We start from the raw sequence: 124242 nt of genomic DNA, 5'->3' as shown, positions 1-124242 counted from the left end.
TTTCCCGGTAGCCGCCCTGCTCACGGACACGATATATCGGACTGGTTGAGACTAGTGCGAGCGCGAGTGCCATCCGCTTGAGACACGCGACTGTGAACTTTTTTATGCAACAATGGAGCAAAAAAAAGTTGTTATATCTGTTGCAGTAAAACAAGGTCACTTCACAGAATACGTTTAATTTTAAACATTTATGCAAAAAATGTTAAACCTTTATGTTACTATTTGTAATAAGAACACTCTCATGGTTTTTGATATTTGTATTTTGTATATTCATATGTTTTATAAGTGTCATTCTTACTTCTCTTTGTGATCTCATTGTGTAAACATGTACTTTTCTTATTAAACTATTTCCATATATTCCACGGATTTCTCTCTAATAACAATAGGTTATGAGTGCCCATACAACGGAGTGAAATAAGTTTTTCAAAAGTACGAGAATCATGGATTCCGCATCGACGTTTACACATATAACGTTCTCGAAGCTACACGGAAGCAAGAACTTCAACAACTGGTTATTCAGTATTCAGTGTTTGCTCACCGATCAAGGGCTTTGGGAGGTCTGCGAGAAGGAAGTCGATTGTGCAGAACTCTCAGAAAAGCAAAAAGATGCTCGTGCCAGAGCAAAAATTTGCTTGTCCTGCGACGAGAATGTATATCCGGTCATAAGGTCAGCTAAAACTGCTTTTGAAACACTGAAATGCCTGAAAAAGGCGTTTGCAGACAGCGGCCTATCGAGGAGACTCGCTTTAACCCTTTACCAGGCCAAGGGATATATTTCACCCACATCTTATATCGGTTACCGTAGTCAGGTTTTAACTCCAAACCACCTACAAAATATTTTGTCAATCCCTGAAAATATTATTTTATGATCTTCATTCACAACACGCTTCTAAATTGCGTAATATATCTTTGGCAGCCGTTTAAATTCACTTGAACGCTAATTTCAGTAAACTACGGATAAATTCGAACACTTTTCATAATTTCTATGAAACAGAACTACATAGGTCGAACAATTTTTTGATATTTTGTAGATTTTGAGTGTTGAAAGCTAATGTAATCGGAAACATTGCTAAATATTCATGCATTATTGTGTATGACCAGAATTAGGATGTGGGTTGACATTATCCCATGGCCTTATTAGAGTTTAACTGTGTGGGAGCTATATTTCCCATGGCCCGGTAAATTGTCTTGTCATGTCATAAAAACTCACGTAAGTAAGTGATTTTTTTTCAGTGATTGATATAATGTTTCGTAGGAGATTTGGAGTTAAACCTTGACTATTATAACCGATATAAGATGTGGGTGGAATATATCCCTTGGCCTGATCAAGAATATAATAAGACAAAATCTAGTATGACAGTTCATTACTTAGACAGGCGATGGGATAACCTTAACCCACATTTTTATTTCTGGTTTAAAGGAAGATCTCCGACGTTCATAAATACATTTTTTACAAGGCGTTCAATACGGTTGCAACAGCATATAAAGTACGTATTAAGACACGCTGGTTCTTCGGGGCCTGGTAAAGGGTTAATGAGTAAGCTATTATCCAATAGATATAATGGCAACATGCAAGAATATGTAAACAAATCGCTTGCTACGCAACAGGAACTCTAGGGAATAGGCGCGTCGGTCGACGATAAGTTTTTAGCCATCATTATGCTCGCCGGCCTGCCAGAAGAGTTTAAGCCGTTGGTGATGACACTAGAACACGCTAATACGAAAATAACATCGGAGAACGTCGTGACGGCTCTTCTAAAGGAAGACTTTCGAGCTGTCACCGCTGCATCCAGCAGTACCCAGTCCCATGCACCTGTCAAACAAGGACCTGCAAACAACGTGCTACAAGCCCGCGCTTCGAAGACGAAACCTAAATTGTTTTGTAAATACTGTAAAAAGTTAGGGCATGTAGTTTCTGAGTGTAGGAAAATTAACAAAAACAAGAATGATTCGGCGGTCAAGTCATTTAATACAACAGAATTCACCCTTTCATCTTGTTTCCCTCACATTCCTCCTACAGGCACAGGTTCTCAGGATTGGTATATTGATTCTGGTGCGACTTCCCATATGAGCAACCGGAGAGATTGGTTCTCCGCCATGTCACCCCACATGATGCCCATCACAGTCGCGAACAACGACCAGATTTCAAGCCATGGAAAAGGTACTGTAAATATGTATATATCCGATAGTGTAAATACGATTAGTGACGTTTTATTCATCCCAGACCTAGCAACAAACCTTTTATCGGTTTCCAAAATAACCGAAAAAAGTTTCGATGTTTTGTTTACATCGAAAGGCGCGAGTATCATTCCGGAGAATGGCTGTCAAGTGACAAAACCTGTCATTGCCACAGGCTCTATACATAAAGGTATGTTTAGACTTGATGTCAGTTCAAATATTCCTCACGCACTTTGTACTGGCACCAAGGAGTCCGCTATACTATGGCATAGACGCCTTTCTCATATAAATGCCAAAACGTTAAACATCCTCAAAATAGGAATGTTGGCATTGATTTTCAAAAAGGTTTGCATGAACAATGTGTTCCGTGCCTACAAGGCAAACTATCTAAGAAACCTTTTTACAAATCTACTAGTAGGTCTAATTGCGTATTGGAACTCATTCATTCCGACCTATGCGGACCAATGAGTACGCTATCTTTTGGCGGAGCTCTATACTTACTGACGTTTACGGATGACTTTAGTCGGAAAACTTTCGGCTATCTTTTGAAAAGAAAAGATGAGGTCTTCGGTAAGTTCGTAGAGTTCAAATATTTAGTAGTAAACCAAACGGGGAAAAAGATCAAGGTCCTGAGATCAGACAATGGAGGCGAGTATGTCAACCATGATCTGTCTACGTTCCTGAAGGAGAACGGGATTGTCTACCAGACCACAGTTCCGTATAACCCTGAAATGAACGGGATCTCTGAACGTGCCAATCGCACGATTATCGAAAAGGCGAGATGTATGCTCCAGGACTCGCAACTGCCGAAAGCCTACTGGGGAGAAGCGGTAAACACGGCGATTTATATTAAAAATCACGTACCGACGCAAGCCCTGAAGAACCGTATTCCGGAGGAGATGTGGACCGGTAAAAAGGTAAACCTGTCACATCTCAAAGTATTTGGCTGTGAAGCTCATGTCCTCGTACCAAAAGAAAAACGTACGAAGCTTGACGCCAAGACACAGGAATGTATCTTCGTAGGCTACGCGACGGAAAGCAAAGGTTACCGTCTTGTCAATCCCCAAAACCCTCTATATTATATTATTTTATATTTAAAATCAAAATTCAACGTCTGGTACTTAGACGATGGAACCCTAGGAGGCGACGTGAATACTGTGCTCTCTGATTTGTCTTTTCTTAGGAGCAGTTTCGAAAATATTGGTTTAGAATTGAATTTCAGCAAATGCGAACTCTTTATTTACAAATCTTCTTGTCTTTGACCGACTTAAAACCCAAATTTGACGATCTGGCTTCTAATATAAAATTGGTAGACAAGGATTCTCTTTGCCTCCTGGGTTCTCCTATATTTGAAGAATCTTTTCCCGGTTATGTTTCTAACTCTATATCTAAATTCAAAAGTCACACGAATAGTTTACTCGAAATTAGCCCTCAATATGCTCTTGTGATTCTGAAATTCTGTCTTTTTGTCCTTATTTATTTATTTAATTTTAATTGCTTACATGTATGTACATATGTCAGGTCTTAGGTAACAATAAAATTATCTCAATACATGATACCCATATCGGGTGTGGCAATGACAGATGCTTCTTATAAATAAATACATTCTTACAAATAATTACAATTCAGGTTTTCCTAGAAGACAAATAAATAAAATTGTATTCATTTGTCTTGCAGAAACTCTTCTACTGTATAATATCATTTTTGTGTTAGGAACGACTTTAACTGTTTCATGAATGTAGTTTCATTTTCGGTTGCTTTAATGTGGAGTGGTAAATGATTATAGCATTTTGCTGCAGTATAGTATGGGCCCTTTTTGAACAATTGCATATTATATTCTGGCAGAACAAGTGTATGTGGGAATCGTTTATTTTTATTTATTTTATAGAGGTGGATGTTTTTACGGACAAAAATGCATAGCTCGTGAATGAAAAGGCATGGGAGGGTTAATATACCGTGTCCAGAAAAGTGGGGTCTGCAACTTTCACGTGGACGAACGTGTAATAAGATGCGGAGGCATTTTTTTGCATAACGAATATATATCGTGCGCGTCAGTACTGTTACCCCACATAATAATACCGTATTTTATCCACGCGTGCGCATACGCAATTACGCATAGTAAGCTGAGAGCGTATTAGTCTTTAAACTTGTTGTTCTTCGAAGTGTAGCTAGCAAATATGTAAATCGGGAAAGTTTTGTTTTAATACGTAGAACGTATTCCTTCCAATCCATGTATTTATCTATTGTTATACCTAATAGTATAAAATTATTTACTTCTTCTATTGCGACATCTTTAACTTTTAAACGTAGATCAAGTGAGTGCTTTTGATGTGGATGGAATTGGATTAGTTTAGTTTTCTTTAAATTAATAATTAGATTATGGTCACTAAGCCAGTCATTTACAAAATTTAATATGTGTTCAAGTGTATCTATTTTTTAGTTTTTCGTAAATAACTGGCAAACGGTGACCCATTGCAAAAGAAATATTATACATAAATAATAAAAAACTAAATTTTCTACAAAAAAGGTTTTGTGCATTTTTTTAATGAGATATTAAAGGGGGAATGTTAATTATAATCAATTTCCAGGTCCTTGTTTAAGTCTTTCGTAAATAACTCGTAAATGGTGGCCCAAATCAAAAAATATTTTGAAACATAAATAATCTATATAAAATTTCCTATAAAAAACACTACAACAGTTTTCTCTGGGTCAATATTTAAAAGGTATTATATAGATGGGGAAAGTTAATTACAATTAATCCTATGTCTCTTTTTTTAGTATTTCGTAAATACCTAAATTGTAAAGTATGACCTATAGGTATGACAAAAAAAAAGTTATAAACAATTAAAATAAAATTTTCTACAAAGGACAAATGGAACAAATTTCCCTAGGATCAATATGTATTAGGCTTTTAAAGCGAGAAACACAAAGAATGTGTGGAATTAATTAAAATTAACTTTCGCCGTTTAATATCTCAATAATATTGATCCTAACGAAAAAGTGTAAGGAATCTTTTTTTTTTAATTTTATGATAAGTATTTGTGTTTAACATTTTTTTTTGCAGTGGAGGACCGTTTACGATTTATGTACGAACTAAAAAAAGTACCTATGAATTGATTGTAATTCACTTACCCCCTATAATATCTTCTTAAATATTGATCCTAGAGAACAGTGTTCAAAGTGTTTTTTGTAGAAAATATTATGTGCATTATTTATGTATGAGTACGTGTTTTGCTACGCGCTACCTTTTACGAGTTACGAAAAACTAAAAAGGGACTTTAAAATTGATTATTACTAACATTCCCGCTTTAGTATCTTTTTAAATATTGATCCTAGCGAAAAGTGTTCTACATGTTTCTTATAGAAAATTTTATGGTAATTATTTATGTATCAGTTGTATTAGTTATTATTTTGCTATGGGTCGTACTTTACAAAAACTAAAGAAAAGGAATTTTAGAATTGATTTTAGTGCATTTTCTCTGTTTAATATATTTTAAAATATTGATACTTTCAAAAAGTGTAATATTTTTTTTTGTAGAAAATGTTGTGTAAATAATTTACGTTTTACAGCGTCTGTTGCTATTGGCCACCGTTTACGAGTAATTTACGAAAATATAGTAAAATGGACCATAAAATTGATTTTAATTAACTTTCTCGCTTTAATATATTTTTAAGTGTTGATCCTAGCGAAGAAGTGTACTTACTTAATCTTTCTTGTAGGAAATTTTATATACATTATTTGCGTGTCAGATTTTTTTTTGCTATAGGCCACCGTTTACGAGTTATTTACGAAATACTAAAAAAAGGGACCTTTAACCCCCCCCCCCCCCCACCTGTTAGCGCCACCCCCATCCATCAGTAATTTCAATATGTTATGTAAGGTACCTTTATCTACAACTATGCCAGAATTTGCTTATACGAGTACACGAATTCTACTACGAATTCGAGGCCTACATCTCCACTCTACTATGACTTTGATTCGACTCGGCACATTTATACTATATGTAGACTCAGTAGTACGCACTGGTACATTTAAATAAAAAAAAGTTTTGAGCATTTAAGCGTGTCCTCCGTTGTTTTAATTTAAAACCAATATGTCATTCTCATGTTTCCATCAATGTCTCTCTGCGTTTCTAAAATGCTGTTTTGCCTTGTTAGTTTGCGCATGGAGCTCCGTCTCCGAGACAGGAGTTCGGACACTTGGTCCTGGTCTTCCATTAATGGTGCTTGGGTTAGTTCCATTTGGTCGAGGTTTTCATAAGATTCCGATCCAGCCACAGTCCTGTAACAGTAATCAAGTTTTTTATACAGTTAAACATTGGAGGTCCTAGGGAGCGTAATGAACCCCTACTTGCCCCCAATCAAACGATCCCGCTCAAGCCGAACCTCATCGCTTCCTAAGACTCTGAGTTCACGGACTTTATGCGCGAAGTATGAGGGTGAGTCATCCAAATAAATTCAAACAGAAATGAATAATTTTCATCTGAATTCGCCTAACTTATGGTTGGAGCACTTCTAACAGTTCAGCACCAGCCCAGCGCCGCCCCAACCAACTCATCCGCTCGCCGTCTACTAGGCGTCAACCATAAGACGTAAGCACTAAGCACGTAATGTGGAACAGACAGCGGTGACGACAGCTGTAAGCGCGGTTACAGTGAATTGTTAACACATTGCTTAGCTTGTACCGAGGCAATGCGATGCTGTTCCGATGCGGAAAAGTATGGTGTTACAGTATGGAGTTTCCTACAACGCATACCTACTGGTACTGGGTCATACTGAGCAGGCCGAGATAATGGTATAGAGCAGACTGCAAAATTTCGTATCGACTTGATACCGCGATAAAATGCACAATGGTTTCCCATAAAAGTGATGCTAAGTCAGAATTTGATAGTCTTTCTCGGTAGAACTTGCCGAGAGTACAAAAAAGCGGCCAAGTGCGATTCGGACTCGCCCATGAAGGGTTCCGTACCATTTATGACGTATTAAAAAAAACTACTTACTAGATCTCGTTCAAACCAATTTTCGGTGGAAGTTTGCATGGTAATGTATATCGTAGGTTTTTTTTAGTTTTATCATTCTGTTATTTTAGAAGTTACAGGGGGGAACACACATTTTACCACTTTGGAAGACCTATCCATAGATACCCCACACGTATGGGTTTGATGAAAAAAGGATTTTTTGAGTTTCAGTTCTAAGTATGGGGAACCCCCAAAATTTATTGTTTTTTTTTTTTCTATTTTTGTGTGAAAATCTTAATGCGGTTCATAGAATCCATCTACTTACCAAGTTTGAACAGTATAGCTCTTATAGTTTCGGAAAAAAGTGGCTGTGACATAATCGGACAGACAGATGGACATGACGAATCTATAAGGGTTCCGTTTTTTGCTATTTGGCTACGGAACCCTAAAAAGAAGGCCACTCCCGGTGCGACAAAGCTTGGCGTCTGTCAAGGTGTTACGGCAGGAAAAGCCTTGACAGACTTGACTTATATATTCCTGAAATGAGGGTTCATACCTACCGATTGGAATTGGTTTCATGGTGGTATCAGATAGGTATATTTAGGGGTCACGATGGTCACCTTTGAGAGCGTCTGCAAAACACTTCCGGTAAAAAAATACTGACAGATTTTGCTTTTCTATGTCTACCAGTAAATTTGTAACTGCTACTGTAACTATTATTTCGGTATCACGTGGGTTAAATCAGCCCCCCTTTTTCAAACCGGAAGTGGCTTTCTTTTTGTCCTTTCGGCAAGTTCCGCCGTGAGGCCGTGACAGACTATCAAATTCGGACTTAGCATCACTTTTATGGGAAACTATTGTGCATTTCATCGCTGTATCAAGTCGGTACGATATTTTGCAGTCGGGTCTTTTACCATACGACGGTGCCGATCCGGTGTCGAGCTTTTACGACGTGTGCTACAACCTTTAGGTATTCCTTTTTCGTCTTACTATACAGTTTTTAACTACAGTATACTGAGGTATCGTTCGTATGATAAGTTGATAAGTACCTACAATCTTAACTTTTTAATTATTGTAACTTATATTTTTTTAGCTACCGAGAAATATATTTAAACTACTAAATTCCTCTACAAATACTAATATGGTTAGTTACCTTTGCTCACCACAGACCATACAGTCCTTGTAGCTCCAATCTTTACCAAATTCTTCACCTTCTTCGGCGGTTTGAGGTAGTGGGGTGTTGAGTGTCTCCGGCAGGCGCAGGGCCGTCAAACCTCCCACCACCGATAGCGCTCCCATCACTACTAGGGGCAACACGAGATTACTCGAACCCTATAAAAGAAAGTTTATTTTTAGCCCGCTAGTATGGCAACGTGGATACTTAAGTTGGGGCACTTAATGCACTAATAATATAAATTATGAAACCATTTCATAGAAGGAGGAGGTTCTGTATTCGGTTGTGCCTATTTTTTTTTATATACGTTCACCGATTACTCCGACACCCGTAATCCGATTTGAGTAATTCTTTTTTTGTTTGAAAGGAGTGACCTCCAAGTTGGTTCCCTTTTAATTTGGTTCTGATCTGATGATGGCATCCATGAGGAATTGAGGGAGCTCCTCATTTTTTAAAGGCACTTATATTGTGATTTGGGTGTTTTCTTAGCAAATCGAACATTTTCTCTCAAAAACCATCAATTTGATGAAGTGTATATGATGATGATGATTGTTTTGATGATAGTGATGATCATTCTTTTAATGTAGTATGTTCACCGATTACTCCGACACCCGTGGTCCGATTTGAGTAATTCTTTTTTAGTTTAAAAGGAGTTACCTCTAAGGTGGTCCCATAGTAATTTTGGTTCTGATCTGATGATGGAATTCACGAGGAATTAAGTGAACTCCTAAATTTTTAAAGGCACATGTATGGTGATTTGACTGTATTCTTAAGCAACTCAAGCATTTCCTCTCGAAAACTATCAATTTGATGTAGTGTAACGCATATACTTATATACTTGTCTTCTTTATGTACTTAAAAAAGGATAATATTTTATTTTATCTTTTTTGAAGTCGGATTACTTTTTTTGTAAAAAGTTTTTATAAACAAAAATATATGATTCAACTGCTTTGTTGTAATCGGCAAATATAGTTTTAACAGGTATATTGGATGAGGTAATGTTACTCTTTATGGCAGGGTTAAAGTAACCCTGACAGTAGGGGTAAAGTTTATGGTATCGTATGGTTCTTCGTAGTCTACCTATGAAATGGAACCGGAACGGTGTGAAAACAAAGAAAGCTAAAATTAAAGTAGAGGGAACGAACTATTAGCGACAGAAATTACAAAGGCTGCAGGTAAATTATCTGACCGTGCAGTATAGGTATAAGGCGACTACCATAGAATTTTTATGAGGGAAGTCGAGTTTAGAGGAAAGACGAAAGTGAAAATCATCTATGTTTATTGTGGGATACAGCAGTGGCGGACCGTTCAAAGAACTCGATTCCCACCGGCTTGTCTAATTTCAGCCCGTTGAGTACTTTCACGATCGGCTCATGGAGAAAAGGAAAGCAAAGTTAGCTCCGGGTTCCCTACGAATATTTGTGACGCGCCGCCACTGGGATACAGGAATATATTTTGTAGTCGTATCTAATAAAATGAAGTGAAAAGAGTATGGGAGTGGAACGAGTTCATACCATGTATCAAATGAGCGCCTGATGAAGTTTCAATAACTTTTCTTACCAAGTAATTTATAAAAGGTATGACAATGAGTCCCAAGCCGCCTATGTAGGCAGAGGTGCCAATGCCCACGCCGCGAAGCTCGGTCGGGTACAGCTCGCCGGCGTACGGGTATATTATCAGGAAGGAGGCGGATATAAAACACTTGGATATTAAGTACAGGATCAAGGTTGCCGTTTGAGCATCTGCAAGAATTCCGTGGTTACTTTTTTATTATACATTTATGTAGTGGGAAATTATAGGTAGGCACTACGCTTGAACGTTAGAATCGTTTTTAATAAGAAGCGGGAATGCCTGCTACGTGCTACGGCGTAGCGCTACGAAATAAACCGAACAGATAAGATTTAACCCTTTGACCTGCCCAGCTTGCCATAGCCGACAAAGGTTACCTGCGGTATAAAATGAACCTTAATACATACTGTTAAAATGTACTGTTGCGTATTAAAAATAGTAGTGGGGATCAAAAGGTTAATGATACCTACTTTTATGTAGTTGCTTACACACAAAGACGTATATCCATATAGGTAATATTAAACTTACCATTTCGCAATAACACTGTAGCTATACAAAAGAATCCACTTATGACCATGGATAAACAGAGAGGCCATCTCCGACCGATCCTATCCATGAGAACCCAGCAAACCAAATAGCTCGGTATCTCCACAGCCGAAGATAAAAAGAAGCTCATGTACTGGTTGCTGCCGATAGCCGGTCCATAGTAACTTAAACCAACATATACCATCTCCGAAGCACACCAGTTTAATGTGATCAACAATGTTTTTAGTCGCATGTTAGGCGTCCGACATAGAGCAAATACGCTTGCTACTTTAACTTCCTTCTTCCCCATTTCTTTTTGCTCCAGCACTTGTTTTTGTAGTCTCTCGGTATACTCTACAGGCATTTGTTTTCCATTAACTCTGGCTATTGATTTAAGTATATCATTCGCTTCTTCAAACCGTTCTCTCATCAGTAACCATCTAGGAGACTCTGGTAACACAAACCAGTACAAGTAATAAAATAGAAAGGGAACTGAGGTAGCCAGGGCGAGTGAGCGCCAGTCTCGTAGAAAGTATGTTACTCCGGATAGAAGAATCAGCCCCAAAGTGTAGAATATGCAGGTCATGACAGTCACAAATGACCTATAGTTGGGACCGGCTAATTCGAGAGCTGAAAGCAGATTATACAGTTAAAAAGTAAATAGACATTTATTACTAAAATTATGAAGCAACGAGAATATTTCTCTGATCGACATTGATTGATATGTTATTGTATTTATGAGCAAAATACTTACACATATAAGAGTTATACACTGTATACCTTTATTTACACGACGATGTATGAAAAATCGATTATGCTACACCGTAAAGCATTGAAAATTAATTTATTTTGTGTGGATTAAACTTATACCTATTCTAAATTTTTGTACTACAGGTAAAAGGGGGGGGGGGGGGGGGGGGGGGGGAGACATTTGTATTTGCCATTGCACAGTGTCCAAATTTATGGTAAGGTAACAAAACCATCTTACATATAATAAACGGTATTTGGTATACTGCGGGAATAGTCAAGCCCACTATAACTCGTGCCAACACCCACACCCAGTAGTCGTGAGCATAAGCAGTGGTGATGCTTCCAACGAGCAGGGTGGTCAGGCAGGTAAAGAAAGACTTCTTCCGTCCGATTCGGTCATTCAGTAACCCAAAACCGTATACGCCAATCGGCCCTCCCACGTTTAAGGCGACTAGGCCGAGTGTTGGATAAACGTCGTACTCGCAAACGAGGTTGAACTGCAATAATAAAAACAAAATGAAATCATTCATTCCAAAGAAATGCCTTTTAAAGGCCACATCAGATTCACCTACAGCACAGTAATAATATTATAAATTATGCAACCATATATGGCAGTATTAATATTCAACTCGGACAGCTATCATAGTTCTAAACAAAATATTTTTGGTGACATGCGTTAATGGGTGGTCAAGAGTATGAGGTTTTGATACCTATAATTAGCATATATCAAAACTTGGAGTTGGATCACAATAGGACAATTACCCAGTGGAGAGCAAAGTAAATAGGTAGGCACATTTTACGGCAACGATAATGACATAAATGTCGTATTGTCTGTACGAAGCATTATTACTAGATATTTGGCAGTCAATGAGTTAAAAATGTGCCTGCACATGCTGATTGTAATTTTGTGATGTACCTATGGGATTATATCCACTTATGTATAATGGCTTACCTATTACTTGCGATGGGTGCCAATAACGATCTTACCCAAAACGCAACACAGTGCGACCGCGTGTCTATGCAGAGAGACGGAGCCGTGCTGCATAGATCATACAATAACATAATGTACTTACATCTATAACAATAGAAGATATCACCTCTGATGTATCATACTCATAGCCATCTAAACATGGTTCTGTGGGCCAACTACGGTTGGGTTCTAGAGTATTTCCAGATTCTATAATTTTTGGCCAGTTAACGGAATATCGCATACATTTTTCGTATGTGATATTGTCTGCCTAAAACATTTCAAAATTATAAGTTTGATAAATTAATAAATATTACAAGTAATCTTCAACCATATTTTTTATTTATTTTGAATAATGTTTGTAATGTGTACACTATAGCACTTGATTCATAAAAAATATCACAACTACTTACAAATAAAAATATTCACAGAATAACTGACGAAATATTTACAATAGATTAACGCACTCGTACTTCTTACATTTTCACCATGGTGCTTACATCAAAGCCCCCAATTAGGTACTAGGTATAAACATATTTGCACACCTTACCGATGGGTTTCCTTTTTAGGGTTCCGTAGTCAACTAGGAACCCTTATAGTTTCGCCATGTCCGTCTGTCTGTCTGTCTGTCTGTCTGTCCGAGGCTTTGCTCCGTGGTCGTTAGTGCTAGAAAGCTGAAATTTGGCATGGATATATAAATCAATAAAACCGACAAAGTCGTACAATAAAATCTAAAAAAAAATTTTTTTAGGGTACCTCCCCTACACGTAAAGTGGGGGTGAATTTTTTTTTCGCTTCAACCCTAGAGTGTGGGGTATCGTTGGAAAGGTCTTTCAAAACTAATAGGGGTTTTCAAAAAACATTTTTTGATAAAGCGAATATATTCGGAGATAATCGCTCCGAAAGAAAATAAATTGTGCCCCCCACCCTCTAACTTTTGAACCAGAGGTCCAAAAAATATGAAAAAAATCGTGGAAGTAGAGCTTAAGAAAGACATTAAATGAAAACTATAGCGGACATGATCAGTTTAGCTGTTTTTGAGTTATCGCAAAAAGTTTTCCCTTCATAGTAAAGACTTTAATTAGGTACTGATTATGCAAATATTTGCCTATTTGTTTAACTCGGGTGAAAGGTACCGTTTCAACCCTTGGTTAACAATTAACTATACTTTAAGCTCCAGTTTAGCTTATTGTGACGGAAGAGTAACTACGGAACCCTACACTGATCGTGGCCCGACATGCTCTTGGCTGTTTTTTTTTAATGCTAATCGCGGATTAAGCACCTACCTTTTTTGGTATTGACAATGTTTTTCGATATGTTTCCGAGATGTTCTGTAGTTCGGGAACGGTGCACCAGTGGTCCGGCACGTCTGTCATGAACAGTTGGTTGAAGGCGCAGAACCCGCACGGCAGGCACGCCGGCAAGCATACCAGCCACAGTAGCAACTTCTGGTAAAGACCAAACTCGCCAATTTTCGGCAACAAGTCATCTAAGTCAATTGCGTCTCCACTTGTTTCGGGGTTCTGATGTTAAATATAAAATTATTTTTAAATACCATTGCAATATGCCAGTGGCTTTTAATGGTGCAAATAAGGAATAGAATAAGTCATTAGAATATTAACTCTTATTATATCGGTGGATCTGGAACTGGAACAATGTCTCAGTAGATGTTTTGTTATTTTAGAGACAGTTTTAGAAACTCCACATCAGTTTTTTGTGCTAAATTTGTAAAAAAAACGATTCGATTTACTCGACGTGTTGAATAACAGCATATCTACTTGAGTTACAAAAAATCCACTTGTTTAAAAAAGTTTTAATTTAATTTATTAACTTTATTTATAACCGTTCTATTAATTGAGCCTGTTACACTCTGCATATCTGTTTCTAATTAGCTCGAGATAGGATGTCAATATTTTATTTACACTTTAAATACTTTACAATATTTAATTTAGGAAGTATTAATTACCGTAATTTTATCTTGAGATTGGTTTTCCGATCCAGACTTAGAATGTTTCGTCATCCTTGTTATTACTTCACTATAAATATAATATACTATATGCACAAACGGAACAAACGTGGACGTCCTTTCGCGTCAAGTTATTAAGCGACTAGTGCCGAAGAAGCCATATAGTATTAATCTAATTGATCAACGTATAGTTTGTATTTCCCTTACAAGCATATTTAAATTCGACTAAATGGGGCATGCCATAATTAAATCAGGTCAATACATATACTTAGTAACACTCTGTTAAAACGAATAGGTACGGCATGAAACTTGAGAAAGGAAGAACTGTACGTTAGGTTTTGTGAATGTTATAGTTCGTTATCTCGTAATCAATATATATAAATGGTCATTCTAACCGGATTGGAGAACGTTCTTAAAACACTTTTTTTGGTATCCAGTAGATAATTAGTTCTAAGAGAATCGCGAGTGCTTAAGGATGACATCATTGTATTTCTTTATATTGATAAAATATTATAAGTAGATACAATTTGTGGGCATTTATAGTACCTACATTGTACATACATACACTGGTTTTAAGCTAGATCACCACCACACGGGATCACAAGTTAACATTACTAACATTACATGTATATCAACAATACAATAATGTCATGTCATAAAACAAGTTTGACTTTTGTATCGGTAGCTCTATTTACGTATTTTAAAACACGCACGTAAAGTATTTCGAACGGACTGTACGTAGTAGTTCAGATCAAGGACAACCAAGGCTTAAACTCGAGTGTTTGTGGAGCAAGGCCTAGTGCAAGGCTCAGCCTACTAGACGCACAACCAGAGAACAAGGTTATGATTTATTTCAAATTTGCAATAATACAATAAACTTGTCCAATCCAATGGATGAAATAATATAAAAAAATTGCAGGTTCCAAAAGAACGTTATAGAGGCGAATTTAATTTGAGGCCGAGTTTATTATTAATTAAACACGTATAATTTATTTGAATACGCCTGCTGTACGAATTAGTGCATTGCTACGTGTGCTACGCCGTAGGCCGTAGTAACATTTTTCAAGTCGTATCAAAATTCTATCGTAGATCCGTGACTCATATCCATATTAATAGATGAGTCGTCATGATCAATAAACGGATTACAATATTGATATAAAGAGCAATATTTGTAATTATAATTATATCGGAATATCATTTAGTAAATAATTAATGCATTTTGTTAAAATATTTTATTTGTGAAACGTAGATAAAATTGATACAAGTATTTTAAATTCTTAGAGATATAACTTATATTTTTACACAATAATGAAAACGTGAAATTTGTCTTACGAAGTTGTTTGATCTTGAAACGAATTACAACGAATGCCCTCCATACATATTCGTTGTATTGTAAAAAAACGCAACGAAACCAGACCGCCTAGCTGGCGTTTACCACAGCCGCAAAGTATATATGTGCCCGTCTCTAATCAACTATCGGCCCTATTCGAATTTTAAGATATTTGACGGATCTTAAAGTTCGAATCGGGCCTTGTGTGAAAAGAGCGCATGTTTTGTGTCCGTGATAAAAGCTAGTTCGGTAGCCGATAACCCTCAACAGTCTCTCGCGCACGCACCCATGCGTGCTCATGCGCACACTTGTCCCTTGTCACAGAAACGAGGGAACAATATTTTATACAATATACGTACCTATCTATACAAAATTTCGATTATGAAAATTGACGTCATATACATAGAAAGTAAAGGCTTACTTTGTATATATAATTCAACTAGTTAACATAAACGTTAAAATCTCTAAAAGGATAGTTTTACAACAAAAAAGCTCATAAAGGTAACGTTACTTCCGGAATATCATAACAAGCAAAATAATATATTTAAATTTGTTTTAATCTAAAAAGTTTAATAATTTATTATTTACATTTTCCATGTTGGTAAGTAGGTACTTAGTATAATTTGTGCTTTAACAATCACTCAGGTTACATTAATTGTACGTGAACTAACAACCCTTTGGACTGCTTTCTGGTCACCAAGAGATATTTTCAGATTACCTTTCGAGGTATAATAAAATCGAATTTAGCATCATTATCAATATAGGGCACATAGTTTTATGAAAGCACCACGTTTTATAATTTCACTAGTCATAAATTGTATAGTCGACTTTAAAATTTGGGATTACTTACATTATCAATTAGTCGGATAATTAAATGTATAGAGTTGATCTATAAAAAAAGTATACTTAGCGACCCAGTTCAGCAAATTCAGATTTGTAAAGCACATATGCTTGGAGATTGTCTATTTCTTTTATAACTGTCACTTGTCTTTAATGTAGGTATAATTAATATTGTTCTCTTTACAATCGTTTTAAGCATACAGTCACTATAGAAGATTACTAAAACCTACAATATGCAGGCTGAAAAAGATTAAGTACTCGTACGTAGATAATCTCGTGCTCCTTAAAGTATACCAAGTCCAAGTTCCCTGACTGCGGACACCACGCCGCGGGCTCCGGCCGGCCCGCCCGCTCGCGTACTACACTTACACAACGTCAAAGAAAATACACTAGCAAACCGAAGTCCTTATTGACTACAAGTAAATACGTATTTATTTCAGATGTTTCAAAATCTCGTATCAAATTAAGGCTCGGGTAGGTAATAAAATGTATACACTTTTGAACATTAAATGTTTGGCTATTTTTCGGTAACTTTGAAATTGTGTTACACGTTTATACAATGGTCGCATATGCGCTGAGGAGAAGGCGCGACGCGCCGTCACCGCCGCTACGTGAGCAGTTTGAAGAACATGATGCCCAGAGAGATGTTGATGAACAACACCAGGATCACCAGCTGCTGCCGCGAGAACCAGTCCTGAAAACAACAGCCACGTTTTAGTAAAAATAGATAGTTTCATTTAGTCCTACCTACCTACTACCTAGTTAATCCTTTATGGCGCAACTGCTGCGAGTTTTAATTTTAAATATTTCCTTTAGAAAGTTTACTAGCTCTATGTTGGTATTGCTATTGTGTACAGGGCTATAACCGCGTCAATTGAAGTTCGTAAATTTCGAGCAATCTATTTCACTCTAAGTACGCCTTAATTGGAATAAAAGAGAAAATGCTCGAAATTTGTGAATTTCTGTGTTCGCGGTAGGCCCTCAGATGTGATGTGCCATTGTGCCCCCATATATTTGCCCGAAAAGTGTACGTTTTCTCAAGCGTAAATTGCTTGTTTTAATTTCTTACGCGTTCAGTTAAATTTCTTGCGGTTTTAGTGTTGCAAGTGTGTGTGCTTGAAGCATGCCATACGTATTTTGCGGTTCTGAAACCAGCAAGAAATTAATCGCGGTGCGTTCTAAGCCTTAGTGAGACTTATAAAATATTTTTTTTTGAGAATATCATTGCGTCCTAAATTATATATAAAACATTAACTGACCTTGACTTGCGGACTGACTAAATACAGCAGAGGGTTGGCTCTCAGCTTCTCCGACTCCTCGTACATGCGGCGTACCTCCTCGCGCCGCGCGGAGCCGAGCATGGAGACCTCCTCGCGGGACATGCCGCTGTCGGGTGCTCGCGGCATGCCCGCCACGTCTGGGAGGGACTTCTTGCGCTGGAGCGTCTGAGGCGTGCTTAACATCTGAAACACATGGATGCAAACTCTTCATTGGTTCTCATCGATCTCACTTGTTAACGGCCTCTGTTCCGATACCTAGTAGGTACTAACACTACTAACATATATGTAGGTGCTATAAGTATAGGTACTTTTGCTAATGCGACTACCCATACGAGTACCTTTCAATACCAGTGGTAATTAGCTTGTAGTGCGATTGGGCACACTTTAGTAAATTTATAAATCAGGAATAATAAGGAATGACCGTAGTATTTCATTTCTGAAAATTAGTCTTGAAGTTATGAAAGCGGTAAAATAAAATGCTCTACAAAGCTATAGTCTAAGTCCAAGGTAGTTATAATAACTAGTATTATGCCGCGTTTGCGCTTCGATAGCGAATTAATCACGGCTGACATGAAGTACCTATTTCTACTCGGTATTACCTCCACAGGAGGCACGTTAATCCAGCTCTCCGAAGCGCGCCGCGCCAGGATCGCTGGCGAGCACATGAGGTCCTCGTCCTCATCCTCTTCTCCTTGATACCACATTTTCTATACTTATTATTATATCATTTATTCACGAACTGGTAATTCACCAAGATTCTGTCACATTTCACCATTCCAACGAGAAATTAGTCCAGGTACATTTTAACTGTGAGAGAGTAATTTAATTGTTACTCTTACGGGTATTAAAGTACATTTTATTTGTGTATAATTAGCAAGAGGTGATGCGCGGAAAGCGGCAGTGAGCGACTGTCTCTCGATATAGAAATAGAACGGGCTGAGCTGAGTCGCGGGTCGTGGCGCCGACTCGCGCGCTCCGCCTACATGCCGCATACATAACCGGCCACCGAGCGGCGTGCACGCGTATCGACTTTGCGGCCCAAATACCTAACACTCTTTTACTAAACCATACACGTCTAAAAGCAGTATCACACAAAGACAATTTTGACTAATCGTTGAATATAGGTAATAGAATTTTTAAGAGGTAAGAGAGCCGTACAGATTTTGGTTTACTACTAGTTACTAATTTTTGCATGCTGAAACTATGAATCTTAAATAATTCGTAGATTTTCTCGCTCTTGGCATGAGCATAAAAATGCTTCGTTAACTTGACCTTCCAATACTATCTAGCAAGTATTTTGGCGAGAGCGTGGACATTGTAAGTATCTACATAATTACCTAAATTTCCACAGTGATCCGTTAATGACGTTGCGATGTGGTAATTGATTAATGCAAACAATTTATTCAATAAATATAATAGTAAGTATACCTTAGAAGTTTTCATGGCGAGATACTCCTATACTCATACAGCATTCCTACTAAGGAAACTATTGTCTGATTTATAGCTCTTCTCAATTGTATACTTAGTGTAGGTATGCAATGCTACAAGTACGAATAACAATAGGGATTTGGCAGAATCTTGATTCCAGAATACACGACGGTATATAGGTACCTACGTATTAACGAACAAATATGTAGATCCACGCTGTTTGTTTTGACTGGTGTTAGATCAACGAACCAGTGAGTTATGATTCTATAATCTGACTGGATGGCTATTTTCGCAAAAACATTCGATATATTTTTTATCGCGTCTGCACGTACGTAGGTACGTTAAAATGTTGTAATTTTTTACTTACTATTAGGTACGTGTTAGACTTTCATAAATGTTAGCTATTGAGGTTATATGTAGCTTAGGCAAAATATTTTGCATATAAAAAGCACGAGGCGCTAATGGGTTTTTTACCCATGATGTATTTTCGACCTGAATTCAGTAACAATAATTGCATTCCAATCTCATTGTAGTGCGAGCGAGATGCCGAACGACACGATTCGCAGTGCATTCGATTCCAAAACCTTAACAGATTTTAAAATACAAATATAGTATGACTTTTCTGAAATGATTTTTACGCCTAAGACCCTAATTTGTTAAACAAAAGCCATTGTTTCTTTTATGCTAGTGATCGGCTCCCGTGTTTGGAACTAGGCAAAGCAACAATGTCGCTTAAAACGCAACTGTATCGTGATAGTATTAAGGTTTAAATTTGTGTAACAGCTGAAGAGATTGACCAGCACAATGCAGGCGAGCGCTCATATTATATTACATAGACTTGAACCTTAATTACTATCACGATACAGTTGCTTTTTAATTTAAAGGACATTGTTGCTTTGCTTCGTGGTTAATACGGGAGCTGACCGCTCGCATAAAACAAACAATGGCGTTTGTTTAACAGATTAGGGTCTGAGGCCTAGAAATAATTTCAATCTGTTCTAGGTCGCAGGTTCACGTGAACCAATACGATTCCAATACCGAATACCGACATTATACTTACTTTCACGAAAATTGCCTTCTGCATCAGTACCCATTGTATTTTTTTCGTAGCAGAGGATAAGCAAGAGTAGGTACATAAACAGAGTCATCTGGGGTAACTGTGCGCAGCGGGTAAGTGTGCGCAACCCCTTTATTTACTAATGGAGAGGGAGAAGTTTGTGATATGTGTAAAAAATTAAAGACATGTTGGTGAAGAATTAGTTTATGCAAAAAAAATCCAGATGGAATCATTTGTTTACTCTAAAAAATAGAATACTTATTTAAAATCCGGTGCTATTAAGGTAAAATTTGTCGTCAAGATGAAAGTTGCCACAAGTAAATATTTTTTTCCTGTTAGTATTGTTTTTAAGCCTTTTATTCAGTATAACATTTGAAGCTATGTTATGTCGCAATAAAGTTCGCTAAATGTTATCAAAATTAGTCTGCTTACAATAATAAAAAATACTAATTTAATTTAGCTGCGCACACTTACCTTCAGTATGGGGGTAAGAGTGTACATTTTGAGCTCATTGAATTAAAGCGATTTTTCTTAATTATTACCTTAATAATTAGAAAAATAAAATTAAAATTAAAATTTACCGGCTACATATATTCATTTCCCTTCCATACTTATTGTTTAATATTAGTACTACTTTGAAAATAAAAGTGCGCACACTTGCCCTACATGACTCTAAAATATACCTTGTTACCATGTGAACAGGCTTGATTTGTATTCTTAGGTTGTACGATTTGTATGAGAGAAATGGACCACGCGCGACATGCAGTGCAACATGGCAATTAGGTGTGCTAACCCGCATAGGCGCATACAAAACTTCAATATCATGCACAAGCGGCTGACATACAATATGTTTTAGAAGGTTTATAAGAAATTTTGATTTTAGTGACGACCGATCTGGCCTAGTGGATGACCCTGCCTGTGAAGCCGACGGTCTTGGGTTCGAATCCCGGTAAGGGCATTTATTTGTGTGATAAACACAGATATTTGTTCCTGAGTTATGAATGTTTTCTATGTATTTAGATAGAATGGTATGGTAGTATTGGCGGCCACCAACCGCAGTTACCCTTGAAAAGGTGCAAGCTGTAGAAAATAGTACATTTCAATGCAAGTGTGCAAAGTGTGTCATTATATACGAGTCCCGAGATATCTTTTATGAGCCGTAAGCGAATAAAAGTCACGTAAAGTACGTTCAGCGATTACTTGAATTGCAAGAATTTGTCACAACTCATTTCAGACATACTTAAACACTCTCATAGTTGCAATTTAAGTTAATTTGATTGATACAATTAAATATTAAGTGAAAATACTGAAAATGGCGGGCGCCGGTTTTGCTTTTTATTTTTTTTTCTGTGAACGACAGCCAACGTGGCAATGATATGTAGTTTCATTTAGCCCTTATAATAAAAAAAATGGTTTAGTGAAATATTGTTTTATATAATATTTAATTTGTATGATAACAAATAAATATTTAATTTATATCGTGTAATAATATTTTTTGGACGTAATAAGTTAATAACTGTGTAATGGCGGCTTTGTTGTGGTCGTATGCATTACGGTTTTAAAAAATTGGAAATGTAAAAAGCACTAGTTCGCAATAACCAACTTTGCGAACGCTAAACAGCCACGTAAAGTAGTCATTTTTGAGCAAATATATGTGTCAGTACAGGCGAATTACATAGTTACGTAATTCGCCTGTACGAGCGAGAACTGGGCATTGGATCAGCAGCATCACAAACAATTATTCACGAGCAGCTGTCTCTTCGAAAGCGTTGTTCGAGATGGGTGCCTCAGAAACGACTTGCAGAAAGAGGATCGCGAAGATTAGTGTAAATTTATGACAATAAAAAAAATCGGCGCTAGTGAGAAAACAAACGTGTACGTCATACTGACAGGTGACGAAACATGGCTATATAACTACGATCCTGAAACAAAGCGGCAACGGAATGGTATGTCACCGTTTGTGCCCTAAAAGTTTTATCAGCTTGATGTGACAAGCGGCGGCAGTCAGTCACCTGGCACCTGCTCTGGCACCACGACAATGCCGCTTCACACACTGCATCCAGAACACTCGACTATTTTGCTTCAAAAAATATCTCTATCTTGCCTCATCCACCATATTCCCCTGACTGTGACCTGTGATTTTTATTTGTTTCCGAAAGTTGTTTTTGTTTAAAGAAAAACTATGAGGAAAGCGGTAGGTATGACAGCAAAGAAGATGCCCCGACTGCTTATTACTATGAAATTGCAGTGTCTGAAGAAGAGTGGTCTTCGGTATTTTCTAGTAGTTTAAAAGGATAGAAAAATGTATAGGTACGTGTTCATGGTTAATTCCTTAATTTTTTTTACCTGTATTGAAGAATAAACATTATATTTTTTGAGTATCTAAATTCTTCCGGCATGACCCTCGTAGGTAATCCACTAAGATCATGAATATTTCCATTCAAATCTGAGTACAATTTTCTTTATTTTAATTTAATCATTATCTAATTCTAATTTCATACGACTATCAGTTCGTCGCAGTGTCACAGGTTCTGCCTTAGCGCGCTCTTTTCCGTGTAGGCACGCGTAGGTACAGTCACCATCAGAGCGGCCAATAATTGACAATAGAGACGTGTGAGAGAGATATTTATGAGCACCTTGGCCGCTCTAATATATCCGATGGCAACTGTACCATCTCGATATGTTTCGCGTACCGACGCACGTAAGCGTAATATTGGCTCAAAAAATGACAGGCGTTCTTTAAGGGCCTAGACGACGACGACGCACATCAACAAGCGCCATCGTACATCAACGAAAAGAAAGAAATATCGTAAGTACATAAAAAGATGTATCTGTACAATGCTACGAAAAGTTACTGGCGTAATGTCATCATTAATATCAGATTTCAAAAATTAAAAAGAACTATTATAATTTATCGCTAAGAAGCGATCTATTCCAATCAAATGATATTGATGAAGTAATGCACAGAAAAAAAGGAAAATATTACAAAGGGGAATTCATACACAATAAATACATATACTTACATGTAAATGTAAACGCTCATATGGAAAATAAATACTAAATCAGTCAACAAGTCCATACACACACAAAAAGAAACCATGGGAGGGATAAAAAATATTCTTTTAATTTATTTTTATAACGGGTAGGGATTTAAGGCGTCTTACGGTGGCGGGTAGAGAATCCCATAACCGAGCAGCCTGTAATGTGAAAAAATAGGTAAAACTCATAGAAATAGGATAGTATAGAACGACTGTCAAACTTCAAAAGTGTGACCAAAAATGAAATGCAAGTGTGTGCGTAAATTGTCTATGTGCGAACAAAAATAGCGATGTCATGTTACAACATATTAATAATCTATCGATGTTTAACTGCTTTATCGACTACTTTTTCAAATGTGTTTGTTTTTATAAAAAATGTAATAGGTATGAGTATTATTACTACTATTAGACCTTATTAGCGCCTTTAGTACCTTTAATTTTCTTTTACAGCGGACGCATAGTAAATGGCAATACTGATACTGATAACCGAGGCTACAGTTACAGTCGTTACAGTCAGCATCAAAATGGTCAAATATATAGGTACACATGTGTCACAATGGTCAAATATATATTGTTACTTATTTTACAGTACATATGGAGCTACTTTACCGCACTAGTGCGATAATTAGCACATTACGTAACTATATCGAAAATTTATTGTAATACATTTGCGAATAGTTAATTCGAAACTCGCGTCGACTTAAAATCGTATCGCCACTCATTGCGATTTTTTATTTTTCTCACCTGCTTAAAATCGTATCGCCACTCATTGCGATTTTTTATTTTTCTCACCTGGTTTGGTGTTCTGGGAAGTTTAGTAACTAAAATACTCGCTATTTGACTAAATTACTAACGTAGTCCGAACAAGCATTAAGGAACGCGGCGCTGTCGGTAAAGCAGGTGACTCGCGTTGATAAAGCAGGTTTCTGTCGTATGCGGGTGTGAGTGGTGTAACATGTGCAATGTCGTTAACACAAACACATGCTAAGTGTTAACAGTAGGCGCAAATAGTTGACTAAACATGTGCACCTTCAAAAAAGGTATTATAACAATCGTTATTATTTTAAGTCGGTTATAAAGGTTAATATCTTAATGATGTCTTGTGAACAACTAATTCCATACCTACTAATATACCGACAAGTTATCGATACAGTCATATGAACATTTTGTCAAGCCCTAGCGTAAAGTAACAGTTTAGGTTTTTACACAAAATATTCTAAATTATTGACTAATATCATGAAATATTAACACACAATTGAAGAAAAACTTATAATGATCTGTATAAATTGGCTTTTTACACTTTTTATGATGTTAATTTGATAATAGTACATTACGATACAAGTGCGAAAAATAGGAAATTCGAAACGAGTGGCGATAAATTAAAACACGACCGAAGGGAGTGTTTTAAATCGACACGAGTTGCGAATTACCTATTCGCACATGTATCGTACAACGTTTTACAGTACATATGGCCCTTTAAATGTTCGACACAGTAACGTAATATGCTACTTCTCGCACTAGTGCTATAAAGTAGCCCCATATGTACTGTAAAATATCGTTACGAAAATTTCGCTACGATTATCATAATTACCTGTGAAATGAGTATTTCCCAGGGTTTTTTGGCCCTGAAACACTACAACCCGGCACACAACATGACACCATCGTCACTAAATTACTTAATATTTATTTTTGTTTTTGATTCTCGTATATTTTTAACGTTAAAAAATACGGCAATATGATCTTGGCCGCCTCGCCCGCCTTAGAATTCAAAAAATGGTTACGTTTTCTCATATGTAGTCTGCCTCTTTCACACTCGTGGCTTGTTCATATACGTGATGGCTTCCCTTTCGCACACTTCATCTGTCTGTCAAGCGAAGCGTATGCCAAGTCTCTGGTAAAACTAGAGGTAGAAGGTTGAAAAGGAAACAGAAAAAATAAGATTTTGAATAGACCTCGCAAATTAAATTCATTACCAGTTATTACAACTAAAATAAGCCTCCAGGAACCCTAGTGTGTTACGCCGTAGCTCGTAGCAGCATTTTCTTGTTATAGCGCCAATTAAATCCACACTTCCCGATATCAGAGCTATAACCGCGAAAATCTAAATTCGTCAATAGGGTTGTTTCCAATTTTTTGAAACGCTTGTATTACATTCTATATTAACTAAAAGTTGCCCTAAAATTCAACTTTTATACTAAAAACGGCTTTAGATATGTTAAATTAACAAAATATGTTTTGACGGATGCTTTCGCGCCCAAAACGCTCTTTGAAAATTGTGTGACGTCACAGTTTACGGTTTGATACATAACTACATACACACGTAGAAGATACGAGCTGTCAACGGACATTTGTCATTTGTTGTTTATCGCCTAACTGTCAACACTGCCAATCCGAGAGTTGTGACGTCATCAGAATCTTCAAAGACGTTTCGAGTTTGGTCACGTGACGTGTGCCAAAATATATTTTAAATTCAATATTTACAAAAATATGGTCATTAGTATCATTACAGGTCCCCTAAAAGTAGTTTAACATGTTCTTATAATCCAAAAGAATTTATTGGGATACAATTAATTCTGCCCTAAGATTTGGAGATGGAAACAACCCTTTTGCGGGCCATTTTTCTCTGTCGCTCTATACCGATACATCTTATTGTCCTTATTGAGAGTAAAAAAGTAAGATCCCCGCAATTTGCGAATTTCGGTTTTTGCGGTAGGCGACCTGGCCCGAAATCAGTCCCGACTTCGGGCCTGATAAGCGTTTTCGTTTCACGGAATATCAGCACATCGTTAACAATATTTGAAATAAATAAAAAAATTGTCTCTAATTGCCATAAATGTTAAATATTTGATATTTTTGCAAATCAACCATTTTTTTACATTTCAAATATTGTTAACGATGTGCTGATATTTGGTGAAACGGAAAAATATTATTTCTCGGGCCCGAAATCGGGTCTGATATCAGGCCTGATAAAGTGTGGATGTAATTGGCACTTATAGATTTATAGGCTCCAATTCGAACGTACACCTGTAGGGCTTTTTGTCACTTGTCACCATGCCTGTCACGTTCTAACAAGTATGTAAGCGCGAAAGTGACGGGCATAGTGACAAGTGATAAAAACACCATGATACCGCCGCTGACATCAAAACGATGAGGCCAATTCGAACGTACACTGACAGAATTATATCTGAACGATGTAATTAAGTTATCGTGCGTCTCGCTCGTGCCAATACATGTACGGACAAGTATGAGCGAAATTTATGATAAATGATGAATGACACAATTTAGATGTCATTCTGTTGTCAGTGTACGTTCGAATTGGCCTGAATGTCTAAATGATATCAGTTTCAGTCACTAGTTAGTTATTATTCGCGCGTACGATTCGCTCCGACTTGTCCGTACATGCATTAGCGCGAGCGAGACGCAGGGTTATAATAAGAAAAAAAATGATTGCCATCTCAAAATGGTAGCTAACAAAAATGACCGCCAATCCAAGATGACGGATATTGAGTTTAAAAAAAAAATCTACTATAACTCGAGAAAAAATTGACCGATTTCGTTACTTCTTTTTTAAACTAAAGTTTTTTATGTGCGTTTGAAATTTTGTTACATGTATTGTATAGGTCAACTGTTAATTATTAATTAAAGAAATAATGGAAATATTGTAATTTTTTTGTATATACTTTTTTCTTAATCAAGTTCTTAGGTCCTTACTAAATATCTTGTACATTACAAAATAGCTTACAATGAGGCAAAGCAAGGTATTAAATTGTATTTCATTTGATATATAACATGTATGGATCTGATGGCTGATAATGATAATACAGGATTTTTCGGTAGAGCGGGGCTTGTCGAGCGCATTTGTCTGTCACCAGGCTGTATCTCATGAACCGTGATAGCTAGACAGTTGAAATTTTCACAGATGTTGCCGCTATAACAACAAATACTAAAAACAGAATAAAATAAATATTTAGGGGGGGCTCCCATACAACAAACAATTTTTTTGCCGTTTTTGTAAATAATGGTACGGAACCCTTCGTGCGCGAGTCTGACTCGCACTTGCCCGGTTTTTAAATTATTGTGTTCATGGTGTTTTACAGTTTTACCTTCCGGATTCTCACCATATTCATCGTGTCAATTTGACTAACAAGGAAGGGTACCCAACTGTCCGACTCCGATTTGATTCATTTTGATATATGTTATAGAGTAGTCTAAAATAACGGACACGTATTTTTTTTTAGCTGGCCAAACTCAACCTGTTAGGAGAAAATGGCCTTCAAAGTACTAAAAAGTTACTAAATCTTCTAACTCCTATAGAAAGTGATGCTCAAGCAACTTGCTAGTTAATGGCTGGTTTGAGTATATGTTTGAAAGCAGCAAAAAATAATGAGCACGTGTTTTGTTATATCTGCTTAAACTCAAGTTTTCCTAAAAAAATACCTGTCTTTATGTGTAAGTTTAGCGATAAGATATTATAAAACTTCGAATGTCGATTTTTTTAGGAAAAAATGAGTTTTAGCCGATATAACAAAACACGTGCTGATTATTTTTTGCTGCTTTCAAACATATACTCAAACCAGCCATTAACTAGCAAGTTGCTTGAGCATCACTTTCTATAAATTAAATTAAATTAAATTAAATAATCGTTTAATTCAGGCATAGCCCATATAAGTGTTAGTAACAGACTTAAATAATAATGTTAAACTATGACTATGACTATTACAATTTCCTATAATCTACCATGCAACACGTATACTTAGGGCTAGGACTATACAATACCGGGTGAGCAATACGTACACTTTGATATGATAAAATGTGATATGAAAAAATAAACAAGTAAAAAATAATAATAATAATTCAAACATGTCAGCACCAATTAAAATATAAAAATCAATTCATTAAAATAATTCAAACATGTCAGCATTAATTACAATATATAAATCATTTCATTAAAAATAATTCAGACATATCAGCATTAATTATACATCTAAAAACTAATCAAATTGCAATAATTATAATTATATTATTCAGTACAAATTCTTCACTGGCAAAAAATTTAAATTAATAAAAAATCATACTATAATAATGAACAGAAATAAAATAATAAGCATTTAAATTGAATTAAATAATCTTATAACTAACACTCATAATTTACGAAACTGGAGTGCAGACTGATCCATCTACGCATCATCGGTGAGTCCCACCTCCTGGCAAACACCTTCAGGATGCTGTTCGGACTCCCTAACAACCTATCAAGTAAGGAGGCACAGCGCTTTCTTATAATCGCATGAAAGCCATCAACACTTGCCTCCGCAAACATGCCCGAAGCACTGCACCTCCGTCGAAGACCGAGCAAAATCCTGAAGGCATCATTATATTGCACTCGCAAAGCGCTGTACGTCCTCTGCACATAATTGACCCACAGGTTACAGGTGTAGAAACACTGGCAGTATGCCCTAAATAGGGTTACTTTGACTTCCTTCGTGCACCCTGAAAACCTACGGGCCAACATGTTGCAGCGAACGGACAGCGCTCGTCTCTCCCTTTCGATGTCCATGTTGTCACAGAGATCCTCAGTCACCCAGTGACCCAGATATTTAAAATGCTTTACCCTGCTCAGGTTAGTGCCACACAGAATAATTGGAGGCAGAGTCTCGTATGTTTTAGCACCAGCCTTAAAAATTAAAAATTCGCTTTTGTTGGCATTATATCTGAGTCCATGGGTCCCTGCGTATCTCTCACAGATACCGATTAGGGTTTGCAAAGCACCCAGAGATGGCGCCAGTAACACCATGTCGTCTGCATAGCTGAAGTTGTTCATACAAACACCATCAACCGAGCATCCGACATTGGCGTTGCTCAGCTCATCAATCAAACCGTTGATGTACAGGTTGAATAACCGAGGAGACGAGATCCCCCCCTGCCTCACTCCGCACTCCAACCCGTACTCCTCCGAAAACATACCGGCCCATCTCACGCAATTTTTCTGACTATGGTACCAATATTTAATAAGAGAAGTTACCTCACTAGGAAGACCGGCAACTTGCTGCATTTTCCGCCAGAGAACTTTATAAGACACGAGGTCGAAGGCCTTAGATAGATCTAAAAAGCATGCAAATACCGGTGTTTTCCTGGAGGTATAGTACTGGACGGTCTGCTTGAGGCAGAGAACAGCACTTTCAGTTGATAGGCCCGGCCTGAAGCCAAATTGCGCATCGTGTAGACGAACATGTCTGTCCAGCTGCCTATCAAGCAAAGCATCCAGTACCTTGGCAATGATGGTCGCCAATGAGATGGGCCTGTAGTTGTTCGTATCTGATGCATCTCCAGTCTTATTCTTAACTATTGGTACTACTACAGTGTACATTAGCTCATCCGGTAGATAACTATGACTAATGCAAAGGCTGTAGAACAATGCCAATACCCTCGACAGGTGGTTGCCCGCATATTTGAGGTGCTCTATGCTAAGATTGTCATACCCGGGAGACTTACCTCTGACCATATTCTTAATTATAGAAGACACCTCTTTGGCAGAGAAATTTACCGAACTCTCCTGACTGTGACAATCCGTTTCATTCGCTAGCAAACTTGGTCCGAGTGGCGAATCGACCTTGAAATGCTGCTTGAAGGCATTGGCTATGCTCTTGTGGTCGTGGAGACCTCCGACGCTCACAGGTCGGCCCGAGTTTAAATTTAGTTTATTAGTCTCTTTCCAAAATTTTCCAAAATCTTTTTTAGAGTGGTGTTTCGCAATAATATCTAACTTGATTTGCTTTTGATTCTCTTGACAATATTTTAATTTAGATTTAAAAAGCCGGCGTGACTCGCACATTTTGTTATAAATGGGCCCCACAGTAGGTTTCCCATATGCCAGCCAATTCAAAAAATAAACTCTGGCCGTCCTATGTGCGTCGCTTACATATTTGTTCCAGCCCGTTACGTATTTGTGCTTCCTACGTCTCGGTTCGACATAACTACATTCAGCGCCCACACTAAGTGTGTTAACAATCGACAGGTACATCTTATCCAAAATCAACTTATGACTTACATCAGAACACAACCTATGGGCACAAGTACTAAAATCGGACGGAAATTCTATTTTACTTAACTCTTTATGACAGAAGTTACGATATTTCTCTATTTGAATGTCATCTCTTACACCCCATTTCACCTTATCAGTCATGACGACATGCGCTGGTACCAAAGGATTGATAATATTGAAATTACATTCAATCACTAACGGGAGATGGTCCGACCAGTATGTGTTATGCAATACCGACACATTTACTACTGACCGCCTCGCGGCGTGTGTAACTATACAGTGATCTAACCAGCGTTTGCAACCATGTGCATCACTAACAAAGGTAAATGAGTTCATTGGCAGCAATTAGCTATAGGAGTTAGAAGATTTAGTAACTTTTTAGTACTTTGAAGGCCATTTTCTCCTAACAGGTTGAGTTTGGGCAGCTAAAAAAAAATACGTGTCCGTTATTTTAGACTACTCTATAACATATATCAAAATGAATCAAATCGGAGTCGGACAGTTGGGTACCCTTCCTTGTTAGAAAAGTCAAATGTACTGAAATCGATCGTACGTTTACTTGGGAGTCTTGGGACAACACGTCATCAGACAAAATTCTTGTTTTACATATCATATGCTCAAATTGCCTCGATAGTGAGGTAAGCTGTAAGTTGAGCATGGAGAAAATATAAAAAAAAACCGAGACTTTTCATCATAATTTGTAGGAACGAATTTCTACCCAATTATGAATAAGCGATAAGCGATATATTACTACCGAAAAAAATCCTAAAATAACAGAATGAAAAATCTAAAAAAAAATATATGATATACATTGCCATGCAAACTTCCACCGAAAATTGGTTTGAATGAGATCTAGTAAGTAGTTTTTTTTAATACGTCATAAAATTAAAAAAAAAATTTTTTTTATCAAACCCATACGTTACGTGTGGGGTATCTATGGATAGGTCTTCAAAAATGATATTTATGTTTCTAATATCATTTTTTTCTAAACTGAATAGTTTGCGCGAGAGATACTTCCAAAGTGAAAAAATGTGTGTCCCCCCCCCTGTAACTTCTAAAATAACAGAATGAAAAATCTAAAACAAATATATGATATACATTACCATGCAAACTTCCACCGAAAATTGGTTTGAACCAGATCTAGTTAGTAGTTTTTTTTAATACGTCATAAATGGTACGGAACCCTTCATGGGCGAGCCCGACTCGCACTTGGCCGCTTTTTTTATATTTTAAAATAATAGCGTGAAATGTACATATGTTCAACGTTATAATGAAATTATTTTTAACTAGCTTCTGGTTATGTTTAGTGGCATTAAAATTATTCCATACTTAGGTATCTTAAATTTGCGTTTTTTTAGGGTTCCGTACCCAAAGGGTAAAACGGGACCCTATTACTAAGACTCCGCTGTCCGTCCGTCCGTCCGTTCGTCTGTCACCAGGTTGTATCTCATGAACCGTGATAGCTAGAGAGTTCAAATTTTCACAGTTGATGTATTTACAGTACAGTTGTTGCCGCTATAACAACAAATACTAAAAAGTACGAAACCCTCGGTGGGCGAGTCCGACTCGCACTTGGCCGGTTTTTTTATGATATAGGAGGCAAACGAGCAGACGAATCGTCTGATGGTAAGCGATTACCGTCGCCCATGAACACCCGCAACACCAGAGGGGTTGTAAGTGCGTCGCCAGCCGTTAAGATGGGATAGGATAGGATGGGGTTTACTTTTTAGTTGGTAACATTCTGTAAAGCTTGTATATGTTTTTAATTTATATTAGTTCTCTTAATATGTTCCTATATACCTAACTAGGGTGCAACTGATGGATGGACATACAGGCCAATTTAAACGTGCACTGACATCAAAAACTTACTTTACTCTTTGCATCAAACTGATATTAGAAAATTAGAATCATACTAACTAATACTCGTACGGACAAATCTGAGCGAAATGAACGCGCGAATGCTAATTCTAATATCGGTTGGATGTCAGTTCAGTGCACGTTCGAGTTTGCCCGATACATTTATTAAGTATATGTTATTATGTTATTATCGACGTCGTTTATGTGCTGGTAATAATACGTGAGCAAAGCAATGACTAATTAGTGTTACATATAATTGGCTGACAAGCCCAACACGCTTTTACCAACCAATACATGGTTTGTAATAATCAGGTGAAATTGGTGAAAATTCATACTTCAAACTCTACGGCTCTAACGATTTTGATGAAATTTGCTATATGAGGGTTTTTGGGGACGAAAAATCGATCTAGCTAGGTCTTATCTATGGGTAAAGGCGCATTTTTAGTTTTTATATGTCTCCGTATAGTAAGTACAGGTATATATTGGGTAAGCCACTGAGCTATGTCAAATGTCAAATCAAGTCATTCTCATAGTTCGAATGCGACTTTTGGTCTCTAGCTTTCCTCTTTGCTGCTTTGGAGCTGAGGGTTTGATACGAAAGACATACGTTTGATGTGGTATTTGTAAATGATTGGAATCGTATTGGTTCCGCGAAGTCAAATGAGTACGAAGGTGACGTATTGATAATCATTTGATTCAATTGGAATTAGTGTTAGATTATATCAAGACAAACCAACTGCATGTTGATCATGACGGACCCTACAATTGACGCTTTGCGACATAGTTTGGGTTGAATGTTGAGAATTTATCTACATAGGAAACTGAACAATTAGATAGGTAGTAGGGCACCTTTGTTTATTATCCTGAGTGATTTGTTAAACATATCACCATGACCTTAAATGGATGTGACTGTACCTATTTTGTGATGGTTCGTATCCGGATTCGAAATTCAATTACGTATAAACTTACCTTCCGTCCGCCACCACCGCCGCCGCCGCCGCCTCCTCTCATCACGGGCGGGGGCGGCGCAGGAGCCGGCGCCATGCACAAACTCTCCGTCCTCTTCGGTTGATACGGCGATGGTGATATATCTTGCCCCAATGTTCGTTTCCTCATAAGTGACTCTTCGAATGGCGTTTCTCGCGAGATCGAGCCCCGGCCCGAAGCCAGATGGCCGTTGCCGGCGGCCGGCGTGGCCGCCCTGGACGCGGGCCGCGACGCCGGCGCGGGCTGCTGCGGCGCCACCGACCCGCCTCGCGACTCTCTGGCGGGCGCGGTCGCTTCCACTGAAGGCTGCCGCGATCGACGCCCGTAGCGATCCACGCTCGAATCTCTACTCGGCGGTCTTTTATAATGGTCAAAGTAGTCGATAGATGTTCGGCCCGCTTGCCGCGGGTCACGAGGCCCGTTGGCCACGTCGTCCATTGGGGCCGTCGCTTGTCTGTATATCGGTTGGTCGGTGCCGGCTTGGCGGTACATTGAACCCTCTCTTTGTTGTCTATGGTCGAGAGGCTGCTGATATCCTTGAGGTTCCGTGGACTGATGATATTGCATATGGTCTCCCCCTAGACGATCGTGTGGTCCTTCTGAATGTACCGTGCCGGTTCTGAGCTCGGTACGTCCGTAACTGCCGGAACCTCCGTCGCCGTACGGGGCTTCTTGGGCACTTTGAGTAGGCTGGCCTAGAATGCTTTGCCGTCTAATACCTTGTCCCTGTGTGGAGTTCCAATCCTGTGGTCCGGACCTTTGATTGAGATTTAGAGCCGGTCTCATCGCCGAAGAAAATCTACGCGGTTGGTTGCTAAATTGCTGATTACTTTGATCCATACTCGGCTGTTGTTGAACGGCGTCTTGTCTATTTAGTACTCGGTAAGGTGGTCCTGACTGTGTACTCGGGCCGTAGCCACTCATTTGGTCACTTTGTCCATACTGTGGTCCTTGTGATTGCGTGTTTGGCCAATGATCCTGATCAGAATAATAATTTGTCCTATCGTCCGTACTATAATTGGAATTATTTGTGAGCCTTGGATCTATTGACTGTACTGGTTTATTCGGGAACTGGGTAGATGGTCGCCTCGGGGGCACTCCATATGGAGCTTTGTTTGCTTGAGGAATCTGTGAATGCATCGGAGGGATATGATTTGGAATGCTCTTTCCTTCCAAGATCTTTTCAGATTCTTGTGAAACAGGCGTCGTGACCTGCGAGTCGTAATGTTTTTGTCTATATTTATCTCTTAATCCTATTCTGTCCAAGCCAGGATGCTTAAAATCTGGGGCGAACTGCTTTGCAGTCATTTGTGCTAAATCACAGTCTTCTTTTGCTTGGTCTGCCGATTCATCGGCTTGTTCAGCTTTTCCTCGGGCTGTGGCGGTTCTGTAACATAACTTAGGTTATACAAAAATAAACAACACCCGTATATTTATGTACTAATATCTGTTTAGCATCCATTTAAAAACCGGTCAAGTGCGAGTTCATTTTACTCGCGCACCAAGGGTTCCGTACAAACTTTGAATTATTTCGTGTAACGACACCGTGTTTTTATTGAATTCCGTTAGCTCCGGGGTATGAGTAAGTACGTTTAAGGAAACTAAATGGCATGGTTATTTTTCGTATTTTTTTTGTTTTATAAAGTTATTAAATGTTGCATATAGCGTTGTTGTAACACGGGCATTACATTTCATTCAATCAAACAATTGAAAACTGTGACATATCAATGTCATTTCGAACATCGATCGTCCAAGATAGTACTTAGGTTTAGTAGCTGCACACTCGTACTAAACGCTAATGAATATGTAAACAGGCCCTAAGGTAAGTGTATACACTCGTAAGGGCCTTATAAATGAAGTTAATTAGAATACCGGTGTCTTTGAGAAAGTTACTTAATTTAAGCTCAGGAATGCACTCTTGAAATTAACGATAATAAAAAAAAACACGGTGTATAAAGGCGAAGACTTTTGCTCAGAAGTACCTATAATAAGTATAATTGTGTACAGCGCCATCTATCAGCAAATTGTATACTTAATTTGCGCGATGTAATGCACGTATGTTGGTTTTTCGAGGATAATTCTTTATTTGAAAAAAAAAGTGTCTATAATGTAATCTCATAGAAATTTCTAGTGTAATAAATACACGTAAAGTTGGTTAAATTGCAAACTGAATTCGATAATGTTTTTTTCTATAAAATTTATAGTATTTAATGTTATTATTATTTATTATGTAAAAATTTCATCATTTTTCTTCGGTAAACTTCGAAGACAAGGAGGGGGAATGGTATATTTTTACATTTTTCTTCATGAATAAATTTTTTTTTCAGTATGAAAAAAAAATTACGACCTAGTTACTAGACTTTGAAATTTTGCCCCCTATTTATATCGAGCATTTTCCAGAGTTAATAAAAAAACTACTTTTAATGTATCTTATTCAATCTATCTTAGGGTTAGCGGTGTTCATAACTATTCCAAATTTCAAATCGATAAGTATCTTAATTGGTTCTCGTCATATTTAGACAAACGGACGGACAGAGTCGCACCATAAGGGTTCCTTTTGTACCTTTTGGTACGGAACCCTAAAAAGAACACAAGGGGAAATACTGAACAGTACTTGTACCGTAACCGGATTAAAACCAGAATAAATTTGGAATTTCCTGCGGTTTGGAATATGGCGAATAATTGAATAAGTTTTACAGTACATATGGGGCTACTTTATAGCACTAGTGCGAGAAGTAGCATATTACGTTACTGTGTCGAACATTTAAAGGGCCATATGTACTGTAAAACGTTGTACGATACATGTGCGAATAGGTAATTCGCAACTCGTGTCGATTTAAAACACTCCCTTCGGTCGTGTTTTAATTTATCGCTACTCGTTTCGAATTTCCTATTTTTCGCACTTGTATCGTAATGTACTATTCTAATAACTTATACCTAAGGCTGTTATGCGTGGGTTGGTTGGGGGACCAGGCAATCTCTTAAAATTGTACTAATGGGATTACACACCTAGATATCGCAATGTCAGCTTTCTGCAGTGCTATTTTGGAAGCACGCTGCGCCGCGGTGACCGCCGACTCCACGCGCTCCCGGAACTTCGCCGAGCGCATAAGGAACATGTGGCGTCGCTTCTGACTGGTTATTAGCACGTTGTTCTTGTATTTGCCCTGTTCTTGGGTACCGTCGCGGAACGTTGTGACTCCATAGCCGTTCTTCTTGTTGCTTAACCACTCGCCCTCGTAGCGGAGGCCGTCGCTGCGCTCGCTCACTCCGAATGCATTGCGTTTGTCGTTCTTCCATTCGCCCATGTAAGTTTCTGTGACACCAGCTTCCAAATGTTCATCCTGAAACGATAAATAAAACTGACTTTATTTTGTCTGAGCTGATTAGGCATCCAAACCAATGCGGATAATGGTATCGTAACAGATCTGTGCGACTTTAAAAAATACTGTTGGTATGGTATTTCTCGTAGGGCATATCATTCACACCAACATAATTAAAGTACATAAAGTATGAGTGAGATGCAAGGGAGAGACAAGTGAAAATTAAGTCAAAAGGAGGTATAGTTGTAAATGTGTATCTTCGCCGCGTACCAATAAATTAAGTACGAGCATGATGAACTGCAACAGCAGAAGTTAGAAGTAAAATAAATCTGTATACGTAATTTAACTGTAGGCAAACTATTTGCAATGTGTCAATATAAATATTATCTACATATCATTTATTTCTTATCACAAATAAATAACATATGAGGGTAGATATTCCTTATAACGTATCTAGACCATAAATAAGTCAAATCTATATCAAATCAAAATTGTGTAGGTCGAATGCTGCTACTTTAGTAGGAGCTTATTCGGTTTATTTTGATTGAATACTGATTTCATCACACATATAATCGTAAATATGTGCAAACGAGAAGCACGCATATTGAAATCCAATTAATATCTATAGAATTAAGCCCAAGTATCATGTGCTCCCATCATGCGTGAATGGTAGTATTGCGTGTATTATTTAAGCTATGCAAGCGTCGTACAGTAAGCAAATAAACCAAAGTACCTCAACAAGGAAACTAGCATTAGAGTCAGTGTGCAGCGAGCCGTGGGTCATGGCGGAGTGGGTGCTCTCGACGGAGGACACCCAGGAGGAGGCGGAGCCCCCAGAGCCGCCCGACCGCACTGAGCTGGTGCCTCTCTTATCCAGCTCACCCGCGCTTCGTTGCTTACGCAACTTCTGTAACAGATACATACAATTTTGTATTGGTAAGGGAATTATCATGCCGTGTACCAATAGGTGTGGTAATTACTATAGCTCGGACAAAGTGCTATTAGCTATTTTACCTAATCACATCTTTTTGTTGTCCTCAAAACATACCGTAAATAGAAGTATATAGCATCTAGTTATAAATTATAATATAAGACTGGTATTAGGCATAAAGCAAACAGCACCTCTTCGAGCTATGATAATTAAAGAACTGAAGTTGTAGAGGTTTGAAGGGAGTGCTATTTGTTAGGTGTATAAATAAGTAATACTAATACCTTACTGAGAAAAATAGTTTACTACAGAACCTTAAAAAGCCCGGAGTTTTAGTGAAACTACACGGAAAAAAGAAAGTTAATGGAAGTACTTGTGCGAACAGAACGCTATATATAACTGTTAAATAATGTCGCAATTTATTATAAATAGAAGTTAGAAGAAAGTCTCCTTTAAAAAATCTAACTGAATACATAGGATGCATTGCAGTGTTTGCTTTCATGGATTCGTACCTATACTATGAGTATAACTTATTTGCTCCACTACAATCTAAGCAGTTTAAGCAAGAATCATCCTTAAACGGTTTATAAACATTATTCTGCAAGGTGTTTCTAAGTTTATAGCGTGTCCACACCCACCCTGTGGTTGAGTCAATATCTGTATACGCGTCAATCTTTGCGTGTAACTTCCTTAGAGTAGTCGGGTGAAAATACTTAAAGTGTTTCAAGAAAAAGTTGTCATTTACTGATTTTCAAGACACAATACATCGGAATTTTGAACTTTCCGTCATCTCGTTGAAAATTGAGACTAAAATTCCATTTGGGGCGAGGTGGAGCGTGTCCGTTTCAGATGAAATACTATTACTTATTCTGTTACTCAACTAAAGATACAAGTGGCTGATCATAGTGATCATAACTACTTTACCTATATTTTGTTTTTCTAATTTTTATTCGTCAATAATTATTCATATACCATACCGAAAGTATTGAATATCTACCGTGTTCTCAAAATAAAGCATTATTTTCTTTACGATATTTTTAGAATGAAAGATTACCAAACTGTTGAATTATCAAAAGACGCAAGTTTCAATAATCTTCATCAAGGTTGGTTAACGTAGTCACTCGAGTATATAAAATCAAAGTATGCGTAAACGATACATCTTAATTTATTTGTATCCCTAACGTAAACGGGATGAATGAGACACAGCGGATGGACTGAATCAGCACGGAATGCATAAGAGTAAACATGATTTCAATGTAATCCTGTATTTTTAGTAGTAAGAGAATCTCAGTCAACTCTCGAATGAGGTCAACGCTATTGTAATACGCAGTCCAGCAAACGTAGTCGCAGATTTTTATCAAGAAATTTACAACAGTTTTTGTAAAATTAAACTATTTAATCTTAAGAATTACTTAGAGTCGCTAGGGTAAAGGCACCAGTAGTCAGTCTTTTTACTAAATTTCTATGTTCAAGAACGTCTCATTTGCCCACTAATTGACCAATAAGAATTATGAATGTTTTTACACTTCAATAATTTAATAGAATTTAATTTTTATAACGAATAAAACGTAATTTAATTAAGCTTTTGGAAATATTTCATTAAATATGACGAAAGGGCCTTTTTACCAGTAATACCCAGTCTCCAGCCATCCCATTTTAACGGTTGACTATTAAATAAATAAATAAATATTACTAAGGACTAAGTCCCACAGTAAGCTCAATAAGGCTTGTGTTGAGGGTACTTAGACAACGATATATATAATATATAAATATTTATAAATACTTAAATACATAGAAAACACCCATGACTCAGGAACAAATATCCATGCTCATCACACGAATAAATGCCCTTACCAGGATTTGAACCCGGGACCATAGGCGTCGTAGGCAGGGTCACTACCCACTAGGCCAGACCGGTCGTCAAAATTTGATTATTGGATTCTGAGTTCCATGATCTCAGTGTCCAGTGGTCAAGTCATAATAATGAAAATATTTAACGACTTCCATTGCATTTGAAAATAAAAAAATCTTGAAACGTATTGGTCAGTCACCCTCAGCTGACTTCTGGGTTTACGACCTTTTTAAAATTACTGCCCCAAACCCAGTAGTCGGCTAGGGGACAGGCGCGGATACAAGATTTGGCTTAGGGGGGGGCCATTTTGAGAAAATCATATATTTTTGCACAGAAAATAAGGTAAAAAAAAATTTACTCAATTTAGTAATGTGAGAGCCAGGGTTTTAGGGGGGGGCCATTGCCCCTATGGCCCCCCCCTTGTATCCGCGCCTGCTAGGGGAGGCTGACTATTGGATTTTGTAAAAAAGTAGTTCCCATTATAGGCAGCCCCCTTAAAAATGTTAGTTTAATGTAGATTTATATTATTTTTTTACTTTTCCCAGATAAATTAAGTATTATTATGTGAAGCAGTGCACATTCTTTTAAAAAATATCACAATTCGGCTGCTAACGTCTGATCAAAATATCATACATATAACGCTCCAAAAAAAAATGGCGCATATCACATATCCCTTCATGTCAGAATCAGAAGACAGCACTTCTTTGAAGTAGTGTTGTGGTTTATGGCTGACAATTCTTTTAAAAAATAAAGTTACTTTTCAATTCATACGTTATCAACCTATAATATCACCTACTTTTGGCATGAACACCTGAAAAACTTTGATATTTACAAGCAAAAATAAGCAAGAAAGGCTGACCACTGGTGCCTTTGCCCTACCTTTTTTTTCACTGCATATGTTGAAAATGGCTGGGAATCGTAATCGTAATCGAATAGTGTAGTGAAGTTACTTAGTGTTGTTATTTAGTAGCAATGGATCAGGAGTCGGCTACGGTCTGGTTTTGAGAATAAGTCAGTTATACATAGTAGAAATCGATAATTTTAAGAGTCTCAATGTTTGTAATGTTTTTTTTTTGTGGTCTTAAACACTGTATGAATTTTTGAGGGACTTTGAAGAGCTGCTCAAATCATCACACGCCGCGGTTTGCCGAACCGCTACCTAATATCCAATTGGTCCGTAGATGTAGGTCGAAACAGTTTTGTAACCTCTTTTAATATTTTAATACTCACTTATAAGTTATATTTACATATTTTAGTCCATGGAGTAGATTAATAATAATAATAATATACCATACCACATACGTTTTTACATTGCATAAATAATAAAGTGATTAGCCGGGTCCACACAGAGCGAGCGCGTATGCGAGGCAACTTCCTCACGCACAATACGGCCAGTGTAGACGTGCCTCGGCCGAGGCGGCGCACTCGGGCGAGGAAAAAGCGCTCGCTGCCTGGGCCGAGGCACGTCTACACTGGCCGTATTCTGCGTGAGAAAGTTGCCTCGCATACGCGCTCGCTCTGTGTGGACCCGGCTATTAGGGAATACACACTATTGAACTAGGTAACTTAACTACTTATAAAAAATGCATAGCTGAGCTTATTCCTTAATATGAACATTAAATGCACCTTGCTTACAGTTAGACCAAGGTAAATCTGCATCGATTATGATAGCCCAGACTGTTGCAAGTGTTATCGACGTTTAAATAACAATTGCACAGCCTGTGCTGTCAAAATCGTCAAAGATTTATCTTGGTCTAACTCTACCTAGCCTAGGTGCATACTGCGTAGCGTTTAACTTGCAGAATGCCAGATTCAGGTCGTCAGTTTCGCAATTTAAAAAGTTACACTTTATTGATGTTTTTCAATAATAAACTTAATTGAGTGCCTCTCAAATATGCCTAGGTTGATGTTCTAGTGGATTCCTGGTTATGGTGGTAAATTATTAATTAAAATAAGCAAATTGCCTTCTTGCGAAACTACATATGTTTGTATCCGACATTGCAAGCGAAATATATTTTCAATGAAAGCAAAGTATAATATCGTAATAAGATCGTCATCAACTATGGCAATTGGCATATATTTACTACGTTTTATTTTATTTTATTCATGTTGTAATGTCGATCTTACTTCGATTTCCTCTAAGTAATGTTTTGTACTTACTTTCACTATATCTATTTCTTCTAAGATAACGGTTTGTGCTACCGGCTTGCAAATAAAATGAAAATAATTTTAGTAAATCTGCTTACAAAAAATAAAGTTATAGTTAATTCATGCACACACTGAAATTCTATTATATTATTAATTAGGTATGTTATAACAATTAGAATTGATCACGCACTTCAAATAAAAACACACCAATATAGACAGCTACAAAACATATGTACGAGTATGATACTTAGTATGTAGTTATTTCCAGGAACATAATAATGGAAGTAAAAGTCCACGGCCATTTGAGTAAAAAAAACCATTACTTATATGAACTATAATTTAATTACACGTGTACTACTGGCGTCCTAAAATAAGACAAAAGTTTGATGTAATTCTGAGTGGGCGTTGGTGTGAATTCACTGCTAGTTCGTTGTAAATGTCAACATTTAGTGAGTCACGCATTTAATAAGCCAAGACATGCGTAGGGTGAAATCAGAACTCACAGAAAGTAGTCCTTTCTTTGATTTCTCGATGAGGGATCCGCGGCGACCCGAAGGTTCGTCCGAGTTGCTCTTGAGGACGAAGCCGCCGCGCGCCTCATCCATGCGGTGCGTGCGCCGCTCGGTGGGGTCCGGCGTGCCCGCCTCCGCCAGCGAGGACATCGAGCCCCGGTGGTCGCGGGCGCCGCCGCGGTAGTGCGACGCCAGCCCGAACGGCGCGGATGTTCGGACGCCGTACCCGTGCCGCATGCCGCGCATCCATTGTCCTTGGTATGTTCCTGGAACAGGCAGTGAAAAACATCAGTTGTCTGCAGAAGTTGTTCATTGATTTGTGTAGGTGCAAAAAAAATATTTGTCTCTGTGTTGATCATGATAAGGCATCTTCAGTTCTAGATTAACATTTTAATGGATCGGCAATGCGCATGTGTACGTTTTCCTGAGTTTGTTTAACCGTCTTTGTCATTCCACCGAGTCCCATTCCTCCATTTTCATATTCATACAGCCTAATTTTCATGGAAATGTTTTGCAGAAACGTTATCTTACAGATTCACTGTCAGCGCAAGCTACGCGCGAGCGCAGCCAATGCACCCATCCAGCACACAGGAAAAACCGTACGCAGCCAAAGCGCCTACAAACAGACACCTTGCTTAGCGGATCGCTGGCAGTGAATGTGTTAACTTAACAGTCAACGTTAACGTTATCTACATATGTATATGCTTAGGCGAAGAATTTTCAAAAACGTTGATTAATAAATAAATAATAAATAATTAACCTCGTGCCGCCCATTGTGCAATGCATTGTACAAATTGACACATAGCATAACTGCTCAGATTATAGAGATTAAATAAAGAGCTAAACGCCCAGTGTACAATACGCTGCACATAAAAGTTTATCAGATATGAGTTTTAAATTTTCGCGTTGAATTGGCATTCACCTAGAAGTCGCAAAAGTTCGGTTCAGTTTTACCATTGCGACTATTTTGACATCTGAGGTAGATATTCATAGACAAGTATTCTACTTCCGCAATTATTCAAACATGCCGCCATAGCGCACGATATATATGTATATAGGTATTATAATCTTGATTTATTAAATGAACCATGGTTTTTTTTCATTTTAATAGTTACACAAAATTATCCTAAATGTTTGTTTTTTCAAACGGCACTATGGCACTAATAATAAATATTTTTATTTCTTAATCGTAAGATTATGTAAATCATATTCTCTGATACAGTATATTGGGCGTTACTGTTATATAAATACATAGTATAACCTCCAAGTGAAGGTTCGTTTTTGAGTTTTTTTTTAATGTATGATGATTTACTTGTTGAATACAAGCTGGAAGGCTTTTTGACATCACATAATAAAATTAGCGATCCTGAATTCCAACTTCCTGATGATGAACCAAAATATTTATAGTCTTAGTGAAAAATAAGTTTCCGAAGAAAGTGATACTGAAATATAGCAAACATACAATAACTTATATAAATAAAAAGATATTAAGTTTTATGCTAAGCTAGTCGTTCGGAGCTTGTTATAAATTATAAAGCATTTTGGTGTCAGATATGAACGTTAATTGGTCCTTTGCCAAACGTTACTTATTTGTAACTATTAAAGCAAAATAAAAAATCAGAGGATACTTCATAGAAATGTTTGATTGCGTGCCTTAAAGTTTAATAATAGTACATTGTGATACAAGTGTGCTAAGTTGGTCATTACACACGAGGCGATATTGTGCGCGCGAGCTGCAAGCGAGCGCGCAATAAGAAAGCCGATGTGTGTAATGACCATAGCACGTTTAATACGACGTTTTTCAACACACTTGCGAGGAAAAAATAAACTTTCATATTAATCAAATCTTAATTGTTCAATCGGTTAGTAAAAGTCTTGCATCTGTCATACTCCCTGCCGCCCCTCACCCCGCCGCCGGCGGCCGACGGGCCCCGGCGGCGGGTGGGGCGCCGGCTCCCGCCAGTCCGCATTGTAAAATCTACTCGACCAATTTAAGAAGGATCCGTTTCCATGCATATTATTAGCAATCAGTTACCTTCTTAACTCAGTCGGATAATATAATGATAGCACGCGTGTTTAATATCTAGGATTATGAGCCAAAAATCGGTGGAATAAAAACGCCGTTTTGAGCAAGTTGAAAACTTGATTAAAAAAATAATTTTCACGTCAGCAGCTCGAACAAGGGTAATTTGCTGCTTAAAAACAGTGAGCAAAATCGCATTTTGCTCACTGAGTGAGACAAAATAACATTCAAGTAATATTTATATTCAAATGTCATTTCAACGTGCGGGGCCTAATACAAGTTCGAAGTAGTATTTGGATTCTATTGTCTTTGTCCCTTTCACGTCATTAGCAAAAAAAGTGCATACGTAATTCAACGGTATATTGACGGTTTATAATAGACCCCCGAAATAAGTCAGACCGCATTGTTCCAAAACACCCTACAAGTCTTCATTCGTAATAATTAATGAATGAAATAAAAGATTATAATTTGTAAAAACACCATATTTTACGTATTTTATTATACAACCAAAACAATGAACTTACACAAATTTACGCAATTGTTACGAAGTAAATAATTCTATTTAACTACTTTTAACGATCTCTACTATTATATAGTTATATATAGTTGACAAATAGTAGTATCCGCAATTCGGACCGTATCTTACAGTTTTCTTTTTATAAAAAAAATTGTTTGAACCGTCAATTGATGTTCGTTAATTCATTATTTATTGCGGTAATTCAACTTAATTGTTAGAATACCTTCAGAAAACATGAGTGAAATCGTGGAGAAGACGGATTACATTTTTTCAGGTTGTATTTTTTGATGGCTGACTGACGTGAAAATTTTTGTGTACTACACGAGATCAAAGTTATTTACATCTCGTGCGCTTTTGATTCCCTTACTACGCTCAAGATTCTATTAAAGAATCTTTCGCTTGCATGGGACTCAAAACAAGCACTCGAAGAAATATCAAACTTTGCTCTCTTGTTGTACAAATAACTATAGATTATTCATAGCTTCGATCAAATACCCAATGTGCATTTAAATGAACTAAAAATACGATGATGGAATTTAATTTATTGTATTTATTTTTATTCACATATACCCAGAAAAAAATATCAAAAATCCTGCTTGAGTTCTTCATTAAATAAAGAAAAGCGGCCAAGTGCGAGTCGGACTCGCCCATGAAGGGTTCCGTACCATTTATGACGTATTAAAAAAACTACTTACTAGATCTGGTTCAAACCAATTTTCGTTGGAAGTTTGCATGGTAATGTATATCATATATTTTTTTTAGATTTTTCATTCCGTTATTTTAGAAGTTACAGGGGGGGGGGGGGACACTTTTTTTCACTTTGGAAGTGTCTCTCGCGCAAACTATTCAGTTTAGAAAAAAATGATATTAGAAACCTAAATATCATTTTTGAAGACCTATCCATAGATACCCCACACGTATGGGTCTGATGAAAAAAAATTTTTAATACACTTGTAAGGCAATAAATACATTTCATTCAGGTTCTTTACAATGTAGACAGAAAATGAACAGTTGTCATAACTGTTTCGCCTCTGGCTAGCACGCTGATTCTGTAGCTTAGTGACAGACGTCAAACGCCGAAAATGGCGAACACAATTTGTTCTCGATAGCCTGTCTAGTACATATATGTCAGTAGTCATGGTCAATGCTTTAAACTGGTCCGTTGGTGTTTTAAAACAATTTTGATAAAATATCATATTTCTACGACGATTTAGATATTATAACGGATACTGATATATGAATACGACACCAGACATTCATGCGGATACGATGGACCGACGGATAAACACTAACGAATGTAATGTAAGTAATTAAATGTTTGCCCGATGTTTTCGACGAATCATTTTTGCAGTAGGTAAGGGACGAAACAGTATTTGGTACACTTGGAGGAGTATATACCTCATCGATCTATCCGCTTTGTGTATTTTAAAACGATTAGTAGATAGTAACTTAAATATGTAAATCAATTTCGGTTTGTTTTGAATTTCAATCAATACGTCGTATTTAATTGACTATGTCTAATCAAATATTATGACAGCTATTTTTTTTCGTGATGAATGGCAATGGCATTTCACATATTGTTGTGTTAATATATTGTTAATAAATCATATGTAAAATTTCAGGTAAATATAAGGTTGTCACGTGTCATTTGATTTACCAACGTGAAGTGGCTAGTTTAGTGTTTCGTCACTTTCGCGCTTACATATTTGTTAGAACGTGACAGACATGGTGACAAATGATAAAGAGCCGACCATCTTAGCCCTACAGGAGCCGAGTACTATCAATTGTAAAAATATTGGGAGGTAATTTGTTAGCACCTTATACATGTATAAATAGGAGGGATAATGCATCATAAATCAAACCAGTGATTTCAAATCAGCCTTTTCACATATCCTATCATAAACTTAAAACAAATCTTTCTTAAATATATAATTAATGATTTTATGTAATAAGTATATGTATGTAATCGTAATAACAAGAAAACCTGTTCAAAACGTAGTTCTATAAAATGTAACAGTTTTTCTGTAAGTTAGATTTGCAGGTTGCAACAGCATAGCATATCGACATAAGTTCGTTAACTCAGTTGTACCTAAGCAAGTATAATACGTGTTAATGGGTTAGTTACGTGATTAATAAGAATAATAAGAATGCCCTTACGTGAAGGCACTCAAGAGAATGACATTTGGCAGGTATAATATTATCATGATCAATTAGCTTTTAATTTATCAGACGTAGATAACGTCGCCTGTTAACAAGCCACTAGCCTCGCGGGACAGACTCGCGAGGATATTACTGATAATAGCTTTTAGTGATAATAGCTGTCCTTGACCACAAGCAAACAACTTTAGATTGAACATAATTTGGCTTGTTAATTAATTGGATTTAGCGCAATCGACTTATTTTAATGGAACTTCGTGACATGGCAAATATTGAGCACGCTTTCAATGTCACCAATGCACAATGTGGTCAGTGATGATTGATGGTACAACAATGTTGTTTATGTAAGTCCATTCCTATATAAAAAGTAAAGCCCGACCAGAAATATATGATTATTGTCAAGAGGGCGCTGCACGCTGTTATTCTCATGTATAGGTTGACAGTTCAGTATAGTATGCAAAATTTAGTTCCAGTAAAATTCCGCAATATGGCGCGTGATCATATATTACTGGTCAGGCTTTAAAAGTAAATATGTGCAAGTTTTTTAATGTAACGGATTGAGGAATGCGGAATTACGCTTCTGTATTTTGATTACAATTTGTTTGCGTGCTCTATATCCTGCCTTGTTTTGTGATTTGATAATACCAATTATGATTGTGATTTATGAAGGTCTTTATCGTGATTTTTATTGTACGTGTTGTTCTAACGAGTGGTCGACATTGTAAAGCGCGGGCGGCGGCAAGCGTGCCTGGCTATATATAACACGAGGGCCGCGAACCTGGGCGGCGGCGGCGGCTGCAGCGGCGCGGCCGGCCGACGCCGCACCGACTTCTTTCCTACCTACCACTTATTAAACCAAAAAGCTTTTAGCTGTTATAGTCATGCTCTATTTTATTATCGCCGAGTTAGTTCCCCTACACTGGAACAGATACGGTTCCATTTAACTCGCCTAATATCTTCACAAGAGGAAATATTTATTTACAAGATGAATATAAACTCTACGTATATAAAATTAAAGTTTGTATTAGTCATCCTAGTTATCAATTAGTCATTTCACCGTTTGAGTTGAATCCGGAAATATACCTTTACACCAGAAAAGGTACTGTTACAGGTGTAAACAGGTACCTAAGATTGATAAACATTACAGTGGACACCGCCACGTTTGTAGACATAGGTCGCAACTACAATAAGTAATTATATACTTATTTACATGAAGCTATTGCACATAATTTGGCACAAAATAGGCAAGAAAAGTGATGAAAAACTCGCACATCTGTTAGGGAATTCTATAATGGAGACTAAGGAGATGACGTCAGCTCGGCAGTCGCGGTCATCGTCTAATTTTCGATTGCCAAAAACCGCAAAACCATAAGAACGATGCAGTAGAGTTAAATTATTTCTGGGTATTTTATTATTTTACGACTAGCATCTTAATTGCCTTTTGGTGAATTGTTAGCCATGGCCATGAGATACGAAATAAAAACTCTCATTTCACAATTAAATTGATTATGAGGGTGTAACTCACAGCTTTTATATAGACTTGCATCATCGCATTGAAAGCCTGCTCACATCTGCGCTCTTTTATAGAGGTTATTGGCATAATGGAGGATGGCGGAGTGTAGGTATATACGAGTACGTAACAGTAACCTCGTGAATGGCCCCTTCTACGTGCGGCGGGACATGAATGGAGCATTTCGTGCTAGGGCAACATTCTGGCCGGATGAACTACCTATCAATTATTATGGTGACTAATGTGCGACAAAGGTGTCATAAATACGTAGGTTGTTACTTGTTAGTGGATTTATGAATGACTTTCCTATACCTTAAGCTAATCATGAGTCATCTTTTTAAGAATTGCGTGACGCCTGATGATGTGGGAGCTCTCATGAAATATCTTTTAGTTGTTTCAAGGTTGAATTAATCCTAATTAGTTCCCAGACACATTGAGTTGGCACGAATGACACGATATGCCAAGAAAATAATAGAATGGCGATATTTCTCAATACGAGGATTCCGCGGCAAGAGTCGGCTGAGCCGGAGTGTCGCGAGCGCACGTGTCGTCGGATGAGATGTTGCTGAGATCTGACAAAATTACTTCATCGATACATGTAGCATGTAGCTTTATTGTTGGAATTAACTAGGACGATACTATTTTATTTTATCTATCTGAGCATCGGCCATCTGCCGTTTATCAAATAAAATGAAATAGGCAGTGTCCGACCAAGCTAACCCTGCACCGACTTGACAAATTCTGTGCAGTTAGCTCACCTATTGTAAAAATAGTTATGATTATATGTGTCGAAGTCTAGTCAAAGCAAGGTCCCACTTGGCGCTTATCATAAGGACGAGATTTGCTTGTATCTTTATACGAATAACCTGCCAAGCGTCCATATGGCAAGCGACAAAGTAGGACTTTTTGCTTTGAAACGACACATATTAGCCAACATAGGTAGTCTGTGGTGAGACTCTGATACCCTGAAGGATCAAACAAAACCATCCGTAATATAAATGTGAAATTCGGTATACTTGCATAAAAATCGACAAACCGATATTATAAAATCTTGTTTACATATTTTTGACTACATAGGTTGGTTAATGACCAAGGCATCGTCGGATAGGTGGTTGGCGTTTTTAGACGTTTAGGATTCGTTAACAAAATATGAACCTTCAATGTGCTCATTTCGCTAGAATCAACTGGTGGGAATAGCCTTACCCTGTAAATACATAGTAGTGGTATAAATAGTATTGATAGTGAATATGCATTCATTTAAAGCGTCGATATATCTTCCACGCAAGTGGCTGGTTGCAAGCACGATTGAATCGGATTATTCGTGATATTTTTACAACCAGCTCGGAAAAGTTTCTTCGTTAAAGGATCGGAGCGAACACCAATTTCCGGAGCTACTGTCCTCGATACAGTACATCTTGCGAAGGATGTTGTTCATGCGAGAACCGTATGTACAGCAAAATGCATACTTAGGTTATTGAATGTCACTGAGACTCTCGGTAAGCATCGCAAACGTACAGTATAAAAGGCTTTAAACTGACCCACTTTCAGACCCCTCTCTGCACCCATGTCTCATTTTCACGTAGTAGACCTTATAATTATAAAACCATTAGCCTTAGTCACTGGAATAAAGAATATTAGTATGAGGTGCTCATCGAGATAAAAAAAACATGATATTAATTTCAATCTTAATGCGTCTCGTGGGTGCGGCCGTGGGCACCGCTTTGATAGGTCTTTTATTTATTGGTGTTAGGATTTATTAGTCAAACCCCATATAAGTAGTCTAGTTCTAAATAATTAGGAGTATATAATTATTTGGCTTAATCAAGACTGATTAATTGTTCAAACCAGACCTAGGTTTATCGAGATAAAAACATAATAAACATATACTTATATGAATAAGGAAAAACCGTAGAATTAGGAAGAGAGATGTTCAACGACCCCAATCAACCCCCTTAAAAAACGGCAATTTGTTTTATTGTGGATCTGGGTGCATAGCCAACGTGCCAATCGTTAACGCTCCGTAGCGAACGAAACGCAATTGTCACTGTCGCACTAATATGGAAGAGTGATCAATTTGGCTAACCACCCTGGATATTGTACGTTAATTCCAGATTGTCAAGAAATAAGTATACAGATTTTGTTATCGCATTTGCAAAAACGATTCCATTAAAGTTAGACAAAGTAACACTCGTAGTCGTAGTACTCGTAGTATAAACTACTAGATATTTCTTTTTCATATAGGTACATTAGGTATACCTACGCCCATAACCTCGGTTGATGTTGTACGATCGTCCAGTGAGTTGTAGTGGATATTTTTTCACGACTGCTCAAATTAACCACCCCCATATTCGAATTTCTTTTCTACGAGTAGGTAATTGTAGTCAAACCCCCTTATTCATAAACGTTTACTAAAGTTGACAAGCCGTTAATAATCGTTTGTCCCTTTCCATCATACATACAAGGGCATTTTTAATTTTGAATATATTATTTTAATTTTTCACATGCATGGCATCTCGCCAGTAGTCAGAGACGTACTAAACGCAGTGAAGTGCCGGCACTTCATTGAGGTGCGGAAAAAATTTGTTGAGATACCGACTCTAGTACTATACCTCAATGTATGACATGCATTAAAAGTAGGGATTTTACAACTTATAAAATACTTATTATACGTACAGAGTGTTTATTTAGTCACCTGCAATAATTTTCGGGGTGAATATAGGTCATACTGAGCAACTTTCAAGCAACTTTTGAGCAAAATCATGAAAAAAATTTACTCCACTATAGAAAATGTCAAGGCTGTCTAGCCAAAATGTATGGAACAGCCAATTTTTACAGCCAATACCATAAATATACTCAATATACAGCCACCTATTACTTTAGATAGTTTGAATAGTGTTAAATTACACTTCAAATTTTTTTTATGGTGAATTTTTTAGTGATGATATCCACCCACGATACGGTCCACAGTGTTGTCATATCTACCTACTTTTTGGTAGATCTACCTATTTTACCTGCGTTCTACCTATCTACCTCCCTCGACCTGAAATCTACCTATTTTTCAAAATGGTACAATTGTAAGCAATTCTCAATACATGTGACGGAACATTACCTAATTTCTATCGAATTTAGGTTTGATTTAATGAAAACTTGCCAAAGAAACAGATTATACAAGCAGGTTTATTACCTACAAACAATGGAAATCCTAACTTATGTTTCAATTTCTTTAATGAACACGTGTACTAACGTCACAATATTAAAAACGTATAAATAATTCAAAACATTTTTAATCATAAAAATGTACTTCTATTGAGTGGTAGATCTACCTATTTTTCATTTTAAATTCCACCCATTTCTACCTATTTTTGTACCCTGTTCTACTACTTCGGCAAAATTGTATGTGACAACACTGACGGTCCATTCCATTCGGCAGCCAAATTTGTTTTTATTAGTCGCTTGAAAACTCCGGCTTTATTACGATATTCAAACGTAAAAAGGTTCTAGTTATGAATTTATAAGACTTTCGCCATGACCTCAGTCTGCAACAAAGTTACCTACTACAGGCTTCAGCCGATTTTTTATAATGAAGCCATACATTTTATACCGCCGTTTGTAAGAATAATAAAAATGTATTCGTTAAATAATAGAAATCACGTTTTTATAGCATAAACAGATGACCACATAAATTCTGGAATGACGTCTATCAACAGCCACTGACATAAAATGTACTAGACAGGCTATCGGGGAACAAATTGTGTCCGCCATTTTCGGCGTTTGACGTTTGTCACTAAGCTAAAGAATAAGCATACCTGAGTAGCTGGCCAGAGGCGAAACTATTATGGAAACTAATCATTTTTTGCCTACATACGCACTGTATAAAGAATCTAGATAAAATGTATTTATTTCCTTACAAGTGTATTGAAATTGTTTTATATATGTGACACGGACAACATTAAAATTTATAAAATAGTCATAAAACTCTTTTTATTTGACTCTCGTACTCGTAATAGCAATTTTGATCTAATCGCGCTTATACTCTTTAAATATGAGAAAAACACTAAAAATTAAATTACGAGATAAAGAGTAATATATCATTATTGTGTATATATTCTGCAAACAATAAGGTAGGTAATCATTAGAATCTACGTGTCACATCTGCGAAATGTAATCTATGCGCCAAAGAAAATGGAGTACCACCGCGAGTGTTTAAAGTGACGTTTCAAAATAATCTAAATGAGCTTAAAACAAGAGTTTTCCGCAGTGGATTGTTAATATATTGCTTTAATTATGTTTCTTGATATTATTAGAATACATTTTCATAACGCACAACGGCATTTTTAATTTTTAATACATTTTTTTAATTTTTCACATGCATGGCATCTCGCCAGTAGTCGGAGATGTACTAAACGCAGTGAAGTACCGGCACTTCATTGAGGTGCGGAAACAATTTTTCAGAGATTACCTCAATATCAACAGCATCATCCCAAGCTATTTAATACGAAAATTGTGTGGATAACTTAGATATAGATACCTACTAGCTTAATACAAAGTTTCAGTACCCGTTTTTACTGTGTTGTTGGTCTTGTTATTGGGATCCCAAAAATGACATGAGAAAGTGGCGCAGGCCTTCTAACTAAACTAAATATGTGTCAAAGTTTTATTACTTCATACATACAAAGTATTATTGAATGGATTTGCTTTGACCTGTATGGGCAATGCATAGTTTGGGTACAATATGCAGTATTTGCAACGAGGCGGGAGCCAGTCATTTTGATGACGTCTTTACGCTCAAGTAGATGACCTGTACTGCAACGTTTGCAACACTGTCTTTCGGCAGTTTTGGAGTCCCTATACTATGACCAACAACATACGAAAAGTTGTTAGCAGTTACCTGTATATGTTATGTTCCCACCATGGAGAGCTCTATAGGTGGTACAGCAAAAAATAATGATGTCCAGTTTTAATGTCGGAAGCCAATACGAGTGTACTCTTTGACATTAAAATAATATCTAAATGGTATCTTTTAGTTATCATTCGTACATGTATTAGCGCGAGCAAGGTCGAATGAGAATAAAATTACATCATTTAGATATCATATTCAAGTCAAAATGTAAGTTTTAATTGGCCTATCGTATCAATCGAATGCCAATAAAATAGGTGAGACAAACATCTATTACCTCAATTTAATATTTATTAAATGAAATTATGAATGAACTTAAATTGAACTTTAGGTTCCTATAAAAAACCTGCGGTGGCAACATGGTTCCATTGTTATCACTTGTCACTATACCCGTCATTGACGAACGTGAATAACGCAGTCATACTGACAAGAATGGCCAAGAGTAGGAGAAAGATGGCAGAGGTGGTCGCCGACGTCCATTAGGGCATGGCAAAAAAAAAAAAAAAAAGAAGACTATGCCCGTCACTTTCGCACTTACATATTTACATACATGTTAGAACGTGAGAGGCATGGCGACAAATGATGTGCAGTGGGCGTAATTGCATTTATACTCGTATTAGACATGACTTTTATTCGTCATGTTAAGTTTATCGTACCTACGATTTGTACTTATATAAGATATTTTTGCATATAATAACTATTGTAATAATACTAACCGCCGTCGGCGTAAGTCTCTGAGCCGTAGCCGTCCTGCAGCCCATTGGCCCACGTGCCCTCGTACTTGGCGTTGCTGGTGGTGCTCTGTCGCACGCCGTAGCGGCCCTTGTAACCCTGCGTCCACTCGCCGCGGTACAGCCACCGGCCGCGCGTTTCCACGCCCAGCCCGTGACGTTTGCCGTTCTGCCATTGCCCCTCGAACGAACTTCCACTGCAAAAGAAGAAAAGTGTCATTTAAGGACTTACGTAGGTGTAAGATGGAAATAAGTGGATGACAATGACCGAAGGGATTAAGCCAGTGTTCCGTCAACAGCCCAAAATTAACCATGCGAAACTTATCTACTCGTACAGATCTTATTCTACGGTTCGAATGCTTCATAGATGACGCGCATATTCGAGTAGTAATTTTTCTGGACGAAAATTTTCTTCTGATAATGACCTCAGGCGTTTTCTTATTGTCTTGTCATCTAAGAAAATGACCTGCAATTTAACGAAACGCACGCTCGTTGTAGCCGCTCTATGTATTTAGTACAATTCCTGAATTTATTCCTTGAGGGAATGAACCCATAAATACTTATACATTCCATCAATAAACATATGTAAATATTCAGAGAAGTTACGAAGAAATCATACTAGCGACGTCTAACATGCCTTCACGTGCTTAACAAGCCACGGCAAACCTGTAGGGGTGGGTACGTCGCGCACCTATGCGTTAAAATGGGATACTGCATAACATTGATATTGAATGCCCAATATAGGTACAATATGTGCTTCGAAACGAATTGTGCCTACCTACCTTAAAAAAACTTATAACCTAATGTTTTAAGAAATCATGAAAATTTTATTTCGGAATGAACTACTAATACCTAATAATGGACACTAAGAACCAACAGATTAGCCTGAGGGAACGTATTTCCAAACATTAGGTATTTACGACTGAAGATAGCACGCGTGGCTACATAGGAATGTTTCTATTATATGCCAAACTCAATTTGTTTAAATTGAATACAAAAAGGAAGGTATAATGAAACAAACGTTTGTATTTAATAGCCTTCACATTTCACATGTCGGAGAACCTGGCGAAAACACTACTTAAATGCATTTTCCTAATTGGTAGGTAATAACTTTTTAGGTTGCATAATAATTATGTGTAACGTCGACGGCTCATATTTACATGATATGACGCACGGGCTATTATAATTTCTTTGTTTTATTGTAGGTATACTAACATTCTAAGTACGTAGGTAAAGATTTATTTACGAAAGCTCGTGCGGATTTTATATCGACAGTTCAGTACAAATCTCGCGTCAGCTCCTATGCATCAACCTATTATTGTTTTGTCATCTAAGTTTTGTTACTGTTACTTGTTAAGACACCTACCTACATTGATAATCAAACATTACTTCATACATTCAGTAAACGATACATATACATCAAATTTCTTTCTGTTTTTATTAGTTGCGGCAAGATAATGGAGTGGTCTGTTCCCCGCTCGGAACGTCGGAACAAGCGAGCTTAACCTCTATTTATATCGCGCCTGTTACACATTCTGCGGTAGCGTAACTGAATATTACAAGTTATATCAACAGAGTTCAGTTGTAAAAGGTAGCCTTGAGCTCACTGACGGGGACGAGTCGCTAAACTAATTGTTGTAGCAGTAACTTCGTAGGGCGGTACATAATTGTTCACTTTGCAGGCGCGTCCTTTAATGTTAAATGTCTGATAGTGTACTAGTAAGATCTATCGATCGTTTAAAATCTTGAATAGAGGTCATACCATGACGAAAGCAACTACTTACGTTGTTTTCGCTAATTTAGTTCTTGGGGCCTATTTCCACTTTCTCTGCAAACGTTTTCTGAAATAGCCATGTGAAGCCCCTATCACATTGACAAGTCAAATAGACCCCCCCAGGATTTATACTAAGGTGATAAAAATAAGACTGCGAAAAAACAGAGGTAGGCTGCTTAAGCACGGAATACTTGTATTTAAATTCAATTAAAATTCTTTGCTGTCGGCTGAAGCAAGACGCGACCGTTGGAAATATAAAAAAAAATGATTATGACTGCAGTATAATTAATTTTACAGTACATATGGTGCTACTTTACCGCATTAGTGTGCAAATTAGCATATTACGTTACTGTGTCAAACATTTAAAGGGCCATATGTACTGTAAAACGTTGTACGATATATGTGCGAATAGATAATTCGAATTTCCTATTTTTCGCACTTGTATCATAATTCATAATGTACTATTGTAGGAACTCCAAATATTTAACGTTATGTGTACAAACGTAAAGCTAAATTTACGTGTACTTTTGAATGCAATCAGAGACTAGTAAATATTACTAGACTCCGAATGCGATAAAGAGTTAACCACAGAAATATGAGTTAACTGTTGGAAAATAGTTACCGGCCGTACAACGCGCATTGAGGCCAGTCCGGACGGGATGATCAAACCGACCGATTTGATCAGATCAATTTGAGATTTATGGCGATACCTGAGCGCGCTAAATTAAAAAAAAATCGGGTTGCACTCCGGGAGTGCCGGCAGAAGTGAAAACTTGAATATTAACGTTGTGCATTTTTGATATTTTGCAGTTTTATAAAAATAAATAATTCTCTATTATACCTACGTAAATAAATTTGAGTGTGGAAGATATTTTGAAATGCGAATGTTAGTGTTAATATATACCAGACATAGGAATCTGTGGGGCAAAATTGTTTGACAAGTAGGGAGTTCCTGTATCAATAAACTCGACTATCGATGCTAGTTCTATATACTAGTGATCACTCAAGGGTTTGCTTGTAAAAATACGTTTATAATTTTACTCATCCCATTTTTTTTCTTCGTGAACGTCCCGTTTACTGCCCATTTACTATTGTTAAAGTAAACGACCAGAATTTGTTACAAATTTTTCGGGTATTAAGCGTCTAAAATTAAGGGAGTAAAATTATAAAATTGTCTTGTCTTGTCTTAAAAACGAAGAAGAGTACATTGAGTTATTATTTAATTATTATTTTTACTCTTAATAAAAACGTGCCGCGTGCGTGCATTAAACGTGTTATTAAGTAAAACAATCACGCTTCTTTTCTGTTATTTAACTTTTTGGTAAGGAAAAAATTGAGTATCTACAATCATGGACACCCAACAACACAAAGATACAATACAATACAATTAACAAAGATTAAACCTCTTTAACCGTTATGACAGCACTTTGATTATGAAGAAAATAAAATGTCACACTTGAATGAGATACGATTTTTCAAAAGTAACCAGGCTTCGATGACATTCGATTTGCACGTCACCATGATGCCACGTGTTCGTCTTACGAATTTTCAACCTGTCTGACGGTCATGTGACCCTGACGCGAGTTTAACATTTTTTCCCCATCACAAAAAGCGCACAGCGCCGCTAAAGAAGTTTTCACTTCAAAACTTGCTCCCAAACGAGAATAATAGCGTCACAAATGGTATTCTTGCATCTGCAAGCTCCATATTATCGGCAATATCGGTCAACGTCGGCGGTCGAAAAGAAATCCGTTTGGACGGGCCCTTCGTTTAAAAATCGTAACAGCTGCCATTGGGAGTTATGCTTGCAAAATGTAAATTGAATATTACAAATTGATCTTTGCATGTCATTTTGACATTATTCGCCCGTGTATTAGCTCATACATACATATAAATTACAAATCAACAACGGCCCATTTATGTTTGAAGAAACGTCACTTTTGACACTGACATATCCAATACATATCGTATCTAGACCTAATATTTGACATATATTAAAGTTCGAATCGGGCCGTATGTCACTAATTTTGCAATCCAACAGTTGTGACACTCAAAATAATAGAGAAGTCTTTTGCATATTTTGTAAAATATTTAATTATTTGTTGTTACTGATTATACAGTGAATAGACATGTAATTCTGAAGGATTCAGGGCAATGTTATTTTCTCTGAATTCAAGTTTATTTCAAAAAGTCTTCAATCGATAAAAAAAATTATTATTATCATAAACATGAGCAAATAAAAAACCATACATCCTAGAAAATCGACAAAATATACCGTAACTAGCGTTACCGGAAATTCGTAACTGATGTTACCATCAAACTATTATTTATTTTATCATACATGAGCGTTATTTATGTTCCTTAACAAAACCAGTGGAATATTATCTCTATCTTCACTGATGTCGTCGGTGTCTGTGGATATTTTTTTCTGATGCTATACTCGCGTTCATAAAATAAAGTTACTCCTGATATGGCTTAGGCAGAATGTTCGTGTTATATTAGATGCTTCCTTTTCAAGATCACTAATATCATATTTTTGTAAAATGAAAAATTTGCTACTTTCTCAGTTGACTTAGGTCACTGTTTGACTTTGACTCGTGAAGTAGCCGTTCCCGTTGCCTGAGGAGTCGTGATGGAGATATTAGATGAATATGAAATCATGAGAACGCTTAGTTTCTTCATCAAACAACTTTGAGCTACTCTTTCCCTTACTTTTTTTCTTTGTTCTTTCAAAGCTTTTATCTTTTTCGCCGAGAGCAGACTATCTACGACTTATTTTTTCCTTTCTGTGTTTCTTCAACACTCTTCATTGTTTTTTTTTATTTATAATCTTCATATTTACCTTCCTGGTATTTTTTTCTCTTCTTTTTTTTATTTTCTCTGCAGCAGAAAGCGGCATTTTCCCAAATATACCATAATTTATTCAAGTAACTGACGATACAATGCGTGAGTAACGCCAATTACGGAACTGTCGTTACATATATTTGACCAGCAATATTGATTACACTATGGAGTATTTACGAAAAATAACCCCACATAGCTTTTAGTCCTTGTGTAAATTCATATAAATAAAGATAATAATATATATTTTTATTAAATATAAAAAGTTATTACAACTAAACTGTTAAAGTCGTAACTGGCGTTACAAAATCTTCTTTTTTTGTTTAAGGTTATAAACTAACAATTTAAACCATAATTTTAAAGAAAAAAGAACCGACTTCAATGAGAGAGACCAGTGAAAGAATAGTACATTACGATACAAGTGCGAAAAATAGGAAATTCGAAACGAGTGGCGATAAATTAAAACACGACCGAAGGGAGTGTTTTAAATCGACACGAATTACGAATTACCTATTCGCACATGTATCGTACAACGTTTTACAGTACATATGGCCCTTTAAATGTTCGACACAGTAACGTAATATGCTACTTCTCGCACTAGTGCTATAAAGTAGCCCCATATGTACTGTAAAGATTATTATATTATATTAAAAATGTCTTGAAAATCTAATTTACTACTACTTAATCGCCAATCGTGAACTATGCTTCGTTGAAGAGTTCTATTCTGATCATCATCAGCAGTCTCATTTCATCAAATATCACTTTTTTAAATGTAAATGCTTGATTTGTTAAAGAAAATACAAAAATCACTATATGTATGCCTTTAACATTTGAAGAGTTTTTGCAATTCCTCATAGATTCTACCATCAGTTCTCGAGGTTGACAAAAATGTATCTTGAAAACCTAACTTGCCTAACAAACATAAAGAGGATGACAAGTCGCCAAGCGGGAAATATGCGTAGTTGAAGAGTTCCATTCTGATCAGCATCAGCAGTTCCACTTCATCAAATGTCACTTTTTAAATGTAAATGCTTGATTTGGTGATGAAAATATAAAAATCACTATATGTATGCCTTTCACATTTGAAGAGTTCCCTCGATTCTTCATAGATCCCATCATCAGAACTAAGTTATGACAAAAATGGGACAAATCTGTATATATATATAGATTCAATGAAAATAAAAATTTTTGATATCAGTCCAGAAATGACGGAGTTATGAAGTAACAAACATTAAAACATACAACCGAATTGATAACCTCCTCCTTTTGAAATCTTGAAGTCGGTTAAAAATGAATTAATTTAAACCATAGCATATTATGCGTATTACAATCTAATAAACATTGCTTACCTGTATGTTTGTATATAAGATAGATTTTCAATTGTAAAAAACGCTATTATTATAATAGGAAATCAAGTCAATGCAAATGCCTTCGTCAAATGAGTGTATTTTTTTACCATTGCACTAAATTCATTTCAAGTAGGTTTGAATAGTACATTACGATACAAGTGCTGTAACTTCCCCTACCTACACCCCCAATCTACCCCATCTATTCAACCCCGGACCTAATAAAATACTGAACCTAATCGTTAACAATCCCACCTTTAAAATTACCCCTAAAATTTACCCCAACAATAATTTTACCTTAACAACAATTTGGCCAAGTGATCGTCTAGTTACAGGTTAGGACCCCTCGAAGTGAACCGCGGTACTCCAGATTCTTTAATGAGTAACAACTAAATCTTGGACTCTGATTCTACCTGATTAAGTATTACCTAGATGCTAAGACTCGGAAATTTACTATACTAAATAATTTATTATGTTGATAAGAAGTAATCGATAGGATTTTATGTTAAGATTCAACCTTCAGCAAAATACCGTAAGAATATGTTATTCCAAACCCTTTTCTATATTAAATATGACACCTTATAAGTAGAATGAAAATATATAACAATCGACAAGGTATGAGCAGTGTCGTGGTAAAGGATATAGGCTCCGCCCACACGCACAAGGTCGTAGACGACGGGCGTAGCCTTAAGTTACAGAAACTATCAATGATTTTTGATGTAATGTAAGATATATTTTTATTCATTCATTAGAAAGATATTTAGTTATTGCAGCATATAAGATTATATACATATAAAAATATATTTGGTAAAATCCTGCTACTCCTATTAAGTCTTCGGGGTAACATTGAAGCAGCACTCCTGGGTTAAGCCCATTTACACACTTATAATAAGATAAAATATTATTACCTATCAATCCTATCATCTTCTAACCGAGGTGTGAATGGATCACACGTGCTGCCTCTAATGTTAGATGCAGGTCTGAAGACTCTTACTCCGATCAGCAATATCAATCGGGCCACCTAATCCTATCTTATTAGCCAGACGGGCTATGACCAACGCTTCGCAACCCTATGCAAACCTAGGGGCTGACGAAGAGAAGCGATAAGTATTCGTCAGACACCATTTACTTATCTTTTTATATCCAAAAGCTAAGGCTACTAAGCCATTATCCCAGTCCCCATAGCTAAAAGTGGGCTGAAATCCTAGGCCTTTTAAATGTATAAACGAAGTACAAGTTTAACTCATTACTGTACTTTATGAGATCGAACTATCAAGGTGAGTATTATTCCACTCAAAGATTCCAATGGACTGCGCTCGCCTGCCAAAGGGTCTCTAAAACAAACCATTCTTTAATCCCAGAATAGTCTGTGTTCCTAAACCCAACTTGATATTTAAGGATTGAATATATATATACCTTAGGACCTGATCGTAATACTCAGTACTTCGTCTCTACACCAAAAACCCAGAAAAGAAAATAAATAGATATAAGATGTTACAGATAACCCTCAACTTTCCACTCAGAGTAACAGTCTGGAAGATTTAGGTAATTAAAACCCATTACCAGTATTTCACTAATATTATCATTAGTACACGTTATAAAATCATAGCTTCACGTCATTAGAACCTTTTGAAAGATACACCAACCAATCGAATTTCTAGATCAAACCTAAGAGAGACCCTATAACAGTGTGTGTGACTCTACCCTATTCCTACCCTTAGACCCTAATCTAGTATGTCCAGAACACAGATCGTACTTACCATTGATCTAGTGATTTGGAACATACACAAGTGTATCCCTAAGTCTAAGCTGTAAAGTTCGGCCGACAAAACCGAGGTATAGCAAACCCTAGTGTCTGTGTGATTGGCCCCCTCCTCATCGCCACGTGGGCACGGTGGATGAGAATAGACCGCCCTAGCATGTCTATAGGTAATCAGCGCACTAGCACACACACCCGTACCAGTCACATGGGATACCCTGCCATGACTAGAACTTTATCTATGATTGATATCAATCATGACAGAAGCTCTCCCTTGACCAGCACTAGCATGAGCCAGAGCACCGAAATATATAAATATATTTAATACGAGACCTAGCCTCAATTACTGCAGACTTCAGTGAGCTGAGATTACTCTCAATGGCACGCACGTGATGCCCTCACATTCATCTAACAGCTGGACCTTGAGACTAAGGAGAGTATGCTCGCCTCTTATGTTGGTAAAGAAGAGACGCCAACTCTCCTCCTCCTTGGAGCCTCTCATCTTGGAGCAAAAGACTTCTAAACAGCTGCAATTTGTCACCGTTAGGGAGAAGCTGATTAGATGGACAAACTGTTAGTCCAAACAGTGATCTGGCTTTATAAAATAACAAACTAACCTCATAGAAAGGTAGTAAAATAACAAAATTAGATTAACAAAAAACTCACAATATAGTAACACAGATAGGAAGTAAAGAATCTCCACCATAGCCTAAGCTTAGCATTACGACAACATTGTCCCCGCAATGCCAAACATAGACACAATTTACAAGTTTAAATTTACCAGGATAATTCCCAGCAAACACAAACAAATAGAAGGAATAGTAGAGAAACTTTACTTACCCAAAGCCAGAGATACCGCCAGTCTGATGGTCAGAGAATGAATAATCCTCCCTCCGTACTTTACGGCCCTTTTATATACTTTAGTAGCGACATAACAGCGACATAACGGCGACATATTGGCGACTAGCGACATAATAGCGACATATTGGCGACATAATAGCGACATAACGGCGACATAATAGCGACATAACAGCGACATAACGGCGACATAATAGCGACATAACGGCGACATAATAGCGATATAATGGCGACATAATAGCGACATAATGGCGACACAATAGCGACATATCGGCGACATATTGGTGACATAACAGCGACATAACAGCGACACAACGGCGACATAATAGCGACATATCGGCGACATAACAGCGACATATTGACGACATAATAGCGACACAATGTTTTTTACGCACACAACGACAGGATTCGCTTGGTAGTCGGTTTAAGTAGACCAAAAAAATGATAAAATGAAACGTTTCAAAACCTATCAAGCATGAATATGCTAACATTATTATTTAACTTCAGGTATTATAGTTTTGTTTTCTGAAAATAACGTCTGTATTGTAATATTTTACGTTTATTATTAAGTTAGTAACTCAATGTTCTTTATTACACCAATAATTATGCATTTATTCTAGGTTAACTTCAATTGATTATTATCATTCTTCGCAGCATTTTAAAATAAATAAAAAAATGAAAATTCACTGAGTGTTATGTATTTAATGGAAATCACAAGTGGTAAAATACGGAAACGTGTCCTTCAAGTTGTAATTGTTAGAATACGGAGTGAAATCATGACTGAAAGATGCAAACGAAGAGTACTGTAGTTTTTCATTATTTTCTATGTGTTTTAATATAAAACCAAGGCCAATATTACGAAATAGGCATATGGCTAGTCACAGTGCGAAAAATAGGAAATTCGAAACGAGTGGCGATAAATTAAAACACGACCGAAGGGAGTGTTTTAAATCGACACGAGTTGCGAATTACCTATTCGCACATGTATCGTACAACGTTTTACAGTACATATGGCCCTTTAAATGTTCGACACAGTAACGTAATATGCTACTTCTCGCACTAGTGCTATAAAGTAGCCCCATATGTACTGTAAAAATACTTCCATCTTCAAAGGAAAATGTGAATACAAAAACTGTTCGTACATCGCAAGTTGAGTTTTTCTCATCATGTCCCTATTTAAGTGGAATTACCCATAAGGAGTTAAAATTCGCGATAAGAAAAACTGTAACCCTCAAAAGTACTATGCATTTGACATTTTGCAAGAACTCCGCCTACTCCAGCGCCCCTAGCGGAAATTAAGCACGTTAGCCCTCATTCAAACTCATGTGGCCGATTCTGATTTACCGATTTATTATGGCCACGACTCGCAGTGCATCGCATACGATGTACTGATAAAACCGATAAAACCATACGAAATTGCTAAATCAGAATGGGCTTCCATGAGTAGGCAGAGAAACGAGAAAGCAGTTTATATTCATATTTATATAACAACACAACCTTAGTTGTAGCGTTATAACAAATGCTGGCCTTAAAAGAGTAATTAAATTAGAAATTGTAGTTACAACTGCCAACGTAGGTGATTATATGTAGTGTAAGTATAGCTATAATTATTACACGCCGACTATTTACATCTTCGTTAATCGCCAGTACGATGTGGAGAGATTAGTATTATTAACAATATGTAAACACATTCCCAAGCTAGTGACCTTGAGGCAGTAATTATGCAACTAAAAACCGAAAACGATAAGTGAACGATGACTGTAAAAAATATTTTTAGCGCTCAATCTAGAATGGTTGACATGTTAATTGTGGTAAAACGCATACTTATTCCCCTTGTAACGAAACATTTCCCGACGAACTTCAGATTGCAAATAAGTTTTTGGCAAAAATTTCATTTTTGGTAGAAGCATTTATCGCTGACTGTACTTTTCTTTCCACATGCAACTAATACTCATCAAGACGATTCTAACGTTTGGGTTGCTTTATCACAGAGTTCCCGTGGCCAGTCCTTATCTCCATCATCAGTACAGCTCCATGACCTCATAATATAACATTGTCATCCGATTTACATATGCAAAATTTCAGCTCAATCGGAAATCGGGAAGTGGGTCAAAGTTTGATTTGACCCACACTAGCAAAATATCTAACAATAACAGGGCAAGTTAAATAAAACCTTGTATCTAATCCAATAAGCCCAGTACTATGAAGGTGAAAAGGAGTAAATACCCAACATATCTTACCATAGTATTTTTCGCATAGCTTGGGTACGCTGACATTTTTCATTTCGATACAATTTACAATCTTAAAATGTAAAATTGTCACCGTATCCAAGCTATCGGCCCGATTCGAAGAATGAGATACAATAACGATAAGTTCTGGTTTAGAAAGTTCTCATTTAGTTATCGATCTTTTTTTTACCACTGCATAAAATTAATTTCAAGTAAGTAAAATCTTTCCCAGATTTTAAACGTGTCTTAATCATTCTTCGAATCGGGCCGTGTCAGAAATACTATACCAGTTAATAAGAGATACGTTGTTGTGACATAGGAAAATGCTACGAATATCTACGGCGTAGCGCTACGATTTACATATAGAGTGTACTAAGTAGACTTACGTAATTTTCATATTTCAAGTTCCTAAATTTATTTAGGAATCTAAATACTCATAACTGCGAGTATTCGTGTAGCTAAATGTGTTAAGACTGATATGCAGTGGAACCAGAGTTGCATGCCTACGCCCAGTCATCTTAAAGAGGGCGAGTGTTTGTGTTGTGTCTATACAATATATAAGATAGCCGTAATCAAAGCTATACAGCACCTATACATCCCGCCATTTAGAGAGCGGTGGCAAAAGGGTGGAGTAAGGTGCGTTGGGGTAAGAGGGAATAGTTTTTATAAGATGAGCAGTGTTGCATTAGAAACACCGTAAAACAAAGTTAAAAGGTTTGTGTAAAAAAATTGTACGTTAGTTTTAGAAGGCGGTGCAAAACCAACAAAAACATTCGTGCTGCCAAACAGAAAAAATAATACGAGTAAGTACCTAGTTATAGTCGTAGGGCAAGAACTAAATTAATGAGTCGACTATGTCTTTTTATGCAAGTAAGGTCAGAGTTTTTCATTGTAATATTTTGGTTTGGCACCGACTTCAAAAACTAAGTAATCACCAGGACGGTTATTAATTTTCTTATTATTAGGTATTAATTACTTTTTGGCAGAAAATTGGTTTCCGACGGGATAGGGACTGGACAGGGATATGGGTGAGGTATATAAAAATTATTTTGTACTTTTCAGTGGGTTGGTTTTTTGAAGGCGGTTCCATTTTTTAAAAAGATATGAAATTAAATTATTTTGGCTTTGCTTTTTTTTCAATGTTTTATTCTATTTTTATACTATAGAAACGGGAATTAGGTAATTGCGTATTCTATAATTTAATAATGAGTAAAAACCGTGAAAGTTTAAATCGGTGTGATTTTAGATACTTTCAATTGTATATTTCTCCATAACCTTTTTGTAGGCAAAAACGAAATTCATAGTCACTAGACTAGTGCGGTGTCCATACCTATTCAAGGCTCTTTCCCACTGAATACCCCGGTGTTTGCGGGTACGGTTTTCTGCAGGGTCGCGAAAACAGAATGCTCGTGTTAACGTAATTTATTAGCACATATAAGCCTAACACTTTAAGACTTTCATGGTGGAGAACATAGCTCTTTCCTTTGAAGACGATTAATATCATTCAGTCTCATTAGTTATGAACTGTACTAGGACTATGCGGTTGAATAGGATTGTTCAAATGTCCACATGACACTACTAGGCCTCGGCTTTCAGGTGTTCGGTCTAACTCCAAGAGCCTTCACCGTTTCTATTTGTATGTGTGGCGAAGAGCTGAGTGGACTTCCACAGGCATTATCTGTTTCGGAGATAAGTAGGGTCATAGGGTGCCTCGTGAAAACATGAACACCATTTCTCCTTTACCGCGAGGTCCTCGCATTACAGGGTATCTAACGCAGCCGCACTTGTAAATATATGTAGGGCTTTATAATACAGCCAAACTGGAATCATACATAATTTTATAAGTTGGATCATATTCATCATATATTGATTTATATTAAAACTTACTTTAACATGCTACATTTCCCTCCTAACCTATGTAGTATAACTTTAACCTGTATCTCAAAACATCAACTCACCATAACTTCTTCATTTTATTGACATTCCGTTCCCATTTAGTAATTTGAGGTACTTGCAAGTTGTTGAAGTAGTAAAAATATGTCAATTTTTCATTAACTTTAACCTGTAAATGCCACTTTTTTTAGAATTACTCCCCTCAAGAAATACCTAATATAAAAGTATGGACTTAGTCATGTTTTTTTTAATACACATGTATTTTACTTCCGTCGTATTTGAAATAAAAATTAGAGTGTTTAACTCGGATGAAAAGCACCATTCATTAAAGCACAGAAATTAGTGCCTTTCATTCCTTGGTTAGCCCTCTACTATACAAACAAATGTAGCCTAGCTCTTTACAAATGCATAATAAAAGTTAGTTTAAATAACGCCTGAGATAATATTGCATAGCGTATATGTTAATTAATTAGGATCATAAGGCTATTGGGACCGTGCGAAGTGCATGGTGGGGGTAAGTAAAGCGATCCCAGCGCATAAGGTGGTAAAAATTTTAACTAACTGCGGATAGCGTCTTTAACATTTCGTACTATTATATGGCTCGAAATGAAACTTTGATTTACGATTACTCCTGAAATATTAATTTAAATTGTATGGTGTAAGGGACCATTGTAAGCTGTATGAAATGCTTAATATAACTAACGTATTTATTTTGATAATTGTTAATAATGTATCCATGTAAATAGCTTTGCAAATGCCACGTATTACGTGATCTTTTTCTAGAAGTTACGAATATGTATAGTAAGTTATCCTTAAAAGATAGACATTTAACATCGCGGACTTTTTTGTAGACCTATGAATGAGAAACAACCCCACCATACATTGTGTTGTTATAGCTCAAACGGATTAGGCAGCGTTTTCGATTAAAGCTCCTAACCAGCATGATTTTTTCCGACAACATCGTTATATTTCAAACAATTTACACAAAACCTTAACAAGCTATATACTTAATCCTTCCTCAAGAATCACTCTATTGATAGATGAAAGTCGTATGAAAATCCGTTCAATAGTTTTTAGTTTTGGAGTAGTTTTATAAGATGTAGTTGAATAATTGACGTTTTCCCCTAAACTTGCGGACACTAGGTTGATAGATGAAATAATGAAATAAATACGGCTTTATTACATATACAAATAGGATTATGTCCCTAGGCATTTCTAGATAGTACGGAAAGAGGCTTAGCAAGTTCAATTTAATCGTCATACTTATGCCTTGAGGTGGACTTGAGGGGCTTTAAAAACGTTGTCCTTAAAGTAAAATGGTTTCGTTTTGTTCTCATCTTGTGTTGTTGTTTTGTTTTTCCAAGAAGACCTATAAACAAACAAAGTTTTTTTACCTGAGAAATCCGCAATTTTTAAGCGATTGTAAGAATTATTTATATTTTATTTACGCTCGAATCCATCGAGTACGAGTACTTAGTGACAGTTTAGTTAAAGCTGGTATAGTACATTACTATAGAGGACGGGAAACGAAGGGTTGTAGGCCAAGTATATACAGACGGCCGAGCGTAGCGAGGTCTAATAGGGAGACGCGGCCGGCAACCCCGTTTCCCGCCGATATTTGTATAGTGCTTTTCTCAAATTTGCAATGAAATAATTAAAAAAAAGGATGATGATGATGATGATTGTTTCATGTCTTAATGTGATAGGTTATTCCGTGCGTGGGGTATTGAAGGGGAACAAAAATGTAATTTTTGCGCTATCACGCACGCCATTACGCTTTTTTTCTTTTTGTTTTTCTTTTTTGCGTTTTTTGTTGATACCGAAAGGGGAACAAAAATTTGATTATTTTTTAACACACGGTTTCGGAGATACAGCCCTATAAAGATTTTTGCATGACTGAAAAAAATAAAACTTTTTGGGGCTGTATCTCCTAAACCGAGCGTCGTAGCGCAAAAATAATGAAATTTTGTTCCCCTTTGAATCCCAGAAATAATATTTAACAAACACAAAAAAGAAAAAAAAATACAAAAAGACAAAAAAATTAAAAAAAGCATACTGGCACAATTTTGCTTATAGGTTTTTTACGGTTGAATGCCAAGACGTGCCATAATTTGACGTTTAAAAACAAAAGAAGGTTGCCTTACAGGCCTAGGTGTGTAAGGCTGTATGAAATTCCTTTACATATCATCTTCACTCATCGCACCTGATATGAAGTATTTCCGGACCTAATTTGAAGTAAGTCATGTCAACATTTCATTACAAGTTTGAGAAAAATATTTATTAAATGAACACAATTGTCTTATACGCGAATTTCGTGTATATTCATATTACTTTTGGGCTGGTTTGATGATTCTACTGTGATTCCTTATGCATCTGATTAAATTATTTCATAATTCCTGGGCTATAGATATGTAGTGAGTGATATGTATGTGTTGTAAACATTTAGGTACTTACAAACAATTACAGCAGTTCTTGCTCGTGAAGAACGACAGTGGAATTAGCCCCACTCGCCACGTATCAGACTCCTCCATCTCGAAATAATAGCACGAGCAGATGTATGTAAATAGATACAGCCCATAGTTAACTGGTAAGTAAATCAATCTGCAGTAGGTAAACAATATCCTTCTAGTTCTAGTGCGAGATAATAATACTGCTTAGGCTCTCAGATTACCGATTAATTTGCGATATCTATAACATGAACTAGTTGACATTGAAAGTACTTAATCGTTGTAATTTTCATAGTTAGTTTTGAGACCAAGAAGAATGAAACCAAGTACCTATGAAGAGTTGAAATAAAACAAATAGTAGATTGTTAACCAAAGGATGAATAGCACTCATTGCTGTGCGTTCGAGCGCCAATAGGCCGTGACTGAAATGGTGCCCTCCACCCGAGTTAAACACTCTACTTTTCATTTAGAATATGAGTAAAATGCGTAAATGCGTAGTAAAACGCATGTATTTTATTTTATTGAGGGTACTTTAAATTAACAATTTAGGTAAAAGTATCTTGATTAATGGAATGGGGAGTTAAATATCAGAATGGAAATTGCACTACAAATCTATTTAAGATCAAATTTTCATTGCTTATCGTAATATAAAAGAAAAAAACGTACTGGGAAAGTAAAATCCCCACCCCATTACCCCATTAGTCGGACGCCGCGTATATATAGACCAAATGTTTTTATATAAGCTTTTAAATAACTATATTGACTCTCCTGATCTTCTTGAAAAAATATTTTTAAATTGCCTCGCCGTATTCCCTCTCGCCACCCCCAAACATTTCATATTAGCTTTTGTGGCTCTAATTTTGCCAAGCATACTTTTTTTAGACGAGCCTGTCATGATTACAATGAAAAATTTTCAATTTTAGATATTTTTTCATTATCATTTTGTAAATACAGTAGCATTCTGCGAAGTTCAATCTTTTCTCTATAAATATTGTATGTTTCCTTCTAAGTACCTAGTAACTACATATTATTTACACGCATAACAACTATAACGATCGATATATTTTTAATTGATTTTGTATACCATTTTAAATTCTCTACTATGTCATGCATTTATTAATTACCTACCGATGTTTTGAAGTCACTGTATGCGTGACAGACAAGAAGATAACTAACACCTTCCCTGTTTCGATCTGTAATTTACTATGTATTCTTTTATTTTCAATGGAACTAAAGGTCTGTTTGTTATCACTTAAGCTTATATATATTAATATGTGACTGTTTGTTTCCTAAATAAATTAAAAAAAAATGCTCCAGTGCAGAAATGTATAATTTTCTGCACCCTTTTTAGAACAACTACGACCCACTTTCAGAACAGGGGAAATAAAAAATAATTTCATATCTGTTTTCAATCTCTTGATTTAGTAATATCTCCATCTTCGTCACCTAGTAGTAGGTAATATTGACGTTAGATATATTTGAAGAATTACTTGTCAACTCTTCTTTTTAACCGACTTCAAGATTTCAAAAGAGGAGGTTATCAATTCGGTAGTATGCTTTTTTTTGTTTTTTTTTTTTTTTTAATGTTTGTTACTACATAACTCCGTCATTTCTGAACCTATTTTGAAAATTATTTTTTTGTTTGAATTTATATTTATCTTCTGGACTATTTATTGCATCATGTTGTTATTTACAAGGTCTTAGGTATTACATTTGTGGATCAAACATAAACCCTGTATGTAAATGTATTTAAGAAGATTATTAGTGATAAACTGAAATCAAAGTCATATACCAAGAAAACAGTCAGTTTCAGTTTATAATTTATATAGTAGTGTTTCTACTTGAAATAAAAACAAATTAAAATATTTTCTAAAAATAATTTAATTTGTTCTAATACTTCTGATAGTATGAAATAGTGATGTCGGGAAATCCCATGTTTCAATGGATCAATGACCCGACGAAAGTGGGTTGCATTGGACCAGCCGCTAGCTGGATGAAATAGCCGGAAGGCCTGGCACTGAGACGCATTCTGACAGAGCCATACTTACTGTATACTGAATTGGTATATCGGGTCTGAATATCCTACTCACATTCAAAATAAAGTTAATATCAAATACCCCACTCTAAATATTCCTACTTCTATAGATACTTTTGTTTGTGTCCTCAGTCGTTTGTTTCGTTTTTTTTTTAAGTTTGTACATGTAACACACGTCTTTTAACAGTTAAGGTTGACATTAACATACCAATAAAGTATCTTTAACGACTTTAACACATATCTTGTACCTACCGACTACTAACTAGGTATACCAACTTGAATTCCTTGACAAGCTTTGATTACTTTTTGTTATTTTAAATAAGTATCTATTGTCCATCCCAGAGCATGTAAAAACATTCATGACCCGATTGTCCTGAGTTTAGAATCTTTCCAAGATATCAGCAGAAACGCACGTGTTAAATTGTTCTCAATTAGGTGTAATAAAATAATGATTTGTGCCATGACTTCCATTGAACCTGTAATGGACATGTCTGAACAGTTTCAGTCAGTTAATTGGTGATGTAGAGCAAGCATGAGTCGATAGATAGCTACCCTCTGTTATCACGTGTCGCTATCAGTCGGTACCTATATGTAGATCGATATGAATATTTTGGCCGCTATTAGGCCATGAGGCACTTTCACCGCCGCAACACGCGTTTTCTAGCGAAACACCGAACTCAATTATTAATAGCAGCCTATTTTTGGAGCGGCTTCGGACGCCGATTCGCGCTCGGGCATGTGCGAGGCCCGGGCGAAGTCACTCTCTCACCTGGGCCAGGTGTAGACGCCGGAAACTTCGAATCCAAAGTGCCAAGAGCCGGCGTAGGCGCCCTGGCCCTTGGGGCCGGTGCACACTCCATGGCCGTGAGCCTTGCCATCCTCCCAATCTCCACAATAAGTTCCGCCGTCGTCAAAATCGAAGCGGCCGCCGTTGAGGCCACGCTGCGGGGGGTTTCCGCTAGCGGCGGGCGCGGCGTCGGCTAGCTCGCTCGGCTGCATCACGCGAAACCGTGGTGCCGCGGAGGGGAGGGCCTCCCGCGCGCGCCCTCCACCGAGCTCGTGGTATAAATAAACATCAGCTGGGCATGTCGCGCCGCGGCGCGCCGCCGAGTGAACACCGCTCCCGTCCTGCGCGAGGCGGACTGCGCCTCCGAGCGCGCGCGCCCGCCCTCCGCCCTCCCGACCCGCCGCCGCCCGCCTTGCGCACTGCGCTGCTCATTGTACTTGCTGCTCCACGTCGTATGCTCCGCTGGTTCATCACAAAACGCCACCCTACTAGCTTTCACGCTTTTGTCACCTACCCTTGCAGACTCCTTAAGTAGGTACCTACTCCTTATTCTTACATGTGACCCTAATGAAAGCTTTTGATTCCAAGGTAAAGGCTTCGGTTTGGGTTAGAACCGATCCGGTGGTAGTTTTAAGTCATATTATAAGCTAATTGAAGAATATAGACCTTCCTTTTCACTTTCAAGGTTACATGATTATCGTAAATCGGGGTGCCTTTCAAATGCAGGGGCGACTGTAATTTCAGTTTTTGAGCCATACTCTTATGCGAGATTTTTTACAGTGGGTGAACATCAATATAGGTATTGTAATCTATCTAGTTACACGTTTTATAAATATCAAAGTAACCCCAAAATTTTCTAAAGTCACCCCGTTTTACAGGTACTGATTAAACTGATTTATTTTAAATTATTCCGTCATTATATCCAATTGTCATTGTGTTCAAACCAGAGATATAAGTATATAATTATTATGTTATAATATCGACTAAGACATTACATAACATACCCATATACTCGTACGATTTTATATTGCTTAATCCAATATAGCACCAGAAGCCAGAACTTGAATTTTTGGCACGGTTTTTAGGGTTCCGTACCCAAAGGGTTTTACCCTTTACCCTATTACTAAGACTCCGCTGTCCGTCCGTCTGTCACCACGCTCTATCTCATGAACCGTGACAGCTAGACAGTTGAAATTTTCACAGATGATGTATTTCTGTTGCCGCTATAACAACAAATACTAAAAAGTACAGAACCCTCGGTGGGCGAGTCACACTTGTCCGGTTTTTTTATCAACAAATGTGACTGCAGAGTCGTTGACTACCCAAAAGGTTGCCCGGTTGTCCTACAAGGTAATATCGTAAAAATTGTAGAAACTGGTGCAAACAGCATACGGTACAATAACTATTTCTCATGGCATTTTCTCAGGATGTTTCCTTTTACCGAAAAGCTACTATATATTAACTCAGAACAATAATTCTAATTATTTCACAACTCAAAAGTACGAGTAGATATAAACGTAAGTAGCAGTCTGAAGTTGCTACCCTACCCTCATTAAAATATAAATGCACAAGACAGCCAGTTTCGTGTCACTGGGGTTTTTATTAGTTGGTAATTACTACATTTCCGCATAGCTCTGCCGCGGCTCCACCGATAAGGGCAGGGGCTGGCTCCCCTGGGACCAAAACTTCCTATTCTAAAGTCACGCCATTTGTCCACGAGATGTACCTACTTAAGTTACGCAGCAAACATGTACCTTGGAAGGTTACCATCAATTTTACAATATTGTAGATAATTTGTAACTTGACTTGTTTAATAGATTTGTACAATAACCGTAGGTAAGCATTTGTGAAATGAAGTTAAAAGCCTGTGCTGCCTGTGGTCGTGGAGCAAGAGAACACGACATCACACAGAACTCAAAGATGAATCTAATGATGTTGCTCATTATTCACCAATAATTATGATTATTTTTCAGATAACAAGTAGCAAACACATTTTTGCATACAATTTGGTCACCCTACTCAATGTGACGTCTTGTCGCTTTCCATACAGCGTATGTCAAAAGTCATAGGGTGACCATGATTACTTCATATAAGATTAATTTTACTTGAAAAATAATAAAAATTAAACTAATTATCTTTAAATCAAATACTACCGTATGATAATGTGAATCATTTATAGATTTAGAAAAAGTGGTTCTGGATCACGACCCAGAAATCACCCTGTATATAAACGGTTAGTATGGTATAAACAACGCAAGAAACGCGTTAATTGTTACAGTTTATCGGCCCTTTTGCCAAGAAAAAGCACTCGATCAATAAATCCCGTTCTTGCTTGTCCCGGAGTGATCTGGTAGAATGGTAGATCGCCATGGTGTTTGGCACCCCTATAATTAGTACAGTCAACCAAGGGTTCGATTAATATAACCTCAGAAAATATTTATAGAGTTAGACCATAAGCTAAGTTGGCAGCGATTTTGATAGCCCCGACGGTGCAAGTTTTTTATTTTTTTTATACCACGGCGGTGGCAAACAAGCATACGGCCCGCCTGATGGTAAGTAGTCACCGTAGCCTATGAACGCCTGCAACACCAGAGGCATTACATGCGCGTTGCCGACCCTTTAAAAACCTGTACACTCCTTTTTTGAAGAACCCCATACTGTAGCCCCTCGGGAAAACCTTGGCAGGAAGCTCATTCCACAGCCGAAGCGTTCGCGAGAGGAAATTCCTCTTAAACCGCACAGTACGCGACCATTTTGGTTCTAGGGTGTGAGGATGAACACCCTGCCGACGGCGAGCGGTGCGGTGATAGAAAGCGGCCGTTGGCATCATGTCAAACAATTCTTCAGAGCACAGCCCATTGTACAAGCGGTAGAACACACAATCTCCAAATATAGAGATTATAACTGAGTGCTGACTGTACCTCAACAAAAAATTGAAATAAACAGATTAAATTTTTTTTTTTTTTTTTTGACACACAAGGAGGCAAAGTCTCTCCTTAGACTTAAAGGTTCAATACCGCTTGTGAGTTTGGGATCTTCGACGATTCGTACAGCGCGCCTTTGGACTGAGTCGAATGGTTCAAGCTGGCATGCAGGTGCTCCTGCCCAAAGGTGACAGCAATACTCCATATGGGGTCTGACTTGCGATTTATAAAGCAGCAGTCTTTGCCCCGGAGTAAAGTATCGCCTCGCTTTATTGAGCACACCCAGTTTTTTGGATGCCAGCGCAGCCTTTCCTTCCAGGTGGCTACGGAATTGGACGTCACTGGAAATGTCGACACCGAGGATCCCAATAGGTACTCCCTGATATGGTAAGGACTGAGCCTTGGAACTGTGGGACCACAGTAAATGGAGTGCAAGTGCTATTTAAATGTCATTTGACGTTTAAAATAAAACTTGATAAAATGTCGTTTGGCGTAAAAAAAAAAGTTTGATTTTCAGGCATCACGTACCTACATTAGTACACCTATATCACACTAAATAGACTTGCTTAAAAGTAAAACAAGTAAAATAATAATTGATTACTATTTTTTGTTCCTGTTTCCATGCATGATAGTCTGTGCGGAAAGAGAAGAGTCGTGTAATGTATAGGGCCCAATACATTCCACGACTCTTCTCCTTCCAAACAAACTCTAGCCAGTGCCTAAACATATGACAAGTAATGTTGCGGTACACCGACATGAGGATGGTATTATGCGAGCGGCGCATCGCCTCCCAGAAGGACACAATGCGTACGCGTATTACTGCGAAGAAGTCAGGGATACTGGCTTCCGCGAACATGGTGGAGGCACTACAGGAACGCGGCAGCCCCATCAGTGTCACTGCAAACGGATGGTGACGTACGATTTCCTGCTGTACCTGACCAACAGTTGACAGGTGTCGAAAGAGAGACATAATATGCATTAAATAATGTACTTGACTCCCCTGCTACACCCGGCAAACCTGCGGGCTATCATGTTGCCACGGACAGCCAGAGCTCTTCTTTCTCGTTCCATGTCACCTCATGTCGTCCGTCAGTATATGACCAAGATATTTGAACCGCTGTACAATACGCAGCTTCTCTCATATAGTACAAAGTTTCCCATAGATGATGCATGTATTCGTAATATATTATCTAAATTATATAAATAGACCTTAATTTGACATTTAAAAATTAGAATTTTGTCATTAATTGATAAGCATGTGTATGTAAATAGTTGACATTTATTATTTTGATGATGACAATTACTTTGAATCGCATGAGCAACACCGAAACCCCCGTTAAATTTGTATGCCTCATAATATGGCCAAAAATGGAGCACTTAATTATCTGCATGTAACACCTGTTTGTAACACTACCTGCTTTTCGACAAATAAATGCATTGAATTGAATTGATAACGTCCCCTGCAAAAAGTATGTGCTCAAGGCTAAGGTCATCATGGCCTGGCGATTTGTGCACTGTATCGAAGTGATGATGAATGTTGAATTGGCTTACCGTGTTGGCCTTTACCGATCGTACCCCGTTTTTTATGTTTTTTTTTATATATCTATATAACTTAATCCTGGAAGAGGAGGAGTCAAGCTTCAAGAGAATATGGTCATGAAGGTCGTTCTGAGACTATTTGTTTTTATTTATAAAACTCGCTACTTTCGTCTCATGGTTCATTGGATTTGAAATTGTTTTGGAATCTTTCGCTTGCTCGGGTTTCAGTATTAGCACGAGTAATAAACAACTTTGCTCCCTTGCAAAATAAAAACCTATCTCATTTCACATCAGCAGTATAGACTTAAATGGAGGTAAAATTTTAATTTGAGGCACGGAATCCCCACACCAGATGTTGGAATTTTAGTGTTATTATATTCTGGATTATTTGGAATCACAATCTCAGTGTTCACTAAACCCGGAATGCCGGCATAACGAAATCTCAGAATACTGAAATCACGATGTACCGTGTTCCCGGATTCTCGGTTTCCTAAAATTCCGGCACCCCATAATCATGTTGTCATAGAATCTCTGTGTCCGTGGATCCTAAAATCTTGGAACCCCGGCATTCTCAGAGTCCGGATGCTCCAGATTCGAGCGAGGTCACAGGAAGCCTCCACGATTACAGCAGTTGTTAGATCCAAAAGGACCCTCCACTCGAAGGCGGAGGCGCGAAGTCGCGAAGACGCGAAGCGCGAACTTGCAAGACTCCACACTCGCAATCGCTTCGCGCCGCGACTCGCTCCATTAACGCGGGCTAAATACCGACAAAAAACGGGGAATAAGGCGCTAAGGCGTGAACAATCTGCGAAATCGACGCGAGGGCCCTCCACACTCGCGTTCGTGGCTTCGCGCCTCGATTCGCGCACGAGTATGGAGGGCCCTTAAGTCTTGCAAGTTCGCTCTTCGAGTCTCCTTTGACGCGGGCCAAATACCGACAAAAACGGGGAATAAAGCGCGATGGCGTGAACAATCTGCGAAATCGACGCGAGGGCCCTCCACACTCGCGTTCGCGGCTTCGCGCCTCGATTCGCGCACGAGTGTGGAGAGCCCTTCACATACCCGGCGCATGAGGGAGGCGGTACGTTTGCGGATTATCGCACTGAACGCGTCCACTCTAGCCTCCGCAAGTTTATATAATCTGAAATAACTTTCCTCTTTCAAAATAAATATATTTGGTAAAATTTAATTTTAATATTCTCGCGCTGTGGGAAGAGTAAAATTCACATTAGCCGCCAGTTTCATTAAAAAAAAAAATAAGCGTCACTATCGAGTTGGACTGGCCACGATACTTAACGACTAAACCACAATAGGGTTGTTTCCAATTTTTTGAAACGCTCGTATTACGTTCTATATTAACTAAAAGTTGCCCTAAAATTCAACTTTTATACTAAAAACGGCTTTAAATATGTTAAATTAACAAAATATATTTTGACAGACGCTTTCGCGCCCAAACCGCTCTTTGAAAATTGTGTGACGTCACAGTTTACGGTTACAACTACATTATGCACGTAGAAGATACGAACTGTCAACTGACATTTGTCATTTGTTGTTTATCGCCTAACTGTCAACAGTGTCAATCCGAGAGTTGTGACGTCATCAGAATGTTCAATGACGTTTCGAGTTTGGTCACGTGACGTGTGCCAAAAGATATTTTATATTTATAATCCAAAAGAATGTATTAGGATACAATTCTGCCCTAAGATTTGTAGATGGAAACAACCCTATTAGGCCAGACGTTTGTCTGATATGTATTTTCTCAGTAAACAACTTTGTCAGTAAAAAAAGGCGCTAAATTAAAAAATTTCATAGGACGATAACCATTTCTGCCTACATTTTTTAAATTTGCCGCTATTTCCTACTGACAGAAATGGCTTGACAGACTACAGGTTAGTTGATGATAAAAAGTTTGAACACGGATCAAATCCGTGTTAAAATTGCCTTTCCGCAAAACAATTTTATTGGGGTAATATCCGAACGATACGATATCGTTTGTCAAGTCTCTGTCAGTGTCATTTTGTACTTTGTGCAGTTGCAGTTTGTGCTTGGGTCTTTGGACGGAGTGCGGGACGGGTTGTGACGTTTAGAATCTTCTCGGCTCAAATTTTATTTTATTCAATCTAGAGGCGAATTTTATGCAAATATTATTTTATTTATTTATTTGTTCAATTATTGTATATATATTTCATTTTGTTGGGTTCAGTTCGTTTACATATGGCCGGCAGAGTGATGGGTTCTTCTAGCCCATCACCCAGGCCGGCCGATAATCTTACGATGGAGTCAAACTCCCCTTTAAGTCCTCCGGCGGTAGACCGCCAAGCATCAATCTCTCCTGATATGGAAGACGAGTACGTTTTGGCTAAATCGTCATCCCTTAAAAGACCCGCGATTAATTTAAAGGAGACCTCGACTGACATTCCAAAAAAAACAAAAATAAGTCAATCGATGAAAACTCAAGCGTCCGCATCGCCCCCCATTGGTAGGCAGTGCTACACTCAATCGGACGTTGGTCCATATGTGATTCACGTGCAGATGAAGTCAGATTCATCTCCTGATAATGCACATGACGTTACACTACACCCCGTGAAATTTGGGCAATATTTGTGCTCTAATAATGTTAAAGGTCTGCTCGAGGGGGGAGTCCGTAAGATAGGCAGGAATCGGTTAAGCCTTGAATTTGCTAACGGTCTTTCTGCTAACAGGTTCCTAGAAACAGTCAATAAAGAGAACTCTCGTTACCTTGCGTTTATCCCGACTTTCAACGTGGCAAGAATGTTTATTATTCGAAATGTTCCCAAGGATCTGTCCAATGAAGAAGTAGCAGCGGGTACGGTAACGCCTGAAGGATTTGGTAAGATTATTAAGGCGAGACGCCTCAATGCAAAAAAGAAGGTAGGTGAAGGTCATGAATGGATTCCCACGGAAACAGTGGCTTTAACTATCGATGGGCAAAAAATACCCCAGAGAGTGTTCCTATTTCACAACTCTTTTCTCACTGATAAGTACAATTTGCCGGTAATTCAATGCCGGCAATGCTGCAGGTACGGCCATGTTATGGCACACTGCAGATCACAGCCTCGCTGCTCAAAATGCAGCCAGTCACACCTTAGCTCGCAGTGTACTTCATTTAATGATGTAGTGTGCCTTTTCTGCTCTGGTGCTCATCCAGCCGATGACAAGAAATGCCCGGAATACAATCGGCAACTTAAAATTAAAGCTGCTATGTCGGAGGAGGCTATATCATTTAGTGAAGCCTCCCATCTCTTCCCCTCATCAAAACGATCCTACGCCGAAGTTGCTGAATCGACTGCTACATCATCTTACAAAAAAACCATTGCTATCACCAGGAAACCTAGGGCCCCTCTCCAATCGGGATATGATAAGATAGCCCATCAAGCAATAATTAATAGTTACAGAATCCCTGATCCTCAAAATGGTTGTGCTCTTCGCGAAATGCCGAATGCAGACTTAGGGAATCACCCTGACAGTGTCAACTCTTTCTTGCCTTCGTCTTCCCATCAACCCCAGGATTCTTTCCGTGGAAAAACTCAACTAAATGACAGGGTCCTTGATTCTCTTCTAACCTCCTTGTTGATGCTTCTTAGTTTAGACAATTTACCGTACCACGCTGCTTCCAAAATTGAATCCCTGTGCGTTATGCTTAATAAAAGACTTCAAGATGTGTACGGCAGTACAATGGAATTCGCGTAGTATTTTAAACAAAAAATCGGAATTATCATACCTTTACAATAAATATAACCCAATGCTTTTTGCTATAAGCGAAACTTGGCTTAAACCCCAGCAATTCTTCAAATTGCCGGGGTTTCTAGCATTAAGAGATGACAGGATGGATGGGTGGGATGGTTCGGCCCTTTTAATTAATAACAAAATCCCCTTCTACCAGTTACAACTTCCCGTTCACTCAGATAACATTTATATTGTTGCAGCCAGCATTAATAATATTTCTTACGTTTCAGTATACATTCCGCATCCTTCTATAGCAAATTTGAACGAATTCTTCTCAATTGTAAAGAATATTCCCAATCCGATTGTTATTATGGGCGATCTGAACTGTCACCATGCGTGCTGGGGTTCAGGCACTTCTGATAGCAATGGCAGGTATTTACTTGGTTTATTAGATAAATTGAACCTTTGTTGTTTAAATGACGGCAGACCAACGAGACGTACGGCCCCTAATCAGATTTCCTCAGCAGTAGACTTAACTCTTTGTTCATCCAATTTAGCCCCTCAACTATCATGGAATATCTCTTCCCTATCTCATAATAGTGATCATTTCCCTATATTTATTTCCTTACCTGGAAACCTTAATTCCTCGGCCTCTCTTCCCCCGTTACTAAAGTATAGACTAGGTAAAGCAGACTGGGATAAATATTCTTCCACTTTAGATGACAAAATTCAGTCCCTCTTATCTGTCACTCACCCAAACTTAAATTCCGCTCACGAGTCATTCGTCTTTGCTATCCATAAATCAGCAGAGGAATCCATCCCTCTTAAAAAACCCTTCGTCCGTCGTAATAATAAGCCCTCACAACCATGGTGGGACTCAGAGTGTTCTGCCGCGGTAAAAGAACGAAATGAGGCTGAATTGGAATATACTAAAAATATAACTATTGAAAATTACATCAAGTTCAAAAAAATAAGAGCGAAATGTCGTAAAATTCTCTCAATGAAGAAATCTGACGGTTGGAACTCTTTTTGTGAATCTATTTCCCCCTCGACTCCCTCTACGCTAGTATGGAGGAATATACGGAGATTTCGTAGAGGCATTGCTCCTGTGTCAGCCTCTGGATCGTCTTTCAACTGGACTAATGATTTTTTAAATAAACTAGCCCCTCCTATTGCTCCTAATGAGTTTGATATTCCAGTTACTTACTCTTTTAACAGATCGGACAATCTATTGGATAAGGATTTTAGTTTAGATGAACTCAAAACGGCTCTTACTACAGTAACTGACTCATCCCCAGGGTCTGATGGTATTGTGTACTCCTTTTTGAAAAAAGCTGGCTCAACATGCCATGATTTCTTTTTAGATCTAATTAATAAAACTTTTGAGTCGGGTGATATCCCTGAATCGTGGAAGCACCAAATCATTCTTCCTATTCTGAAACCAGGAAAAGATCCCGAGCATTTCAACTCTTATCGCCCCATTGCTCTCTCTTCGGTACTATGCAAGATAGTTGAGCATATGCTTAAAAACAGATTGGAATGGTATGTTGAGAGTTCGGGATTTCTCTCAGAGTCCCAATTTGGCTTCAGAAAAGGAAGAAGTGTTACTGATAGCCATGCTCTATTATCGACAGATATCAGAATAGCCTTTTCTCAAAAACAATCTGTTGTTGCAGCCTTCCTAGACATATCAGCTGCCTATGACAATGTTCTCCTCCCGGTTCTCTGCAGGAAATTGCGCTCCATAAGAATTCCGGAGAAGGTTGTGCTTTTCATTAATAATCTGTTATCAGGCAGAAAAATTACATTAAGAGTGCTTAATATGCATGATAATCCAAAAATTGTTTGGAGAGGTCTACCACAGGGCTCGGTTTTAAGTCCATTACTGTACAGTATATATACTTCTGACTTAGATCAGTCCATCAACCAGCATTGCAATGTCCTCCAGTATGCGGATGATATTGCAATATATTCGGCCCATAGGAACGTCGTTGATGCGTCCCATCACATAAACAATTCTCTTGTTTCTCTGGGTCTTTGGCTAGATGCCCATGGTTTAGACTTGTCACCTTCTAAGAGCTCTGCTCTAGTCTTTTTCAGGGGCAGAAATTGCCCTCCTATTAATGTGTCATTTCGTTCTCAAGCCATCCCGGTCCATAGGAATGTAAAATTTCTAGGTGTGACCTTTGATTCCAAACTATTATGGTTTGAACATATTAATAGTACAATTGGAAAGTGTGAAAAAAATTTGAATATCATTCGAGCCCTATCAGGCTCATGGTGGGGAGCCCACCCATATTCTCAGAAATTATTATATAACGCTTTAGTTAGGTCTATTCTTGATTTTGGTTCCATTATAATTGAGCCATGCCGTAAAAAAGATCTTAAAAAACTAGATAGGATTCAATCTAAAGCCCTAAGAATAGTTACTGGCGCCATGAGATTTTCTCCCATTAGAGCGCTTCAAGTAGAATGCGCTGATCCCCCCTTAAAGATTCGTCGCCAGTATTTAGCTGATAGATATTTATTCCGTGTTGCTCAATTAGAAAATCACCCGATCTTCCCAAAGCTTCAACTATTACAATCTCATGTTGAAGTGAATCGGTTATGGCTTAGAAGACCAAAACCAAATCTTGTTACTAGTCTAGTTAGATTAAATAATATTGAGGCTCCGTTAATCCAATTCCCTAAGATTCCCATTTATACAGTGCCTTTCGAGGCCCTTATGTTCCAGCAAAAATCAGTGAACATTGGAGTCAACCGTAGTTCGACTGACGTCAATGACAGATTCCTGTCTACAGTAAGAACTAAATGGCAGGGATGGGATTTACTCTTCTCTGATGCTTCAAAATCAAATAATAGTTTAGTTGGATGTGCTTTCATTCATGACAATTTGAAGTCAACCCACAAATTTCAACTTCCCTCGGTCTGCTCTATTTTCACCGGAGAATGCGTAGCCATTTTGAAAGCTGTTAAATATATAATAGAACACAAATTGCCTAAATCGGTAATTTTCTCTGATAGTCTCAGCTCGATCCAGGCCATTACCTGTAGCTCTATTAAAAATTGCTCAAAATCCCCCATAATTTGCCTAATTAAAGAAGCTCTTTTCGCTTGCCATTTGCTAAATTTAGTAGTTCAATTATCATGGATTCCAAGCCACAAAGGCATTCATGGCAATGAAAAAGCGGATGAAGCTGCAAAAGAGGCGGCTACAAACGGTAATAGGTCCTTCTTTCGATGTTTCAGTAAGGACTTGGATGTAGTTTCCTCGGAAAAGCTACACTCTGATTGGTCAGATCTTTGGGTTACCAATAATAAATTACAGTTCTTTCAAATTCAACGAAAAATTTATTCTAAGCCTTGGTTTTTCAAATTTAAGTTTAAAAAAAAAGTAACGAGTAGTCTGATTCGCCTAAGGCTGGGTCATGTGTGTTCTCCGGAATTTCTATTCAGGATAAAGGTAAAAGGTAGCCCGGAATGCCAATGTGGTTATGGCGTAGGCACAATTGACCATATATTTTTCGAATGTCCGTTGAACCGTCTTTGCTTCTACGATCTCTTGCTCAAATTCAAAGTATCTCTCCCCTGTAATGTAAAGTCTCTTCTAGCTAGTTCTGAACCCAATGTATTAAAACTGTTGGCGTTTTTCCTTGATAAAAATAATATAAGTCTTTAAATATTTTGTATGTATACAGCTATATGTGTTTATTTTTAATGTTATATTGTTTAATCTTTCATGTTATGTATATAATTCTCTAAATTCAAAATTCTGGGCTAAATCATAGGTGCACTCCTAAGTTTGTCCGTAATAAACTTGACGTTGGCAAAGTGCCCTGGCAGCAAAAGCCATTCTAACAAAAAAAAAAAAAAAAAGTTTGTGCTTGGAACTTGGATTGCTATTTACATTTTCCACCACACTGTGTCTGGCAGTACTAGCATAGGAATATGATTTGTTTATTTATTGATTGATCTATTCAACTATTAGCCCATCGATATAATGTAATCTGACCAACATCCCTCGTAATTAGCGCTTTTGTGTCGTGAATAAAGTAGATGCGCCCCTAGAATATTTACGTGGTGTTGTCGATAATGTGACTGTAATGTTTTATCAATGCGTGGTGTATTGTTACATTTAGTTATTTATTAGTGACTCAGAGCTTTGTCTCGTTGATATTGTTACACAGTGCAAAATCTGGGCAGCATATCTGGTAAGAATTTAATGAAATTATACAATCGTAAATGTTTACTTTTATTTCCGAATTTAGGCTCATAATTGAATGTGATATTTTTCTGTAGCACGATGGAGAATCCAGGAGCCAGTGGCAGTAACAGGGCAACTCTGTCCACTTCCTCATGGTGTCATCCTGCCAATAGGGTGCATCGCTTCTTTGCACTGATGTTAATGTGCTTTCTTTGTTTTGGTAATTTTTTCCTATTGTATTTGCAATTCATGTTATATATCAATGAACACAAATTTACATTTTAATGAAAAAATAACAGAATGAGAAATATAATGTGTCACTTTTTGATATTCTGACAGAAATAGTAATTTAAATAAGTAAGTAAGTAAGTAAATATTCTTTATTGTGCACCATACAGTTAAAAATGGACAGGAAATGAAAAAACACGTAAAAGTTAGGTAACAACAGGCGGTCCTATTGCTAAGAAGCGATCTCTTCCAGACAACCTTTGGATAGCAGGAAACTATGAACTTACAACATTGAACGGGTAGTGCCGATATACATATAATTCAACAAAATGAAGACGCTAACAATATAATACATACCAATAACAATATAATATAAATAACTTATTCGCAGGTTCCTACTTTTGCTATGACACCCCCGGGGCCCTGGCGGACAATTTCAAACAAGACTTGCACTTGAACACATCCCAGTTTGCCCTAGTGTACTCCATTTATTCCTGGCCAAATGTGATATTATGTTTCATAGGGGGATATCTTGGGTGCGCTGTCGAGTACTGTAGGAGATAATGAGCAGGAAAATCCATCAACTGAGACATTGGAACTTACTTCTGTAGGAACGGATGTTGAACAGGAGAAGCCAATCACTGAGACGTCGGAACCTCCTTCTGCGGAACCCTCGTGCTCGCCGCTAACTGAGTCATCCACAGTTCATGTCCAGAGTGTAGATCTTTCTTCCCAAGAGCAGGGCGATGGAGATTGGACGAAAATTGAACAAAGTAGGAAATCCAAAAGATACCTTTCGGTGCGCGGTACTGCTGGTCCAGACGTAACATCCCTTAAAGCAGTGGAGCAGCGCAAGTATTTACATCTGTGGAACATGCTGTCTGGCCCTGATGAAATACGGGACTACCTGAAAGTTCTCTGCACAGATGAGATATGTACGGTGGAAGAATTAAAGCCGAAAGGAGACTACAAGTCTTTCAAGATTGGAGTTCCAATGAAACATTTTGATAAGTGTTTATCAGCAGACGTGTGGCCTCATAATGCAAGAGTTAAAGAATGGTTATTTCGCCGGCCTTCGGAGCGAAAAACGTAGTAAGCAGGAATTTAGGGGCGAGGGACTCCATCACTCAGTAACCAAGCCCACCGCACATATTATTTACCAAAATGTAAGAGGCCTTAATACCAAACTGAATCACTTTCGGCATAATTTCTTTTCCTGTAATACTGATATCGTCGCAGTAACCGAAACATTTTTAACGGATTCTGTTGATGATCCGGAAATAGTTGGTGCTGGCTGGAGTTTGCTGCGGCGTGACCGTGCCACCGGTGCTCGCGGCGGAGGCGTTCTCCTTGCCTGCCGTCCGGGCATTAAAGCAACAAGGCGCAAGGAGCTAGAAACCCCTAGTGGTGAAGATCTCTGGGCAACGCTGAATATCGGCGACACCTGCTTCCATGTCTGTGTCGTTTATATACATCCAAGAGCTTCGGATGAAGTATATATGTCATGGTTCCACAAAGTCGAATCTGTGATTGAAACCTTTAATGTTTGTGCACCTATAATTATCTTAGGAGATCTTAATCTTAACCCATTGTATATGTCTCAGAATATTTTAAATTATTATTGTTATTTTCTAACTGTTTGTGGCCTGGACCGAGAAGAATGAAATTGAAAATGCGTATGGAGGTAAGCTCGACGTGGTGCTTGTGACAGAACGGGTTCAAATAACCGATATTAGGGAAATAACAGGCGGTGGACTAGTACCTAAGCGTGATGCTTACCACCCACCTCTGGATATAGTCGTTTGTTCTGACAGTAACCATGAGAGATCTGTTTTTAACTTTGTCGATCCAAGCAATATTAATCCTCACCTGGATTGGAATTTTGCCAAGGGTGACTACAGCTTACTTTATGAACTCGTATCCCAAGTATCCTGGCAAGATGTACTGGCTGCGCAGGAAGTTAACAAAGCTGTTGACATCTTTTATAGTATTGTATATGACTTATTTGATAAAGTATTCTTAAGGAAAAAGAGGTCTACACGTCGTTCTAGATGTTACCCGGTCTGGTTTAGTAAAGATATTATTTACGATATAACCCGCAAAGCTAGAATGCACAAGAAATGGAAAAGCACTAATAATGTAGCTATATACGATGAGTTTTCAAAACTTCGTGCCGACATAAAGCAACGAATAGACAAAGCTTATGATCACTACGTCAGTGGACTGGAAGCTAATGTGTGTCATAATCCTCGTGCTTTCTGGAGGCATATAGGTAGCCTTAAGTCCAGAGGTGGCTTTGAGCCTTGTGTTAGGTTTGGTGATCAGGAATTCAGCGGTAAGGAGGCAGCTGATGCGTTCGCGAAATTCTTCTCTAGCGTTTTCTTGCCCGATACCCCGTCCCTAGATCATAATGCCGTGATGCTGAATGATAGCTTCAGATCCGCGAACTATGTGCATATCAATCTTATTACACCCCGCGACGTTGAAACGGCCTTAATTAAACTTAAAGCTCAAAGCTCCATAGGACCGGACAATTTTCCACCTTATATACTAAAGGGATGTAAAAATCACTTTCTTCAGCCAATATTGTACATTTTTAACTTGTCAATTGCGACTGGTGTGTATCCTAAACGGTGGAAGCTCTCTCGAGTAACTCCAATTCCCAAATCTAGTGACACTTCAAGTGTAGAGAACTACCGGCCCATAGCCATACTTTCTTCGTTAGCGAAGCTGTTTGAATCTGTACTGAAGGCATTGATTTCTCCCCAATTAAAACCATTCCTTTGTGACGCACAGCACGGCTTTAGGTCGAAACGATCAGTGGACACCAACCTGTTGACGGCTACCAACATCATTTCAGAACACTTAGATAGAGGAACACAGGTTGATGTCCTCTATCTTGACTTCAGGAAAGCTTTTGATCAAGTTGATAATGATGTTTTACTTGGAAAGTTGTGTGCCATTGGTTTTTCGCCGCGATTGTTAAAATTGTTTGCCAGTTACATGAGCGGCAGGCAACAATTCGTAAAGCATGGTTGTTTTGTTTCATCCACTTACTCTACACAATCCGGAGTTAGTCAAGGATCCATTCTTGGCCCTCTGCTATTTGGCATCATGATAAATGATCTCGAGGTAGTTCTGAAAGAGAATACTAGGTGCCTTTTGTACGCAGATGACCTAAAACTCGTGCTTGGTGTTAAACAAATGGCGGATTGTGAAGCGATGCAAAGAGACATCAATGAGGTTTTGCAATGGAGTGTTGCGAATAAACTGCATTTCAACGTCTCCAAATGTTGCGTTATGTCCTATACTCGCTCGCCAAACCCTTTAATTGCACAGTATGTCCTTGGTTCAGAAGTCATAGCTCGTGTAACAACTGTCAAAGACCTGGGTGTTACCTTCGACGCCTCTCTTACTTTTCATGACCACATAAAAGGATTAGCTGCCAATTGTTATAAGCGACTTGGTTTCGTCATCAGGAATGTGCGCGATTTTAACGATCCCAGAGCCATCAAACTGCTCTACACGGCTCTTGTGAGGAGTAAGCTTGAGGCGGCAAGTATTGTTTGGAACCCAGCTGAAATCACATACGCCCTTCTCGTAGAAAAAGTGCAAAAAACATTTCTTAGGTTCTTGTATAAGAAGCTATATACTTACTATCCATTCTTATATCCGACCAAGTACTTATTAGGATCTTTAGGTTTTAATTCCCTTGCAGTCAGACGCAATTACAATCTCCTGGTGACAGCATGTGGAGTTTTACGTGGCGAGACAGACTGTCCTGAACTGGTAGGACGAACTGTTAGACTCGCTATTCCATTTGTGCCCAAAAATCTCCTGCGACCGCGAAGTCACAAGCTTTTGGCCGTCCCAATTACACGCACTGTAGCACATAAAAACTCGCCTGCTGTGCGGGCTCTAAGGCTGCTGAACTCCCTTCTGTCATGGGCACCAGATTGTGATATGTTTGCAAGTCGATGGACGGCTGTGTATCAGATGTGTATGCGGTATTGCGAGGTGATGGACGAAAGATGATTGTGATCTGTTTTTCCTAGTATGTAATCCTATCATATAATCTGAATTGTACAGTGCTTTGGTCTCGACTGTAATGCTGTATATATATATTAAAATATTAAATAAATAAATAAATTAAATAAATAAATCTTGTAGATAGGTATGTGTACTTTGTTTTTAATGATGACTCATGTAGCTACTTTGATAAATATATCTGTCTCTGCATTATGTTGACCTGTGGACATCTGTGACCTAATTTGCAATTTTACTGTATGCAATCCAAACATACTATAAAATAAACTGTGTGTGTGTTTTATTCATAAATCATTTATTTGCTTGAAAAGGGTACAGTTCTAGTTGTTCACATCCTCCTTACTATATACTATGAATACACTTAGTTTTGTTATGTAATAGCAAAAAAATATTTATTTGTTTCCCTGATTTCAAATGGTATTAAATTAAAATAAGCGGTGGTGGCCGAGTGGATATGATGTTCGACTTTCAATCCGGAGGTCGCGGGTTCAAATCCTGGCTCGTACCAATGATTTTTTCGGAACTTATGTACGAAATGTGATTTGATATTTACCACCAGCTTTTCAGTGAAGGAAAACATTGTGAGGAAACCTGCATACATCTGCGACGAAATTCAAAGGTGTATGTAAAATCCCCAATCCGCATTGGGCTAGCGTGGGGACTATAGCCTGAGCCCTCTCGCGCATGAGAGGAGGCCTGTGCCCAGCAGTGGGACATATATAGGCTGAATTATTATTATATTAAATTATAAAATCATGGTAATACAAACTTACATGTATATATACATGTTACAGGTACTTTGGTGTGAGGTTGGGGACTATTATTTATATGACCATTGTCTTGATTGGAGCTGTGATTTTTGCAGCAGGTGCATATATAAATGCATTCTGGTTGATGATACTTGGAAGATTTATTTTTGGGTAAGTAATTGTAACTAGCTGTACAATGATCAAAATATAAAGTACAATTTTAACTAAACACTGATCTAATTATCACCCCCTATAACTGGGGTAATCAATCCCAGGTTAGCAGTTCCTAACCTGGGATTAATTACCCCTGTGGGGGGTAAAACTGGTATTTCACGGGGGTAATAAGCATAATTAAAGATAACAAAGATTAGACCTATAACAAAGACTATTGATGATTATTGGGAGGAGGGGTAAAATCAGGATCCCTAGTTAGTCTTAGGGGTGAAAGGAATGAAAAGGTTAGGAACCACTACCCTATAACTAAGAAGCAATTAAATAAAACATTAATTTATAACAAAAAAAAGCGGCCAAGTGCGAGTCGGACTCGCCCATGAAGGGTTCCGTACCATTTTTGACGTATTAAAAAAAACTACTTACTAGATCTGGTTCAAACCAATTTCGGTGGAAGTTTGCATGGTAATGTATATCATATATATTTTTTGATTTTTCATTCTGTTATTTTAGAAGTTACAGGGGGGTATCTATGGATAGGTCTTCCAAAATGATATTTAGGTTCCCAATATCATTTTTTTCTAAACTGAATAGTTTGCGCGAGAGACACTTCCAAAGTGAAAAAATGTGTGCCCCCCCCCCCCCCCCTGTAACTTCTAAAATAGCAGAATAAAAAATCTAAAAAAAATATATGATAGACATTACCATGCAAACTTCCACCGAAAATTGGTTTGAACGAGATCTAGTAAGTAGTTTTTTTAATACGTCATAAATGGTACGGAACCCTTCATGGGCGAGTCCGACTCGCACTTGGCCGCTTTTATAAGTTGCATCATTCAGTCATTTAAGTAAATTTGCCAATGCATTTGGTTGTATGAAAGTTTGCAGCTAATCATTATTTGGTTACCTTGTGTGAAAGACTTCACTGTTTTACTGATGTCATATTGCCACCAGAAATATTAGAATTGGCATGCCTGTAAACTGTATTGTCTAGGCGTGTATGCCCAGTTATATTTCACTGTGCATGCAGATCACTGATACTCTCGAATTATAAATCAATTATGTTATTACATGTTGCTCTTAGATGATGTATAAAACATTGCATAAACTAATGTTTCTTATCAGTCTAACCCTAAGTGTTGTTGATAACACACTGTAATAGGATAAGTATGTTTTCAGATTAAAGGAAACCTACTTATGTTTGTTTACTTAATCCAATACATTGACTGGCTAACACTAATTAATTATATTCAGTTAAGTATACAATATCATAACAATATTTATTTTATCTATTTAAACTTTATTGCTCAAAGGAAAAACTGAATGTACAAAAGGCGAACTTAATGCTATGAGACATTCTCTACCAGTCAACCTTAGGGTAAAGCAGAAAAGATTGTAGACAAAAAGTTGTCTGTTTCATACATTTTGGCTGTCTGCCCTTAATATTTTGTATGGGAGAGTTTTTTTTTTTGCGATTTCGGTTTGGTCCAATAGTAAAAGTTGCTCAGTATGACCTATATATTCACCCAGTAAATTATTGCAGGTGACTAAATAAACATCCTGTATTATAATAGTTTACTGATATTCAAATCTTAACATCTTTCTAATAGCATTTAAACGGACTTACGAGTACCTATAACCCGCCATTCTACTCAATCTCAAGAATTTACATGTGTACTTTATTTGAAAGAATGAAGAAATAATGAAATGCCAGAAAATCTTAATATAAATTGTACCTAATTGTGATGATTTCATGTTACCTACCTACTATTATTTGTTCTTATAACCTTAACCTTTTGACCGCCACCGTCGGCTATGGCCGACATCTGAAATACTTGCCAAGGACGCCAACGACGGCTACAGCCGACAGTTTCGCCAATGCAATAGGGACTAACGCGCGACTCCGTAAAGTTCAATTTCGTTTAAATAATCGTGATCGCCTAGCTGCGTCCGGGGCACGGCAAATTCCTTCGCTGTCTGGCGTTCAAGAGGTTAATAAGGTATTAAGTTAATTGTTTTTTCCTACTCCTCTACTGTTATCTGTCATTTATGTATTCATTAACACGAATATAAGAACATACATAAAAGATTTCAAGAAAAGTCTATATTGTCTATTCCTCATAAAAGCTCTTGTGCTTTTATAAGCTATAACGTTACTGCGATTAATGGCTACCAACCTAACAAAACCAAAACGAATACAGTTTTAAACTAAGTGCATTGCTGCCAACTTACAAAATATTCATTTGGTTGCATAGTAAAAATAATTACTTCATAAGTCAATGTGACACCCGTAATATAGCAACACCCATAGACTACGAAGACCGCTTAGCGTTGCTTGTTAGTCTCCGTAGGCTACGGTGGCCAAAATTGAGAAAAAACTGTCCAAAAAAATTAATTTAGCAAGTAGCAAGTACCAGGGCCTCATGAGTTACGAGGAGGTGTCGCCGACCGGCCGGCCGCGGCCCGGGGCGGGCCGGGCGCGTAACAAGGTATGCTCGCGCGTCTTGGCTATATACTTTTGCTGTAATTTGTTTACCTAAATTAAGATTTATTTTTGTTGACTCGTAGGAAAAATATTGTATGCAACGTTGTATAAGTAGGTCAAAAAATTCTCGTGGCGTATTCCTTTAAAATGTTCGCCTACGCCTTCGGCTCCGGCTCACATTGTAACTCACGCCGCTCGCCTTTTTTGACCCTTCTTATACAACTGTTGCATAAAATACTATATTAGGTCCCCTATTGTAAAAGAGCCATTATCGATAATATTCACAGTGCAAATAATATTTCTTTGAGTATTAAGTATTTATACGTATTTTCAGAATTGGTGGAGAGTCCCTGCAGGTGGTGGTGAATAACTATGTCGTCCTCTGGTTCAAAGGCAAAGAGCTGAACATGGTATTCGGCCTGCAGTTGTCCTTCTCCAGGTTCGGCAGCACTGTCAACTTCTGGATCATGGGGCCCATCTACAAATGGGTGTCCACTTATTTTGTGGGATATGAAAGACTCGGAGTGGCATTATTTATTGGTAAGTCTGCTTTTCTTTACACAATAATAAAGAAGCAGTAGTTTTATTGATTGATAAATCCAATCCACTATTATTTGAGTACTGAAGGCTTTCTTAACTTACTATTGTTAGACTATATGTGACTGTAATGAGGTTTACCTACCTATGAATTGTCAGTGTGTGGACATGGTATGTGCCACTGCCACCACTATCCATTGCCAGAAGATCAAAACAGTTGTAGATTCATAATTTATTTACTATAATTTCAGCTGCTCTCACCTGTTTCATCTCTCTCATATGTGGTCTGATTCTGGGATGGATGGATCATAGAGCCGAAAAAATCCTAGGCAGGCTGGAAGAGTCCGAAAACAGTGAGCCATTCCACCTGAGTGACATAATCCACTTCAAATCAGTATTTTGGCTTGTTTCTGTGATATGCGTGGCATACTATTTGGCCATCTTTCCATTTATAGCTTTAGGGAAGTAAGTATTAAATTTGAACAGTGATTCATGCATTCGCGATCTAGGTATTCGATATTGTTAAAGAATAATAATAATAACATCTCATCATTGCTCTGATAATTATTATAGCTTAAGATATACTTGTTTTTAATATTCATAAGTGCTTGTTGATAGGCCTACATGAATAACGAATAAAGTAAGACCAAGCTAAGTTAGCATTAGCAACGATTTTGATAGCCCAGCTTGTGCAATTTCATAGAAGTTTGACGTTTAAAATAACACTTACACTGTCTGGGCTGTCAAAATCGCTGCCAACTTATCTTGGTTTGACTCTATTCAACTCTTGAATCTTGACAAAAAAACGATGCTGAAGGCCTATCGCGAACCATTTATTTCTTTCGTCCGTCTATTTGTCTCTATCGCTCGAATACGCAAGAGTGATAGAATAGAGACTAGAGACACAAAAAACCAAATTTCGATTTTCGCGGTATGCCCTCTGTTTTGATTTGAAAGTCGAAATTAGTTTATGAAAACCGCCATATTAGGAAATAAACCGAAATAATTATTTTTTGTTCGTTTTCAGGCTATTTTTTGAACGAAAATTTGACTTTTTACCTCAAGACGCAAACACTGCCAACTCCATGGTGTACTTACTCTCAGCAGCTCTAAGTCCATTTTTCGGCGTGCTCATTGACAAAACCGGCCGTAATGTGATGTGGGTCATCATAAGTAACGTCTCTACGATAGGGGCACACTGCTTGCTGGCTTTCACGTTCTTCAACCCGTATATCGGAGTGGTACGTACTATATCAATATAAAGGAACTAAAAACAAATGCAATTTGTGGACTAACTTTTACTTCTAAAGTGACTACTGGCATAATTTGAATTATTCATTTTCAGGTATTGTTGGGAATTTCCTATTCACTATTGGCAGCTGGACTGTGGCCTCTGGTGGCACTTATTGTACCTGAGAATCAGTTAGGAACGGCATACGGAATGTAAGTATCCCATCGTCATATATATTTTGAAGTAGGTATATGAAGAAATATTTTGAATATTACTAGTTCAGTGGGTAGTTTCAAATATTGAGATCGGATTACTTTGTATAGGTAAAAGGGTACAGTCGCCATCAGATATATCAGAGCGTTCAAGGTGCTCAAAAATATCTGAACACGCACTCTAACGCTTTGACAATAGAGGGCTTGTTCAGATATTTGTGAGCACTGACCACCTTGGCCGCTCCGATATATCTGATGGTGACTGTACAAGTGTACGTGTGAACAATGTAATCGCCGTCTATTACATTTCTGTATGCTTACACATAACATTTATATGCATATCAGTATCTGAGAGAATAATCTAGTAAAAAATATTTAAGCTGTCTAGATTTTTGTGCCTAAAAAATGTGACGGGAGTGTAGAATTTTATGATTTTTTTTTCTCATGTAAATTATAATCTACAGCTAGAAAGACATGCAATAGCCCTTAACTTTTTTATGTATTTGATAGAAGACACAAATACAAGGCAGCAAAAAGAATTTTGACTCAATTACGATAGACACCTTTTTATTTTTACAAGATTTTATGTAGCTTGCCCTGTTAGTATGCATGTAGGTTAGTGTGGGTAAAATCTTGAAGATAATTTGGCCCACTTCCCGATTGAGCTGAAATGTTGCATACCTACCTTATGTAAATCGGATGACAATGCAATATTATGATGATATGATGAGAGCTCAACAAGGGTCGGCAACGCGCATGTAACTCCTCTGGTGTTGCAGGCGTACATAGGCTACGGAGACTGCTTACCATCAGGCGGGCCGTATGCTTGTTTGCCACCGACGTAGTGTAAAAAAAAAGCTGATCTGATGATGAAGAAAGGGAGGTGGCCATGAGAACTCTGTGATAAAACAACGCAAACGAATTATTTTTCGGGTTGTTAGAATTGTCTCAATGAGTATTAGTTGACTTTGGAAAGAAAAGTAGTCTCTAGTGTCTACTAGATAGAATATATATAAAACTTAAAATCTTTTTTGCAGTTGTCAAGCCGTCCAGAACTTGGGATTGGCTACTGTAATTCTATTGGCTGGAATTATTGTTGACAAATATGGATATTTGATGCTGGAGATGTTCTTCTTGGCTTGTCTCTTTGGTAAGATAATCAATGCTTCGTGTGAAAGATGAACTAAAGGTCAGGCCACGCCGGTTGCGTATACAGGACGTTCATGCGCACCTTGATTTTGTAGAAGTTACAGACGGTGGCATGCTGCATACGCATCCTGTATGCAGTGGTCTTAAATTTTAGGGGTCATTGCACAACGCGACTTTTTAACGCGCCGTCGACACGCGTTTGTATTATCGATGCATATGCGATTTGCTCGCAAGTCAGACGCAGCTTGTAGACCTTTGCACACCTACAGCTATGTATGAGCGTCGTCGACGCGCGTTTTTATCGATACCGAGGGCCTACCGCGAACCACGTTCGACGTGTTGCATCTCTGTCGCACTTGTAAATTCGTACGAAAGTGTGACAGGGAGGCAACACGTCGAACATGGTTCGCGGTAGGCCCTCAGACGCGATGCTAATAATGCGACGCGTTTGTATCTTATAGGTACAATAAATATAGAGATGAAATGGTAGAGCCGGGAGATGACCGAACGAGATGCTCTTATGGAACTTTCAGTAGGAGTAGCAGAGAAAACGCTATGATTGTTTGTCCTTGTCAGTTTCATTTTTTTTATTCCCCACCGTAAATTTTATTATGGTTTATGGTGGGCAACAAATAGCCCGACCAAATTACGTTGGTTGTTTTTGGTATGTTGTCAGGAATTTTAAAACGTGTTTTTAATTTGGCGCATTGCGTATCAGCAAATAAACTTTAAAAAAACTTAGTTCACCTGCAGTTGGTCAGAAGTACATAAAGTAAACTAATAGTTAAACTAATGCACCTTGGGTGAACAAAGTAAACGAAAAATGTCTCAAATTTGACAATGACGTAAAGGTGAATAAAGTGTATTTTTAGTTTAAGTACTTAATTGACCCAGGTGATTTGAGCTGGGTGAACAGAGTCAACTACAGGTGTTTTGTCTGCCCCTCACGGGCGCACGAGGTATATATAACACATCTATTTGTTACATCTATAGTTTGTATCTATACAGACGCAATCGACGCGCATGTGTATCGATTCAGGGGGTCTACCGCGAGAATCGAAATTTGCAAATTGCGGGGATCTTTCTCTTTTACTCTCACTAAGACGTAATTAGGGTGACAGAGAAAAATGCCCGCAATTGACGAACTTCGATTTTCGCGGTTATAGCCCAGATGCACGTCTGCATCGCGACAAACTCTCTAGGAAACCCGGCAGTCAGACAGCACGCACATTATATGAAGGTGCTTTCAGTAACTCGTAAACCACGGCATAGTTACAGAAAACAGTTGGTAATTTTCTTAGCGTATTTTGGTGTTCCTAACGCGATAGATTCTGCTCCCAAGAGTACTGGGCTCTTGATAGGACTTCTGAGACGCCAAGTTTAGGTGCCGTAGGTATAGGTGTATAGTATAGGTGCGATAGGCAGATTACATGACTTACATGCAGATAACAGTTTGTCCTTTAGTGCCAATGGTAGTTCATTGACCGGAAGCTCTTCCTAGGTAGGGTTGCCATCCGTCCGGGTTTCCCCGGATCTGTCCCAGTTTAGAGGGCACCGGGGAGCGTCCAGGGGGAGGGGGGGGGGGGGGTGGCTTCATTTTTAGTCCGGGTTTAAAAAATTTAAGTCTTAGGCCGCCCGCGACACACGCACAACTTGTTTAAAAAAAACCTGTTGACATGTCCGGGTTCTGAAATATAAAATCCGGGGTTTTCACACGTCTTGTCCTGGTTTCCAAACTTTAGGGATGGCAACCCTATTCCTATTGTTTGTTCTGTTCAGTTCGACTTCAAGACACGGCCTCATGTAGCATTTTGGTCTATACTTGTGTAATACAGCATAATAAAATTATACTTTTGTTTCAGTTTCCTTGATTGCTGCTGTACTGGTTTATATCGTCGACTCTGCCAATAATGGCACACTGAACTTATCTCCGAGTGTTAGGGAATCCATAAAACCGTAAGTAAATTTTGTGTTTCTTTTCTGATGTACTTGTAACTATACAATACAATGCAGGATTAGGCTAATCAGAAGAGAATCATTGAAAATCGGTAATGACAGAATGAGGGCAGTTAACTAAGGTCAAGAAAAATTAACCCGAATATGGGCAATCAGGGGAAATAAAAAAACGTTTTTAAAAAACCCTCGTTTTCTTAAATCGTCTATTTGTTAACTTAAACATTCTGTTGCTCCTGAAGTATTGGTAATATAAACATAAACATTTTTGTAAGAAATTATATGGTAAAACTTATGTCCGAAGTCATTATAATGTTATTTGTACACATATTCAAGATATGAGCAAAAATCTGAAAAAAGGTACCTTCGACATGAGGAAAGTCCTTCTACGTAGGTATTTTCGGACGTGACCGTACCAGACATCAATATAATATTTGTTACTTGAATGTTCCTGTAAATATTTGTTTTTTCAGAATTTCGTTTTAAAATGAGTGTAACTTCGTTTTGTATGGCGGCGTCTAGTTTATGTAACTCTTTATCCACACTACAAAAAGTTTCCTTTACTTATTCTAGGACAAGAACAATTGATGAAACTGCAAATTTATTGGACAGTGAAGAATACACAGACCAAGAAGAGACAGATTCAAGGCCCCTAGAATGGAATGACGACCAGGCACCAGCTCCTCAAGACATTGCCCAAGTTCAGTCAGACAGGATTCGAAGCAGATACCTTGCACAAATATTACCCAACTCTAACATTCCCGATAGACAATAACATGACAAACATTTTATTTTTGTAAATATATGTATTTTAATTACAGGTAAAATTATGTAATCTCACAAACACAGGTGTCAATCATAGCAAATTATTAATGTATATTTTAGTAAGACTACAGTATAGGTATTATTACAATAAAAAATTGAAATATTAAGCATGAAAAGTTACTTCTTCCTCAACTACTGTAATTTGTGTCAACATTTATTACAATTATTTATAGATACTAATTAAAATATTAGTTAAAGGATATAATATAAGAGTCATTAACACTAAACATTTATTTGTACTTATCTTCATCATGCCACTGTATGCCATCACCTGGCAATGGACTCTGAATAAATGGCAAAATCCATGTCAAGTACCATCTTACACCAAATACTTCTATTAGATTCCTTCTCCATCCTTTATTGTAATTACACTCATTATACTTTCTCTCTGGGGTAGTTTGACCTTTAAATACATTACTAAAATGATAGTAAGCTAAAAATCCTGTAAACAAAGCTACTATGAAATTTATCACAACTAGAAAAATATACAAACTTTCATAGCTAGCATCTACAACAAAATTTGCTAGTGGAAAAATGAATCGAATGATTGCCAGCCCATGGTTCCATGATATAAAAGTAGCCAAAAACTTAAGATTATAGTAAAATGCATACACCATGGCAAAGAATATATAAAGAGTTAAAAGTATGAAATATCTATAGTTGAAATATCCAACGCAAGAAGTAAGGTAGGTGCAGTGATGATCTCTTTTTAAAATGCATATGTTACAAATGTTACAGTGCCATGCGCGAGGTGGCCGCAGACACTCGCACACGGAACACAAGCTCCAGTTTGAAGTTTGTTTACTATCTAACATCTTTCCTTTAATACTACTATCAGTTAACATTCCATATATCATATTGCCTACAATATTAAGTAACAGAAAAAACGCTATACACAGATGAATTACATGCTTTGACTTATCTTTTTCAACTGCTGGTAATACAATGCATAATTCAAAATAGACAAAAATTGGGATCAGGATGAATATTACTAAAAGGTAAAAAATGTGCTCTAAAACTCTTTTTAGGGGCTTATTTGTAATAGATTCTAATTGTATCAACATTTTTCCCATGCAACAATTAAATCCAAAAAAAATATCCCAATCAATAATATTTTGAGCAGTACTCAATGCTATGCTATGTAATACAGTGCAGTAACACAAGAATCCATGCAAAAAATACCAATGAAAACTAATGTTTACAAAGTGCTACCAATAATACTTAACTAAACTGAAGTCACATTCAGCTTATAATAGCAGTTTTAGATTGAGACTGATAACTGTCCTGAAAGTGAGAAATTGTTCATTAGTAAATTGTAATTTAGGATGGTTGATGTAAAATAAATAATACAGTAAACAGATTTTTGTAAGTTTTGTATGAATTTGTATTTTTATTGAAGTCAACTACACCTAGAACCTTACCTACAAGGAATTAAGAGCCTGTTATCTTGCAGTAAGTTATTGATTTTAAAAATCAGTTCACCAGATATAACTTCACTGTTAAAATCTTCTATTTTTTTTTCAATTCAGTAAGCTTTATTTATATAATATAATTCAAAATTCCATAATGTGATCCCGAAACTCTGCTTCATTCAGTATTGTGCAGTATTGTTCCTTTCAGCAGTTTTATGCGTTTGACGTTTTCAGAATGACATTGACATTATTGACAAACCGCCCCGGCAGCCGTTGTCAAAAATGCTCCAGGGCTGCCACAACCCAATGCAATGCCTGGGGGCTGGGGGCAAAGAATACGATACTGAGGGCCGGTGCAAGTGTGGTCTGTCAAGCCATTTCCGTCAGTAGAAAAAAGCGGCCAATTTAAAAAGTCGCATAGAAAATTTGAATATCGCGCCTTTTTCTACTGACAAATGTTTGACATTATAATGAATCAATTCTTTATTTCATTAACAATACAATAAGTATTGTGTTGTATGTATACTTAATATTTTGTAGATATAGTCTGGCAAACGTCAGTCAATAAGAACCAGGAAAATTATACTCATTCCTTTTATTATTTTGGGTGCTAGGGGCCTACCGCGAAAATCGAAATTCGCAAATTGCGGGGATCTTTCTCTTTTACTCTAACTAAGACGTACTTAGAGTGACAGAGAAAAATGCCCACAATTAACGAACTTCGATTTGCGCCGTTATAGCCCTAGTCCAAATGGGCCAATTACATCCACACTTCCCGATATCGGGCCCGAAATCAGGGCGATAATCGCGAAAATCTAAATTTGTCAATTGTGGGCATTTTTATTTGTCACTCTAATTATGTCTTAGTGGGAGTAAAAGAGAAAGATCCCCGCAATTTGAGAATTTCGCGGTAGGCCCCCAGTCCCGTTAACTAAACAATAATTGAAACAAATTTGAAATGTAAAAAATACTTTAGTTTCTAAAGTGCCAATTACATCCACACTTTATCAGTTCTGAAATCAGACTATTTCGGGCCCGGGAAATAATATTTTTCCGTTTCACCAAATATCAGCACATCGTTTACAATATTTGAAATGTAAAAAATGGTTCATATGCAAAAATATCAAACATTGAAAATTTACGGCAATTAGAGATAAAGTATTTTACATTTCAAATATTGTTAACGATGTGCTAATTATTATTCCGTGAAACGAAAACGATTATCAGGCCCGAAATCGGGAAGTGTGGATGTAATTGGCACTTAAGTGCCAAATCTTGTTCGATAATCTCCCCCCTCCCCCATTTTATCTCTATATTATTGTACCGCTATGGGGTTGGCGATTGTGATAATGATGAACCATTTTACTTAAACTTATTGTACGCAAGATTAATAAAATTGCCATTTGTTTGGTAATTCGTCTATTCTTTTCTTGTAAAAATGTTCCGGTTTGGAGTCAAAATACTTCCGACACATACGCACGAACTTTTGGACTGACCGTCACTGACCCGATATATCTCTACGTCTACATCTAGACTTTTTACCTCACGTCGCCGACTCTAAAATATAAAATCAACCAAATTTCATATTGAATTTCTCAAGAAATCTCATGCGTATGCCAACAAATTTGGTACATTCATTTATTTAATTAGTGATCTTAATTTTATAATCAAGGGCAAGAACCTTGACGAATTTATAAATTATGGTTGAATTTTGTCTTTGTGTGTATAAATAATACAAATAAAAATAATTAGATTTTTTTTCCTCCTTTATTTACATATACTTACTGTTTTTTCTATAATTTCGTAATATAATCAAAATAAAAAATGGCCATTATTCTTATTTTTAATATTTACGTACCTACTCAAAGACTAAATTAAAGAATCGTTTATAAACTCGTCTAGACTCTTGTCATTGATTATAGAATTAAAATCTAATTGAATTTTTGTCGACTCCATAGCATGCTAACGTCTTACCGTGCGATTAATACTCCGATGCCTAGTTATTAAATATAAGCCGTATTTGAAAGCATGAAGATTACAATGTAATTTATCCCATATAATTAAATGCATTCGGTTGTGTAAAAGTGATAGTTGGAACTGGTGTGGGACTTGCGTTCCTAAACCACGCGAGATTAGGCACACAAATAGTAACAATGCGTATATAAAATAAAATAATTTATTAGGTTACAACAATCATGCAATATAGATTCACGGATTTTTTAATGAAATACTGGGGACATAATCTTATCTTTAAAACAAAGTTCGAATGTTGATTAACAATAAATAGGGACATTAAATCAAAATACAATATTCAAAATCTGTGTTTCACTTATACAAACCTATTATCTCAACTATCAATAATATCCTCGACCATTCGTCACTGTGTCTGTCATGAACACAAAATCTCTGGCGTAATCTACTCATTTAAATGTAAAAATTTAATTGGCAGTTTACTTATGGAATTTCTTGCTCGTGTCTTTGGCCATGTCTACAAGGGTCTGAGCGGGCTTGAATGGTGCTCCATAGTGTCCTTGGAACTCCTCCATCTTCTTTACTAGTTTGTCAGCTCCAAATTGATCGACCCACCTGAGGGAATATTAATTTTATTTTAAGTATGTAATATGTTACAAACAATAATTTTTAAGAAAAAAAAACCGACTTCAATGAGGGAGACCGGTGAAAGAACGATTATTGTTGATTTTAGATTTCATACAATGAAATTAAAAAGACAGCGTCCTACGCCTAATTATGTAGAAAAGGAGGTAACATGTTTTTTTTGCCACCACATTTTGCACCCATCTTGACCCATTTCAGAATTGCCCTATGGTTGACGCAATAGGGTATTCGACTGTATTTAAGATAAATTATTTCACACCATGCATGAAATAAAGCACCAGATAATTATTTAAAAAACTAAATAGGATAGAAATATAAAAAAGTGCCTTGAAAACCTAACTGCTTGGCAAAGAGAACAAATTGCCAAACATGAACTATGCATCATTGAAGAGTTCCATTCTGTTCATCATCAGCAGTTCCACTTCATCAAATGTCACTTCTACAAATGTAAATACTTGATTTTTTAATGAAAATACTAAGATCACTATATATATATATGCCTTTAACATTTGAGGAGTTCCCTCGAGTCCTCATGGACCCCATCGTCAGAACTCAAACCTAACAAGAATTTGTCTTGAAAATCTAATTTACTTAACAAACACAGCGAAGAGGAGAAATCGCCAAACGTGTACTATGCGTCGTTGAAGAGTTCCATTCTGATCATCATCAGCAGTTCCACTTCATCAAATGTCACTTTTTTAAATGTAAATGCTTGATTTGTTACAGAAAATACAAAAATCACTATATGTATGCCTTTCACATTTGAAGAGTTCCCTCGATTCCTCATGGATCCCATCATCAGAACTGAGTTTTGACAAAAACGGGACCAATCTGTATATATATAAATTCAAACAAAAAATAATAATTTTCAAAATCGGTTCAGAAATGACGGAGTTATGGATTAACAAACAATAAAAAAAAAAATTATACAACCGAATTGATAACCTCCTCTTTTGAAATCTCTAAGTCGGTTAAAAAGGAAACAAATTTTACCTAGTAATGAGTAAAGATTTCCAATTAACATGTTTTTTTTTTATATAACAATGATTCCAAAGAAGCGTGCGGCCTTACAGAATTTAACTGGTCATTATAGTTTATGTACATCGACAACTTCAAGGCCCAGTTGCACCAACACCACTTCGCAGTAAACTGATACAATAAAATTTAGCAAATGTTTTAACGATGACAGACTTTTTGGTGGAACCGACCTTTAACACATTCACTGCCAGACAAAAAACGGCACGCTACCCCTGTGCGGGTTGGCAAACTCACATTATGATTAAACCAGTACTGTACGCCGAGCGCCCACCAGGCGGGCGCCCCTGCGTGCGCCAGGGCTGTGCTAAGTTTCACACATTCACTGCCGGGAACCCACCTGGTGGGCGCTCGTGAACTTTGTTCAGATGCCGGACAACCCGCTGGGCGGGTTGTTTTGTACGCACTTTTTGGCGGGAAATTCAAAAAATCTTGGGCTGGTCACACTTTGTGTAATAGGAATTATAGTTTTGATACTAGAAAATATTTTTGATTTTCTGAGCACACGTAAGGTGCCTAAGGAAATGAGTTAAATATACGTTGACGTGCACTATGTAAAGTACAAAGACATATGTATAGACATGTTTCGCCAAGATATTAATTTATATCAAATTACTACTGACCAGTCACTCCACAGATTTCTTCTAAATATTGGTTTTCACTGTTTTCAGTAACTCGTTACGTTCCAATGTTTTGATTTTATTGATATTTTCCAGAACTTCTAGTTTATCCGTTTCTTTACACACTTCAAAGTCAAAGTCAAATCTTTATTGCATATCACAAATCACATAAGATGGAACAGAAAGTGTAGAAGTACATGTGACGCCCTGCAAGGGCACAGCAATTTAAGAGGACTAAATCTACTTTAAACAATGAGAAACCAATAATCTAAACCTAACTTGTCCTGTTCATGAGATTCAGGTATTAAGAAATTCACGTACTTAATCAAAGTTATAGGCAAATGTTAGAACTAGTACTTAAAGTATCAAAATATTAATAGAGCACCAACCTACTAAATTGTTTACGACTTGTAAACATTGCAGTTTTTCGTTATACAACTCTTCACGTCGACTTCGCACATTGTCGTAATTATATTTACGAGGTTAAATAATAGTTTGCGGACCTCACTCGGTATAGTCATTATTAATATTATTTAAAATAAACTGAAATAAACCCCTTATAAACAGCGAATAATTTAAATGAATTACATAAATTGACAACAGACTTTTAGCTTTTTTTTAAATCATAGACAATTGGTGATACAACAAGGAAATATCTGTCAACAATATTTGGTTAGCCAGACTCTAATAAGTACATAAATCTCTGCCGGTGTCAACCCTGCGATATGCCTGTGAAGATGTGCGCTCACCAGCTGGGTTCTTTGGCGTAGACGGTAGTCGTCTATAGCTGTGTATAAAGTGAACTCCCGCAGCGGGTTGTCCAGCATCCGAGTAAAGTTTACGAGCGCCCACCTGGTGGGTTCCTGGCAGTGAATGTGTTAAAGTGCCAAACGTAAGAGGTGTTTATTCCTGGCTATAGTTTGTTAGGTATATGAAAATTGTCAACAAGTGTACCTGAAAGGTCCTCCAGTGAATGGCGGGAATCCAAGTCCGAATACGGCACCGACATCTCCTTCCAGAGGGCTGTGCAAGATCTTTTCCTCCAAGGACAGTACTGCCTCGTTCACAAACCTGTTGATAATATTACAATTTCACTAACAACTTTGAGCCCACACATTCAAAATTTTATGCTGCAAGTAGGCCTCAAGGGCTCTTTTACAAGTCGATACAACATTTATAGTAACATCATATAGTGACATGAAAAATACATAGCAACATTTATAAATACAACAGCCAATACGTGGGTAAACATTATGTTATAATAATCTTAAAATAAATAATTACTACAATACAACAGAGATCTGGGAGCGTGCGCGATGACATCGCCTCTTAGCGTTCACAACTACTGGGGAGCTGTCAAATAATGAGCTCAACAAAATAAAGATTATTCCTTAAAAATGTTACAAATGTGCGGAATCTTTTCGTTTTCAATGTTAAACACACTTGACTTTTGCTTTACTGAAAATAGTCAGAATTATCTGTGTATTTTAGATTATTCGGTTAATTTTCTTCGTCTGTTTCGATACAAATTCAATGAAAAAATGTATGTTTCATTATGTTTTGATGGCCCACTTCGTGATCCTCTTCCTGGGGATAAGTATGATGCTTTCAAGTATAAAAGTTTTGCCCTTCTTCACAGGTTTTAATCAACTCATTTTATGTTAAAACATATGTTCTTTCGCTTATCACAACGTTTGTTGTGACACACGACAGACAACAGACAACTCTTTTTTTTTTTTTTAATCTTTATTTATTTATTGAGGGTTTTTAAATAAATGCCACCCTCATAGTGGCTCTCTAACAAAACTACACCAGTCTAATTTTCACTATTTCTACGTGCTATGATATCGATAACCATAGAATAAAGGAGCCCAGCCTCTTCCGAAGCAGGGGATGCTAGGATGCTATTGACTCGGCCGAGGTCATAGGAACAGACATTAAGCAAGCGACGCTGTGCGACACCTCGGCGAACAGACAACTCTTCGTGCCAAAAGTATGTTTCTGACGGGCTACGGAATGACGGGCTTTCAGTAACTGTCATTATAACTAATATGTGACGTTATCTATGAAAAGGGACCTTATTGTCGATGGCGCTTCCGCCGTTATAAACGATGCTCTGATACAAATACAACGCTGCGCTACCAGTGCGGCGTAACCGCCATCGACAATAAGGTCCCTTTTCATAGATAATGCCACATATTACAATTACCTAATGTTGATACACTGTATTAGACATACTATTTTATTAACATCGAAGCAAAACTCTGCGTTGACATAGACTAGATCTATAAAATATTTAGCTGTTACGTTGGTAAGCCTGGAATAATACTATATGATATAAAAGCCTAATTTCTAGCTCGATGTTGGAAATATATAAAGTTTACTATTACTGTTTCCTCCAGTATTATTGCAGTTTACCATTAATTAGCTATCGTGATCTATTTTTATCGTAAATATAATTTTAAAGCAAAAAACGTGAACAAAATAACGGAATAGTATGGGAATTGACAGAAACACACGTAGCATTTTTTGCCATATTTGGCCACATCAAGCGCTGTGATCGTTCCGGCTTCCCCCACCACCCGCTTTGCACGCTTCCATATCAATGTCAGAGTACTAATTCTAATAAGATTTGGAGGTGTAAAGTCTTTAAGGAGTACTTTAGGGTGACTGTTGTTTGGGAGGTGTGTCAAAATTAAATAAATCGCGTCTAGACTGGTCTAGACTGTTAAGTTAGCAGTCTCATAAACTAATGCTACAGAATACATAACAAGTATGTATCCAATAAGTAGGGCGATTCCGCTCATATCAAATCGTTTCAGTCGCGTCCAATTGTGAAGGTATGTTTACCAATGTTTACTTAAAAAAGATAAATCATCAATTGATCACCAATAGAATCGATTATATGAACTTTGCAGATTTAATCAAGAATCGTAAAATATCGTTTCTAATTTGCATTGTCACAACCCTATAATTACTTTTTTACACGTGTCAGTTACCCTTCCAGTTTGAAAAACACTATACTAGAGCATAAGAGAAAATGCTGCCGCGACGCACCCCTATCGCTTTCAGTGAGTTTTAATCTAGTAAAAAAATGTTGCAATGTGAGCTTACCTCGACACCATTCTTAACTGTTGGTCCTCGACAGTGTTGGCACCAAGAGGCGCCAGAGAGTATTTCTTCACGACGGCAATGGCGTCCTGGTTGATTTCCTTGTTTTTAGAGCCCTTCTCATAAACGTAAAAGCCCTTGCTGGATTTGCGTCCCATGAATCCAGCCTTCACCAAGTCTTGCATGATATTAATGTTGCCACCGCTGATGCGGTCACCGAATGCCTGAAAAAAAGCTGAAATTATTATATCTGAATATACATCACCAATTAATGCAATGCAATATTTACTGTCACGCAACGGAAACAACTTCTTCTTTTTGTTTATCCCAATACCAGACACACGACAGATGGTGTATCGGATGTGGAACAGGTAGCGGTAATCGCAATTTAACTCTCTTCTAACAGTCATATTTATAAGCGTTTTGATCATGAAAGGAAGTCTGTGCCTAATAGTGAGACGTAAAATCGGTGGGGCCCATATCTCAATCGCTATTGGCCTAATATTACTTATTATCTACAAGAACAGTCGAATCATATTTGAACAAATATAAATATTCATAATATCGTTCAAAAAATGGGCTTTTGGTGATGAATTAGACATACGCGGACGCACCTTGGCCAGATCCGCTGCGATGTGAGAACCGACGTCGATACCGACTTCGTCGGCTAGCGTGGCCGCGCCGACGGGGAAGCCGAACTGCTTCGTCATGTTGTCCAGTGCCTTGGGATCGACTCCTTCTTGGAGTAGCCTGGAATTACATGTATAATTGAAACCGAGTCAGGTACCCTACAATTTAACAACCTTTCACCAACCTCTATTACATTTTGTCTCTTTCTAACAAACCGAAATGCCAGTGGATGTCATTCCAGATCTAGAGCAGAGCCCAACTGGGGAAGTACCTCCACCTTACAGAAAACAGCAGCCAAACAACACTAGACCCTACTCATAGTGTTGTGTTCCTGCCGGTGCCGGTTTAGGGTCGGCAACGCGCATGTAACTCCTCTGGAGTTGCAGGCTTACATAGGCTACGGAGACTGCTTACCATCAGGCGGGCCGTATGCTTGTTTGCCACCGACGTAGTATTAAAAAAAAGGATTTGATTTGACACATGTTTATGAATAAATTGGAATTTTGCCCTTTCGAAAAATAAATTGAGCTCAAAATAAAATATATTTGACCAGACCTAACATTCGGCCACCCTGAAAGTGATGTGTCCTCGGGATGACATGTGCTCACCAAATGGGTTTCCTGATCATAGAAACATCATAGAAATCTACCTAGTTGGTTACTAAATTCTGTTACTGCAATAATCTTTATCTACATAAAATATACGAACGAAAGTTGAATAAACTATACATTAAAATGAAGTACACAAAATGAGGAATTACATATGACAATGACAATATCATTCAAAATGGCCTCCTCTGGCCTTGAAACAGGCCCTCAAACGACGAGGCCAGTCATCAATAGCGGCACGTACGATTGTCATGTCTAATTCCGTCACTGTCTTTACTATGGCCCGCTTGAGGGTGTCAAGATTTGTGTGGGGTTTAACACAGGCTTTCTCCTCAATAACCTGCCATATGGCATAATCCAGGGGGTTAAGGTCCGGGTCCGGGCTGGAGGACGGCCAGTCTTCATGGGCAATAAAGTCAATTTTGTTCCTTCGAAACCAGGCTTGAGTTGTTTTTGCCTTATGTGCAGCAGCTGAGTCCTGTTGAAAGACCCATGGTTGATTTTGAAATAGGGTGTGGTTTAAGGGCTTCACTATTGGTTCGAGAACGGTTTCCTGGTAAACTTTGGCCCCAGTTTTCACACCTTTCAGAAATGAGCCTGTGTTAGCCCCGAGTATGACACACCCAGCCAAATCATCACATAAGAGGGATGATGGCCTCGTTGCACTCTCGGAACAGCCGCAATCGCCTCTTGACTTTTTTTTGCATACACTCTGTCATTCTGGCGGTTACAACATTCTTCAATGGTAATTTTTTTTTCATCTGTAAATAGTATTTTTCGGTGGCCATTTTGTGCGTACCGCTTCAATAGCACGCGACTTCTCTCTAGCCTCATAGTCTTTAATCGTCCATTAAGCAAATGACCTTTTTGTCTGCGGTAAGCGTGTAGTCCAAGGTCTTCATTGATAACTTTTTTTAGGGAGCTTCTCTTCACAGACATCTGTATTGCCAACAACTTTTGCTTCCGGACGGGGTTTCTTGCAATTCTCGCCTTCACTGCCTTTATTAGAGCTGGAGTCCGAACGGTGCGTGGTCTTCCAGACCTCTTGCGGTCATCGAAGCTCTGAGTACTATTTTATCTAATAATTGTGCGATAAACAAATTGTTTGTTGATTTTTAGGTTTTCAAGCAACTTCAAAATTATGTTTGGCGGGTGCCCACATTTGTGCAACGCAATTACTGCGATACAATTCGATATACGAGATAAGCGTTATGTGTGGTATATAATAATAGCTCACAAATCCACCACATTATATCATTTTTTATTTTTTAGGTAGCATTTGTTTTAACGGAAATAAAGAGGTTGCAAATCAAGTAACAGAACTTAGTAACCAACTAGGTAAAGAATACAAGTACATTAGTGTAGAAGCGACGATACCTCGTCGACTTAACATACGGCCATCCTCCTACGGCCAACCTACGCGTCCTCGTGGTGATGACAGATGAAATGCGCTCACCGAATAGCCTCGCTCAGCATAGTGGAGAGGATGCGCGTGGTGTAGAAGCCGGGCCCGTCGCCGACGGTGATGACGACCTTGCCCTGCTTGAGGCCCACGGCCACGGCGGCCGCGGACGTGTCGGCGCTGGTGCCCGGGTGCGTGATGATCTCCAGCAGCTGCATCTTGTCCACGGGGGAGAAGTAGTGCATGCCTACCACAAAAATAATACTAAATTATTATTTTCATATCATTTTGAGTATGAAGCCGATGGTTCTGGGTTCGAATCCCGGAAAGGGCATGTATTTGTATGTATGTAATGTTTGTCACTTTATTGCACATAAACAGGGTAACATAAAACCGAAAAAAAAAACAAAACAAAAAATAAATATGTACAAAGGCGAACTTATCCCTAAAAGGGATCTCTTCCAGCTAACCTTTGAGAAAATTCGAAAGGATCAAACACTAACAGGTGAAAGACAAATCAATATTAACAGTAGTAATATGAGAATTTTGGATACACATAAAAGAAGGACGAGAGCAATCAATAATAATAAAATTTTGTGAAATTTGTGTGATGAGCACAGGTTCCTGAGACATGACTGTTTTCTATATATTTAAGTATTTATATTACCCAGAACACAAGCCTTATTGAGCTTTATGAGGAACTTAGTCAATTTGTGTAATAACGTCCAATAATATTTATCCTCGTACCGCCGAAGAAAAATAACGCAAGATCAGCTTAACGCCCAATTATATGAAATTATGACGTTTAAAATAACATTTGCACAGTCTGTGCTATCAAAATCGCTGCCGCGTTAGCTTGGTCTGACTGTATGCATAGCTATCTTAGGTTCAAAATTGGAAATAAATTACGTCACACAAAAGAAGACGATCGGCGTATCGTGATTTCGTGACATAGGAAATATCTGTGTTCATCACACAAATAAATGCCCTTACTGGGATTCCAACCCAGGGTTAGTACCTACTAGGCCAGACAGGTCGTCAAAGGTAAGATAAAATGAAGATACGCAGACCAGTTAGAAGACTTATTCACGTTTACGTTGCAATCAAATGGTCTTAATTGTGCTATCGTGTTGGTTTATTACTGCATAACGTTCACGCAAAGTCGAACAGTGGCTATTTTTATTACTCTCGTGAACATTTGAGATAATTCATAAAAATACATAAAGCTAAGTCAGCCATTTAATAGTTATTTGTTTTATAAGGGGACAAAGGTGTTGTTTAACAGCTCGTGCTAAGATTAATACCCGAGCAAGCGAAAAACTCCAAAATTGAACCACGAGTGTAGCGAGTGATTCGAAAAGAATAATCTCGATCGTTGAGACGGTTTTAAGGTACGAGCGTTAAATAAATTTTGCCACCGAGTGAAACAAAGTTTTTCACACCAACGCTAGAAAAAATACTAGTAGAGACTACTTTACTCTCTTTGTTTTTTTTTTATGTTTACTAAAACATTATTTAATATGTTTGCTTCAAAATTATAATTTAAAAATCAATTCCATCAGCCAACACGAGTAAACAACTCATATTAAATATTGCGTTTATGTATATAGTTGCTGTAAAATATATTTTTTTATAAAATTTAAGGAGTCGAAACTTTTTGGATGTTTAAAAAACTTAATTTTAAATCTTTGAGGTCAAGCATTTTTTTTTCTATACCTACCCATATATTTTTAAAAATTCCAATTTATTGTGATACATTGCTCATATTTTATCTTTTTAACTAGATTTAGTTATAAAATTCAACATGTGTCAACAACCGTATAACAAGAATGATATTGACTTAACCATGAAGTGAACATACCGATAACCTTCTCAGGCCGGCTGCTCCCAGCTGCGATCTTGGTGATGGGAATGGCGCTGGTGTTGGTCGCGATGATGCAGTGCTGCGGCACCACCGCCTCCAAATCCTTGATGACCTTGTGCTTGATGTTGATGTCTTCGAACACTGCCTCAATCACGCAGTCTACGTTTTTGAACTTGGCGTAGTCCAATGTTGGGGTGAGGTTGCCTAGGATTCTGTCTTTCTGGATGCTGAAAATACAATTCATTGGTAATTAAACTGGAATAGATGCTTGCTGATCTTATCTTCAAAAATGTCTCGCCAGACGGAATACATCAACTGAAGCAATTATCAGACTGAATCAGTTTAATAGTTTTTTACACTGCATTAGCTAAGGATGGTATTCCACCTGTCTTATTTCTCTATCCAATGTGCATTGCGTCTCACTCTCTCATTAAGCAAAATGTGAGATGCAAATATACATTGGACCAAGAAATTTGGACGGGTGGGCAGAGTGAAGTAAGTAATAATCGAAATGATGTCTTCTCAGTGATAAGGAACTCAAAGTTCAGAATCCAAAAGTCTTTACAATTTTAGAGAATTAGAAGTGGGATATTTAATTAAGCTAACTTACGCGGACATCCTCTTCCTCTTAACGGCATTGGCCAGACCAGTTTGGATCTGCCCCACTCCGCGGTAGAGTCCAGCAGTGGTCGCATCCTTCATGACCACCTTGTAACCTTTGTCAATGGATACATGGACAATACCGGCGCCCATCAAACCCGCGCCTAGAACACCAATCTGTAATAAACAATACATGGTTTCACAATCTTGGTTACTACCACTACTACCAGCACATTACTGTTGTACTAAAAAACCGGTCAAGTGCGAGTTCATTTTACTCGCGCACCGGGGGTTCCGTACAAACTTTGAATTATCTCGTGAAACTATAAAGGCGAAAGACTTTTGAATAGAAGTACCTATACTAAGTATGTAATGCACGTATGTTGGGTATGTTTTCAAGGATAATTCTCTATCATGTGAACCGATTTCAAAAATTGATCTTTAATTTGATAAAAGGGTGTATATAATGTAAACTCATAGACATTTCGAGTGTAATGAACACACGTAAAGTTGGTTAAATTGCAAACTGAATTCGGAAAGGTTTTTTGTTTTTTAAGATAGAATCTAATTATAGTTTTTCTGTAAAATTTATAGTAATGTGAATATTATGTAAAATATTCATAATTTTTCGTCGGTATTCTTCGGAGATAAGGGGGGAACGGTATTTTTGTCTCTATGAAAAAAAAAAAGAAATAATGTTTTGGAATGTACGGTCAACCAATTTAATTCCTAGGCCACTATAGAAGTATAGAACCATGTCATAATGACTTCTACAACAGTGCTTATTGAGTGATGCATGTCATGTATAGAGTAGTTAAATCGACAAGGTTCTATAGTGGCCTAGGATTCAAATTGGTTGACTGTACCAACAATTTGAGCTCTTTCAAATGATACCCCACTTGACCTAGGCACTAGACCTTGAAATTTTGCCCCTTCTTCATATTGTGCATTTTCCATAGTTAATAAAAATAAAATAATACTTTACAGTACATATGGGGCTACTTTATAGCACTAGTGCGAGAAGTAGCATATTATGTTACTGTGTCGAACATTTAAAGGGCCATATGTACTGTAAAACGTTGTACGATACATGTGCGAATAGGTAATTCGCAACTCGTGTCGATTTAAAACACTCCCTTCGGTCGTATTTTAATTTATCGCCACTCGTTTCGAATTTCCTATTTTTCGCACTTGTATCGTAATGTACTATTCAATGTGTCTGGGTTAGCATTGTTCATAACTATTCCAAATTTCAAATCGATAGCTTAAGTGTCTCTCGAGATATTTAGCGATGTGACAGACAGACAGACGGACGAACAGTACAACGTAAGGGTTCCTTTTGTACCTTTTTGGTACGGAACCCTAAAATCACTACATTTATCGTCAGGGAATTGCAAGTAAGAAAGAAGTTTTGGGTTGAACATATTCTATAACTTTCTAACGGTTCCAGTCTTGTATGTGTGCCAACATACAAACTTTTAGCTTGAAACTATGCTGTGGCTACTTACAGTCTTGACATCAACTTGGGACTTGCCGAATCTGTTCTTCTTGCATTCAGTTTGTCCTCTAAAGAGGCCAATGAGACCTTTACTCTGTGGTGTCATGGCCAGCTCGCCGAACCCTTGGGCTTCGGCTTCGTATCCCGCCGCGCGGCCTTTGTCCACTCCCGTTCGTACTACTTCTAAGATCTGAAAATAAAACATTGTTAGTAATGAACTTTCATTATAAATATAAGTACTAATTTTAAAACTTGCTTGGTCCAAACCAAATCTAAGAATTTGAAAGCTACTTTATTATTTATTTGGGGTCATTTTGAAGGGCAGATGATTCCTTGTAAATCCCTACATCAGGTTTTGCCTCTGACAAAAATTATAGACAGTTGAAAAAATTTGAAACTCATAGAAACAAACCTTAAGTGGGGCAGGGTAAAGACCACGCGATGCCTTCATTACTTGCTCTTTGGCTTTGTTGAAGATCATGTTTTTGACCATATCCCACTCCATAACGGTAGCGGTTATTTTATTAATGAGACCAGTCTTGGTTCTGTCAACCTTGATCTTGCCTGTTGCAATGTCTTTTGCAATTTGAACAGCCACATTCTCTAAATATTTCATTGTGTTGTCAGCAGGTAGGCCCAGACCTAAAAAAAGTTTTTTTTATTAAATATGAAGATAATATTATACACATACATATTATTCTGAATGTTGTTCATAAAATATTCTTGGATTTAAATGTTTGCTTATAGAGCACTTAATGAGAGAGATGATAAACAACATCAAGATATTTTTATTAATCTTAATTTATTTTAATCAAGCTAGGAATGCATCTGACATAGACACAAAGATCATGAGAAAAAACTCACCAGGTCCAAGGGGAGATACTAATAAATCAACAATTCCAAGTTTTTTCGCTTTATCTGCCTTTACGGTTTTTCCTGTAAGCGCTAGGTCCAAAGTTGTGGGAATAGAAGTAAGAGCTGGCAACCTGAATAAATAAATAAAAAGAATTAGCAAACATTTAACTCTTGTCTCATCTTGAAATATGTTTTACACTAGCTATGGCTATTTCAAAGCACCTTTGAGTGCCACCACCACCAGGCAGAAGTCCCAGCATAACTTCAGGAAGCCCAAATCCAGTCTTCTGGTCCTTAACAGCGATGCGGTACTTGCATGCCAGAGCAGTCTCTAGCCCGCCTCCAAGGCAGCTGCCTTGAATAGCAGCAATAAAGGGCTTGCGAGATGCTTCCATTCTCCTAAAGATTTCATGACCTGAAATATTTCAACCAATCTTTTATAAGATAATAAATTAAATGGAAAGATAATATTTAATAAGAATTTAAGTATTTTAGTAAAATAAGACTTTATTTATAAACTGTATTCTGACAGAAATAAACTGTAGCCATTATGTAAAAGAAATTATCTTTGTTTAATTCACAACTCATACCAACAATAATAATTACAAATTGAATGTTATATTCATAAAACAAACACCATATTTCAATCCAATTGGCATTGCATAAGTTTTGGCTACAAGCCATACTAACATGGAATTGAATGCATTTTGATCATTCACTTCCTCCGTTATATAAATGAAAATACCAAACCAAAAAGGCCAACCAAAAACTTCATCCTATAATTTGTTTTAATAAGGGTGATGGTTACCTCGTTTTGATAAATTAACTACTTCTTCTTTTGTTTTGCAAGCTTCGATCATAGAGATATCTGCACCAGCAATGAAACATCCCGGTTTGCCAGATATCAGCACGGCAGCTTCAATGGAAGGATTTGATTCTACTTCATTTAGAATGTTTGTGACCTCATTCATCACCTCCGTGTTAAGGGAGTTTACCTATGAAGATTTCAAATACAGATCTTTGTACATCCCAAAAGTGTTACTATTTAAACACAAAAGAAATATTTATAAAGTTACCACATTCATTTAACAATCATGTGAAATTAATATATTTATGAAAACAATATTTGAAAATAATTTCCATCTCAGTGGCACTTAAATGTCGATCACTGCTTAATGTTCCAATGAAGTAATAGAAAATACATGTTGTTTTATAATGAGTTTATGTTCTACCGACCTTAACATTAGGGGAGTCCAATGTCACTACATACACGCCGTTGACTATTTTGCACTTGGTATGTACATGATTAGCTGCAGCCGCTGCATAATTTCGACTCTGGAAGCCTAAATTAAAGAATAATTACAAGTTAAATTTCCCTTAAATACCCTGTACCAAGTCTTAATTTATGCTTGCACTCTAAAAGTTTTAAAGTCTGAAGTCTAATCTTACCTGCCAGAAACTTAACATCTTTTCTATTTTTCAGGATCCTTAGGGCACTAAGTAATTTATGATTGGCCATGTTGCAACTACCTAACTTAAACAATAAATTAACAAAACTAAATGACTATTAAATAATTTTAGGCCAGACTTTGAACCTAAACTTTCGTCGTGGAATTGGATGACGGAGGGGTGATAAAGCGGGGGGGAAGCGGAGGTGACTGACTGACATTGACCGAGTCGAGTGAATGAAAGAACGATAATGATCGAAATAAAATGTCACAACTCAAACCATTTGAGTTACTAATTTGTGTTTTTATTGAATAACGATGCATAAATATACAATTATTTATTTATTTGTAGGTATTATGTTAGCGTATAAATAAACACTGAACAAGTAAGCAAATGTTCCAAATAGCCCTAAATAACACAACGGTGTAATTTTATTATAAGCCATATGTGGTCAGCGTCACACTTTCCGAGGCGCGAATTACAAAATGCATTTTTCCTATCATGTTCGATTAATACTCTGGCAAGCTAACTTCGTGAGTAGTAAAAGGCGCTCTCTTAATTAGGCCATAAAATACAAAAAGATGAAAAAAGACGTGAAATTCAAAATATCTATGGGTGTCGGCCTACTTTTTTCACATTTGTCGCCCTTTTCTACTGACAAAGTAAAAATTGCAGGAAAACAAACAGACAAAACTATAGGGGGTCGGCATGTATTGCGCGTCCTTTGGTTTGTCCCATTCTTGAGAGTGACTCTTATAATATAACAATTGATAGCCACTTTTAAGGGACTAATTTCTAACGGGACCCAAACCATACCCAAACATCGAAAATCCAATTGCATTATCTCCCTCTCTGCCGCTCTTGCATATTTAAGCGATTGAGACGCAAACAGTTCAACGAAAGAACGAGGGTGTTTCGTGATTTTAACCATAGAATGAGCTCGAGGTCACTTACAAAGTAACTACTATCTACTATACTTATACTATTCAATGATCGAATTATACTTATTGGTTTCCTCCGCCTGAAGTGATTTTTGTAAGTATAGTAAAAATCTTGAATCACGTAACTTCTAAAAAAAACTTGGGATACACACATACCTGTAATTTCTGCTAGGTATGTATTTAAGTAAAAAAGCAGCTTTGCCAACATAAAAAAAGTCATTATTGCAAGACCACTGATTTTCCAAAAAACGTAGATTTTCCCATGATGTGTAGGAACTTATATCCTATAAGATCCTAAGATGTCCATCCCCAGGGCTGCACATTCTTTTACATGCCCAATTTTATCAAAATCGGTTCATTTAGTTTAGCCGTGGAAAACTATCAAGCAGACAGACTTTTACATTTATAATAAGTATTAGTAGTAGAATTGATTTTCCAGCTTGGAGCAATAACGTTGTCCAATCGTCTAGTAAAAAAATTAACGAGAAATGTCGTTTAAACTAATAAATCAACACATATAACAATATCAATATACACAAACGTACAAATCTACATACACTGTATATCTACTGAATATAACAACACAATAGGCATGAGATAAAATCGGATTCTTCAGAGGGTGTATTAAATCACTGCAATTGACATTTATCATGATTTCCCACTTGTTGCAAGCCCCGAAGCGGTGGGCCCTCCCCTGTTACCATGGTAACCGCCCGTCCATTTAAGCCCCCTTACCCACTCTCCAGGCTGTCCAAGTAAGAGTCACAAAACATTTCCGGCGACTGTGCAGTTTGCCTGTATTATAATTTGAACCCTGGGCGTTTAGCTGCTATTGGAATTGTGCGTGATTGTAGCGTCCGTCTAGCGACCATGGTATAGCACACATTATCACCATCAGCCTTCTAGTTGTCCCGGCATTTCGCCACGGCTCACTTAGGGAGAACCAACCAATCATCTCCACCACGTATTTTGCATCTGCGACATTATCATTCCTATAGAGCTCTCTACCCATAGCAACAAATCGTAGGAATGCGATTTTGTGGCATTTAACCCGTTACCGCATACGAAAACATATATGGTGGATATGATATTCAACTCTAGCTATTAAAGTTCAAATTTCAACAAATATTTTTTATTACATGCAGTAAGGGTAAGTATTAAGTATTGACAGAACTCATTGCACCTATATATACCTACTTATTCGGCAATGTATTAAAAGTTGCTTTTGATGTCTTTCCAGGTTCATGGCGTCTTTAACTGATCATGCATTAACTGTTAGAAATAAGCTCTTCTAAATGGCTTTCCACACCTTGCAACAAACCGCATGCGATTTTAGATAATTGTTGGTTAGGTAGGTGCAACGTATTCAATCTATTGATACAACGCAAATCGCATGCAATCATCGGTGAGGTGTGTAGGAGCCCTAAAGGTCATTTAAGTATGTTACATGGCCTAGGCGTAAGCGTAAGTACCTACCTATAATGAGACTAATCAGAGGTCAGTTTGATACTGGTTCGCCTAAGGCGAGGCTCTTGGGAAGTGCCGCGAATAAAGGCAGTGATTTCTCGACGGCCGCTCTTATGAAGTCAAAAGCAAGAGTGGTCTCGTGTCACGTCACGAAGCGGTAATTACACAGCTAACTCGAGTCGTGTATAATAAATCTACGAAAAATGTTTTCAAACTAAATAGACATATGCTGGATGTGTACCACACTGTACTGTATTGAACTAGCTACAACTTTTTACATTTAATCATATTATTAGATTGAACGCATTTTTAATTAAGTATGCAAATTTTTGTATAAGTATATTTTTATATTTTTACGTACAGGCTAAGATTTAGTTTGACGGTATAAAAACTCAGAAATTAAATTATTATTACGTCTAGACACGCGGCAGCGTGAAGTTCAGAATAAGAGAACTAGCGGCGCAACAAGTGGGAAATCATGATAATCAAATTAATTAATATAAAAGCAGTTAGTTTAGTTAGTTAGTATAAAAACCTAGCCAAGTCAAATCCTGAATTTTAATTACAGCCCAAGTGAACTATTAGAACTTGGCATTATATATATAGAAGTTGACCACCCCAAATCGTTTGCCCGCAAGTGGCATATCTATATTGTATGTTCATCGTTAGTTCATGTTTGCTCAGTAGACAAAATCGTAAGGACCCGATTCCTTCATTTTTTTAAGTGGTTTAAAAAAAAAATTATGAAGAAATCGGGTTCTTACGATTTTAATGCCTGAACAATCATGAACTAACGAATATCTTGCTATCTAGACCAAAAAAAATACAAAAAGTGGTTTGGGGTGGCTAGCGTGAAGACAGCCAGCCCATTTTGTTAAAAAAAAAATGCATGTTAGAATCGGGTCCTTACGATTTTCCCTACTGAACAAACATGAACTAACGATGAACAAACGATATAGATATGCCATTTGCGGCAGTGTTGTCACATCTACCAACTTTTGGGTAGATCTACCTATTTTGCCTACGTTCTACCTATCTACCTCCCTCGGCCTGAAATCTACCTATTTTTCAAAATGGTACAATTGTAAGTAATTCTCAATACATCTGACGGAACATTACTTAATTTCTACCGAATTCAGATTCGATGTAATGAAATCTTGCCAAAGAAACAGATTATACAAGCAGATTCATTACCTACAAGCAATGGAAATCCTCATTTTTGTTTCGATTTCTTTAATAAACACGTGTACCTACTAATATCACAATATTAAATACTCATAAATAATTTGAAAATTTCTATACACATTTTAATCATAAAACGTACTTGCCATTGAGTGGTATATCTACCTGTTTCTCATTTTAAAACCACCCATTTCTACCTATTTTTGCACCCTCTTCTACCACTTCGGCAAAATTGTATGTGACAACACTGATTTGCGGGCAAACGATTTGGGGTGGTCAACTTCACGGGCATCACAGATGCCCCGATTTTAACATGCATTTTTTTTTAACAAAATGGGGTGGCTGTCTTCACGCTAGCCACCCCAAACCACTTTTTGTATTATTTTTCTTGGTCTAGATAGCAAGATATTCGTTAGTTCATGATTGTTCAGGCATTAAAATCGTAAGGACCCGATTCCTTAATTTTTTTTTAAACCACTTAAAAAAAATGAAGGAATCGGGTCCTTACGATTTTATCTACTGAGCAAACATGTACTAACGATGAACATACAATATAGATATATCATTTGCGGGCAAACGATTTGGGGTGGTCATGCAACTTCACGGGCATAAGTCAGTGACAAAAATCCCGATATTTAGATGTTTGTATCTTAATAACCAATTGAGTTATATTCATGAAATTTGGGTTTCTAGTTAGCCTTAAGGGTCATAATGAAAGTAGCAAATTTCATATATTCATGTGATACTGAGTTCGCATCAGGGGTTAAAAGTGGCCAAATGGTTCGTGACACGGCTGCTGCGCTGCCAGTTCTCTTATTCTGAACTTTACGCTGCCGCGTGTCTAGACGTAATAATTTCATAGAAGTTTAACGTTCAAAATAACACTTGCACAGTCTGTGCTATCAAAATCGCTGCCAACTTAGCTTGGTATAACTCTAACAAACGCTTTTTAACGCCCTCCTGTTACTTCTAGAAACATTGCGCTAGTAATTATTTATTTCTATGAAATGTAGATTCTAACATAGCTATAAGTCCTTGCATACTAATCATAAATATGAATCTGATAGTTACTTGAAATATATGTTTGAATGAATGCTATGGTAACACTAATGCCTTTCATTGAGCACTTACCAGCCGGATTTTCTCGAGTTGTCGGGACTTAAAAGGAATTGATTCAATTCCCCTCAGGCCGAGGCCGAGAGTAGGACAGGGCGGGGTGGTTGAAGCCCCCTTACTTCAACCTCTTCAAAGACACATTCTATTCTATACGAAACTGGTAATGGACTGTGCCGGGAGTGCCGGGACCATATTATCTGACTGTACACTACACAGTCCAAATCACTCGACTTAAGTCTAAATGAATTTGAGTTATTATATGTTTGCAGTATGTTTGAAGTTCTTGAGCAGGATAAAAATTACAACGATTTCAATTATTGTTCGGTTTAAAAATAAATATTTACAGACATTCGCTCGCGCGTCGCGCTCGCGTCGTCAAGGAAAAAAAATAAGCATTTTTATAAGTCGTTACGTCATTAGACACGAAAGTAATCAAAGTGTATTTGTTGACATTTAAGGTCGCACCAAGGTACCGTTAAGTTTGTTATATTTAAAGTGTGTTACTTAGAGATACACCGCCGACATTAAACTAAAAAATCTCTAGGTACTTTGGTTTCTAACGACTACTGATAAAAGATAATTTGTTTCTAAAATTTAAATTTAATAGTTATTTCAAGCTTTATAAAACTATCTTATGATACACGTAATAGGGGTATGTATCCATTTTATGCCAAAAATGCTTTACATCATTTTGGAAAAGAGCTGTTACTTTTCAAACTGCTGGATCGATTTTAATCAAACATAGCTATAATCACCTCGTCGTAAGGAAACTCGAACGTAAAAAGACAGTATCGAAATTAGTACAATCCGTTTAACAGCTACGATGCCACAGACAGACAGAGATTGGCGTCAAACTTATAACACCCCTCTTTTTGCGTCGGGAGTTAACATTTAAAAAGACCACAAATATGGTTCTTAACACAGGCTCTTCGGTTTATATTTCCGAAAATAAAATTCAAAACAAAAAAATAAACATAAAATCGGTGTAAGTAGCTAGAGGTGTACCATGGCCCTCACTAAAAGAAAGACGCTAAGGGATTATTTATGTAATTGATGCACATGCATAATTTTCCCAGTTTCGTGGTCGTTATCACGTGGTAAATAGTACCCATCCCTCTCATCAGTTGTATAAACGGTACACGTATAAGTACCGTTATAAAACTTTTTGATGGAATATAGTATAGTAAATTAACGCAATGGCGGCAAAAAAAAAACAACGATAATGTTATTCTTAGGGAAAATTGTGAAATTCTTAAGAATAAAAAACTAGATTTTTGTTGTTACCCGGGTAGATGTTTAGTTTTTTTTTATGTGATCTGTAAATAGCATGACTAGTAGCAAGAAAGAAAGTAGGTAAGTAAGAGGGATGATTATAGGTAAGTAAGATTATTTCACTGTACCTAAAGAAATATATAATGGTAAGCATAAGCATAACCTATTAAGCATAAGGGGCAATTACATCCACATGCTAACGGGCCCTATGTTGGGCCTGAGCAAGAGTCGTTTTTCGTTTCACGAATTACCAGAACGCCTATAACAATTTTGACTTATAAAAATACTTAGTTTCTAATTGACGAAAATGTTCAATATCAAACATTGAACATTTATGCTTGTGAACTATTTTTTTACATTTTAAATATTGTTATTTTACATTTTAAATATCAGCATATTTGGTGAAACGGAAAACGAGTATTGCTCAGAGGGCCTACCGCGAACCACGTTCGACGTGTTGACTCCCTGTCACACTTACGTACGAATTTACAAGTGCGACAGAGAGGCAATGCGTTGAATGTGGTTCGCGGTAGGCCCTCAGGCCCGACGTCTCGGGCCCGTTAGCATGTGGATGTAATTGGCCCTTATCCTTATGTCTAAAATCGATTAAATATTAGCTACATTAGCAATTTAGGAATCCAAACAATGTGTATCCAGCCTGAGCTACGGGTAGATAATGATCTTCAACTTAGGTAGTGGTATAAGTAGATTATGTAGGTATGTTATTGTATGATGGATGTTCGAGGGACTCGAGGGAGCTAGCTTCAGTATATGAGCTAAATAGAATAAAGATAGATGATACTTGCATACGATTTGTATCTTACAGTACTATTTATTTATTTACAGTACATATGTCGAAACTTTAAAGAGCCATATGTACTGTAAAACGTTGTACGATACACGTGCGAATAGGAAATTCGAAACGAGTGGTGATAAATTAAAACACGACCGAAGGGAGTGTTTTAAATCGACACGAGTTGCGATTTTTTTTCGCACTTGTATCGTAATGTACTATTGTATAATACAAATAAATATATCGTGTAATAATATTATTGGGACGTTATAATTGTGCGATGGCGAAATAAAAATATATAAGTATAAAGTTTATAGGTATACAAACTCTTTGGTGTGGACGTGTGGATTACGGTCAAAAAAAAAAATTGGAAAAGTAAAAAGCACTAGTTCGCAAAAGCCAACTTTGCGAACGCTAAACAGTTACGTAAAGTAGCTCTTTTTGAGCAACTGTGTTAAAAATAACTACGTATTTCTCTTTTGTGATGGTAAACACGCGTGCTTTTTTCAGTATATTATAACACTCGTGCTTTCTCATTATATTATCCGACTGAGTTAAGAAGGTAACTGATTGCTAATAATATGCATGGAAACGGAGCCTTCTTAATTTGGTCGAGTAATGCATTTTTTTAAACTCATGCATTTTTCAAATTTCATACGTTAGTTCAAGGAGATTTTATCACACTAAACATAATTTATAGATTAAATTATCTCGTAAATTACATTACACACGAGTTGCGAATTACCTATTCGTACATGAATCGTACAACGTTTTACAGTACATATGGCCCTTTAAATGTTCGACACAGTAACGTAATATGCTAATTTTATACACACAGTAAAGTGTATTAGTTTTGAAAGACCTTTCCAACGATACCCCACACTCTAGGGTTGAAGCGAAAAAAAAATTTCACCCCCACTTTACGTGTAGGGGAGGTACCCTAAAAAAAATTATATTTTTAGATTTAATTGTACGACTTTGTCGGCTTTATTGATTTGTATATCCATGCCAATTTTCAGCTTTATAGCACTAACGACCACGGAGCAAAGCCTCGGACGGACAGACAGACAGACAGACAGACAGACAGACAGACAGACAGACAGACAGACAGACAGACAGACAGACAGACAGACAGACAGACAGACAGACAGACAGACAGACAGACAGACAGACAGACAGACAGACAGACAGACAGACAGACAGACAGACAGACAGACAGACAGACAGACAGACAGACAGACAGACAGACAGACAGACAGACAGACAGACAGACAGACAGACAGACAGACAGACAGACAGACAGACAGACAGACAGACAGACAGACAGACGGACATGGCGAAACTATAAGGGTTCCGTTTTATGCCATTTGGCTACGGAACCCTAAAAAGCACGCGTGTTTACCATCACAAAAGAGAAATACGTAGTTATTTTTAACACAGTTGCTCAAAAAGAGCTACTTTACGTAACTGTTTAGCGTTCGCAAAGTTGGCTTTTGCGAACTAGTGCTTTTTACTTTTCCAATTTTTTTTTTGACCGTAATCCACACGTCCACACCAAAGAGTTTGTATACCTAAAAACTTTATACTTATATATTTTTATTTCGCCATCGCACAATTATAACGTCCCAATAATATTATACACGATATATTTATTTGTATTATACAATAGTACATTACGATACAAGTGCGAAAAATAGGAAATTCGAAACGAGTGGCGATAAATTAAAACACGACCGAAGGGAGTGTTTTAAATCGACACGAGAACGTTTTACAGTACATATGACCCTTTAAATGTTCGACACAGTAACGTAATATGCTAATTTTCGCACTAGTGCGCTTAAGTAGCACCATATGTACTGTAAATAATATTATTTAAATTACGATATTTCACTACAACATTTTTTAATTATCGGCTGAATGAAACTATCATTGCCACGTTGGCGAAAAAATGAAAAATGAAAAAGTAAAACGGGCGCCCTCTGTTTTCACTTAAAATTTAGTTGTATAAAAATAATTAAACTTAAATTCTGACAGTGTTTTTGTATGAAATGATTTGTTGTGATTAATTTTTGCAATGTAAAACATCACTGAACGTAGCGTATAGTGCTGAATTAACAATATCATTCAAGTTCAAGGGAAAATTCGTAACTGTATGTAAGATCAGTAAGTGTAATACTCACGAACCAATATTTGTTTTATTGTTATTTTTTCGCAAATGTATTAAAAACGTCGTTCAATGGACGTGTGCAAGTGTCATTATTTACTTGTCCCGTGCCTTTTATTCGCCTACGGCTCATAAAATACATCTCGGGACTCGTAAA

At 37.5% G+C, this 124242-nt stretch overlaps 5 protein-coding genes across 8 annotated transcripts; 1 reads left to right on the top strand and 4 right to left on the bottom strand.

The window, feature by feature from the left end:
- Positions 1-6009: 6009 nt before the first annotated feature.
- On the bottom strand, positions 6010-14563 carry LOC133517832 (carcinine transporter). The gene is made up of 8 exons (XM_061851277.1): positions 14088-14563; positions 13408-13644; positions 12228-12392; positions 11393-11651; positions 10408-11034; positions 9871-10052; positions 8290-8468; positions 6010-6460 (listed from the first exon to the last, which is right to left on the bottom strand). Exons 1-8 carry the CDS (start codon positions 14139-14141, stop codon positions 6262-6264), a joined length of 1902 nt encoding a protein of 633 aa, XP_061707261.1. The 5' UTR covers positions 14142-14563; the 3' UTR covers positions 6010-6261.
- A 741-nt stretch (positions 14564-15304) lies between these two features.
- Positions 15305-71852, bottom strand: LOC133517826 (junctophilin-1). 4 transcript variants are annotated; one of them, XM_061851268.1, is made up of 9 exons: positions 71492-71852; positions 53527-53738; positions 41698-41972; positions 41207-41251; positions 37000-37173; positions 35953-36287; positions 32926-34330; positions 17517-17720; positions 15305-16951 (listed from the first exon to the last, which is right to left on the bottom strand). In XM_061851268.1, exons 1-9 carry the CDS (start codon positions 71719-71721, stop codon positions 16865-16867), a joined length of 2967 nt encoding a protein of 988 aa, XP_061707252.1. In that variant the 5' UTR covers positions 71722-71852; the 3' UTR covers positions 15305-16864. The 4 variants fall into 4 exon arrangements, with proteins under 4 accessions (XP_061707252.1, XP_061707253.1, XP_061707255.1 ...); XM_061851269.1 differs by lacking the exon at positions 41207-41251 and having other exon boundaries at positions 71492-71842; XM_061851271.1 differs by lacking the exons at positions 32926-34330; positions 35953-36287; positions 37000-37173; ... (2 more) ...; positions 53527-53738; positions 71492-71852 and adding an exon at positions 23187-23478.
- An 11688-nt stretch (positions 71853-83540) lies between these two features.
- LOC133517847 (major facilitator superfamily domain-containing protein 1-like) lies at positions 83541-97557 on the top strand. Its single transcript, XM_061851296.1, has 11 exons — positions 83541-83870; positions 83959-84083; positions 84483-84627; positions 88933-89058; positions 91878-92083; positions 92332-92545; positions 93108-93321; positions 93426-93523; positions 94561-94673; positions 96535-96628; positions 97199-97557. Exons 2-11 carry the CDS (start codon positions 83963-83965, stop codon positions 97398-97400), a joined length of 1533 nt encoding a protein of 510 aa, XP_061707280.1. The 5' UTR covers positions 83541-83870; positions 83959-83962; the 3' UTR covers positions 97401-97557.
- Positions 97393-99448, bottom strand: LOC133517845 (probable palmitoyltransferase ZDHHC24). Its single transcript, XM_061851294.1, has 2 exons — positions 98872-99448; positions 97393-98734 (listed from the first exon to the last, which is right to left on the bottom strand). Exon 2 carries the CDS (start codon positions 98521-98523, stop codon positions 97681-97683), a length of 843 nt encoding a protein of 280 aa, XP_061707278.1. The 5' UTR covers positions 98524-98734; positions 98872-99448; the 3' UTR covers positions 97393-97680.
- A 1576-nt stretch (positions 99449-101024) lies between these two features.
- LOC133517830 (trifunctional enzyme subunit alpha, mitochondrial) lies at positions 101025-115345 on the bottom strand. Its single transcript, XM_061851275.1, has 14 exons — positions 115151-115345; positions 114938-115044; positions 114510-114696; positions 113924-114116; positions 113711-113832; positions 113259-113488; positions 112857-113036; positions 111359-111525; positions 110746-110975; positions 108939-109131; positions 106859-106994; positions 106248-106468; positions 104088-104204; positions 101025-101448 (listed from the first exon to the last, which is right to left on the bottom strand). Exons 1-14 carry the CDS (start codon positions 115218-115220, stop codon positions 101313-101315), a joined length of 2289 nt encoding a protein of 762 aa, XP_061707259.1. The 5' UTR covers positions 115221-115345; the 3' UTR covers positions 101025-101312.
- Positions 115346-124242: the final 8897 nt, after the last annotated feature.

Source organism: Cydia pomonella, chromosome 5 (genome assembly GCF_033807575.1).
Source record: "Cydia pomonella isolate Wapato2018A chromosome 5, ilCydPomo1, whole genome shotgun sequence".
Classification (NCBI taxonomy): Eukaryota; Metazoa; Arthropoda; class Insecta; order Lepidoptera; family Tortricidae; genus Cydia; species Cydia pomonella.
This window is presented reverse-complemented; position numbering and strand designations above follow the sequence as displayed.

What these genes read in the sequence shown, in the direction of transcription:
- LOC133517832 (XM_061851277.1), bottom strand. Translation starts at nt 14,141, where the DNA reads ATGACGAAACATTCTAAGTCTGGATCGGAAAACCAATCTCAAGATAAA. An exon ending in CATTGTCAATACCAAAAAAG is followed by an intron (nt 12,393 to 13,407) that starts GTAGGTGCTTAA and finishes GAAATGTTTTAG; the next exon opens with GCAGACAATATCACATACGA. An exon ending in TACCTTTTATAAATTACTTG is followed by an intron (nt 8,469 to 9,870) that starts GTAAGAAAAGTT and finishes TTTCTTTTATAG; the next exon opens with GGTTCGAGTAATCTCGTGTT.
- LOC133517826 (XM_061851268.1), bottom strand. Translation starts at nt 71,721, where the DNA reads ATGCAGCCGAGCGAGCTAGCCGACGCCGCGCCCGCCGCTAGCGGAAAC. An exon ending in GCTGACATTGCGATATCTAG is followed by an intron (nt 34,331 to 35,952) that starts GTGTGTAATCCC and finishes GTTATGTTACAG; the next exon opens with AACCGCCACAGCCCGAGGAA. An exon ending in GCGGTGGTGGCGGACGGAAG is followed by an intron (nt 17,721 to 32,925) that starts GTAAGTTTATAC and finishes CATGTGTTTCAG; the next exon opens with ATGTTAAGCACGCCTCAGAC.
- LOC133517847 (XM_061851296.1), top strand. Translation starts at nt 83,963, where the DNA reads ATGGAGAATCCAGGAGCCAGTGGCAGTAACAGGGCAACTCTGTCCACT. An exon ending in TTCATAGGGGGATATCTTGG is followed by an intron (nt 84,628 to 88,932) that starts GTGCGCTGTCGA and finishes TACATGTTACAG; the next exon opens with GTACTTTGGTGTGAGGTTGG. An exon ending in TCAACCCGTATATCGGAGTG is followed by an intron (nt 93,322 to 93,425) that starts GTACGTACTATA and finishes ATTCATTTTCAG; the next exon opens with GTATTGTTGGGAATTTCCTA.
- LOC133517845 (XM_061851294.1), bottom strand. Translation starts at nt 98,523, where the DNA reads ATGGGAAAAATGTTGATACAATTAGAATCTATTACAAATAAGCCCCTA.
- LOC133517830 (XM_061851275.1), bottom strand. Translation starts at nt 115,220, where the DNA reads ATGGCCAATCATAAATTACTTAGTGCCCTAAGGATCCTGAAAAATAGA. An exon ending in TGGACTCCCCTAATGTTAAG is followed by an intron (nt 114,697 to 114,937) that starts GTCGGTAGAACA and finishes AAATCTTCATAG; the next exon opens with GTAAACTCCCTTAACACGGA. An exon ending in AGTATCTCCCCTTGGACCTG is followed by an intron (nt 113,489 to 113,710) that starts GTGAGTTTTTTC and finishes AACTTTTTTTAG; the next exon opens with GTCTGGGCCTACCTGCTGAC.